The sequence below is a fragment of the Mytilus trossulus genome, chromosome 10, assembly GCF_036588685.1.
Source record: "Mytilus trossulus isolate FHL-02 chromosome 10, PNRI_Mtr1.1.1.hap1, whole genome shotgun sequence".
Lineage (NCBI taxonomy): Eukaryota > Metazoa > Mollusca > Bivalvia > Mytilida > Mytilidae > Mytilus > Mytilus trossulus.
Window position 1 is genome coordinate 61,378,908 of NC_086382.1, and position 122,437 is coordinate 61,501,344.

The 122,437-nt window shown below is 31.8% G+C and overlaps 7 protein-coding genes across 11 annotated transcripts; 4 read left to right on the forward strand and 3 right to left on the reverse strand.

Moving 5' to 3' along the window:
* The first annotated feature begins 13,021 nt into the window (after positions 1 to 13,021).
* LOC134688055 (uncharacterized) lies at positions 13,022 to 16,705 on the forward strand. The gene is made up of 3 exons (XM_063548521.1): positions 13,022 to 13,758; positions 15,538 to 15,663; positions 16,416 to 16,705. Exons 1-3 carry the CDS (start codon positions 13,022 to 13,024, stop codon positions 16,609 to 16,611), a joined length of 1,059 nt encoding a protein of 352 aa, XP_063404591.1. The 3' UTR covers positions 16,612 to 16,705.
* A 125-nt stretch (positions 16,706 to 16,830) lies between these two features.
* LOC134688056 (zinc finger protein 227-like) lies at positions 16,831 to 18,277 on the reverse strand. The gene is made up of 2 exons (XM_063548522.1): positions 18,267 to 18,277; positions 16,831 to 17,461 (listed from the first exon to the last, which is right to left on the reverse strand). Exons 1-2 carry the CDS (start codon positions 18,275 to 18,277, stop codon positions 16,831 to 16,833), a joined length of 642 nt encoding a protein of 213 aa, XP_063404592.1.
* Positions 18,278 to 22,743: 4,466 nt separating this feature from the next.
* On the forward strand, positions 22,744 to 49,776 carry LOC134688322 (cyclin-dependent kinase 8-like). 5 transcript variants are annotated; one of them, XM_063548908.1, is made up of 14 exons: positions 22,744 to 22,932; positions 24,515 to 24,590; positions 27,899 to 28,009; positions 28,824 to 28,964; positions 29,448 to 29,505; positions 30,006 to 30,137; positions 31,024 to 31,167; positions 32,363 to 32,432; positions 33,080 to 33,152; positions 33,585 to 33,682; positions 34,108 to 34,195; positions 35,009 to 35,116; positions 42,714 to 42,743; positions 46,813 to 49,776. In XM_063548908.1, exons 1-14 carry the CDS (start codon positions 22,799 to 22,801, stop codon positions 46,903 to 46,905), a joined length of 1,356 nt encoding a protein of 451 aa, XP_063404978.1. In that variant the 5' UTR covers positions 22,744 to 22,798; the 3' UTR covers positions 46,906 to 49,776. The 5 variants fall into 5 exon arrangements, with proteins under 5 accessions (XP_063404978.1, XP_063404981.1, XP_063404979.1 ...); XM_063548911.1 differs by having other exon boundaries at positions 35,009 to 35,083; XM_063548909.1 differs by having other exon boundaries at positions 22,744 to 22,926.
* Positions 49,777 to 52,010: 2,234 nt separating this feature from the next.
* Positions 52,011 to 69,908, forward strand: LOC134688324 (S-adenosylmethionine decarboxylase proenzyme-like). Its single transcript, XM_063548913.1, has 12 exons — positions 52,011 to 52,152; positions 53,760 to 53,846; positions 60,450 to 60,576; positions 61,160 to 61,234; positions 61,677 to 61,704; positions 62,323 to 62,365; positions 66,026 to 66,083; positions 66,675 to 66,755; positions 67,030 to 67,122; positions 67,898 to 67,972; positions 68,438 to 68,518; positions 69,139 to 69,908. Exons 1-12 carry the CDS (start codon positions 52,040 to 52,042, stop codon positions 69,274 to 69,276), a joined length of 999 nt encoding a protein of 332 aa, XP_063404983.1. The 5' UTR covers positions 52,011 to 52,039; the 3' UTR covers positions 69,277 to 69,908.
* Positions 69,909 to 79,259: 9,351 nt separating this feature from the next.
* LOC134688325 (bcl-2 homologous antagonist/killer-like) lies at positions 79,260 to 91,784 on the forward strand. Its single transcript, XM_063548915.1, has 5 exons — positions 79,260 to 79,446; positions 81,148 to 81,404; positions 82,271 to 82,414; positions 83,309 to 83,495; positions 85,600 to 91,784. Exons 2-5 carry the CDS (start codon positions 81,157 to 81,159, stop codon positions 85,705 to 85,707), a joined length of 687 nt encoding a protein of 228 aa, XP_063404985.1. The 5' UTR covers positions 79,260 to 79,446; positions 81,148 to 81,156; the 3' UTR covers positions 85,708 to 91,784.
* A 2,307-nt stretch (positions 91,785 to 94,091) lies between these two features.
* LOC134686451 (adhesion G protein-coupled receptor E1-like) lies at positions 94,092 to 97,001 on the reverse strand. Its single transcript, XM_063546115.1, has 2 exons — positions 96,753 to 97,001; positions 94,092 to 95,499 (listed from the first exon to the last, which is right to left on the reverse strand). Exons 1-2 carry the CDS (start codon positions 96,987 to 96,989, stop codon positions 94,141 to 94,143), a joined length of 1,596 nt encoding a protein of 531 aa, XP_063402185.1. The 5' UTR covers positions 96,990 to 97,001; the 3' UTR covers positions 94,092 to 94,140.
* Positions 97,002 to 104,486: 7,485 nt separating this feature from the next.
* Positions 104,487 to 114,454, reverse strand: LOC134688326 (cln5-like protein 1). The gene is made up of 3 exons (XM_063548916.1): positions 112,526 to 114,454; positions 106,333 to 106,515; positions 104,487 to 105,372 (listed from the first exon to the last, which is right to left on the reverse strand). The coding sequence occupies exons 1-3, from the start codon at positions 112,917 to 112,919 to the stop codon at positions 105,209 to 105,211; spliced, it is 741 nt and encodes a 246-aa protein (XP_063404986.1). The 5' UTR covers positions 112,920 to 114,454; the 3' UTR covers positions 104,487 to 105,208.
* Between the last annotated feature and the right edge of the window lie 7,983 nt (positions 114,455 to 122,437).

The window sequence follows — 122,437 nt, forward strand, 5'->3', positions numbered from 1 at the left end:
ACCCGACCAAATAAAACTAGAGGCTCTAAAGAGCCTGTATCGCCCACCTTGGTATATGTGAATATTCAACAAAGGACACAGATGGATTCGTGACAAAATTGTGTTTTGGTGATGGTGATGTGTTTGTAGATCTAACTTTACTGAACATTCTTGCTGCGTACATATATCCCCATCTATAATGATTGGCCCAGTAGTTTCAGTTGAAAGTGTTAGTAAAAATTTACAAATTTTATGAAAATTGTTAAAAATTGACTATCAATTCGTCTGAAATTTTCAGGGCAGATAGATCTTGACCTGATAAACAATTTTACTCCATGCCAGTTTTGCTCTTAATGCTTTTGTTTTTGAGTCATAAGCCAAAAACTGCATTTTACCCCTATGTTCTATTTTTAGCCATGGTGGCCATCTTGGTTGGTTGACCGGGTCACCTGACACAATTTTAAAAATAGATACCCCAATGATGATTGTGGCCAAATTTGGTTTAATTTGGCCCAGTAGTTTCAGAGGAGAAGATTTTTGTAAAAGATTACTAAGATTTATGAAAAATGGTTGAAAATTGACTATAAAGGGCAATAACTCCTAAAGGGGTCATTTGACCATTTCGGTCATGTTGACTTATTTGTAAATCTTATTTTGCTGAACATTATTGCTGTTTACAGTTTATCTCTATCTATAATATTATTCAAGATAATAACCAAAAACAGCAAAATTTCCTTAAAATGACCAATTAAGGGGTAGCAACCCAACAACAAGTTGTTCGATTCATCTGAAATTTTCAGGGCAGATAGATCTTGACCTGATAAACAATTTTACCCAGTCAGAATTGCTCTAAATGCTTTGTTTTTTGAGTTATAAGCCAAAAACTGAATTTTACCCCTATGTTCTATTTTTAGCCATGGCGGCCATCTTGGTTGGTTGGCCGGGTCACCGGACACAATTTTTAAACTAGATACCCCAATGATGATTGTGGCCAAGTTTGGTTTAATTTGGCCTGGTAGTTTCAGAGGAGAAGATTTTTGTAAAAGTTAACGCCGGACGCAGGACGACGACGACGGACGCCGGACGCAAAGTGATGAGAAAAGCTCACTTGGCCCTTTGGGCCAGGTGAGCTAAAAACAACAGCAGAAGGTCACCAACAGGTCTTCAATGTAGCGAGAAATTCCCGCACCCGGAGGTGTCCTTCAGCTGCATATTTTATCGAAATTTGGCTTTAATTTAATGTTGCAGACTATAACTCTGCCTTTAAGAATGCTTACCCAAGACATTCTTCACCGTCCTCCCACTTTATAGATATAGGAAGATGTGGTGTGAGTGCCAATGAGACAACTCTCCATCCAAATAACAATTTAAAAATTAAACCATTATAGGTTAAAGTACGACCTATTTTTAAAGTCTGATAATCTCTAGCCATAGAGAACTAATCTCTAGCCATACAGAACTGCTGACACGATGGTTTGGATAGTACCCAGTGCATATTTTATCAAATTGACATTTTGTTTTTTTATTCTGAACAAGATTTTCTACCTTTATGAATGCTTACAATAGAATGTTTTACCCTTACAATGTAAAACTTTTCAATAGCTGTTCATTATGACATGTCTTTAATCTCTAGCCATAAAGAACAACGGTGAACCGAGACAATGGGTCGTGAAGTGGGAATCCCAATGTGTGTTTTATCGAATTTGGATTTATTTCGGACGAAATTTTCAGCCTTTAAGAATGTTTATCCGAGAATTTTTTTACACTCACGATGTGGTTCGATCCAATAGCTATTAAGTAGGACAGCATCTATAATCATTAGCCAGAAAGATCAACTGAGACAATTGGTCGGAAAGTTGGTATCTTCAATGTGTATTTTATCGAATTTGGCTTTATTTCCAAGTTTCGGACGAACTTTTCGGCATTTAAGAATGTTTTAAGCTTACCCAAGAAATTCGTTACTATCCCGCTGTAGTACTATCCAATACTTGTTGATTTTAGCAGAGCTCATACTCCCTAGCCATACAGAACTGCCGAGGCAGTGGGTTGGAAAGTGCCCAATGCGTATTTTATCAAATTTGACTTTTTTCCCGCATTACGCCAAATTAATACGGACGAAAATTTCGGCACTGAAGAATGCTTACCTCAGAAAGTATTTAGCCTTGCGTTGTATTAATAGTTGTATTAACATAGCTGTTCATTGGGGCAGGTCTATAATATCCAGCCATAAAAAACCGAGACAATGGGTCGAAAAGTGGGTGTCCCAATGCTTTTTTATTATCGAATTTGGCTTTATTTCTGTATTGCGGACGAAATATTTATCCTCTAAGAATATTTATCCAAGAAATTCATTACTTTCACATTGTAGTATTGTCCAATAGCGAATTATTAGGACAGAGTCTATAATGATAAATCCCTAGCTATAAAAGAACAACCGTAGACAATGGGTCGGAAAGTGGGTGTCCCTAATGCGTATTTTATCAAATTTGACTTTTTTTCGTGAAACGGACGATGCCTTTATGAATGCTTACCCCAGAGATTATTGACCATCCCGCTGTAGTATTTTGCAATAGCTATTAATTTAAAAGCAGTTTATAAATCAGAACTTCCGAGGAAATGGATCGGAAAGTGCCCGATAAGTATTTGACAAATTTGACTTTTTACGGCACAATGTATTACGGACGAAATTGGCGACCTTTTAGAATGCTAATCCCAGAATTTATTTAAACTTACGTTACAGTACTAATCAACCGCTATTCATAAGGGCGGCGTCTATAATTCCTCGCCAAAATGAACAACCGAGACAATGTCACTTTTGTGTCGGAAAGAAGGTATCCCCCGGCGTAATTTATCGAATTTGGCTTTATTTCCGTGTTGCGAACGAAATTTTCATCCCTTAAGAATGCTTATCAAAGAAATTCTTTACCCTCACGTTGTAGTACTATCTAATAGCTATATATAAAGGCAGCGTCTATAATCCCTAGACATGAAAGAACAACCGAGACAATGAGTCGGAAAGTGGGTATCTCCAATGCGTATTTTATCAAATTTGGCTTTATTTCCATGTTTCGAACGACATTTCGGCCTTAAAGATTGATTACACCAGAATCCACAGCTGTAGAACTATATCAAACAGCTATTTGTTAGAGATTAGTATATAATCTCTAGTATACATAAATTCCGAGGCAATTGGTTGGAAAGTGCCCAATGCGTATTTTATTAAATTTGACTCTTTTTCATGTTACGGACGACTTCTCAGTTGGCTTTTAAGAATGCTTTTACCAGAAATTATTTAACCGAGAAAATGGGTCGGATAGTGGGTGTCCCCAGTGCGTATTTTATCGAATATGGCATTACATGTTTCCATGTTCATGTCGGACGAAAGTTTCGGCCTGTAAGAATGCTTACAACAGAGATTCTCCACCTCCCCGCTGTAATACAATGTACTATCCAATAGCTATTTATTAGGTCAGCGTCGAATCTGGCTTTATTTTCATGTTTCGGATAAATTTTTCGGCATTTAAAAATGCTTACCTAAGAAATTCATTAACCTCCCGCTGTAGTACTTTCCAGTAGCTATTTCTTTAGCAGAGCTTATAATCCCTATCCGTACAGAACTGTAGAGGCAGTAGGTTGGAAAGTGCCCAATGAGTATTTTATAAATTTGGCTTTATTTCCGTGTTACGGACGAAATTTTCTGCCTTTAAGAATGTTTGTCCCAGAAATTATCACTCTCACGTTTTAGTCCTATTCAATAGCTACTACTTATAGCTGAGTTTTTTTTTTATCCCTTTCCATACAAAACTGCCGCGGAAATGTGTGAAAAGTGCCAACAATTACGTATTTTATCTCAGTTTGGCTTTATTTTCGTGTTATGAACGAAATTTTTGCTTTTAAGGAATGCTTACCCCGTGGACTTATTGTGATTTTGAGATGGTAACAGCAATACAGCGATGGAGTCCTTTGCTTTTGTTTTATCGTACGCATTGCCAGTTGTGATTTTGTGTCAAGAATTGATACACCATATATGTCATGGCAGTGGCGGATATACCGCCCCCCCCCCCCCCAGGTTCAGGTCACAAAAAAAAAATCTAACATAATTGTATTGCTACTGAAACTTCTTATTTAGTGCGGAAATTGTCACAGCTTGATTAGACTTATTAAACTGGCCGTTAATTTTTAAAATACCAGCGTCCACATGCGTGATTTATGACAACTTATCGGTGGGTGTGTAAATATTGACACCTGTGTGTAATTTCTCTATGCAAAAGCTTTTATGTAAAATACATTTACATGTTGATTGGAATAGTACAAATTTGCATGGGTTTATGATACAATAAAATTGAGAATGGAAATGGGGAATGTGTCAAAGAGACAACAACCCGACAAAATAAAAAAACAACAATAGAAGGTCACCAACAGGTCTTCAATGTAGCGAGAAATTACCGCACCCGGAGGCGTCCTTCAGCTGGCCCCTAAACAAATATATACTAGTTCAGTGATAATGAACGCCATACTAATTTCCAAATTGAACACAAGAAACTAAAATTAAAATAATACAAGACTAACAAAGGCCAGAGGCTCCTGACTTAAAACAGGCGCAAAAATGCGGCGGGGTTAAACATGTTTGTGAGATCTCAACCCTCCCCCTATACCTCTAACCAATGTAGAAAAGTAAACGCATAACAATACGCACATTAAAATTCAGTTCAAAAAGAAGTCCGAGTCTGATGTCAGAAGATGCAACCAAAGAAAATAAACAAAATGACAATAATACATAAATAACAACAGACTACTAGAGGTTAATTGACATGCCAGCTCCAGACTTCAATTAAACTGACTGAAAGATTATGATTTCATCATATGAACATCAGGCACAATCCTTCCCGTAAGGGGTTTAGTATCATACCATCATAACATATATGAGAAGAACATAACCCGTGTCATGCCAACAACTGTTTTTAGAATAAATGTGTTTAGTTCCGACGCAAAGACCTTATCAGTAACTCAATATTAACGCCAAAATATGCAATCTTTAATGACTTGACAACAGTATCGTAATTATATCCCTTCTTAATAAGTCGATTCAAAGGTTTTGTAAGTTTCTGAGGTGAATACTGACACCTTTGTGCTTTATAAAGAATATTTCCATAAAAAATTGGATGTGAAATACCTGAACGTATAAGAAGTCTGCATGTTGAGCTATATTTACGAATGTTGTCTTTATACCGATGATAAAATTTAGTAAATGTTTTGACTAGTTTGTGATATCGAAAACCCTGGTGTAATAATTTTTCAGTAATACATAAATTTCTCTCGTTAAAATCTAAAACATTGTTACATACACGAGCGAATCGTACAAGTTGAGATATATAAACACCGTAATATGGTGACAAGGGAACGTCACCATCTAAAAACGGATAATTAAAGATAGGAAATGAAAAATCATCCCTTTTATCATCAATTTTAGTATTCAGCTTTCCGTTAGTGATATAGATATCAAGATCGAGGAAAGGGCGGTGGTCATTGTTAGTATTAGCTTTATTTAAAGTAAGTTCAGCAGGATAAATTTCATTAATATACATACTGAAGTCGTCATTATTGAGAGCCAAAATACCAAAATACCGATTAAGAATGAAACTTCTGATCTGTGTATTTGAAGAATAGGTATAAATATATGTTTAATGTCGATAATGTTGGTTTACATCTATTTTTGGGTTTCTCTTCATTTTAAAATACAGAACTCATAATAACAATAATTTCCTATAAATGTACATTTTTTTTCAAAACTGTCTTTAAGTGAACTTATTCAGCAAAAAATATAACTATTTATTTTTAAATTTGATAACTTACAAGAGATGTTTTTTAAACGGAATGTCATATTCCATTCCCCTCTTATTTTCAAGGGAAATCAACAGTTTGTGCTACTCCCCCTTCCCCTAATGCTTTCCTCGGTCCAGGAAAATGAATTGACATCTCTTAATAAATAATCATTAATAAAATGCTATTTGATTTTGTAAAAGAATCTAGGACTTATATACATTTCTCTAAAATTCCAAGCATGCAGTTATATTTGGTTTTATTTTTCTTGTTTCCATTACCGTGTACATGTATGAGGCTATGCAAAAGCCTCCATTTATAAGGATATGAAGGTGTTTTACAGATATTTGATTAATGTGCAAAAAAGTTAGTCTGGACGCGATTCCTACAAATATAGATAAAAGAATATAGAGGTGATGAAATATAAAGAAAATATTGATTGATTGTTGCAAGAATGTTAAACATCCAGTGGAAAATATTTAATGATGCATATTTAGGTCGAATACAATAAAGATCAATTGGCAATAAAGTATACATGTAAAAAAAAATTAAAACAGAAATTATTATGATATGATGATCTGACCCCCCCCCCCCCAACAAAAAAACCCACAACAACAAAACAACAAACCGAACAAACAAACAAACAAACCAAACAAACCAAAAACAAACCTAACAACCACTCACATTCGCATATATATACATTGTATTTCTAAAAAAAAAATGGTTCATGGTGCCCCCCCCCTCCCGACATCGACGTCATCGATCCGCCCCTGGTCATGTCAATAAAAAGTGGTGTAAATGATCTTAACTATGTCTACAATAAAATTTGTGAATATGTTTCCTGTAGAACAGCCTGTACAACAGTTACTTTTGTCCGGATCAAAAGTACAGTTTGGCTTTACGCAATATCAAAACTACATATCATGCAGCAGAATTTGTTAGACAACAACTGCTTCATTATTATTTGTTTGGCTATCCAAATGCGCTACAGAGCATATTATCCTGTCTGAAAAAAAAGACTTGATTACCTATTTTTATTTTTCAGTGTTTATACGAGATCCTATGTATGTATAGTGTGTTTCTGGAATGATTTTAAAAACACGATAATAAAGGACATCTCAAAAAAATAATCAGACAACTACCGACCAGAGTTCAGAGTTTCAAATGACAATATGATTAGCCTGAACAGACACGATACATTCGCCACCGGACACAATGTATACGTCCATGCTCCCAGATTCGACGAAATAATCGATCGGTTAGAAGCCTTGGCAATTCACTGTTCCGTACCGTCATTTAGTTATACCAATACCGAGTGTTTTCTATAAAAAAAAAATTGTCTCTATGTTTACGGTTCTTTTTCTATGCCTCACCTACGATAATAGAGGGACATTATGTTTGCTGGTCTGTGCGTCCGTCTTTCCGTCCGTCTCACGGTCCTTCCGTCCGTTCGTTCGTTCATATAAAGTTTTTGGTCAATATAAAAAAGAAGATGTGGTATGATTGCCAATGAGACTATCCACAAAAGACCAAAATGACACAGACATTAACAACTATAGGTCACCGTACGGCCTTCAACAATGACCGAAGCCCATACCGCATAGTCAGCTATAAAAGGCCCCGATAAGACAATGTAAAATGCTTATTTATGTAAAAAAAAATGAACAAAAAACAAATGTGTAACACATAAACAAACGACAACCACTGAATATACAGGCTCCTGACTTGGGACAGGCACATACATAAATAATGTGGCGGGGTTAAACATGTAGTTTTTGATGAAGTTGAAGTCCAATCAACTTCATACTTAGTACGCTTGTTCCCTATGATATGATCTTTCTGTAATTTAATTGCCAAATTAGACTTTTGATCCCAATTTCACGGTCCACTGAACATAGAAAATGATAGTGCAAGTTGCAGGTTAAAGTTTTTGGTCAAGGTAGTTTTTAATGAAGTTGAAGTCCAATCAACTTCAAAAGTAGTACATATGTTCCTTATAGGATATGATCTTTCTTATTAAAATGCCAAACTAGATTTTTTTTATTTCAATTTCACGGTCCACTGAACATAGAAAATGATGATGCGAGTCAACGTTGGGGCATCCGTGTACTTTGGACACATTCTTGTTACTAAATGCTATCTCAGTATATGAGATGCTTACAAGTTTTATTTTAAATTTTCTATCATATAAACATCTTCTTTCGGGTGTACCAGTGACAGGCCACTTTTCCCCCCAACTTTCTTTCCGGTGGTCCTCCTTTACAGGACCTACCCATTATATGTATTGTTGATTTGTTAACGTCCTGTACATACTTGAAATATTTGTCACTGGGTGTTAAGTGTATTAGACAGGTGTCCATGGAAGGCGTTTGCCACATGGGCAACTGTTTGATATTTGTCAAGCATTGCTATCTGATCATTTTTTTATTTTAGAGACCTGTTTTATCGGTATTTGCTTCAGTGATGAATGACTGGGGTCTGAATGAGTTTGTCTTCACTTTCTGTATTCTATTATTTTGTTGGTTATTTTTCTGTATTCTTATCTTCAGTATTGCCCATTGTTCTCTATTTTATATGTTTTTGCAACGAGTTATACGATAGTTTGAGTCCGTTTTTCTGATTTATAAAAATTAACAGTTCTCCAAATTAAGAAATAATTGATGCAATCTACGCTTTAGTCTAATTATAAAGGTCTCTGATTTCGTTATAAACTACTAAAACATTTATCCATATTGTTAATAGTCTCTAAAATAAAACAATTTACAGGGTATGTGCTCGGGAATAAGTAACTTCGTTATGTATGTATTTTAGTCTAGACGTCATGCATCTAATGAACTATCGAGTTGACCTCCTGAAACATATGGTGATATAAGCGATACAAAAATGAGTATATATAGATATACATAGAAACTAAAACGTGCATTTGTATTTTTCTAGGTCTGTTTAATTTCATATTGTACAATAAAATATACGTAAGTCATCGTTTTTACCTGTATAATTATGATATTTTGTGGATCAAATCAGTTTATCAGCAAATGATCGGTTTGCTTTTGTTTCACTTTCAATGTTGGCATTCTGTTCCTTTATATAACCTTACACACGCAATGCATGCTTTATCAGATTCCTACATGCACTACTCTACAGGTACACCCCGTATAACCCCGATACAAATGAATCCGGACGTTGACGCGTTCGAAGCGATAATTAGGACAACATTTGGAATGACAACAACTTCAAGGGCCTTTCTCGAATTTATGTGAGTATATATCAATATGTACATAAGCGTGTTAGTTTATATAATCAATTATAAAATGGTTGTAAAATCCAGATTTTGTGAAAAGCGTATAATAAAACTGCAATATGTAAAACGCACAGTCATGGTGTGATATTGTACGTTTTTTTGGGTAAACAATGGACAATATCTCATCTTATATAAACTTTTGCGAAGCGATACTTTGGTCAATGATAAACAATAACTAGTTAATTCATCTCGTCAGCTTCAAATATTCTATAGAAATGTAATTAAACACGAAATCGTACAAAATTAGGTCATCTCGTACTGTATCGTTCGTTCCACCAAATGTGTCAAGTTCGTTCCTCAATGACACATAACCACTGTACAGTTCGTTGACAAAAACCGTCACAAATAAATTTCTTTTTAAGGTACTCGTGATGACAGCAGCAACCTTTTTTCTGTGTTTCTATTGTAAACTGTCATCTGTCAACTTTGGTGAAATAGTAGACCATGAAATTATCAGTCATCCAAAGAAAGAATTGAAATGTATAATCAAGCGCACATCTGAAGGCAAAAGTTTAATGAAAACTCGCAATTTCCATGTTATCCCAGATGAAATCAGGTCAAACAATAAATATATCACAGCCAATGCAAATTCGATATCTCTAAATATTCACGATTTCGAGCCTCGTCAAAATGCAGTTGTTGGTCCAAGTTTGCCGAAACGCCTACGACCAGACGAGCTCGTTGACCATTGTTCACCAGATGTATTAGATAACCAATCTTTTATAGAATCAGATGACGGTAGGATATTTGAAAAAGACGCCCTTGAACGTGTATCGTCTATCTTGCCGAAGGTGGTATCAAATTTGACAGATGTCGGCGAATTGAATTATTTTGTACAGTTTAATGAACTTTTGGCTTCTGGTTCCTTTCCGTTTCAAAACATTGCGTACCGTTTATTCTGTGACGTTGTACAGTGGTATACATTATCTAACACTTCATCAATGCGCTATTCAGAACTTGTTAAACGATTTTGGAGAACAGGATACAAATTATTTAAAGGGAAATTTCTTCGTTTCATGTCAGGTCTAAAAAACACGGGAAATATAAACGAAGGAATTTCTGAGAGAGGAAAATACGAGCCAATGAATTCAGAGTTAAATTTTGCTGTCCCCTCATGGAGTGTTCTAGACAAAATGATTACACCCGTAAGCACGGAAACTTTCAGACCTGGGTTAATCGATACAATGATAAACATAATACACGAGAACGATCCGGACAAAATAGCAACTTTCAAGTTATGTGTTGATGGAAAAAAGATCAACTCATCTACCATAGGCAATTTAGGTGACGTAAACTTATGGGATCATGAAGATCCACCAACACTTTCAAGTAAAATGAAACAACTCGATGAAGACAAAAAAAACATTGAACAGTTGAGAAATCTTTTGCAGGATATTCAAAGTGAGAGAATTGAAAGTATTTTAGATTGTGCACAGCACATAAAACCTGTTTTTATTGAGCATTGTATTAACACTATACAGGCATTAGGGCATAAAATTCGAGATTTGAGAAAAGCGAAAGTTGGAAAACATATGGCATATGATAAATTTCTTAAAATGACAGAAGGTGACTGGAGAAAATCAAAATATGCTTTTGTAATCAGTTCCCTGAAAACATCACTATTCGAAATATCATCTTGCATAGAAGATGCCTTAAGTTGCATAGATAAATTAGGATGCATAACAGCAGAGATGAGAGGATTACGAAACCTTTACTGCGAGGGTAAGGTCTAAGACTTAAACCGACAGGACAACTTTTATTGTCTCCAAATCCCAAATGATAAATCAGACGTCTCAGATTCAAGTATCGTAAAACAGAGATCAGATGCATGGCATAAAATACGAAATACAGCACACGTCACAGGAAGTACTTGTAACAAAGCACTTGGTCTTGAAACATTAAAAAAGCAACAAATGCACTACAAACGGGTCTTTAACGAAGACCATGTCACTGAAAGTCCATCAAAAGAGGAGCAAATGCGTTTTGATCATGGCACTGCAAACGAAATAAACTGTGTAGCAACTCTAGCAGGAAAGGTGTTACCAGTTTTTTATGAGCAATCCTCTTATTTTGAAGAAGGCTGTTATACCTGTAGGAATGGGTTTTCAGAGACTATGCCTACTGTTATTGTTAGTCCAGACGGAAGTATAAGAAACAACAATGGACAAATCATTCTTGCTGTTGAAATTAAATGTCCATACCCAGGGAAAACTTTTACGACGCCAGTTCAGTATGGTATTCCAAAATACTATATACCACAAATATTATGCGAAATGGCTGCATTGAAAACGGATAAACTCATATTTCTTTCCTACTCACTAGAAAGTACTTCAGTGTTAGTAGCAAGTTTCGACGAAAGCATTTGGGTATTAATTTGTAAAATTATAAACGACGTTTATGGCAGTAATCACAAAATGCCAACCAAGTTACACCCTTTGATTCCTACTCTGCGACAAAAAATTGCTGATTATGCAAAAGCTCATGTACTATTCATTACAGAAGTTCCTTCCCTGAAGGCATTTCCATGTTCACATGATTTATGCTCTAATGATAATATACGGTTAGGACATTTCATGGATCTTACTGATACCACATCAACTTTTACCACATTAGATGATGCTCTTGATGTCGTTTCAAAATGTAAAACTGTTATTGAAACATCGTATCGATTACTGAGACATAAGGCTAGTGAAGTTTTAGTGTTTCTCCTTAGCGATTTAGATCGAATGTCTAAAAGTGAAATGGAGCATGCTGTACCTATTGCGTTTGCTTTAAAAGGATATAGCATGTCATCAAATATAATGAGAAAAATGCTTAAAGATGTTTTCATAAGATGTTTCGAAAAAGGACTGTATGTGCCAGTTATTTCGTTTGACGGTCAATGGTACAATTTGTGTGTGAGATCAAACACCGGAGAACCAATGACACTTCTTCAGCTTCAAAAAGACGTTTTTAAGAAATCAAAGGCGAAAACAAAAACATCCATCTTACAGATGATTTTTTCTCTTAATAGAATTTCAAGTAGTGATTCGTTTGAGAGTTTTGAAAGCAAAGTGCATGTACATTATACAAGGAATGCTGATGGCAAATTTGAAGGTTGTATCACTGTTGGTAAAACTTTTGCAAAAAAAAACCCACTTACTCCTTCTAGTCATACAGTTTCGATGATTACATCTTTTATTGAAGGTAAAAATGTTTCCAGTAACACACCCGTGGACGGCGATTTTCCGATGTTGAACACAAGCGATCAGGATTTAGAAGATCACATATTCAGTGCAATTCCAATTGACGATGTTGACAAAATTGACAACAGGCTAAAAGTTGAGTTTGAGCAGCTAAATGAAAGTATTTGTCTCGAATTGCAGCAAGAACAAAGAGTAACTATTTCTTCTACAGATGTGATAACAGATGATTCTTTCTCCACGGTGACCAGCACGGAAGACCCTTCATCATTGAATGAAATATCACAAACACTAGATAATGACAACCATTCAAATAATTCAGACGATGTGTTTTGTTTAAATGAAAATGATTACCAGACTATCTTAGATCATTTACGACTAGACAAATCATTGAAAATTAGTGAAAAACTTGATCAAAATTCCTTAAAAAAATGTTCTTAAATCCAAGTGCTATGTCTGCGGTTTTTAATAAGAAAACAGTCCTAGCATGTTTGAAGTCAATCACATGCAAACTGAAAGACAAAAAGATACATTTTCTAATATCTTGGCCAAAATATAAGATAACAGAATTTTTAAATCAAATTGCGGTTGGTATTGAAGTAAAGAAGCAAGCGACTTCTCGTCGAAAAAATGTTCTATCGCTTCAAAGGCTTTGTGAAAAAGTAATACGTACTTTTTCAAAAATATAGTTGACGCAGAATATGCCTTACCTCTAGAAAAACAAAAGTGGATACTTGATATGCCTTTTGCGGATAATTTAGAAATATGTGGATTAACAAAACAAATCAACTGGTTTTCTAAACCAGAATACTCGCAAGAAACATCAAGCTTCAAATTCCTCTTATTAGATTGTCATCATATTCTCACTAATGCTCGAATAAAATGTTGTAAGACTGGCATTCCCGAGGCTGGAATACATAGACAGGCATGGATGAAGTTGACAACAAGCGAACATGGCAATATTTTGAGTAAAGCTTTAGTGGAGGACCTTGTAGATTGTCAATCTAATAGTTTCGCACAGCAGACTTTTTCTCTGAAAGTTGAGGATGCGATGAGATTAAACGGCGATAACAACGAAGCAATATTTTGTCGCTTGATAAGAGAATGGTATACAGCAGAGGATGATCCGGGCATTGACGTTCATGAAAGATGTAAGCGGAGACTAGCTCTTAGACAATGGCTGTTGAAGGACGTTAGTTTGAATAAGTTTCCTCCGCCAGGTGCGTTCATTAAAGGTATACCAATAGTTATGTATGAAGGGTTGTTGACAAATATAGACAGGAGACTTCAGTTATTTCCGTTTGTTAAAACTGGAATGTATAACGTTAGGTCACTTGGGACTCTGGAGGCAGAAAATCTATTTGGGGCTTTTCAAGACCTTGATCCAAAAGGTAGTGGTGTAATTAGACCAGACGACATTCCGTCAGCATTGAGTACTTCGTGTGAAATGTTATGCTACAGATTCAACAAAAACAGGTATCTATCTATCGATATCTCTATCTTTCGACCTTTACCACCACCACCACCACTATTATCACCATCCCCTCCACCACCACCACCATTTCCACCCCACCGTAACCACTTTCACCACCACCACTGCTGTAACCACCACCCCTACCAGCAGCAACAGCACCACCACCGCCGTAACCATGCACCACCCCTACTAGCAGCAACAGCACCACCACCGCCGTAACCACCACCCCTACTAGCTGCAACATCACCACCACCACTGTAACCACCACCCTACCAGCAGCAACAGCACCACCACCACCACTGTAACCACCACCCTACTAGCTGCAACAGCACCACCACCATTTACATCAATATTGACTTCATTGGTTTTCTTCAGAAAATTGTAATTTATTTCAATTTTTGTTAGTACGCCTAAATTTCCCCAACAATACAATTGCGGGATTCATTGGATGTTTCAACCTTTTTTCAGTCTGTCATTTGTAAAGAAGATGTACATGCATAAGAGATATTAATGTTGAAATCAAAATGTTAACAATTCAGTATCTCAACAGTATGAGAAACATCTTCATATTATTTTGTGTTGAAAATTTAATAAAACGCTTTATATATTTATTTAAAGTTTAAGTACCACAACAAACTGGTTTGCATCCAGGGGCGGATCCAGGATTTCCAGTTAGGGGGGGCGCAATTGTTATGTTCGCCGAGCGGAGCGAGGCGAAAAATTTTTGGAGGTTTTTTTAGATAAAATTATTGAAATATTCTTCTAAAGGGGTGAAATGTAGATATCTCGAACTATTGTGTGTTAAAATTAGCTCACCTGACCAATATATTTTTCAAACGAAAAGTTCTACTTTTACCAGCGATTTTTAATTGTCCTTTCATACTATCTGTTTTTTGGGTTTTTTTTAGTTTTTTTTTTTAACTTTTTTGATTTTCGGAGGTCGTGCCAGAATTTACTGTGTTCGCCACAAACAACTAAAATCAGAATGAGATGCATTTATATTTATATTTTCTTGGGATCCCAAGCATACAGTAGTAATACGGTACAGAATTCGGCCATATTTAGGTTGCAAGTGGGAAGTAAATATAGACACAGAGATACAAATTAATAAACTAACCTTTCGCTTGAAACAGCATTTCTATCTTTCATTACGGATATTATAAAAGAATCTCACCTGCCGACTGGTTTTTTTAGACCGTGTCATGATGAAATTGTGAAAGTGAGTAAGGGATGTTTTGGAACTTCGATGATCAAACAAATTGACTTTAAAAACCGCAAATACAATGTAACATTTGTTTTCACTTTAACTGCTAAAAACCTATTATATTTGTCATCAAACGCATCTCCGCGTTTGACACCTTCCTTTGAAATCATTCAAAGAACTTTAAAATAATAAAGCGTAGGTCAGTTGATTAGTAATCACGCTGATTGTGTTAAACTGACTATTTTATATACTTTGAATGTTAAAAAAGATTAAATGGTCTCTTCTGATACTTAAATATGTTGAAGTCAACCCATGCTTTGAAAATTTTAGGGGGGGGGGGCGCACGCCCGCCACGCCCCCGCCTAAATCCGCCCCTGGCATCATAACTATTTCGATTAATATGCTAGAAAACATGGAAAATTAATGATAAAACTTTAAGTTGCAACATTAGGATGATTGTATACCATCTATTTTGTTTTGAAGTGATACATGTATGAATATACGTTTTCTTATCATAATATTCACTTTTTGAAAAGGAATACATCTCCAAATTTATCATAATATTCAATTTTTGAAGAGGATTTCATCTCCAAACAAGCAGAGCAAGAGTGTACCCTTTCCATGAACTAATGGAATTGCAAAGTATAACACCGTCAGCAGAAACCTTCAGGATCCCGTCTAGTGTCAAAACTTTACAACCAAGGTTAGTCACATAAATAGCTTCAAACTGTTGTAATTAATACATAAACATTTAATAAACTAAGGCATAAAAAACTGAGAACAGAAAAATGACGTTAGATAAAAGATCCATATGTCAATGTATACTGTGAAATTTCATAGTTTTATCTGTCACAACCGTTACCAAATTTCAACGTTATTGAAACTGTCGTCATATGGTGGTGTTTTAATCATGTAACTAAGAGAGAGCTGTCTCCTTATTCTATTATCAGGATTACATAAATAAGGCCGTTAGTTTTCTCGTTTGAAATGTTTTATATTGTCTTTTATAGCTGACTATGCGGTTTATGCTTTGCTTATTGTCGAAGGCCGTACGTTGACCTATAGTTGTTATTTTGTTTTGTCATTTTGGTCTTTTGTGGATAGTTGTCTCATTGGCAAGCATACCACATCTTCTTTTTTATAACTAAGGACAACATTAAATATCGGCATTTTACAATACAAAGTGAATTGCATGAAATATCCGTTCCGACAACTTAGGCATCTGAAGTAACATGTCAGGCCCACAAAACATAACTCAACTGTTGATATGCTGACTAACAAAAATCATTCAGAAAAGTATACCTTAACCCGAACAAGAAATAATCTATTTTGCAGTTATTGTCAGTTATTTAGCTAAATACGATTTAAAAAAATAAATTGTGGGTTTGTATGTTTTTTATGGCTAGTGTGTTACGTGTTTATGTTTGTGTTTGCAAACTTTTTCTTATTTTGAAGAAATCACCCATTTGATAAACCTGAGAGGTCAAAGTTAACGGGGACACGACGACGAGTGAAATCTTGCATCAGTGATCCATCGATGCCAGCCAGAGGAATACGACCTATTCGCCAATACCATCGGTTAGATGAATCAAAAATACTTCCTCATGTTCGCAAAGGACTTGAATTCAGTGACGAATCAGAGGATATTTAATTTTAGATCCCTCTTCTGTTATAATTTTTACGTTTTGTATTGAATGAAGTGGTTCGATCTTTTTTTATAGTAATTATAAAATCCAACACAACAGGAAAATGAGGTCAAGCTGTAACCATCATTATGTTATTTATGTTTGTGTTATTAGATAGACGAAACTAATTTATATACATGTAACTAGAATGTTAAATTAAGAAAAAGCACTTGTGAAATATTTTATTATTGTGTGTTGTTCTGTACAAGTTTACAAACAGATAAATGATACTTTTGACTTGATCGCCATTTGAATTGTTTACCACAAATGCAGGACAAAAGGCGACCTTCATGAACCACTTTCCTATGTTCCCTCAAAGCGTCCAAGGACTTGTATCCACTACCACAAGTGCTACACAGGTACGATGGAACTTCCTTTTCTTTTGAGTGGTGAGCCTTAATGTGTACGTTCAGCGAATTCTTGTACGTGAATTGTTTACTACACAGGGGACACTTCTCTGTTCTGATGTTATTGTGTTTATTGAGGTGTCCTCTGAAGTCCCAGAGCCGGTTAAACCCATCACCACAAGTACTACATTTGTATCTGAATACCAGTGTGTGTTTATCTTTAATGTGTATTGATAGACCAGATCTTGACTGGAACATAAGGCCACAAACATGACAAAGGTAGATATAAGGTTTACTGTCATCGGGAGCACTGTCCTGTTTTGGATTTTCATGAACTCTATTTTTGTGACGTTTAAGGTCAAACTTTCTTTTGGTTTCATTAACACATAGGTTACATCTGTGAAATTGCAGTTCTTCTTTTTCTGAGTCATCGGACCCCTCGACTGTTTCCTCCTCCATAAGATATATACTGAAATTTAAAAATTACATGTATTACATTCAACTCAAATAAAAACAAGTGAAACTGCGAGCTACTGCTCACTGATGATACCCCCGCCGCAAGTGGATAATATTAATAGTGTAAAAATATATGCAAGTGTTCGGTAAACAGGAAGTTGTCGAGTGATGAATCTAAAAAAGCATCACACGGTATAGCTGACTTATATAAATCCTGAAACCAAATTTCAGAAATCCTTGTATTGTAGTTCCTGAGAAAAATATGACGAAAATTTTCAACTTGGCTATAATGTGTAAAATCATACAAGTGTTCGGTAAACTGGAAGTTGTCGAGTGATCAATCTGAAAACGCATCACACGGTATAGCTGACTTAGATAAACCCTGAAACCAAATTTCTGAAATCCTTGTATTGTAGTTCGTGAGAGAAATGCGACGTAAAATATTCATGGGACGGACGGATGGACGGACGGACGGACGGACTGACGGAAGGACAGACAGAGATAAAACAGTATACCCCCCCTTTTTTAAAGCGGGGGTATAAAAATGTAGTTAAAAAATTGACATTTAACTAGCTCCCAGTAACTACAACTGCTCAAGTTATATCGGTATTTCATGTCTTTTTGTCATATGTGTTCGTGTTTTATACTAGCATAAAGCCAAGCGCATAGTAGCATAGCCACTCCAAAACATTTTTTAGGAGGGACCAGGGTCGAGCATCCCCCGTAAGGTTTAAGATTATCTATTTGATATTAAAAAAATGCTGAACTTTTTTGTATGTACAAGACTATAAAACCTACTGTATGTCTTTTGTTGCTACCTTGCTGCCATGCTTTATCTGCTTTTGTAGTATACATTTGATTCTTTTTTATTACTTTTGTATATCACATAACATAAGGAGAAACCTTTTTGATTTCAGGAGGGGGCAGAAGAATATTTTTTTTATTTTCTTTACGCGGCATAATCGTGCGAAAATTTCATTTTTCATTGTTGAACAATAATTGTTTTCCGGCATTTTACGCTACAGAATATAATTTTAGTCCTGTTTCTTGTAATGTTGCTATTTTTCAACGTTTCCCAGGCCTTTAAACTATTCCTCAGTACTCTAATCCTCCCCATCCCCCTTCCCGATAAATAAAATAAATTATTGTTGCCCAATACTCGAAAGAATTTCTAATGACAGATTGATAGGTAGCCGTCCGCTCAATCCATTACATCTGAAATTTGTCAGCTTTACATACAAAAATATGTTTTAAAACATGATAACTTTGTTTTTAAAACGCAATATTGTCGGAACGACTCGTACAGTATAAAACAGTGTAAAGACAACGAAGCGTACAGATTAAAAAAAATAAAGATGCACAAAGAGATGCACTTTTCGTTGTCTATATAGCATGTATATCTACAACGTTAAGTGTTTTGTTTAAGTAAAACGATAAGATTTTTAGAAATGTATGTTTGCAAAAGTAAAAGATACGAGAAACGATTAAAAATAGAAAACATGCTTTTACTATTGCCAAGGTCGTGCGTTTCGTTAATTTTAGCCTTTAGAAATAAAGTATTTAAAAAAAAAATACCAATACAATATAAGTGACATATCATAGTACATATTGAAGCAAAATATCATGAGAAATATTAAAGGACTTACCTTGAAATTGTAATTGTTAGTCTGGCGTACCTCGGTTGTTCCAGGTGTGCTCGACTCGAACGCGTCAACGTCCGGATTCATTTGTATCGGGGTTATACGGGGTGAGGTATGTTTATATCTTTTATCAAGCTACAACCTAGATTTCATTTATAATCCATTAGCTGATCATTTTTAGATTTTTCGGCGTGTCAAGGTAACTTAAAGATCGCACACTATTTTGTTAGACAAAAGTGAATCTAATACACATGATGTGCTTTGTGTTTTATGTGTTTTATGTATTGTGCTCAGGGGCGGATCCAGGATTTTGGAAAGGGGGGGGGGGGGCGACGATTTAAAATTTTGGGACTCTTTTTGGGCTTAAAAACATAAAATAAGTACTTGGGGCATGTATATTTTATAGTTGCTGTAAAGTGTAAGGATTTGACATTTTTTATGCTGTATTCTCCCTATTAATTGTCTATCATAAAATGATAGTCTAAATTCAAAGCTATGTACTGATATATTTGATGTAGGACTTGTCAGTAAAAAATTCGACTCAATTTACAATACGACCGACACGAGTTAAAAAAGACAAACAAGCAGTTTTTATCCAAATGTTTGATTGATATGTTTCACCCAACATAACATAGAGAACCGAAGTGAGGGGTTCCAAATCCACAAAAGATAACGAAAGTGTCTGAAACGACAACGAAGTTAGAATGACGGTCCACAAATGGAGACATAAAGGTCACACCCAGTAGGCAGGTTACAGTCTGGTCTTGAAAAAGTATGCAATATATATCAGTCCGGTGAAACAGACATTCCAGTAAGACATGCAAACCCCGGCCAAAAAAAAACTACGTCCGTTTTTATTGATCATGTTCATTTCATGCTTAATAATTTTGTCGGAAATTTTCGTTTTTAATAGGAAAAAAGTGGATAAGACTATTGTTTTCAATCCAGATACGGCCAGAATTTTTGTTTAAGGCAAGAATCAGAGTCAATTTTTTCTCTCTCAAATATCTCAGAATGCCTCTTCAAATCAAATGATTTCGTACCTGAGACTTGAAATTTTTCTAGAGCTTATACTAAAATTGAGAATGGAAATTGGGAATGTGTCAAAGAGACAACAACCCGACCATAGAAAAAACAACAGCAGAAGGTCACAAACAGGTCTTCAATGTAGCGAGAAATTCCCGCACCCGGAGGCGTCCTTCCGTGGCCCTTAAACAAATATATACTAGTTCAGTGATAATGAACGCCATGCTAATTTTCAAATTGTACACAAGAAACTAAAAATAAAATAATACAAGAGTAACAGAGGCCAGAGGCTCCTGACTTGGAACAGGCGCAAAAATGCGGCGGGGTGACTGGGGATCATTATTCAACTTTTTTATTTATAAAATAAGCTGGGGCATTTGGGGTTAAACATGTTTTCGTAGGTAAATTATTTTGTGGAACTTTTTTTTCATGAAAGTGTAATAGTCTATAGAGTATTTAATATTACTTTCTGTTTGGTAGAATAGTGAAATAGAAGTCAATACGTTCTTGCTCAATCCTGTGTCGCTTTGAAGATTTCCTGATTGTCATGACATCCTCAGCCTAAGCAATGTGTATTACTGTAATTTGAATTTCAAAATGACCGTGTGCCGTTTTTTCAACGCACTGGTCAACTCCACCATAGCAAATCACATGACTTTGACAATCAGTAAATACCAGCGAAAAATATATTGATAAGTAAAGAATTGTCGTATAAAAATTAAATACTCGGGAAATGGCAAAGTTCACTAAGTCTAGTCTGATTAATAATTTTCCAAAAAAAACAAAAAAAAAATCCGCGCAAAGGGGGGCGTACTACGGGGCGCCGAATGGGACTCTTGTGGTTTTGTACTCAAAATTCAATTTTGTACGGACAAAAGTGACTTTTGTTCAACAAAAATGAGTTCAGTTTAACAAAATTTGTATCATACTACAAATTATGAAATTTTGTCATACAAAATTATCTATCAGCGGACAAAAGTCACTTTTGTCATGACAAAATTCATTTTTGTTACACAGACTTGACTTTTGTTACCTAATTTGAAAATTGAGCGACAAAAGTCAATTTTGTATTTAAATTAGTTTAGTTTGGTTTCTGTGAACTAATTTGCATACAAAATCGACTTTTGTTACACAAAATTGACTTTTGTTACACAAAATTGACTTTTGTTACACAAAATTGACTTTTGTTACACAAAATTGACTTTTGTTACACAAAATTGACAAAATTGACTTTTGTCTCAACAAAATTGACAAAATTGAATTTTGTCTCAACAAAATTGACAAAATTGAATTTTGTCTCAACAAAATTGACAAAATTGAATTTTGTCTCAACAAAATTAACAAAATTGAATTTTGTCTCAACAAAATTAACAAAATTGAATTTTGTCTTAACAAAATTGATTTTTGTCTCACGAAAGTCAATTTTGTCTCACGAAAGTCAATTTTGTCTCATAAAAGTCAATTTTGTTGTTACAAAATTGAATTTTGTCATCACAAAAATGAAATGTGTCGTCACAAAATTGACTTTTGTCTCAACAAAATTGACAAAATTGACTTTTGTCTCAACAAAATTGACAAAATTGACTTTTGTCTCAACAAAATTAACAAAATTGACTTTTGTCTCAACAAAATTTACAAAATTGACTTTTGTCTCAACAAAATTAACAAAATTGACTTTTGTCTCAACGAAAATGACAAAATTGAATTTTGTCTCAACAAAAATGACAAAATTGAATTTTGTCTCACAAAAGTCAATTTTGTCTCACAAAAGTCAATTTTGTCTCACAAAAGTTAATTTTGTTTCACAAAATTGAATCTTACCGTACACAATTGACTTTTGTGATTTAATTTCCATATCAGGTAACAAAAGTCAATTGTGTATGCAAATATGTTTATATTTGCATACCTTTAAGACAAAATTGACTTTTGTCATGACAAATATGAATTTTGTCTACAAAAATGAATTTTGTCTACACAAATGAATTTTGTCATCACAAAATTGAAGTTTTCACAAAACAAGTCTGTAGCACATAGTTTTGTAAGACAAAAATGATTTTGTTATGACAGAATTGAATTTTGTACAAAACCACAAGAGTCCCATTCGGCGCCCCGTACGTACGCCCTCTACGCCCCCCTCTGAATCCGCCACTGGTGCTTCTCTTATATGTATGTCGGATAAAAGCTCTACAGAGCTTATGTTGTATTTTTATATGTATAACCGACTTTAAATAAATTTTTTATGCTTTATGCTTTATTATTGATTAACTTGAAATCTCAAATTGAATAAAGGTTTTTGCCATGAATACTATTATTGTTGTTGTTACCAACTATGTTATGTAAATCAATTGTATCTGATTGTATGCCCTTGATGTGCCCTGTAATTTGGGAAATACAAAAATATTCTATTTCATTCTGAATACGGATTCCGCGAATGAAATCAAATTATTCACTTGCAAGTGAATAAATTATTATTCATGATCAATGTTTCTTTTTATCAGTTTGACAAAGAACCATACTGGTCGCTAAAGGCGAATTATTATTTCATTATTGAAAAGCCGGAATAGTTGAGTCGTTCCGTGAATTTTCTATAATTAGATTGAATTGATCATCAAAACGCTTGTAATAACAGAATTTTATTTATAAAGCGTCTTTAGGAAAATAAATATTTGGAGCCGTCATAAAAAATGGATTTTGAATATAAACAGAAAACCAATGCAGAAAGAGCAAAAGTCGAGGACCTTTTTGATTACGAAGGATGCAAAGTTGGACGAGGAACATATGGACATGTGTATAAAGGCAAAAGGAAGAACAGGTTAAAGTGTGTTTGAAGCATATGTCTCGCACACTAAATCGTCTATTTTATATTTTTTTAAGATTAATTTCTTTATTATTTAGTATTTCTCGCCATCACGCATACGTCTTTAGATGTATGTGTGTCATTTTTGAAAAATAATAAGAATTCCTTATTGTTTTTCTATTTTTGTACATATTTGATTATTTATAGCAATCTATATATTAATGTCATTGATGATTTGTTATGCTACATTTTGTATGTCTATGATAGAGGGTGATAATGGGTATCAGGTCCGTTCACGCCCAATATACTTTCGCACCTCGCCCGTTCGCACCCAAGGTCCGTTCGCGCCCAATTTTAATTCAAATTCCAGTTGAACAATTGGAAAATCATGATTGTTGTTATTAATTGCTTTAGTGTAAATACTGAATTTATTTATAGCTTGGTATGAGTAAAAGATTGGAGATTTTAAATAAAAAACACAAAAGATAATTGTTTTTAACAGCTTAGTCCCTTTTATCTGAAACAATGAAACATTAAAATATAGCAATACACTATTATAACCAAAACATGATCAAGCATGATAAAATTTATTCAACACACAAAATAAAACCTTGACAGAATTCCACTTAATTTAGAAAGGAATAATTTTTTTTAACAATACACTATCCAAGACATAATTTATAAGATTTATTCAACTCAATAAAAAATGCTCTCACTTTATTTTGAGACATCGAAAACAATTATACATTAATAGAAGAATACTACTTGCCAAAACTTGATTACAAAGTTATTAAACCCAAAACCAATTAAATTGGGCGCAAACATGTAGGGTGCGAACGAACTTTGGGTGCCAACATGTAGGGGGCGAACATGAATGGGCGTGAACGGACCCGGATTCTTGATAATGGGAGGTATCTGGTCCATTCACCCTAATAACTGGGTTCATTCTTCCATAGAGTCTGTTCGCCCTACTATAAAAATATTAATATTCAGGGTATTGAAGTTGGAAAAACTTATGGTATATATTCTTGAAATTTATGAAACCATGGAAATATTTAAATGTTGATGTTTTTTTATGATCGTTATACATATTCATTCTCACCGATTGTTGTGATACTGTTGACATGATTGATGGATAATTACAACTAACATATTGCTTTGTTAAACTAGTCGGCTTGGAAATATTAAAACAAAACAAAACAATGATGTACAAACTGTTAATCAAAGGATTTGCAAGTTCATTTATTATAATACTCTCATGACTCTTGAGACTAAGTACAGTTGTATCCATTGCTTCCTTTATGTATATAGTCACCTGAAAAGCTTTCCAAAATTTTTACAATTCCTGAAAATTACTTCTTGATTTTTTTGGTGAACAGGCCCATATGTGTCATTCAAATACATCTAGTTTTTGTTAAGTGCTACTATACAATTAATGAGTGAGATTGTTGTATGGGATTATTTGACATTTTGAAGGATTTAAAAAAAAAAAATAATACCATTTGTGTGGTTAAGAGAAAACTTCTTCAATTTTCATGTTTAAAGGTATAAATTTTGAAATAGCTCTTTCGGATCCAAAGTATTTCTCTGATTTGAATTTCAGCACTGATGGAAGAGAATATGCCTTAAAACAAATTGAAGGTACAGGAATTTCTATGTCAGCATGTAGAGAAATAGCTGTAAGTATATTGTAGTTTCCACTTCATCATTATAATCTTATTGTTAATTTATTTATTTCCTAATCTACATAAAATAATTTAGAATGCTCAAACATCATAGTTCAGGACCTAAAAAATGAATTTTGATAGATCAGAAAGAACTTAATGAGGCAACTTGTTGTTCCCCTTTCTAGCTAGTTTTTCTATCTAACTTCAGAAATTTAACCTCCTTGGCTGACAAATCTTTTTTTTTGTCAGACATAGAACTGATAAAATTTTGTTGAACATGTAGTAAAGATATAATAGATTCCTACACTGCAATAAGTGTATTACGTTATTTCTCCACTCGAGACAGTTAAATTTTATTATTTAAAGCGCAAGGCTTGTCGATTTAACTGTCGAAAGTGGAGAAATATCGTAATACACAAGTTATAGTGTCGGAATCTGTTTCTCTAATGAATTTAATCCTTCTTTTTCAAAAATACTCAGAAACTTGTGTTCTTTATATGCGACGTCATCAGGCATTGCCGCCTTTTTTTCATGACATCACAATAGGAAAATTTAGAAGAAAACAAAACATTTAGACGTCATAATTAAATTTTGACTAATCATTTGCTGAGAACAAACTTTTCACTAGTGAAGATAAATAGAGAATAATACATGGCAAAATCCGTATCATATGTCGTATCATCCCAAGACATCAATATCAGCCCAAGGGCCTTTAGGCCCGAGGGATGATATTGGTCGAGGGTGTTACAGCATGTGATACGGATTTCGCCATGTATTATACGCTTTATCATATATTTCAACAGAAGAGTATTATATTATATGAACTGTTTTCTGATCCATAGCACTGGGTTACCTTCAGTTCTACTTTTGTCTTAAGTTTCAAATGCCTTGAAAAATTTGCGTGATGTTGTTTTAAAAAAAAAATTTTGTTTATTATTGTATTTATTTGTGTGTTTTGTACTTTGTTTAGTTGCATTTATTGTGCCAAAAATATGAAAACTTGACTTTCGTGATGTCACAAACAATAACGAAAACTTGACATTCGTGACGTCACACACCAAACAATGACGTCATTCAAAAAATTGACATATTTTGAGGATAATTTTTCTTGAGCAAAAAAAATATAAAACTGACTATGTAAAAAAAAAAAAAAAAAAAAAAAAAGTAGGGGTGTGATAAAGGGTAGGGGTGCGATAAAGGGTAGGGTGTGATAAAGGGTATGCGATAAAGGGTGCGCATCAAAGTTGCGCGATATGGATTAAACAGCAGGCTATTTATCACATATGCAAAACTACTGTATTTACTACTAAACATATGATAAACATTTTTCTCACACCGGTCAGGAAATGTGAATATAGCACAAAAACTAGAGAAACAAATTTAAACAATTCAAAAGAGAAAGAGAAACTTACAAACAGCCTGATATTTAATACAAAAATAAAAATAAAAGTTATTGACAATTATTGCTGACATTAAAAACCTTCAACCTGGCACTGGATAATAATATCCTGGCTTGTAACACACACATAAAGAATGTTACAACATTGAACATGTTTGTGAGCCGCAAACCCTCTAAACTCTGACATTTGTGTCACAATATTGATACAACGCAAACTGAAAATCTTTTGAAAACAGTTTATTACATACATATAACATTTTATAAATATACATGAGTGTGTCTTTCTTTTCTCTTCGTTGTAATCATTGATTTAATTTTACTCAGATAATTGTAATCATTTCTACCAATTTTAACTTTTGATTATTCTGTCTGGAATGGGCGTCTTTAATTGACAATAAAATACTGTAAACCACAAGGTTGGCAAAAAAGCGGTCAATACTAGTAGTAAATGTGGTAAATACCGGTAATTACCTGGAAATACTGGGAAATACCGGCAAATACTGGTCGATTGAAATTTTGAGTGGTCATTACTATAAAAACCATTTTTTTACCTGGTCAATTATAATTACTATTAATAAGTAAATAAAGAAAGTGTTCAAATCATTTTCAATGCTTTCAATTCTATTTCTATTGTAAATTCAAACAGGGATCTATATTGATTAATTTGTAGTCAAAGATTAATGTGTAGTAAAAGATAAAAACTTTTATCCCTGCTTCAAAATTTCTATTTCCAGCATGAAGACGGTTTTGTCACACAGTTAAATAGACAGGAAATAATTTATTGTTTAAGGGAGTCTTCAAATATCACTTTTATTACTTTCAACCCATGTACTGTCAACTTTTATTGGGGGCTGCTGTTTTAGTAATTAAAATTTCACACCTAGCAATGCCAGGTGATAGGTAAAAAGACACATGTAACTTCATTTACCTGTAGTTTAAGTAATTTTTAATTACCTGTAAAATCATACATTTTAAATAAAAAATATATGGATTTATAAATATTAAAATAATATGTAAATTTTTATATATATATTTTAAGTATACAATATCATAATTCATAATAACTAAATTTTAAATAAGTAGAAATTATTGTTATAAATGAATAAAACATATCAAATTAATTAATTTTATTAGCTGACACATGCATAAAAATTAAAGTTTAAGTATGTTTAACTTCATTTAATAGTAAAAACAACCATTACAATTTCAATTGACCAGTATTTGCCAGTATTGACCACTTGGGGAGTATTGTCCGGGGCGGTAAATACCACTAGTAAATACCGGGGGTGGTATTTACCGCCCAACCTTGTTAAACCAACTAAATTTAGTGAGCAATTTATTTTCGTGACTTTCGCGAGTAGGAAAATAATGCGAAATTAAATCGTAACGAAAAGGAATAACTTGAATCTTTCCCTATCAAACTACACCAATTAAATAAAGAAATCGCCGCGAAGTTGACTAGCTGGGTATAAACGCGAAATAAAGTATCCACGAAATAAGTTGGTTTACAGTATATTTGATTTGATTCGATTTTATACCTTTCCAACTAAACAAATAACAAGACTTCCACTAGCGAAAACTGAAGTAATTTTTAGAACTCATTGAAGAGTGACATTGTTACAAGGAATTATATTTGCAACTATAAACTTTTGTTCTAACATGTTGGCTACTTCAAAAAAAATTTTTTTTTATAAACTTGTAATATCCTTATTTCTATCAAGAAAATAAAATAGAGTTTAAGAAACTGCTGTTTTTAATTTGCACCAAAGATGTCAATGCAATGCATTAATTAAGAAATAATTGATGCAAGCTATACTTAATTGTTGTTTTAACATAAGTAGGCATTATATTTGTGATTATTTTTGCCAGAGCAATAGTGAGGTTGAGAGTATTACATATTATCATGATTATTTACTTCCAGCTATTGAGAGAGTTAAAGCATCCTAATGTTATCAGTCTACAGAAAGTGTTCCTGTCACACACAGACAGAAAAGTATGGCTTCTCTTTGACTATGCAGAACACGATTTATGGGTAGGTTTAAAAAGAGGAGAAATATTTTTTTCAAATTTTTCCAAAATCCAAAGGCAGTTATTCATAATCAAGGGTATAATAATACACCCCAAAAAAGTTTCCAATATTTTTCTCATCTATGTTGATATGCACTGTGAAATAAATTGTGTGTTATATTTTAAGAGCAGACTATTCAAGTTCGTGTAAGTCTTTGTTAGTAAGGTCAATAGTCTGTAAGGGTACTGATACAATACTACAGGTCTGATCTACAAATGTCATGATCAACATAGGATTTACCCAAAGGTGGAAATTATGTAGGAATCTATACTTCAACTAGGCCAATCATAATTGACCAAATTACCAATATAAAATTTTCAACCATCTTCTGAAAACCATCATCCTGCCATAGGCATATGAAAAATTATTGACATTTCTTAAGCAAAAAAATTGTTATAACAGTGCATTTAAAAAAAATGGTCTTAAAAAAGAACTCATCAAAATGAAAACTTTGTAATAATAAAATGGAAATAAAAAATTATCCTTTGCAACTTGTCATCTTCAATGTCATAAATATATTTGTTTATATCAATGAAATAGGCTAAACATTTGAGTGCATTGATTTCTTTTGAAAATTTTATGGCATATATAATGCATTACCAATTTTTCTTGTATGGTTTGTTTCACATCAATTTTGAAAAAGTTTAAAAAGTGCCTTATAAAACTATGCATCAGTAAAGGTTGTATTGCACTTTTAAAATGATTTAACCCTGACTGTCTTTTAGTAAATTTTGTATTTTAAACCATTGATTAATAGTTCATTAAATTTATTTTTCAGCATATAATAAAATTCCACAGATCAGCAAAAGCAAACAAAAAACAAATAGATGTACCAAAAAATATGGTGAAATCTTTGTTGTTCCAAATCCTTGATGGAATACACTATCTTCATGCTAACTGGGTATTACACAGAGATCTGGTGAGTATATATGAGACAAACAATCTTATTGTTGACTTGCTGTGGAACTGTAGCTCTTAGGTCTTTATGTTATTTACACACCATCTATGATAGTAAAAAAATAACATAGGACCTAAGAGCTACGGTTCCACAGCTATTTGTTGACAGGATATTTTGTATCATTTATATTACATGGAATTCATGAGCAGTTCGGATAAAACATTAGACATGTTAGATTTAATGTAAAACTGTCTGTCAACAAATTAACATTTGTTCCCAAACATTCGATATTAAATGATACATTTTGGTGTTGTATTCAAGTTTTATTTTAATTCTCAATAGAATTTGAGATGTGGCAAAACTGTTTGTATTATGATGGTCAAAGTATTTCTTTAACTTATTCTATAACTTCTGTTTGTGTGTATGGTGTGTCAATTCATGACAATACACCTATTATCTATAGTACCACACCCTATAAAGTTTTAAATTGATGTTTACTTTCAGAAACCTGCCAATATTTTAGTGATGGGTGAAGGTGAAGAAAGAGGCAGAGTCAAAATAGGTATATAACTCACTGTTAGTTCAACTTGATATCATATTTATTAGTATTTATGAAGAAAATGACTAACACAGGGTTCAAATTAGTTCAATACTTATTATCAAATTATATATTGTTTTTTGTGAAAGAACAAGGATTTTTTATCACTTTCTAATGGCCAGTAAATGTGCTTGCTGATACAAGAATCAACTGGAGACTTTTCTGTGTGCCTATATTTTACAAATTTACATCCAATTAGATGCAAAATTTCAGATGAAAAAAAATGTATCAGTGCCTTAATTATCTACCGGCATAAATAGGATAGATGAGGTGAGGTCAGATGCAAAATTACAAAGAATATCCAAAATCACTTTGATACTACTTTATTGTAACAGATTAAAAGTCTTAATAGATATCTTTCATTTCATACTGCTACTTGTTGCTTTAATTCTACTTTTGTAAAAGTTTTTAATGAACTCTACTTAACATTTCATGTATGATAATTACCTTGTATTTAATTTAAGCTGACATGGGATTTGCCAGATTATTTAATTCACCATTAAAACCTCTTGCTGATCTAGATCCAGTGGTTGTGACTTTCTGGTACAGAGCTCCAGAACTTTTACTTGGTGCTAGGCATTATACAAAAGCTATAGGTATTATATTAAAATTAATGAAAAACAAATCTTTGAATTTATTGATTTCCCTAGATGATGTTAAGAGGATTACCTTGAGAAGTGCATTTTGGGAAAATGTGTTAGCCATCATTAGCCTATATCTGCAAGGGCATAAAACAGTACTCTTGTAGATAAAACAATGTCTAGCATACACAATTATAAAAGCCTGGTGATGAGTTTATAAGGCCTGTTGGGTTATCATGCAATACAAAGAGACTGTTACACAAGTATTATTGCAGCATTATGATTAAAAGACCCCATCTCAATGAAATATTATTTTTTACAAATATTTTCATAATCTAAATCTCAAATACCGCTTTCTCCAAGTGTAGCTCAAGAGAACAAAAGACTCAAAATATCTTGCTCTTCCATAAAATTATAGTATAATAAAGTTTGTGCTCTATCAATTTGTCTGTCCCTCCTTCCATCTGTTCATTTTTGTGAGTGATTGTGTGAAACTTGAGTTTCTTTTGTTTGTATAGAATGGATCAAGCAATTATATAAAGTATAGAATAAGAGACAATAATAATTATAAAGAGGGAAATCCTAAATGCCATATAAATAATCTTTTCAATCACTGGACATGATAAGAACACTCGACCTACATCCAAGTATGGATCAAATGAATTATAATAACATGTGTTATATTAATAAGCATATTAATAAAACATCAAAAAATGTTCAGAACTTTACCCAGTAACAATTTAACAAATTATATCAAAATTTGATCTGACAGGAATATCTGATTTTGACATGTTTTATGAGATAAGGATAACGTATGGATCATGTAGTTTGGAGAAAGCCAATCAATACATACTCTTATGTTTGTAATAATTAATTTGTTGTAATTTTGTTTTCTTTTCAGATATATGGGCTATTGGTTGTATATTTGCAGAATTATTAACATATGAACCTATATTTCATTGTCGACAAGAAGATATAAAAACAAGTAATCCATATCATCATGATCAGTTAGATCGTATATTTAATGTAATGGGATTTCCACAAGGTAAGTTATCCTGAAACACAAAAAATAGCTATGAATATTTTAAGTATTGAGAAACCTTTGGTTGATTGTTGGTTTCTAAAGCTATTTTTATGCACCAATTTTGGCCTATTTCATGGCAGTCAGGTTTTGTTGGTTGAGGTAGCCATAGTGCTCTTAGAAAACTGAAAATCCTAGTCAATTGAGATTGGAGTCAAGTGCACCCTCAAGAATAGGGTTCAAACTCACATCCTCAGTGTTGACTGGCAAGTGATTACAGTAGTAGAACTACTTAGACCACTTGGCCATCAAGGCCAGGAGAAACCTTTGGTACCACTTGATTGTTACTGTTGTCATAAATGTAGTACAATCAGTGGTCTGAACCATCCAATGAATAGCCATGTCTAAACTTTTGAAATTGATAATATCATCACTTGTCACTTGATGTCCATCTGTTCATAAAGACTGTAAAGTTTTCATTATGGTTGTTCTAATTTGATGTTGAAATAAAATGTTGTCTTACTCTCACCTCTCTATGAAAATATTTGGATTATAATGTACACGATTAGTTAACCCACTAGTAGAAATAAGAAGATGTGGTATATGTGCCAATGAGGCAATTCTCTATCCAAGTCCCATTGTGTAAAAAGTAAACAATTATAGGTAAAGGCACAGCCTTCAGCAATGAGTATTGGCTCACACCAAACAGTAAGCTATAAAGGGCCCAAAATGACTAGTGTAAATCAATTTAAACAAGAAAGCCAATGTTCTAATCTCTATAAAAACAAGAAAAAGAGAAATACTCATGAACCACATCAACAAAAAACAACTACTCAACATCAAGTTCCTGACTTAGGTGCAAACAAATGCATCAGGTTTAAGCATTTAAACCAGTGCCAACCTTAACTCTTACCTGAAGTAGTAGTGTCACATTACAACATAGAAAGACACTCTATAAAATTTCAATTAAAATGGTTACCTCAATCAAAAAAAACATATATGAATTGACAAAAACAAATAAACATACACTGAATGAATGAATGAATTTGTTCTATGACACAATATAAATGTTTGACTTTTAAAGAAATTCGAATCAAATTATCGTCTTTTTCTCTGACACATGAAATTGCTTTCATTCTTTATATTATGTACATGTGGATCTACCTATATTAGGTCAACACTTCCATTTTTTTGTGTATAACTTTTTTGATATTTGCAGATAAAGATTGGGAAGATATAAGAAAAATGCCAGAGCATGGTACATTAACTAAAGATTTTAAAAGATCAAAGTAAGTATAAATCTGCTGGATTTCTGAGACATCTAAGTACAAACGTACCAACATTTATCCACAATTTCTAATGGATCGCAATAACTTGTGTTTGTCTGAATCAATCTTATTTTTACCTGCAAAAGGCAAAATCTGGTCTAGTAACTACGTGACTCCATCCATCCCTCTGTCCTTAGGTTCAATCAAAAAACTTTATGTAGGAAACTTTTGTCAAAGTTTTCTTGGCTTCTATATAAGGCAGTGATTACATTTGGTCTTGAGCTTGATAATGTTGAGTTGTAGTAAGTAAGCAAATAGCAACTTTTACATCCACTATGAAGCTGCTTCCTGTTTTCCAATAGTTTGAAATTTTACATCATTTATAGACCAGGAGAAGTTTTATCAAAGATTTCTTGCCTTCAATGAGGGAATGATCAATTATACCTCAATCAATTACATTTCAAGATTGATACTAGTAAGATTCCCTCAAATGAAGAAAGTAGATTATTCAAATCTTTCATTTTCTTCAATGATCTTCATTGTCTGGTGCCACATTTTTAGTTTTTATCTAGTTAGTATAGTCAAAGAGATAAGAGATTATTCATATCTTGAGGTATTTTTATATATTCATTAAGTATTAACACATGTATTTGTTTTTATATTTTCAGTTATGTAAATTGCAATTTAGTAAAATATATGGAAAAACACAAAGTAAAGCCTGACAGTAAACAATTTCACTTGGTGAGTAAATTTCAAAATATTTCTACTATATACAAGATCAATAAAAAAAACCATATGCTTTCCATTATTCTCCTTTTTGTTGAGTCTGTGACATTTATGTTGCAAAAGCAAGGCATAGTGACCCTATATTCCCGTTGCTGTGACTGAGGCTTCAACTTTTGGGTTCCATCTGTGGTTAAATTTTTATTAAACATCCATAACTTTGTCAAAGCTTTAGTGAAATTTTTGAAAATCTAACAGAATCTTGTTTATGATCGAAAGGCAGTATCCAGAGCAAAATTTTGATTTTTTTCTTTTTCATTTCTGTAGCATTTAAAAGCTTTCAACTAACAGTGACAATAGGAGTCACATGTATGTAGCTTGATTGGACTAGCTTCAGCTGGCAAATTTTACGCTCCCAGTTGTATATAAGAATTATGCTCTTCATTTTAGTTACAAAAGTTGTTGACTATGGATCCAACTAAAAGAATTACCTCAGAACTAGCAATGAAGGATCCCTACTTTTTAGAGGATCCCCTACCATCTCAGGAGTAAGTATAAAAGAGACGATAAGGGACATTTAAACTCAGGAGTCAAAAATGAACTGACAAAGCCATGGCAAAAAAATCCAAAAAAATCAAGACTAACAACAGTATATGAAAATACAGTATACAATACAGAAAACTAAAGACTGAGGAACATGAACAAGATAAATATTATATAATCCAATTAAATAAAGTTATATCAAAGAATAGCTTTAAGACTATATTAGACAAAATTTCATTAAAATGTCTGTAAAAGCGTTGTTAAGTCTTCAAAAAATGTTTAAGAACTTTGACTGGTTTTGAAATGTAGAAAGCTCAAATTATTATCATATAAGCATGGATAAGCAGATAAGTAACATTATCTGTTCGCATGAAGATCATCACAATATCTGGGTTTGATGTTTTAATTTTATCAATATATTCTTCTTCAGTGTATTTGAAGGTAAAAACATTCCATATCCTAAACGTGAATTCCTCACTGACGATGATGATGACAAGGCTGATACAGGAGCAAGCAAGGTTAATTTCTTGTATATTATCTTATACAAAAGACATTCAAAAGATAGTCAAAAATGCTTCCCTTGTCTGATTGAAAAATGAATAATATAAAGACAAGAAAATGCTCTGTGAATAACCACCTTGTTCCCATTTCATTAAATCTCACTATAAAGAAATAAAGATGTAGATCTAAGGTAAACATTGAGACAGCAACGCAATCACACAATCAATTACCATCTAGTAGATAGATATAGGAAGATGTGGTATTAGTGCCAATGAGACAATCTCCATCTAAATAACAATTTAAAAGATTTATTTCCAAATTTTGTGTAGAAAAACCCAACTAATATATGACTAAGGACAAAACCTATCATGTTGCAATTTTTGCAGTAATGGAAACATTTCAAAATATTTCTGACTTAACAGCTATTTACTGTTTAGTATAAAAAGATTGAATATAGGGTGGATAAAAGGAAAAAAAATAAGGCCATTCTAAAAACTGCATTTTTATAAATGAAGGAGATGTGTGCTTAGTGTGTAACATATGCCTTGTTCAAACGTACATTTAATTCAAATTGAATTAGAATCAAATGTGAATCGAATTCACTCATCACGTTCACACACTCTTCATTTTAAATTCGAATTATCTAATTCACATTAGAAATACGCTTTTGTCAATATTAATTAAAAGTTAATGTGCTTTGGACAGTAAAGCGAATTTGAAGCTCATTGTAATTTGAATTAGAATTGAAGTTAGGACGTAAAAGGTTTCGAATGCGAATTACCTGTGAACTCAGCATAAATGTAAACTTCAAGTTTAAGTTTAAATTGCAGGCTGGAGGCGCCGATCAGTCATCAGGACACAATCAGCCACCAGCGAAGAGAGTACGAGTTATGCCCCCTTCTACGGTCAGTAGTTCAATGGTTTCAAGTGATTATCAGGTAAATCACATTACAACTTCTCCTTGTTGTTGTATTGTGTACTGAATGTCCTTGATATTGTACTTGCAGAAACAGTTTTTGGAAAATAATAATTTAAATTTTTCATACAACTTAATTTTGCTTAGAAGAAAGATAATTGATGTTTCCAATCTTTGATACTTAAAGCAGTTTTTCAAAGGGGAGTGGGGATTCCAAAATTTTAATCATTATTTCAATTATTCTTTTAAAAAAAAATTATTTCAAGGAAAAAGTTAATTTTCACTTTTGTCCATTTTTTCAAATTATAGCATTAGGTAATTAAAAATATTTCCAAATTCTGTTTCACTTCTTTAATATATTGGATGACTGTGAAAGAATGCTATCTGTTTTTTTGCATACATTATTGAATGACTTTATACTGATGTGAAATATATCTGAATGATACTTTGTAACACGGTAGATAGTGTAGCTGTATTTAAATCATTCAAAAGCCTCAACATCCCTTAGGAAATACTATGCATTTATGAGTTTGACTGTCCCTTTGGTATCTTTCATCCCTCTTTTATGAATTACTATGCAAACCAATACCTTTCCCTGTGTTTTGCAATTCTCTTTCTTATTTTTAAAAATTATCTCTTTTAATGGTTAAGGATGATATTACTCAAGGACTGTCACATTGATTTAGAAAATTGCTACAGTTCCTTAGTCTATTATGAGCCTGTTATGATAACTGCTTGTTACAATTTGTTTCAAGCTTATTCATTTTAATAAGCAAAACAAGCTAGATAGTAAAAGTAGCAAGACACTTTATAATAAATGATTTTATAAAAATCTTATACATGTATAGACCAGATTTATGCTCTTATATTAGACTAGATAATGGAGTGTGTGTCTGACATTGTCTGAGCGCAAACATTACTTTAGGAATATTTATTTAAAACACAAATTTCACTAGCCTTTGGCGGTTAAGAGCTCTTTGGTAGGGTTGTTCTCTTTGACATATTCCCCATTTCCATTCTCAGTTTTATCAAGGTAAAGAGGCTAGTTATGTGAACAAAAGAGGATAGGTTATATGTACATGAAACAAAAGTTCTATGTAAAAATAAAGAGATGTGGTATAGTTGCTGTTGAGACATTTATTCACAAAAAACTAAAAAGAGAAGGATGTATATAATAATGGTCATGTGTTAACACACATTAAGATGCATATATATGAAATAACAGATGTTGTTCAGGTGTATGTACATGTATTAACATTAATCGCCTGTCTTTTGTGCATTTAGCTAATCTGGTAATGCATAGCATGTAAAAATGCTTAAATGCTCAGTAAAATAGCTACTGATAATAATGGTTGTACTGTATGCTACATAGTATGATGTATTAACAAGTCATGTACTGTCTTTTATCGAATGTGCTTTACTGCAAGTTATGTCTTACTAATTTATTCATGCTGCTATAATCATGACGATAACAATGCTCAAAATAACTAAAATAGTAAAATGTATAAAAAAAAATACTGATACTTAGCAACACTCGTATTGTTTTCAATTTTAGACCAGTTCAAACAATTATAGACACAGAATTTTGTTACATAACTCCATACTAGTTATTTTTTTTATATGACTGCAAAAATTTTTACAGTCATATTGTTGTATTATGTTAGCCAGTCCTCAGTTTGTAGGCTGGAATTTTTATTCAGCTTTACACTATTATTCCCTAAAAGTGAACAAGAATAGCTTTATATAATATTTTCACTCTTAAAATGCACCATAATTGTGGTTTCAACATGGTCAATTTTGTCCAGATACCTTTTGGCGGTTAAATTTGGCATCAAACTTGTGACCAGACCATTATAAACCTTTATTAAATTTGCTTAAATTTAACCTGTTGACCTGACACATTTTTACAAGCAACCTTACAACCAAGGGTACATTCAACAGTCCAGACTGAAGCCCAATACTTAATATATCTAGTCTAAATCAGAATGAAAATTACTACCAAAATACAGTGGAGGGAGGGACTTAGATATTGTCACTGTTAAATTTTAGGTATTTTTTTTAATTTTATAAATGATATATTTTAAAAAAAATAATGTTTGAAGGTCTTTATGGCTGAATTTATTTAGAACTTAACTTTCTTTGTTATTTGGTCACAGTTTTACTTACAGATGTTTTGTATTCTCCTAATTTTAAGGAAATGTGACAGGATTAACAATGTTTTGTGAGATCTGAACCCACCCCTTTTATTGCTAGCCAAGACAACAGTGTTTTTATTTTGATATCTTTGTTGTACATATTCCTTTTATATTTTTAATTAAAATATGCAGTTTTTGTTAATAGCATTGCACTTCTGTGTTGTCTCATGTATCCATTGGTATATTTTTGTACAGTAGAATGTTTATTTGCTATAGGTGACTTTAGAATGTAAATTTTGAGAAATTTTGTAATTTCACATCAATTAGTCATCAAATGATGTTTCACTGGCAAGAATTAGAAAGATCTTTTTCAAACTTAAGAAGAATGTCCACCTCTTTCAAAAAAGTTAAGGAAAAATAAGTCCACAAGTGTATTTTATTGTCAATTATTAAAAAAAAAAAATATTTTGTACCCTAGAAATATTAAAGAATTGAAACCTCTTTTGTACAAAAAATTTAGAGGAATCAACTATATGATATATGCAATTTTGTGCTTTGTCTCATACTAGGTAATAAGTCAAATTTAAATCACCAATAATATTCACTCAAAGTTTAATAAATTTTATGTTACACTAAATTGTTATACTTTAAAGTGCCCTAGAAAAACATACAGTAATTTGTCTATTAGATCGTCAAATCCTTTAAATAGAAATAGAATACATTAATCAGTATTATATCTCTAATATATCACATCGAGCACTAGTAAATGAAATAATTTTCACACAGCAATTAGTGCATGATATTTTTGTTTTACAGAAATAGATGTAGTGTGTGTTTTAGTAGTTCGTGTGTTTTTTTTTTTTTAGTTGTCTAACATGGCAACATATCTGTAGATAGATAGAACTATCGCTATTTTACAAAAAAAATCCTTTGATTCTATTGACTGATAGTTTCCTTTCTCATCATAGTATTAAAGTGATGTGAAAAATTATTGCTAGAAACTAAGGGCGCATGTGCCCTTTGTTAATGGAATTAACAATAGCGTCATAGGTAAAATAGCGATAAACAGATTATCATTGGTCATCTCAACTTGATTGCTATTCTCACTTTCGCTGTAACAGCTCAAGCAAGAAAATCAAACTCATTGAGATGATCAACAATAATCTATAATTATTTTATTAGTTGTGTGGCATTTATGTATCAGTAGTTTTTAGTTAACATGCTTGCTAATCAGGTTGATGTATTTTAATTTGCAGGTTTTTCAGGTATTTATCATTTGAAATCCACAAATAATTTTATCACTGTTGACCAATCAAAACATCAGTCATTTTATCACTGTTGACCAATCAAAACAGTCATTTCATCACTGTTGACCATTCAAAACATCAGTCATTTCATCACATCTTTCCATGCTTCAACCTGTGTTAGTTATTTCACTGTGTGTAGCTATCACCAAGGAAACAAAACATGTATCAGGGAGTCAGTTTTTAATGCAAGAAAAATTATGTTTGAAACCAAAATAAGGCCAATCCATATACCCTTGTAGTTCCTATACTGTTAATTTAGAAGTTGTGATGGGATATGTTTCACAAAAAAATAAAAACGTGCATTTCATGTTTCGGAAACAATATTTGGATGTGCCTTTTTAGCTCACCTGGCCCGAAGGGCCAAGTGAGCTTTTCTCATCACTTGGCGTCCGGCGTCCGTCGTCGGCGTCCGTCGTCGTCCGGCGTTAACTTTTACAAAAATCTTCTCCTCTGAAACTACTGGGCCAAATTTAACCAAACTTGGCCACAATCATCATTGGGGTATCTAGTTTAAAAATTGTGTCCGGTGACCCCGCCAACTAACCAAGATGGCCGCCATGGCTATAAATAGAACATAGGGGTAAAATGCAGTTTTTGGCTTATAACTCAAAAACCAAAGCATTTAGGGCAAATCTGACATGGGGTAATATTGTTAATCAGGTTAAGATCTATCTGCCCTGAAATTTTCAGATGAATCTGACATTCCGTTGTTAGGTTGCTGCCCCTGAATTGGTAATTTTAAGGAAATTTTGTTGTTTTTGGTTATTATCTTGAATATTATTTCAGATAGAGATAAACTCTAAAAAGCAATAATGTTCAGCAAAGTAAGATCTACAAATAAGTCAACATGACCAAAATGATCAGTTGACCACTTTAGGAGTTATTGCCCTTTACAGTCAATTTTTAACCATTTTTCGTAAATCTTAGTAATCTTTTAGAAAAATCTTCTCCTCTGAAACTGCTGGGCCAAATTATTTGAAACTTGGCCACAATCATCATTGGGGTATCTAGTTTAAAAATTGTGTCCGGTGACCCCGCCAACTAACCAAGATGACCGCCATGGCTATAAATAGAACATAGGGGTAAAATGCAGTTTTTGGCTTATAACTCAAAAACCAAAGCATTTAGAGCAAATCTGACATTGGGTAAAATTGTTAATCAGGTGAAGTTCATCTGCCCTGAAATTTTCCGATGAATTGGACAACCTGTTTTTGGGTTGCAGCCCCTGAATTGGTAATTTTAAGGAAATTTTGCTGTTTTTGGTTATTATATTGAATATTATTATAGATATAGGTAAACTGTAAACAGCAATAATGTTCAGCAAGGTCAGATTTACAAATAAGTCAACATGACCAAAATGGTCAGTTGACCTCTTTAGGAGTTATTGCCCTTTAAAGTCAATTTTTAACCATTTTGCGTAAATTTTATATATCTTTTACTAAAATCTTCTTCTCTGAAACTGCTGTGCCAAATTGATCCAAACTTGGCCACAATCATCTTTGGGGTTTCTTGTTTAAAAAATGTGTCCGGTGACCTGGCCATCAAACCAAGATGGCCGCCCCGGCTAAAAATAGAACATAGGGGTAAAATGCAGTTTTTGGCTTATAACTCAAAAACCAAATAATTTAGAGAAAATCTGACATGAAGTAAAATTGTTAATTAGGTCAAGATCTATCTGCCCTGAAATTTTCAGATGAATTGGACAACCTGTTTTTGGGTTGCGGCCCCTGAATTGGTAATTTTAAGGAAATTTTGCTGTTTTATATTGAATATTATTATAGATATAGGTAAACTGTAAACAGCAATAATGTTCAGCAAAGTAAGATCTACAAATAAGTCAACATGAACGAAATGGTCAATTGACCCCTGTAGGAGTTATTGACCTTTGTAGTCAATTTTCAATCTGCTTCCTTTGTTTAATATTCACATAGACCAAGGTGAGCGACACAGGCTCTTTAGAGCCTCTAGTTTTGAAATTATAACAATTAATCTCACATTTGTTTCATTAAACAAAATCCAATCAATAAATTCTTGAAAAAAACATCTCAATTAACCCTTTCCTCCATAATGACGCCTTTTGATGCCACCCCCCTACTCCGTAATGACGCCTTTTGACGCCTGTGTAGTACCTCAGTTGAAACACTTTGGCTACAAAGTGTCTGCAGATTACTTAATAAAGTTTGTATCCAATATGAAAAGGAATATCATAGGAATATTCAACTTAAATTTATATGATGAAATAGTTGTTTTTCGCAATGCCTCAATACTTTAAAGCATAAGTTCAGTATTTCATCAAAAAAATCCTATGCGAATCAAGTATGCAAAAAAAAAAATTCAATGGAGGAAAGGGTTAACAGTATTCCTTTTTGAAATCCAGACATTAATAAAGGATGATGATACATATCTTAATTACTGTTTAGATCTCTTGTCCAAAAGCTTAAGTAAGATTCTAAAATAGTATGCATATATTATGCAATTTGTCCCTTTTTTAGCTGACCTGGCAAAAGGGTCATAAGGGTCATGTTAGCTTTTGTCATCAACTTGTGTCCATTGTCTTTAAGAAAGAAAAGTTTATTGATCCTGAATTATTTGGTGGTTTTTTTTTCTCCCTTTTTATAGCAGTAATTGGCTGTAACACATGAGTTTCATAGGATTTAGGTGAAAAAACTTAATTGTAAAAAGGATCAACAAGACAAGATTTATTCACCCTGCCAATTGGAGAAAATCTTTCAACCTTTTTAGGAGTATTTTGGCAAACCAAACAATCTCAGTGAATGGTTAGGAGTTTGAATATTTCTTGACATACTCTTTAGATATCATAACATTTTCTTGTGCAGAAAACACATTCTATTGTATCAAAAAGTTATTTCCTGAAAGTAAATGTACAAGGTATATGTGTTAACATTGAATGTATACTGACCTCAACATTTTGTCCCCAGCATGTTATATAGTACAGTCTGTTTCAAAGTTGTGATGTGATGTTAAGTTTGAATGTTATATGTATTAGGTGGTTTACCCCCAGATTGCTCCTTTTCACTTCCTCGTTGGACATCATGGGAAACAAAGTATAGATTCCCTAAATGAATTATGGCATGGAACAATCATTTTACAGTAGAATTATTTTTGTTATGTATCAACAACATTTCTTGTTGCTGTGCTTTTAGTTACCTGATTTTGCTTGACAACATCAGATTTTGTTTATTCATTGGCTGAATAATGGTATATTTAATAAACAGGACTTTTTGAAGAAGTTTTATTTGGTCTTGGCTATTATAATCTTTTGGAAAACAAAATAAAAAATTCTAGCAAGAGAATGGCTCCCTCAATTTTAAATGGAAATCTCAAGAAGAGACTTTTTGTTTGTGATTTGGATAGGACTCTATGTGCATCCATCACTGGTAGAAGGTCTATTTTAAAGGGTTGTTTTTACCAGTAATGGAGTCATTTTCTTAAAGAATATACGCTTCTAGCTTTCTAAACTTGCATTTTGTTTACAAGCTCGACTTTGCACATGCTTTAGTTCTTTAATATTTTAAAGGTCTTTTGAATTTACATTACTATTGGAGTGTTTCTACACCTGCTAGCCACAAACAGTTACACCATTTTCTTAGATTAGTTGCAAGGATTTTTTTTTTTGAAATATCAGTTTCAGGTAACTGTTAAGAACATAGTAACAACTGGAATGTTTTACTTGCAATATTAAAAGGGTCAATGTTTTTTTGGCTTTTGAGTCCCTTCATAAGGTAACAGTTACCTTTGGCTGTATTACACAGTTTCAGGGAAAGATGTGTAATGCAGTTTAATGATATATTAAAACTGAAAAACTGATAAATGATACACGTCTTGGAAACATTAGTTAGCCCGATAGTGGATATTCAAAAAGGCATAGTATACATAAATCTGTTTTGAGTGGAAGATATAAATGCAGATCTTTCAGAATAGTTTAAAGATATTTTTCTTGTAGTGGTTTACCAGGCCTCATTCTGGACTGACAAAATGACTTTTGTTTGACTTTTGAAACCTTACTTTGAATTTTGATGAATGTAAAACTTGAATCTACCTGAGATAACCTGCAAATTACATTTACCTGATGGAACGAGTGTAAGCTCACTAATACAGCATGTGTTTTTGTCTTGCTTTGCTTTCTATATCTCTTTTAACATTTGTATATTTCAAGGCACAGAATTGGTACCCCTACAAAAATCAAGTAAGTCTGACATTTCCGTAACTTTTATACACAATTTTATTCTCATTGGTTTCTTTTTTTCACTACTAACTTTTTGGTATCCAATCAACTGTTTTCAGCGAGAAGAAATATTCAGCTTGTTCTTTTTCAGGTATTTAAATATTAATTTTCAATCAATAATCTTGACCGATATGATACGTCCAAGGATTTCTATACAAATCCTTGGTATGATGTTATATTGATATATCCTATGATATCACATTCAGGTTAAAAACTTGACCCTATCATGATAACTGCATGCCTAAATTTATAGACAATAGAATAAAAATGAATCAACATTTATTCAGAAATATTATGATAATGAAAAGGTTTTTTTTGCTGCACAAATTGGGGGATCAACGAAAATTCATTTAAGGGGGGTCGCGGGTCTAAATCATTTATATAGGATTTCTCTACATTTTTCTATTAATGAACTTTATCTTAAAGTTAATAGAAAAATAAAATAAAAAAGTGGGGTCACCGTTCATTTGCGCTCACAATCTGCCTTCGAAAGAATCATACATTTGTGTAAAAGTGTTTTTTTTCTGTTGAAGTAATAGTAGAAATAAAGTTAATATCGAAATAAAAAAAGAAATTTATTACAGAAATCGCTCAAATTTTACAATAATTTAGTTTAAGTACAGCTTATATGGAAATTAAATTAAAAAATATAGGTCACCGATGAGTTGAAAAAGATATTTCAATTTTAAAGCCAAAAGATGGCATTTTTCCACCAAAGGGAGATAATTTGGAACTTTTTCAATGATGTATACATTTTAAAACGCATTTGGGGCCAACACAAATTAATTGTTTTGAATGATTTTTGTACCATATGATAAAGTAACAACTACACAAGGTAACACATAACATTTTTAATGAAAACCCAATGTTAAATTTTTTCTGAAATTTTTATACCCTCGAGCCTCCTTAATGAAAAACTTATGTATTCTGATCATGCATCTGTTAGCTAGCTCTCTTGCTAGTCCATTACACAGCATACCCATCCTTTTTGGCCAAATTTTACTTAAATTCATACTTTAAATTTATTATTCTTATTTATGTCTGTTTCAATATTTAGACTATTCAAACTAATAAGGAAGAAAGTTTTAAAGTTACGACTTAATATAAAAGAAGCTATGATGTAAAATAAAAAGCTGACTTTTAATAGTGAAGCATTTAAGTGAAAATATTTGAATTGGAGAAAGGATTTTTGGATTCCCAAAAACAGAGTGCATGTAAGATCTTACTAGAAATTTTCAGAGGCATATTTAGGGGGTGGGGGGCAGAGGGCCCAGCCCAGGCCCCCCTTTTTTTGGGAAAAAAATTGGTTGCTTATATAGGGAATCACAGAAGTGTGTCTGGAGTGGGCACCCTCTAAAGCAGTCAGTGGGCCCCCTCTTACAAACATTTCTGGATCTGTCACTGATTTTACATTGGTGCTTGTCTTGATAAACAAAACTTCTCTTAAATTTTTCCATGATTCTTGCATGCGCTCAATATTTACTGCAGCCATTTTATATTATAAAAAAAAATGTATCCAGTGCCATATAAAACTTTAACATTATTTCATGTCTTGCATAATGAAAAATAGAGGATATTTAAAAGAATGAAATTGACCTTAACACTCTGCTGGCTCATTTTTTTCACCCATTTGAGATATTTATTTATATGGGAAAAAAATATCATTCAAAACATATTTCATACCTATTAAAAAATAGTAAAACTGTTTTTTAAAGTATTTCTGGCTAGATTGTAGGATGTATAATGTATGTGTATAAATTTGTCACAAAGAATATCAAATGGCAAATGAATGGGATTGAAAAAGTGGATACTTTCTTCTCCTAAAGATTTATAAATCTAGATCTCTGACACTTCAGAGAATGTTGCACACATTGAAATTAGAACCTCCCGCTGCTATTTTTCATCCCATTTTCAGACTTTGGTCAAGCAAGGAACATGACATATTGGATGTCAAGGATGTTTAAAAGATTATATATACAAATTGGATGTGTTGGAACTGTTGAATTTATGAAAAAGTCTATAGTAAATGATTAATTAAGCATGTTGATATTTTAATGCTCTCTGGGAATCTGCATGTGCTTTTGGTACTGGTTTATTAGGGTAGACTGCATTTTAGATGTTTCAGTTTGTTGAAAAGCAATTAATCAATCCCAAAAAATATCGCAACTTTTGAAGATCCAGTTCTTTATTGCTAAGGTGTAAAAAGGCTCCTGGTTGAACTATCTTATTAATTGTATATTCATTCTGACAAAAATCACTGCTGTAACAATTAACGAAATTCCTTTCAAACAAACTTAATACCTGATCTAAAATATCTGTAACTATCTTCAAGATTTTAATTAATCAATTTATTATCTTATAATTTCATAATCTTAATGAATTGCAAAAAAGGATGTATAAATAACTTCACCTTTCCCGCAATAGAAATTGAAAAGCAAGAAGTAAAACATAGGTGTTCTTTTCTTGCATGGTAGTCGACACATTAATTCCATTATATCAGAATTCAAACTATTAATAGGTTTACATATTAGATTAACCATTTTGTGTTCTTTGAAGAAATTCTGAAGAATAAAGGCAAGACTATTGTATACTTTGGGCAAATGTTGTTAATTGATTATAAGATATTTCAGGAAACATTTTTTTACCAAAAAAAGACTTGAAAATATGTACTCTATTACATTTAAATTCATACATTTTGATTGGGTAAAAGTAGTCTATTTTCCAGGGTCCCACTTTGATACTTTTCAGTGAATTCTGAATTTTGCAGATATTTTTTTATTCAGATGGCTGTTGAAGGTACACTTGAGGAAGACTTGGAATGCTATTTTTTGCGTATTTAAATATATATACTTTTTTCTCATTTATTGGAGATTTAAAAGTTAATTAGTTATTTCAACTGAATTAGGAATAATACATTGTTCAATATTAAGTCACCTAATTAGGTATGATACATTGTTGAATGAGGGGCTGAAGGACCTTTTTTAAGCGTCAGGATTGAGCATTATTTTTTTCAGGAATTCATGATTGGGCTTTTTTTTTCTTGGGATTTGTGATTTGCACCTATCAGGAATCAGGAATATTTGGTAAATGATTTGGGATAACGAAAGAATGATTTTTTCCCCAGAAATTTGGGATAACACACCCTCTTACCGCCCCTCTTCATTAGTAAGTTTTTTGAAAAGGTGATATTTAGATGTACTTGGTATGTTGTATCCATTTCTTTATAAAATATGGCATTCCATTAAGTTACTGTGTTACTATCTCGGATTTTTCTGCAAAGCAGGAAATTCCTAATAATTTTCCTATCTCATTTATAAATTTCAATACCAATAAGTGTCGTTTCCAAGAAATATTTAAAAGAAAAGGGGAAAATAAAAACAAGATCTCCATGAATGTGCATAGTTAAGGTTTTAAAAGTTGTTTTTAAAAATCTAATATACAAATAGTCTAACATTGCTAAATTCTATAAATAGGAATAAAACATTTGCCAAAGGATGTATAGCTACCAGGTATTTATCAGACAGTCATACTCCTCAACATTCCCACCATGAATAAGCCCTTGTTTAACTAATAGGGACAAGAGACATGTATATTATAAATTATTATTTAAAGAAGGGATTGATGGGATTATTCACAGGAAGTACATGTATCTATATTGAACGGTTAGTTCTGTTCTAACATTGGTGTTTTACTTTTCAGCTTCTCTTTTTATGAAACGAAACTTTATCATCTTAGGATATAATGCTTTATTTTCAATTTTTGATTATGTATTATTTTGAACAATACTGTTTTGAATGTCTGTACATGTATATAAATACAGTTTCCATTAATTTATTTTTTTCAAGTTATTTATAACATTGATTCTTGTGTGAAGAATCACTGTTTTGAGCAAATTATTTATTGTTTTACATTAAATTATTATTAATGTTTGAAATAAAGCTTTTTCAGGAGCTAGGAGTTATATGAAAGTAGAGCTAGGAGTTATATAAAAGTAAATTATAATTCAATCTGATGCTTTCATCTTTTGTAGCATATTCATAATGTTCAAGCACAGCAGCAACTGCAGTTTTCCTCCAGTAATATACAGACATCAACTTCATCCACATATACTTCAAGATTCTGAGAGTGACTTTTAATCCACATAAACTTCAAGATTCTGAGGGATTATATTTGTCACCATTTACTAAAGATTGACTTAAAACGAGAACTTACAGAACGCATATGAAAACCTCTGTTTGCCAGTGTTTTTACTTCTTGTTGTGGGAACTTTGTAATTAAGTTACTGGTACATTTGACAATGCTTCAGGTTTCATATTTGTTATCAATTGCCAGCTTCAAATATGTTGATTTTTCAACTGTTTTACTGTGGATTCATTATTATTCGTTGAAATACCAATATTTGTGTATTTCATGGCTAGCAGATTTAAATGTTCAACTATATGCAAATCTGCTGTATAATTAAATGCAGACTTTTAGAAATAACAAAATAAAATATCCACAAAAATGGAAGTTTTCCTCAATCTAAGATATTTGGTACCCACGAAATTAAATGAATCCACAGTATTTAACAATTATGAGTGTAAGTTATCTATATTTAAGTATTTTGATTATCTGTAGTTGTAAAGTTAACATATTTTGTTTTATCGTAAATTCATATATTTTCCCTTTGATCTTACTGCCTAATATTTTCGAGTACATGTATTAACGTACTGGCTGTATCACTGAAAATATTAGGCAATACATTGTGTGACGTCATAAAATTGTGTGACGTCATAATTACCGATAAACAGAATAATAGGTAGTTGAGTTTTGATACTGACTAGATCATTTGGAATATATCTTAACTCGCCCTAAAGGGCTCGTCTAGATATTCCACATGATATAGTCAGTATCAAAAACTCAACTACCTATTATTCTATATCTATCTACCTTTGCATTATACAATATACTATTGTTTATTTCACTTATTTCTCATGAGAAACATTATCGTGGAAATAAGTTCTAGCAGATATTTAACTGATAACATTATGTATATACACGCAGAAATGTGAATTTGTATTGTATAGAATATTGTAAATATAAGTACAGGAAGTAAATGCACAATCACAATGCACTGTGTAAACAATATGTTTAAGATTTTTTAGGTCAGTCAGCAGTTTAACTTTTCTTTTTGATTATTATCTTTTGTCATGTCTTTTTTATTTCAAAATAGTTTTTTTTTACATTCTATTTTCTAAGTTTACAGTACTGCTCTAAACCTAAAACATAGGTTATTATGATAAAAAAGTAACGGATCTTTTACAAAGATGTCTCATTTCATGTTTATGTGGTAGAATTAATTACCTGGAAAGATTGTTAGGATGATATGAATCTGATTGACCTACTTCTTTGAATGAATTGAATCTGATTGACCCATTTCTTATATGAGGAATCTAATTCATCTATTTCTTTTATTAGATGAATCTGACCTATTTCTTTTAATGAGATGAATCTGATTGTCCTGTTTCTATGAGATTATTTGGATAGAACTATTGCCTTAAAGATAATTCTTTATGACATAAATCTTTTACAACACAATTCAGATTGTTTAAGTAGATTATTGTTGAGTTAATTCTTTACAAGTGAAACTTATTGACCTATTTCTTTTATGACATGATTATATTGACCTATTTATTTGATGACATAATTTTGATTGACCTATCTATTTGATGACATAATTTTGATTGACCTATTTCATTCATTGGATGATTCAAATTGACCTATTTCTTTCATTAGATGATTCAAATTGACCTATTTCTTCACCACCTGATAGAATGATGCTAAACATGTTTAAAGTTCAGCTAAATATTTGATGACATTGTATATCCTTAGCTTATTTTTGCTTTAGATTAGCAAGCTTGACTGTTATGGTAGAAATTTGTAACTATTTTTCTCTATAGGAAATTACATTTTCAAATTGTTTAACATTGCCAAGACTATTATAAAGCGACCTAAGTGATGATATCTTAAAAAAAAAAATCATTTTGTGAGTAGATTGTGCAATGTTATTTGGTTAATATAAAGAGTCTAAAGATATTTGGGTATCACACGTATCATTCCTGGCCATAAAAGGTGCTAATGTTTCTCTTGTGGCATTATTTTATGATGTATTTGAATTAGTTATTATATTTCAATATGTGTTCATAATGCTACTCTGTAAACTTGGTTTGTACAATTATTGTGAACTTTTAAGTTTAACCTTATTATTGTATGTATATAATTTATGTAAATAATCACTTAAGTTGTTGAAGATTTTTTCTGGATCTGCCAATCATTATTCTTTACATGTATTTTTGATCTGCATTATTTTGGTCCTTCTTTGGTTTGATTTATATGTTAACATTAATGAATGTTTTAGATAACTATATGTTTTTTTATCAAATGAAAAATTTTAGTCCTTTAGTATGAGAACTGTTTATTAGAATTCACATTTATGTCCTTTTTTGAAAAAAACATATAGATTTTTGTGAATTTAGAATATGAAACACATCCTTTATGTGTTGTTTCATTTCTGTTTAAATAGACAGTTAAATTTTAAACATTATTGTCAATCATATGATATTATATGACAAATATCCCTCAAGTCATTCATTAACTTTTCACTTATTAACATGGTCAACAACAAACCTTAAGAGCCCTATAAATTTGTTAAAAATCATTTAAACCTTACAAATCTAATAAAACAAAATATAATTAGTTCAATTAAACTATAGATTATTATTTATTTTGAATGGTTATTGGGTAGGAATCCTGGTAAAATTCTCAAGCGCAGGATTTTCCTGGAAAAAGCTATCATATGAAATTAGAAAATTCCAGTAGGTTATTTGAAACAAAAAGTACAAAAAAGATAACAGGCCTACATTCAAATCTGTTTTGCTTGTATGAGTAAATGCATGTTTGTATTGTAGTGAGATTGTTTAAAAGAAGATGTGTAAAATAAAGAATATGGAGAATACTGGTATCTTTTTATTTTTCAATCCTTGATTGCTGCTTTCATATATAACATAATGAAGATATAAATACATGGTCTATGTTTTAAAAAGACAACTACTGTTACCTACTAAAGCTCAAGAAAGGACAAGAAAGTGACAATCGCATGACATTTAGAATAAATAATATATAACCTAAAACGAATTCAGAATGCCTGTAAGTGGAGGTAACTCAGTCAATCTACATAGATATAGGAAGATGTGGTGTGAGTGCCAATGAGACAACTCTCCATCCAAATAACAATTTAAAAAGTAAACCATTATAGGTTAAAGTACGGCCTTCAACACGGAGCCTTGGCTCACACTGAACAACAAGCTATAAAGGGCCCCAAAATTACTAGTGTAAAACCATTCAAACGGGAAAACCAAAGGTCTAATCTATATAAACCATAAGAGAAACGAGAAACACGTATATATTACATAAACAAACGACAACTACTGTACATCAGATTCCTGACTTAGGACAGGTGCAAACATTTGCAGGGGGATTAAACGTTTTAATGGATCCAAACATTCTCCCTTTTTCTGAAATAATAGCATTACATCACAACATAAAATCTTGAAAAAGTTCTTGATCTGCCACTGAGATTCTTATTTTGAAACTTCATAAAGGTTGCTTCTCAACTTTCTCAAATTTCAAAAGTAGGATGAAGTGGTTTCACAAAAAACTATACTGAGATGATATATTATGCAAGCAAACAAAAGTGTTTAGTTGTTCTAAAAAAAGGTCTGTTTACTATATCTGTAAATGGATCATGCCTTTATCGTGCTCTTTCCAATAAATTATTGAATTGAATTGAATTGAAATATTAAATATTCACGATAATAAATTTACTGATAGAATGATATGCTAAACATAGACATTGGGGAGACTATGATATTAGTAGGTCACTAATTGTGGCATAGTGACCTACTAATATCCATTCGGTCATTTCCATTTATTGTAAATGCGTTTGTGCTAATAAAATATTGTCTAGTCTATTGTTAAACCAAAAAAATAGATTATTTAAAATTACAAGAGACAATAAAAATCACATGCCAGATAATTACCAAAAAACCTTGGCCTACATAAAAAAAACAACAGCAGCATATATTACTACATGTATAAATTGAGCAACATGTATGTCCTCAAAACACAGCCTACTAAAATGAGTGATTCAGGCACCTTTGAGCCTTCAACGTATTTATGGAGAGTTGTTGGAGAAATATGGTTGATTTTAATTGACTAGAATTGTCAGTGTTTCTGATGAAGGTTGGAGGTTATAAATAGCTTTCTTTAACTTATCATTAACTCTCTGTGCAAACTTGATAACCTACTATATTGTAGGATTTTTTTCTCATGAAGTATTAAACTGCAAATGAGCATTTAGAATAACTGGCAAACAGTATCCACACTCTTTATTTACTTTAGTGGTACATATATCAGCCATTTATTCACAGGCACTTGTTTCTGTCAATGTGGGGTTTACTATCCATACCAGTACAATAAAAACACATTTTTTTTGTGTACTGGTATGGATAGTAAACCCCACATTGACAGAAACAAGTGCCTGTGCATTTATTTGTGAAACCTGTCTCTGGCTTTTTTGTATTCCTATCAATATTAATTTATCATTTTAGGATAAAGAAAAATGATCAGGGGGTTAACGTCAGTTAGACAGTGGCCTTTTAATTCTTCCAAATTTTGTCCTGCATTTTTTTTAAGTTGTTATCTCTGTTCTGTCTTTTTATTAGCTTTTCTCATCACTTTGCGTCTGTCGTCGTCATTAACTTTAAAAAAAATCTTTTCCTCTAAAACTACTGGGCCAAATTTAACAAAACTTTGCCACTATCATCATCAAGGTATCTAGTTTTAGAAATGCGTCCAATGAGCTGGCCAACTGACCAAGATGGCCACCAAGGCTAAAAAAAAACCATAGGGGTAAAATATAGATTTTGGCTTATATTTAAGGAAATTTTGCAATTTTTGGTAATTATCTTATATATTTTTATAGTTAGAGGTAAACTGAGAAGATCTACAAATAAGTCAACATTATCAAAATTGTCAATTAACCCGTTAACTTATATTTCCCACATGTCATTAAATTTCCCTTAAAAAAAATTACTAGTACGTTGTGGTGTGTAAAAATCTTTGGTGATTAGTTAAATTATTCGGATTGTTTCGGATGTTTTCTATATTTCTTGGTTATCTTATAATTAGTCCATTTCTTGACCTTCACCGAATTCGAAATGGCCGGTGTGCAGTCGGATCCACATTTCTTTGAGGGAACCGAAAAATTGCTTGAAGTATGGTTTGAATCAACTAACGGAGATGACAGTTTTGATCTTAGACATATAGGAAGGTAATTATTCATTTACGGTAGTACAAGGAGTGAAAAGTTATATGAATATCAATAAAAGTACACGTAAATGAAAACATGCTCGACACTATCACCACTATCATTGTATCAGCTGATCGGGAAATGATTGCGAAATCTTAAATAGTAATAGTAGTTCTACCATGGTAGAGACGTTTGCCATTGCTTTATTTTCGTTTTCAGTTTTGTAATCTTTTGTAAAGATTCACCCATCATTTGGTCGAGTTGACCTGGGTATCTATAAATAATCAGAACACACAATCATAATTCTCCACAACTGGCACAAGTGACCAAATGAGAAAGAAATTTACAACTACAGGTCAGTTTATGTCACTTGAGGGCATACAATACAGTTTCAATCCCATGATGATTTATGTTGCGCCTGCGACTATTGTTGCAGAAAGCTGGACATACATGTAGGGATAGTGATCTGGCGACGGTGGCAACAGCAGCGTTTGCTCATATAGGGATAGTGATCCGGCGGCGGCGGTGTTAGCTCACTTCTTAAAAGATTTATATTTTAGAAGGTAGAAGACCTGGATGCTTCATACTTTGTATAGATATGCCTCATGTCATGAAGTTTCCAACAGTCACATGTCCAATGTCCTTGACCTCATTTTCATGGTTCATTGACTACTTGACAAAAAAGTTAAGATTTTTTGTAATGTTAAATTCTCGCTTATTATAAGTAATAAGATAACTATACCTGGTATGTGCTTACCTTGCAAGGTTCTCTTGCCCGTCAGATAGTTTTCATCTGACCCTGACCTAATTTCATGGATCAGTGATGGATGAACAAGGTTACATGTAAGTGTCAATTCCACACCTCAGATACTATAATCAATAGGTCTAGTATAATTGGTGTAAGGAAGAACTGTAAGGTGTATATGTTTAACTAGCAGGTGTCATCTGACCTTGACCTCATTTTCATAGTTCAGTGGTTATACATGTAGTTAAGTTTTTGTGTTTTGGTCTGTTTTTTCTGATACTGTAAGCAAAAGGTCTACATTATTTGGCATATGGAATGATTGTAAGGTGTACATGTCTAGCTGGTAGTTGCATTTGACCTTGACCTCATTTTCATAGTTCAGTGGTCAAAGTTGGCTCTTTTGTTGTGTTTTGATCTGTTTTTCTTAAAGTATAACCAATAGGTCAACTATATTTGTTGTATGGAAGAATTGTTAGCTGTTCATGTCTTCCTGGCATTGTTTATCTGATCATGACCTCATTTTCATGGTTCATTGGTTAATGTTAAGTTTATGTGACAGTTCTAATAAAGCTTTATATTTAGGACTATTAACATAATATCAATAATTATTAAAGAAGCGAGAGATTTCAGCAAGTGCACTCTTGTTTAAAGAAAATTTGAATACAGTTTTTAATAATTAAATTTTTTACCTACATTTAAGCAAAATATTTTCTGTTTCAAATTTTTTTGAATTTATTTTTATCATTATCAAACTGGTAAATCAATTTTTAATGATTTCTATCCTCATGTATTTTTTTCTATAAATATTCTTTAAGAGATATTATAATGAAATCTAAATCTTCATTTGACATCCTCAAATTAAATAAATTTCTGTGTTTTATAGGTTAGACTGGGAACATCTTCTGAGGATAGTGAGATGTGAGATCATCAGCAAAAGTTCCAGTGATGACATGGATGCATATGTTTTAAGGTATACATAAATAAATATCGGATGTTTTTTTTACTTTTATAAGGACGAAAGCAAAATATTTTGATTCCCATTTACAATGTTTACACATCTACAAAAAATGTATCCATAATTATCGCACCACAGGTAAATTATCACGCTGTGATTGGTTTAATGTCGTCATGGGTGAGACCGTAGGGGTTAGTAAATTTCAAAGGGGGTTCATGAAGCATTAATGGTGACGTCATCTATTAATGATGTTGTGTTTCATTGTTTATTTTGGAACAAAACATAGCAGAAAAAGTCCAGCATGCAATAAATTTGTTATACTGTTAATTACGTAATCTAATAAGTAAAAATGTGATCACTTCAATAAGAGTTTATAACATTTTCTTGATATTTTTCCCACATGCATGATTTTTTTTATTGGCAAAAAGACAAGGATTCATTTTAGAAAAAAACCCAACCTAAATATACACAGAAATTATATTTTGCTTGATGAGCCTGTCAGTGTTAACTGCTTGTGCCCAATCTAAAATAATTTTTAGATCAGAACTTCATGAACATATGACCTAGACTTGCTACAATTCCCTTTCTAATATTTCTCTCTTACTAATTTATATGTTTACTGATAAGTGCCAGCCAACTGATTGCCCTTGGAGAAAGGCTTCTTCCTGCAGATGTCAGTATAATTGTAATCTCCTAGTTATAGCAGTAAAATTATTAAAGGGGCAAAATTGAAAAAATAATTATAATTAGGGAGGGACATGTAGCAAGTCTACATATGACCTTGAAGTAGATCATTCTAAGTCTAAAGAATACTAGTCAGATTTCTTGAATTTGTTGGCCTTTGTCTTGCTTGTCTGAATGTATGAGTAGTTAATGAATATTTGATTACTGAAAAATTCTCAAGGGTACTTTAAGTAGCTACATATTTAATGCACTAACTAACTGCCCAGGAACACTGGTGAAATTGATAAATATACAAGAGAAAAGGGTAATTGATTTATGGAAAATAACAGGAAAATTTTCACCAAAATATGGAAAATTAATGAATTTTAAGCATTTGAAAATCAATAATAGTATTTTATTGAATTTGTTAGCAAAACAACTAACAGAATTTGAATATTACAAATATGCAAATAAAAAGTAAACACAAAAATCACTGCCATATGTGATGGCTGAATTTTTCAAAACACTGAAATAGGTGACAATGAAATAACTTAAATAAGTCATGTAAGTAAATGTTAAGTACTCCTGACTGACAAAAAGGAATATATATACATGTATTCCCTTCAGTGATTTTGAAAAGAAATTAGTTTTTACTTTACATTCAGGCTGATATTATTCAATTTATGAAAAATTTCTATACTTTAAAATATTGAATTATTGGTAATCAGATTAACCTCTAACATAGGACACAGTCTAAATCCTTTAGTAGTGTTTATTACTTGGTTCATGCTTCAGTTCACTAAGTTGTATCCTCAAATGACAAAAACTTTGAAATGTTTTTAAAGGTATAATACAAATGAAAGGTAAACTTAAAATATAGATAAAAGGTGAAAGGTCCTTTCAAAAATGAAAGAAAATCTATATTTATATTTAAATTAAATATGTGTCAACATGGCCAAAGTGACCAGCCACTTTAATAGTAAATACAGGTTGATAAACAATATTAGGTCAATGTCAACAAAATATAAACTTTTTTGTATGAGGCTGAGAAACTGGGGAAGGACCAGGTTCTACCGAGCCCTTCCTTAGTTTTGTGCCAAGTAAAAAAAAAATTTCTTACATTGACCTAATACTGATTTTATACTGCAACTTAAATTAGTACATTAATGATAACGTTTTAAATTGTAAATTCAATTTCAAACTTGTTATCATCCCTTAATGAATCTCTGAATGTCAGAATAGTTATCCATGATGAAATTGACATTGCACAAAATATAGTTGTGTTACTATATTTAGGAAATAAACACAACTAGTTAAGAGTATAAATATATTTATTAGGCAATTTTTTAAATGAGATTGTGAAATTTTTAAATTTGAACTTTCAATCATTGAACTTCTTGTGCCAATGATTCCTACACAGAAACAAGTTTTACTATGCTTGAATACTCCGTGATTTTTTACCCATTCACAAACCACCTGAAATAGTTTTTCAAGTTTAATTTAAGTGCTCAGCTCTAAAATAAATAAATAATTAAGGCCGTTAATTTTGGAAGGGTTATTTAGACATTTTAACAAATATTCTACCATAATAAAGTTAATTTTTGTCTTCAATTAAGATTACAACAGATTTATATCACTTAGTTACGAGTAACAACATATGTTCTACTTTGATATAAAAACAATCACAATAAAAGTTTGCCAGAACTAAGTTAGATATAATTATTTCTATATTTATATTAATGTCTTTTTAATGACATTTTAAAGTTTTTGTAATTTGTACAGATTTTTCTTAAAGAAATTCGTAGTAATTATGATAATGGATTGGTGAAATAAAAGTCTGAACAAATTTGAGTGGAATTTGCACTTAAGATTTAAAACCTGATGTTCCTTTTCATAAACATTATTGGTGTTTACAATACATTCAATATGCAGAGTTGTTGTGAATGCAAGTTCTATGGTCCCTGATGCAGAAGTTTTTTCAGACCTCCTTCATTTTTGTCCTACTTTTAGCAATTCATACATCCCAGGGCCTTCTTATTCTCTTTTGTTAACTTTTAAATTTTATAGTATGTTTATTACAACATGCATCGAACTATCAACAATACCCTGTTGTTGGTCATCTTGTTAATCTTTTTACCCCGGTCCCTTGTTACAATGATAAGGGGTATTACTAGTCCATCTCTGGTTGTCCAATTGGTGTTGGTCCATCTGCTCTAAGAAACTTTTGTCTCATTTTCTCAGTAACTATTAAACTTATAATGTCATCCTAAAATTCTGTATCAAGCTAGGCTTAATGTGAGTATGGTTTTAATTTACTGTCTGACATATTTTCAAATTTATCGCTTTTGATTTACAGTGTATTGGCTTTATGGTATAATGGGTTGAAAAACCTTTAACAAGTAGAAAACATTTTTTATTTGGTGCTAAAATATACTTATTTTCCATCAGAAAACAAGAGGAATAGTGCAGGGGCAAAAGGGAGCACAGATAGGACACGAAAGCACTGTGACCCTCTAATTTGGGTCTACTAGTGCTATGACACTCAACTTTCTGTATTCAATATACTTATATATATTCCAAGTTCTAACACCAAATCAAGAGTTTCTTAAAATTTGGTATAAAGTGCTTTGTGAGCATATTCTATACTGTGTGATGTTATATATATATGTGTTTTCACAGCCATCACTCATCAACATCATGTTAAAAAATAGTTTTAATAGTGAATTATATTAATTATAACATACATTTTGTTGTCTAAGCTGTAAATGTAATTATATCTTGATACGATATTGACAAGCATAAATCCATTAACTATCTTTTTATTGTTAGCAGCTGTTTACGTGAACAATATTTCTTAAATAAATCATATTTTATAATCCAGCATTTTGAGTAAACCAGATATCCAATTCAAGGCTTATTTTTGTCTTTAGATGCTTAAAATAAATATTGTAAATCTAGATGTTTATCATTGCTATCATTATTGATATATATGTATTTACCATGAAAGGGTTATTTTTCAGTGAAGATGTTGATATTATAAGTTGTTATTAAAAATAATTGAAATTATTTATAGATGTTGACTAGTAATTAAAAAAAAATGCTCTTTTCAAATAAAAACTCTTTAGTTGGACCTGACCAGTGAGAGCTCTGGTTAAAGTAAAAACTGGACATTGGAAGAGGAAGATAAAGTGGTGGAAATATGACAAACAAAAACCTACTCTCAAGTTTACATTTATTTGAGTTCAAAATGTATTATAATGATGCATGAATATAACATTCATCTTCTTTACCTGTTCTGGTATTTCAAGATATGATTTGGATGGAATAAGTAAGAAATTAAAATTAATTGCTAGATTTTCATCCCTGCCTGCCCCTCTGAAATCGTCCCGCCCTGATTTTTTTTATTTAACAAAAATATGATTTCTGGATTTTGTTCATGTCCGTAGCCAAGAACCATCAATAATTTCGTTTCATTCAAAACTTCCTATTTCAAAATTTTTTTTTTTTTTTATTTCTTTGAGTAATCTAACGAAAATGATTAAGTCAACATATTCTGCTGCTCTATGATGACAACATCACCTACCGAGAATAGAGATTGATAACGAGAAGGGCATGAAATATTCAAGTTACGAGTAAAACGCCTTGTCCTTGAACGCAAATTGCATTAGTCACAATTAAGTGAATCGAAAACTGTATTTATTTTTTTATACATGTAATGAATTTGTGTCCGGAAATTTGGACTGTGAATGAAATCCAAAGCGGAAGAATCGTAGAACAAATTGGTACAAAAAAACATGACTGGATTAAAGAAATTGACACAAGCACAAACTTGTTTAATTTATGACCGTATATTGAGGAAAAAAAAGTCGACAAACAAGCATTTTAATTATGACAAGCCCTTATATTGAACCATGGCTGTTGTTTTTGTTGACAAACAGCAAACACCCTCTGTAACTGTCCCAATACCCTCAATTAAGTCATTAAACACCAGCTGCTTTTTGGTAAAGTTCATGTTTCACATCATAATTACTTGATGTACATGTACCAATACATTTTTTTATTTAATGGGGACTACAAACCATTGAAGAGAGCGTTTCTTTTCTTTTTGAAGTATTATATAAATAGGTTTCTAAAGCGGCAATTGCATGTATAACAGTGGTTGCCAATCAGGGATTTTTATTTAAAGGTTTAAAAACTAGTGTAGGATTCCTTATACAGCATGTATATGTTACAGGCATTTTCTAAATTTAGGCATTTTGTAAAATGACTGAATTTTTAGGCATTTTATAAAATGTCTAAAGCTGACAGGCATTTTATAAAATGCCTAAAAAAAACTAGTCATTTTGTAAAATGCCTGAAATTTTTAATTGAAATTTTAGAAATTGCCTGGTCTATTTAAGGCAAATTGTGTAAATATGAAATACATGAAATAGATGATAAAAATGTATTGTAAAGCTAAAAGGGTTGAGTTACATAAATTTAAGATTATTCTTTAAAAATGTAACAAGCGTTAAAAAGAAATATGTAGCCTTCTAGGAGCCTGAATTGCTCGTCTTGCAAAATATTGAAAATAAAAGTATGATACAACCATGAAATATTTTAACTATTGGTCAAGTAAAAAAAGGACATAATCGCATATAAAGATTGAGTTAACTACTTCTGTTACCATTAAGTTGCCTCATAGGCCTATTGAGTATGCATGAAATATTTGCCACATGAAAAGCATGCACCATTACTATTACTTGTCATCTGTGTTCAAATGAAGAAGTTATCAAAAAAGAAAGAAGGCATGCATCAGACTCAATTACAAAACAAGCTGTCAGGTTAGAAATCTATCGGAAAGAGTTTTGACAGAGGTAGGCATTGGAGCAAATGTATTAGTTGCAATTTCCCGTGTGGATCGAGGTAAAGTAGACCTGTGTAACCTTATGGCTGTTGTTACTGGAAAGGAAGAGCATGGTTATCAACTGGAAATTAAAGATGGAATACAATGTGGACTTTACACCAGGAATCAGTATGAACGGTCTGACAGTAACTTTATTGCTATTCAATCTGTAAATTATGATAATGAAATATCCTTCAGTAAAGCTGCCAGTAAAGTTTCTTTGTGTGAAGGTCAGGATTACACAAAATGTGGCTGTAGCGCTAGTAACACTAAACGTTGTCTTTGCAAAAAGTCAGAAAAAATGTGTTACAGTTGCTGCCATCCAATCATTACATGTAGCAAAAATAATTGTCATCTTCAGTATTAATGTAAATCATTTAATTACAATTATAAAACTATAACTGTTTAAATTGCATGCTATATTGAATGATAGAATAAAATCATCTGTTTGATATTTCCAGTCGTTAAATGTTGAGTACATTCCATTCAGTTTTAGTCTGTAAGGCATTTTGTAAAATGCCATACAAATTTTTCAGGCATTTTACAAAATGCCTGAACAAAATAGTCAATTTGTAAAATGCCTAAATCATGCAGGCATTTTAGAAAATGCCTAAAAATTTCAGTCATTTTACAAAATGCCTAAATTTAGAAATTGCCTGTAACATATATACATTATACAAGCCTGTTTTCCACTAGCATATACTCCCCGGTATGAAGAACAGTTATAAAGTATCTACACTTTTTGAGTGTATTCCTTACTAGATGCCATCTTCAATATAAACCATGGGCATGACTTAGATTACTGAGGATGGATGAAGATTCTATTTAAGCATACCGTGTAATTATTATGAATGTTAACAGACAGGTAAAATTCATTTTTAAACTGAATATTGTCTTTATGTGTGTATTGTGCACAGCCCCTTTATGGTCCAAGAAACTTGAGAAAAAAGTGTCTGGTTCATATAATACTCATCAGTGAAGTTTCTACTGTATTGACAGGTTGACAAAATTAGTGATTTTATTTTTTTGTGTTGACATTTTAATTATTTTATTGTATTATATCTTTGCAGTGAAAGCAGTATGTTTATAACACAGAAGCGATTCATACTAAAAACATGTGGAAGAACGACTCTGCTCCTTGCCATGGAACCATTGATCAGATTGGTAACTGAAAAATGTGGTGACCATAAAGTTGTGGTAGGTTATCGATTTATTTATGTTTTTTGTTGATTGACCGAAAAAAGGCAAAGTTTCTTTACTATCATTTTCTGCCATATGTAATGTATATATGTATATGTTGTCTGCCACCTCTTTGACACTGTTAGATAAAATCATTTTGTTATGAATCTACTTACATGCACAGTGATTCATAGCAGAGAAATATAATATTTTTGCCTTCAAAATAGATAGATAGATATATGAAAAAAGCTAAGCCTTTTAGCTTTCTGTTGGAAAACATCATGCATAGTAGTGCTAATTTCATTTTGACATCATTACTAAACATTTCTTAATTAAAAGGTCAAAAGAAGCAAGTAAAAGATCTGTTTAAAATCAAAATCAACTAAGCATGAAAGTAAAATAATAAACACATGTAATAATAAAAATCTTTATTCGAAAGCAATACAGCTTATAGAATATATATATTACAAGTATTCAATTACATCAATGAAATATATTTATAATGATTAAATTAATTACGTGCCTTCTTGGCCAGAAATAAAAACTTCCCTAAATTGTTAAGTTCCTATATGTATACTATACTTATTGTGTATATTTATAGGATGTGTTTTACTCAAGGAAGAAATTTGCCAAGCCAGAGCAACAACATAAGATACACAGAACTTTTGAAGATGAGGTAATTAGATAAGGGTAGACTAGTTTTTTAACTGTTTTCTTCAGTGAACATGGTGAAGCTTAGCAAGTTTATAGCATCAACTTTAACCTGTTATTCAAATGTAAACAAGCAAAAAATAGAAAATATTTGAAATGGTAATAGTGAAATGTTCCTTTGACACATTCCCCATTACCATCCTCAATTTAACCTACATGACCATACTTAAATATATATACAAATGAAATATTACTGAAAATTCATGAGATGATTAAACTTCTTTAATCAGAGTATTTCTTATATATATTGCCATTCAACTTACTATCATAACATACATAAGTATTTCTACCTGGTTGATTTATTTTCTAACCCATTTTTTATGGCAATTTCAGGGGCCAAGTGATGACTGTATTTTAATTTCGTACTCTACTGTTTGAGTAATTTATTCATTGTGTTTTTCTTTTAGGTGCACCACCTTGATCAGCTGTTTAAAAGTAAGTTGTTTTTGGTCAATGATTTTGAACTGTAAATTCAAAAATTGTCAATTTTTTATTAATTAGAATAATTTTACTGGATAAGTATCACAATAATAAGACGTTGCATTCTGAATTTGATATATAAATTTTTATAAAGTTTTTCATCAAATAGCAATAATTAATCACACATTTTTGTGCAATTATAAATTTACACAATAATTTCTGAATTTATAGTATTCTAATGCTAAATTTATGATATTTAATAAATCAATCATTTCTCATTATTAATTTTACTATTTTAGAAAACAAAGAGTTGATTTTAAGGGATATCCAAAACTCACAAGTTGTTAAACCTGCATGTGTAAATCCCTTATGGATAACATTAACTTTGTGTTGTAATGAAGGAAATAGGTCATTGATAAATTTCAAAGTTCAAAACAATGTATATTTCCTCCATTGCAACACTGAACTTTGAAATTTATCAATGACCTAACGAATAACCAATATTTTTTAATGATGTTGAATAAGCCAATCAGATTAACTACTTACCACCATCAGAGCTCTTATCATATCTCTAAATTTTGATTGATATGGAACAAAATTTTACTAGAACATGCATAAAAATGTTATTTGTAGATGGCGCTGCATACACACTTGGGAAGATTAATAAAGACTGTTGGTGAGTTGACTATATTTCCATTGTTTATCACACACACAAATATTTTATTGGGCTTTTTCCCTTTTACAAAAACCTGTATCTGCTATATTTATACACAAAACGCACAAACACTTATATTCAGCAGAAAGAGAAAGGAGAAATTTTATGGCCATTTAAAATAATATCCCTTTATAAGGGTGCAGACAGATACACATGCACATTGTTTGTAGATCTCTCCACATTCAGGGATAGGGATTTAGGGTAGAGGGTGTATGTCATCATCTTTATATCTAAAAATGGGCTTGATGTAACTTAGTGTGAATATCAACAGGTCAATTATCAAACACACATATTTTATTCACAGTGGCACAGAAATATTTATCTTTTAATGTACATATAGCTAAAAAATATAATTCTTGTATTCGAACACTGATGTTTTAATTTGAAAATATTCTAGATACATACAATGACATATAATAGCCAAGGTTCTAAAATCAATAGTTTTGTAAGTCAAAAAGCATTTCAAAGTATTCACATAATTCCATTTCAAAATATTTTATTTTATTTTCAGTCTTTTATAACAAAACATACCTTTTAATAAAGGAAACACTGATTTAAATGAATTTTAACTCTTACCATTGATTAAAAATAAAGCAAAAATATAGCATGAAAAGTTTGATTTAATTGTTTATACCAATCATACTGAAACATTTTATTTTGTCCTCTTGAACAGGTTATCGGACCAAATGAAAATTGGTGCTTAAGACCATGGCCAAGGATGAACGGACGGTCATGACAAATTTTGATTGGCTTTGAAAGTATGACTACATTCACAAACTCAGTTTTCAAACTGAATTTTGATTGGTCAATTTAAATTATAACTGGGGTTCAGATTGGTCATACATCAGCCAGTTATATTTGTTATGACCCAGGTTGTACCTTTATACAAAGTTACCTGCTAATCACTCTTTTGTGCCTTGCAATTAAGTTATGCTTAGTGTATTTAAATTTAAAGAAAGTGTACTTAAATTTTATAGAAAATTTTAAATAATTTTCTTTCAAATGAATAATTTATAAGACAGAGTTTGATCAAATGACAGTGAGAAGTCTGTTTATCATTTGGTCAAGGTATCAAAGACTGTCCTTTGTGATAAGCAGTACTACTTGGTGTTTATTTTAATTGGTTTATTATACTTTACTAAACGTTCAGAAAGTATATTCCTCTTTGCAGAAGGTATAACTTCACTATAAAAACAATATTGTAGTATAAGATAGTTAAATCATTCCTATCCCTGACCTGTTAGACAGTTAATCATTGCTACCCCTAACCCTGTTTTTGTCTTTCCTTAATGAAGTGGAGGATAAGAGTCTTGGACATTCTTTATACATCATCAGCATCAACAATTTATTAATTTGTCAGTTAACAGCTGGTAGGGACTAGTAGTAGGTCATTGATATTTGGACTGCATTTGTATTTACAGTGGCACATCTCATTTCCATGGAGATTATTTGGCCCTGCCCCTTAATCATGGTCTATTGACTTTGCTTAGTTCGTGTAGTTTACATGTTAAAGTTGTGGTTAGATTAGTTTAATGTTTGCAAGTCTAATTACCATGGATTTTATGTGTCCCTTCCACATCTTAATGTTTCACTAAGTTTGAAACTTTTGTATAGTATTCATGTTAAAGTTTGTGTTTAGATCAAGGAACTACGTATACTTATAAGTTATGATAAGTCACTTTGGTATGCAGTATTGGCATTTCTCATTTCAACAAAGATTATGTTATCCTGTAGTCTGTACCTTGTTATCGACTGACTGTTATGTATAGTTTATATGTTAAAGTATTGTCGTATTATTTTAACATTTGCATTCTACTATCAAAATCACATAAAGGTGAATCATATCTCTGTGTCGTCAGTTTATCTGGTTCATAGGTTGAAAGTTCTATATTTTGACACCAGTTAAAACAATGATAAGTCAGTTTGCTATTGGAAACATGCCAAGGTTACTTTTGTTATCTGTACAACTGGTCCTGAACATTTTTTCATCATACATGTATATATGATTTATAGTCCAACATTATTTGAAAGCAGTGAAGTTTTGTTTAACGGAGTTAATCTGGTTTCTATTAAATTTTGGACTATAATTTAAAACTTTGATATATGTTTGCTGAATTTCCAGTTGCAAATATTTCATGCATATTAAGGAGAAATTATATATTACATACAGCCAAACAAATGCCTCCCTCAGTAGTTAGTATATATTTTTGTCATTTCTTGACAGGATAGGTTCAAATGGCCATGTTTCCATATCCCAAGTCAACTCTTGTAAATGCAATGTCAAATGTTTAAAGGTAGTTTGCCAAGGTAGTTACATTTTGATGTGGACAAAATCAAGAATTCGATCTGAAAATACATAAACAGCTACTGAGAACTGAATTACATTACAAACAAAATCAAGATGAAGGGTCTATAAAAGCCCTTAACTGTAATTGTTGATTGGCCACAGGGGCGGATCCAGCCATTTTAAAAAGGGGGGGATTCCAACTACATGTCAAATGCATCATTGATCGTAAAAAAAGGGGGGGTTTAAAACCCCAGAACCCCCCCTCTGGATCCGCGCCTGGTCCACTTATATGAACAATCAAATTTGTCTTCCACAAAAAAAAGGGAAAAAGTTTGCAATTTCTTGAGGTTTGAAACTTTGTGTATGATCCAAATTGTCCTGTTCAAATATTGTCCTGTCATTCTTCTAGAATGTTCTACTGCTACCAAAAACCAGACTAAAGCATATTTATATGAATGGTCTTATATCACTCCTCTGCTTGTATTGATATTATTAAAAAAGGAAGAGAAAATTGTATGTATCTGAATGTTTTTACACACTATAATGAAAATACATATTTGTAAAGAAAAATGTGAAGATAACTGAATTTAAGTTTATAATTTATATATATCATGTATATTAATGTCATGTTATGTATGTGTGAATATAGAAATATGAAAGCTTAGTATCATGTCCTATTGAAACATTTCTTATTTTAAATAGCTGATTCTGCAGTACATTTTCAGAAATCCTTAATGTTTAACGAAATTTAGAAAACAAAATTACACAGTAGATTTCATTATAGAAAGAGTTCCTTTAAACTGATATATTTGTCTCTCAGAGTCCTTTAGACTTTAATTTTGGGAAATAACTATGTTTTACACACCTGATAATGAAATAGAAAATGATATTGAGACTAAGAGTCCAACTGCTTATTATTCCTGACTTAAGTTTTGAAGTTATAGTCTAATTTTTAGGGAAACAGCAACTCATATATGGAGGAAACTTGTAATTGATTTTTAAGATATAAATTTGGGAAGCACAAAAACAAAATTTAGAAATCACATTTTGACTTTTATTGTTGAAAATAAACATATACAATCACAGTAATTTTGCTTTTGTTTGAATAAGCATTTGACTTTATGTTTCTTTTGGTCTATGCTAAAATAAAATTAAATTATATCCAGAAATGTTTTGTTTCCCAAACTTTATATAAATCTATCAGCAAAACTTTTAAAGGCGTCAAATTTATTATTCTGGTCATGTGATTTTCAGTTACAAAAATGACTAATTCTTTGGTAGGTAGGTTTTTATTTGTGAATGAAATGTTGAATAGATTATCTTGAATGTTTCAGGCACTTGTATATGTTGGAGGATGTACCTGGTGTTAAAGATCCAGATCAGACCATTGAAATATCCTTTATATATATAGAAAACAAATACAATTAACATTTCAATAAAGTTTGTAAAATATTATATGTTCTATATCTTGGGTTTAACCTAAAATTTGAGATCTCCAGATATACAATATGTTGAAAATAATTGCTGAGCAAGCCTTATAATTTCCTTTTTTTTTTAACATTTCTAAGTGCCGAGGTTTTACAGATTTAATTTATTGGCTAATGATTAAGGTTTTGTTTTGATAAGGAAATGTTATATGATTTCCAATGAGACAGCTATCAACAAGAGTTCAAATGATATGTATGTGTACTTGTCTCACAAAGCACATTTGTATTTCAACACTTGAAATAAAGAAATTTTCTCTCAAAACCTGTGTTGTATGTAAACATCATCTTGTATAGTCTGAGATTACTCTGACGTCCAACCGTTGTTTTGTCAGACAAGCTGTGGCCGTGGGACCGTCCCACGGCTCCAGCTTGTCTGGCGTAACAGCCATTTGAAGTCAGATTACATCAGAGTAATCTCGATTATATCTTGTAGTGCAAGTATTTGACTTGTTCTTTTACATTTCTTCTTATTCTTATTTCTCCTTAACCTATGAACCTTTTAATGTGGGACATGTGTCCGGAGAAGATGAAGATATTTACCAAGGAAATTTCAGAAGATGGGGCAGAAGCTACACAGGTAGTTATCATATAATAAATCTTGTTATTTATTCAGTTTAACTTTCAATTTTTTTGAATTGGGGTAAAAGTATTTTTTTGCTAGATAAATATTTCCTTGACAGAAAACTGTATCCACAAGTACTGGTTTAAGTTTTGACCATTCAGTTATGTTTCCTGAACTTAGGAATTAAAGTGAAGCAAACAAAATTTAATTTGTTAAAAAAATCAAACATATATTAAATGCAAACATAATTGATATGAACCACAGTGTGAAATTGACTTATATTTTTTAGAAATCTGGGATAATTGATATCATACCAGGGCTCCAGATCGATGACTTCTTGTTTGATCCATGTGGTTATTCTATGAATGGAATTCTGCCTGGGGTAAGTACTGATCAAATTAAACATAAGTGTGCGAAGACATCTAATAGGAATTTGTAAAACAAACAGAAGCAATTCTAAAGTAACATTGAAATTCAAACAGAAGCAATCCTGAATGTCCTTTAAATTTCTGAAGTACATGTATTGTATTTCAAATCGAGAAACTCAACCTTATATAAATATCTGACATAAAGTTGTATTTCAAGGCAGTAGAAATGATAATGATTTTCCAACAGTATGGTTTTGCCCTTTGCTCATGGTAGTTTGATGGGTTATATATAGGTTCTTACATTCTTGGTATATAGTTAACTTGTCTCATTGGTAATCATACCAAATCTTCAAAGACTGTTCCATTAAAACATACATGGTACTCAGGGAAGGCACTTTGAAAACAGAGTGACTACCCATTGAAGTGATTTAGAATTCTGCATACTTTTTTAATCTGTGCAACACAATATTTGGCACCCACACATGATGGCAACTCTAATTAGTTGCCTTCCTGGGTCCCATGGATGCTATAATGTAAAAGCCCTTATCTTATATTCTGTAAATTTCTGAGGTGAAGTTGAATTTCAAATAGAAGTGTTACAGAACTTTATGTTTTCTCCTATACTTTGAAACAGAATTACTTCATATAAAATATTCAGCAGCCTGACAGTGATAAGTTACAAAGTGTAATCACTTTTTAATCCATCAAAAATCTACTTTCTGTTTTCTGATATTATGAATTACAAGGTGTGGTATACTTAAATGATCAACATGTTTATTTTCTTTCTAGGGATTTTACATTACTATCCACATTACACCAGAACCACATTGCTCCTATGTTAGTTTTGAAAGCAATGTTCCTCAAGTAAGTACTGTTCAAACTATAGAATTTTGTTATGAGAAGAGTGGACTGACAGCCTCATAATACATTTTTGGGTAAAAGAGTTATACTTTTCTATATATCAACACACAATTGTGTATTTTGAAAAAGTAAATCTGCACAATGTTAACTGTAAATTCCTAGACAACAAAATAGTAACATGAAAATAAACCATGTTTTACTATGTTAAAATGTACACCAAAGCAAAACAATTTTGTATAAAAAATATAGCAAGGAGAACATATTCTCCCTTTGGATTCTACTTTAAAAAAAAAATTAACCATTGTTTGATATTTGATATTTATTGCTTTCTCAACGTTCTAAAAACGCATGTGCAGGAAAAAATCATTAATGGTAGGTTGGTTTATAATAATTTGTTTCTGATCAGTTGTCCTTTATGCACATTGAAATATGTTTAAACTAATAATTTGCATTTTATTTTGTTTGTAGGAATCGTATTATGATTTGGTTCATAAGGTATTGGGTTGCTTCAATCCAGAGAAATTTCTGATGACTGTCTTCTCCAACAAGGTGAGTATTACCATGCAGTTATATAAAATTACTTATATTAGCCTGTTAGTCACTTCTGTGTTTACCCATACAGTTAGTGCTTTAGAATTACCATTTCTGATTGCTTGAAATTCTTTACTCAATTAATTTCTTCAGAAAACAAAAATCCATGAATTTAAGAACCCACTAACATGCAACTTTTGCTCAAACCATGAACCCTAATACCCAGGAATAAAAGTACTTTCACAGTATTCAGTTGAAATATGTAAATGTTTTGTATTATTGAAGAAATAACAAACTTTTGTTGTCACCAGAAAAAGTAGTCATTATTACCTTAGAGAGTCATCAATGACCTATAGCTAAGAAGTATCCAATGGAAATCTTGCAATTTCATTATTCTCTGCAACAAAGGCCAACCAAATTTTACACTCTTTTTTTCACGTCACACATTAATATCACACACTGTTCATTGTGTTATGAGAAAGATCTTTCTTGTCATGAAAGAAGTGGATAATAGGACACAACCAAAAGTGAATCTTTTTTTTATCTCTTTGATTCATTGTAAGGTAGAACTCTCACATGACTTTTAAAAATTCGGTAAACAAATAGATAAATGTCAATATATCGTTTCTTTGTTTTAGATTTCTATTGCTAAAGAGTCTCACAAGCATTTTGAAGATTTGTACCGATTGAAAGGCTATAAGAGGAAAGATCATCAGTTCTGTGCCTTCCAGAACTACAATCTTACCTACACGATGTACACACGCCCAATCATCTAGGAGATGTGGTCCGGAAGTCTCCCGATTGAGGTCCAGAGTGTAGATAGTGTGTGGACTCAATGTAGCCTTTGCAGCTGTCCGGGGAAACTTCCGCTTTATTTTTGTAGTATTAGATTGGCTTTCAATATTAGTATATATTTATTTGTAACAATGTGTGTGTATTATGTACATCTTTGGGGTACTTCTAAAACAAGAAAGAAGTACCATTTAAGATTTAATTTCAACTGTCAGAAACCTAGATAAATTGACTCTACCTTTGAAAGACTTTTCCACTGTTTTGTATATTAAGATCTGTTTTAGGATCAATATTGTTATTCTTAAGAATATTACAAATTTTTACTAACGTTTTTGATATATTAATAGTGAAATAATATGAGCTTTTTCTCATATGAGTTTTTGTAACTAATGTTTGTTTTTTATGTGTAAAATTTCCTGATGGTTCTATTGATCTCAATTAGTTTTAACATTTTCAACAACAATATTTTTTATGGTTGTACGACAAAAAGTTCATATTAATCCAATTATAAATTATATTCTAATGATGGTACCGCAGATAGGTACCAGTGGCAGTGTGATTGGAATGAATTTATAAAATACTGTTTCAATAAAACAATAAATAATAAAAAAAAAAATTATGAATATCTGTGTCAATAAAACTATCAACTTTATACTTTTAAAATATGTATGTAAATAAAACAATAAATATTAAATTTGGTAAATGGTACTGATTGTGAAAACAAACAAATGAAATTTTATTGATCTAATAAAAGTATTCATTAAGTTTATGTCAACAATTATTGTTAAGTTCAAACTTTATTAAGGAGTGATCACATGATTGTAATACATGTACTTTATTATTCTGAATTACTTGTGTGTGCTCTTTTGACACATGATTGGTTACAAACATTATTTTAGTTGGGGTAGAAGAGGTTTTTTGATAAACATTCATATAAATATTGAAGTGATACAATTATCATCATGAATACAAATTGTTTGCTATAATGAATATATAAAGATCATTAATTGGTTTATAACAGGGTCAAGCTCTTGTTTTATCTGTTGTTTATTCTAAAAAAAAATGCTTCATTTCAGCTAACATTAAAAAGAAACAAATGTCAGAAGCCAAACATAGAATTAAATTGTTTTGACATAATTTTTTCATTGATATTATTTTTTTTTTTTTTGATTGATAAAAGTAAATGATCAAATTTATGATTTATTTATAATTATAAGATCTGAATATAACATTTGTTATGGGAATTTTACGCTAAACAGCAAAGTGTTACAAATTTATAAAATTTTTCTTCAAAAAAATTGTATATGCAACTTTACATTAAAAAAACATATGAAAATTTATAAGAGGGGTGGTTTTCAAATTAACAAATACTGTGGAAAATCATCTAATAGTTCTCATGTATGTACAATATTTGAAAATCTGAAATCCAAAAAATCTAAGCTTCTTCATAAACATCATTATATCATATATTGTAAAAAAAAATATTTCGAAGAATAATTTTGTGTAACTTCCTCAAACTTCCTCAAAATGCATTTACAGAATACAAATACAAAATTTGAAAAAGACTTTTCAGAGGGCATTGATAGAATTCTGTGTTCAGATTTTAAACTGTTTTGCAATATTTCTGCTTGGCCAGTAATGTTTACATTTATACGTCTGAATTTCCTTTGTACTTGGCTACTTTGATATTTTTATGAACAAAGTCATTACAGTCATTTGAATAATAAGAATCAGAATATTGTTATATAAATAACTTACTTGTTTGTGGGATAATTATGACTGGCTTGCATTTGAATATAGGTCTTTTTAGCTTCTAATTAATTACCAAGCTATTGCAGGATTTTTTTTTTATTTTGGGTAGTATACCTGATATGTAAATTGGTCTGACAGTCAAATATATATACAGTGGATTCATTATTATTAGTTGGATACCAATTTTCATGGATTTCGTGGGTATAGGTGAAGCACGAAATTAAATGTTCAACAAATGGCAAATTTTCTAAAGACTTGTATAAGGATTTAGGTTCATCCACGAAAATTGGTACCCACGAAAATAAATCAATCCACAGTATATATACATTTATTGTTTTCCAATTCCTTTCTTGCATTATAAATACTACATTATTGCATAGTTTTGAAATTTTTCACATGTATGTAATTTAGTCAATCAATAACTATACTCTACTTAAATCAGTCTCTTGATAAATAAAACATCTATATAAAAATATTTCCTCTCGTAACAAATATTTCCTCTCGTAACAAATATTTCCTCCCGTAACAAATACTTTTATTTACCAGTAATTAGAGTATATATTACTCAGACATTTTTCTATTGTTGAATTTATTAACAATATTGTTAAAGTATACTTGTTTGTTGCTGAAGATATATACAGTTGTTATATATAATCAAATATAATTGTCTTGTTAAAAATTGTCAACAAACAGAACATATATCTAAGATAATCTTGTTCTTGTTAAAATGTCAGAATTTGTATACTGTTTATATCTTTTAAAATTTTTGAGTTGTTTTCATTTAGGACAGCAACAGAATTGTATTTGACAATTTAAAATTTATTATAATTTATCATTTGTGACATATGGTTGGGGATGTAGATGTTCAATATGAAGAAGATATGATAGATGCAGGGGCGGATCCAGCCATTTTAAAAAGGGGGGGGGGGTTCCTAACCCAAGACAAAGGGGGGTTCCAATTACATGTCCCGTTCAAATGCATTGATCGTTCAAAAAAAAGGGGGGGGGGGGTTCCAACCCCTGGAACCCCCCTCTGGATCCCCGCCTGCAATGGCATATCCAGAAATTTTCATAAGAAGGGGCCCACTGACTGCCTTAGAGGGGGCAGCATTGATCATGCTTTTAAGTTTATCTTTATTAGTTGTGTTCATATTTTATATACTGAAAATATGAAAAGAAAACAAATATTGTTTCTACGTCTAATTGAAAGTAAAAAATGAATAAAGATTGACTTGCTTAATAGGTTATCATAATTATTTAATGTCAGAAGGCAGGGTTGAAAAATATTATATATATTTATATAGTGGCCTTAATAAATTTGAAGATTTGATTTTGAAAATATAGTATTAAGCTTAATTTTACCATTTGGATAGATACAATGTTCAACCTTCATATAGAATCTTTATTGAAATTTACTGTTGACCTTAGCAATTTTTGAATTTCTTCAGTGAATTTATATTAATAAAAATACCCAAATTTATAATTTCAGCATAATACTCAGTCATTTGCTCACAGTATAATAAGGGCTGTTCCAGAAAATACTATGTCCCCCCCAGGGAAGGCAATTTTTTTAAATATTATGTGGGTGGTTGTATTTGAAATACCAAAATGCAAAGGGAGTGCTGTTCTAATTAAATTTTATTTCTGTGGGTGGTGGGGGTTAAAAAAAAGTGCCGTCCCTGGGAGGGACATAGTATTTTCTGGAACAGCCCTAACTGAAATCCATAAGAATAGTTTTGGAATAATTTTTTTGTGAATTTTTAAATTTTAATGTTGTTTTGTTAACAGAAATAATCATGATTATTTCAAATGATAAACAATATATGCATTCTTGTATTATATGTAGTTTGTTAATTTTGTCCTATTAAATGATTCTTATCAATTTGGTTGGTTGTATTATTATTGTCTAGCATGTTACAAAATTCCTTGGTCTGAGCCTCAATGTGACTTTTCTAGTGGTGACAACATCATTATCCATTGCAAAGATCTTGACGTTTTATTCTTCCATTCTTATAACTTGAGAAAAACATGTCCATTCATAGGCTATGATAAGGCCTTGTCAGCAATAATTTAAGTCAAGTTGGTATGTTGATTAATTATTTGGCCTTGACCTCATTGACATTTTCACACTAGTTTTATGTTCATATTTTTTTACTTTTTCAGATTCCTATGCAATACTGTTGACTAAACCAATCAATTTATGTAAATTCTTGTTCAGATATTAAGCTACTTTGTTTCAAAATAATAAGCTCTTTAAAAGACTGTTATAAACTGATAGCATATAAAATATAAATAAAGAAACTTAAAAAGCATAAAAAATTAAGTCAGTGTGCTTGTTTTTGAGATATATGCCATTGAAAATTTGTTAGGAAATGATTCTGTATTCATACATTTATAATTTAGTAGCTCTTTCAAACATGGCTATTTAAAATATATGTAATAAAATAATTTAAAAAAAATGGGGTCAGCAAGTATTTTTTTCAATGGCAGAACATGGAAAAAACCAGAGGATTCTAATTTATTTGCAAAAATTCTAAAACAAGAGGAGAGAACATTCTAAGTTAAATTTTGTCTTGCAGATGACAACATTTGCAGAATCTGAAACATATGGATAACAATCAGACAGCAGTGTAAGCTACTAGTATTTGTATAAGGCTTTGTACATGTATTTCAGGGACTAGATAATGATTCTTACTATATACATTGAAGGCTTATGTTACCAAGTATCATTTGTTAAATGTTTGATGTCCTTGACCTCATTTCATTGTTCAGTGACTGCTAGAGAATGCTTGTTTTTTTTTCATGTGAAATTCTCGCTTATTATGAGTAAAAGTATATCCATATTTGGCATATGGGATCCTTGTACAGTCTTCTTGTCCATCAAACTGGGTTCACATATCCTAGACTACACTTCATGAATCAGAATTGTCAAGTCCATATCCCAGATACTATGAGCAGTAGGTCAACTATATTTTGGGTATGAATTGTTTATTAGTTGAACCTGTTTGGATGGCAGGTTTTATCTGACCTTGACCTCATTTCCATGGTTCATTACTCAACTTAATTTTTCGTGTTTTAGTCTACTAGTATTTCTCAAATACTAGATAGTATTCTTGCTAAGTTATTGATAATAATTGTTGGTTTTTTTTCAAATATTTCAGCAGAACTATTTAAGCTATGGAACTGTGAAAAAAATCTTTAACATGACAGTTATTCATCCTCTGTGTTTAGCAATTTTAGTTGATTGTCCCCATCCATTGGCTGATAGACACTTACCAACTACCCATCCAATGACTGATAAAGACACCTACAATCTACCAATCCATTGACTGACAAATACACCTACAATCTACCCATCCATTGACTGATAAAGACACCTACAATCTACCCATCCATTGACTGACAAAGACACCTACAATCTACCCATCCATTGACTGACAAAAACTCCTACAATCTTCCCATCCATTGACTGACAAAGACTCCTACAATCTACCCATCTATTGACTGATAAAGACACCTACAATCTACCTTCCATTGGCCGATAGACACTTACCATCTACCCATCCATTGACTGATAAAGACGCCTACAATCTACCCATCCATTGACTGATAGACACCTAGAATCTACCCATCCATTGACTGATAAAGACGCCTACAATCTACCCATCCATTGACTGATAGACACCTAGAATCTACCCATCCATTGACTGACAAAGACACCTACAATCTACCAATCCATTGACTGACAAAGACACCTACCATCTACCAATCCGTTGATTGATAGACAACAACAATCTACCCATCCATTGACTGATAACGACACCTACAATCTACCCATCCATTGACTGATAGACACTTACCATCTACCCATCCATTTGACTGATAAAGACATCTACAAGGCATAAGGGAGACAACTCCTATTTATGGCATATCTGATTAAATCCTTAACAGATGATCATGCCCTATCTTTTTTTAATTGACTTGGCCAAAGGCCTCATAAGATTTTGCCAATATTTGTTGTCCACCTGTTAGTCTTTCACACTTTGATTTTCTTGTTGAAACTTTGCTTTTGCAGAATAAAATCAAGCCAGTGGCATATATGTTTTACATGGTCATTTCTGGATTTGTTACTTTGGTGCCCATTCGTCAATACATATGACCACCATGGCATTTCTAATGTTTTATGTCTGATTGGCTGAACTTCGTTAATCTTATCAAGAACAACAGAACAAATTGAAACTATTTTTTACAGATATATGCATTTAAAGTCCTTAAAAAGTGTTGTTATTTGCTATCAGACAATCAGAATGGATGACATTGGTAGTCAGTCTACAGAGAAACCACTGGAGGAAATACGTTTTGCATTTCGGTTACGTTTAGATGAGTTGTGTTTTAACCATTAGAACCCTTTCTTCTACTTACTGACTCGTTTCTAATTTGCTTTTAATTTTAAGAGCAGGTAATTGACATGAAAAACATCAACTCAGAAATTTTGCGTAGATGGTACACTTTAAAAGGGTTTTGATTACTTTGATTCTGAGTAGACGGTCAAATTTGGTTTCAAAGGGCCATACAGATTGTTAAAATTAGCCACAGCATCGAAGCACTGCTGACTGGGCTTATATATAACTGACAAAATACTGGTATGTTCTGTAAATGTACTTAACAAGTGATGTTATATATGGTGCGGATTTGAAATTAGATAAGGTCAAAAATGTAGGTCAACGAAGGCGCGGATCCAGAGCTTGAAGCGACACACTTTTTGTTCATCCGGCATAAGTTACTCTGAATAAACTTTTGATTAGTTTAATTATTTTATTACAGATCGTATGATACTATCTACCCCTTTTGCAATTGCTGTACCACCCCTTGCATTTATTCCTCTAGTCGCGCTATTAAAGAAGGTAATGAAAAGATGAAAATGTATAACAATATTACTGAGAAAACTAAAGGCCTGATTTATATACAAATCCATACAGGAAAAACAATGAAATACAGCATGAAAATACAACCTATAAATTGCTTTGGCCAGTTCTTACAAAAGAACATTTGCAATTAGCGTGTTTTAACCACAACATATCGAAGATAACTATCCAGGCTGCAGGTGGTACATATTTGATGGTATATTGACAGGAAAGGAGACTTATTTTGTAAACAGTGCGTCGTCTTTTTTTTTTTTTTAATTTTCATTCATACAATCTTAACATGAATACCTTGTACCTTTGCAAACATTTAAGAAACTCTCCTTATATTTCAAAGGTATTAGTCTTTGCATTTATAGAAGATTGCACATGTGCTGAAGATGTGCGTCTGGACAAGGTTTTCAGTTTTCCTTTCTTTTCAAAAAAATAGTTTTCTAGTTGATGGTCTAGTCACATTTGACCAACAAAAAAAATCCAGACAACAGGGTTTGTGATTCACTTTCTGTTACAATTTACAAAATATAAGCTGTCTATTGTGTAGTCAGTATTTTGTGAACGGTTCTACGTATATCATAAATTTGATAGAAGAAAAGATTTCATTTTCCCACAAATTTTCCACAAAATTGCTACTTTTTTTTTGGAAAAATCCAACATATATATACCTGACTATGTGGTATGGTCTTTGCTCATTGTGACCTATAGTTGTTAATGTTTGTGTCATTTTGAACTTTTGTGGATAGATGTCTCATTGGCAATCATACTGGCCACATCTTTTTTATACTAATAGAATCCTCCTTTCAAGTCGCAAGGTTAGACTTTTGTATAAAAGTAATTATGGGTGATATGACTGCCATGAGACCACTATCCATCAGAGACCAAATGGCATGGTTGTACGCAACTACATGTCACAGTGCTGCCTCCAACATGAGAAAAGAGGGACGAAAGATACCAGAGAGATAGGCAAACTCATAGATCGAAAATAAATTGACAACACATGGCTAAAAAAGAAAAAAAGACAAATAATATTACACTAGACAAAACATAGAAAACTTCCGTGAGACTAAGCAGCACACACACACCAAAAACTGGGGGTTATCTTAGGTGCTCCGGAAGGGTAAGCAGATCCTCTGCCAGCTGTGGCACCCGCCGCGTTGCTCATGTAAGTTATAACAAACCCTGTAAGTTCACATTTGTGAAAAGCGGATTGTAGACAACAAACTATGCCGTATAGTTGGCTACATAAGGTCCAAAAATGTGAGGCCTGTGTGTATGCAACAAGAAACGAATAGGACACGTAGGACACCATATACGAACAGCCTATATAAACCATTCATCTTTACAGTAAATCTGTTAGAAATGTAATTCTTATCAAGAACTTTTCTTTAAGGAACAATAATTATCAATTATCAGTTAATCATGGATATGGAATAGGTTTCAGCGGCCACAGTGTTAGACTGCGAGTACTCTAAGTTCGGTACTCATGTCCTTTGTCTTATATTATAAGTTGATTTTGACTCGCTGTCCGTCAAATGGCAAGAGAGAGAGAGAGAGAGAAAAAACACATAATGTGTTGCTTTTCTTTTCTCTTCTTTTTTTTCTTATTGTATTGTCATAAATCCGGGCATTGGTTTTGTCGTTTGAATCACAGGGATCCTCGGTTAGCAGATTGAAATTTTGTTAATCAAAGTTTTTTCTTCATCTAGACAACATTGTTGTCAACTGAGGCGAAGCCGAGTTGATAATAATTGTTCGAAGGGTACCAATCTTCTCTAGCATCCTCTCAGCTATATGTAATTTCATTTATTATAACGAATGTTCATTTATTATTCAAGTTAAAGTACTTAAACAGTATGGCACCGTGTACATTAACAACGTTACAGTTATTAGAAGAAGAAAAAACAGAAGTAAAACAAGATATATTCATTTTAATTTTGACAGTCTATGAAAAAGTTATGAGACTAACATATCACTGAGAACTTGCACAATGTCTTTTATTCATTGATGTTAATTATCTATTTTTGATTACTCGAAAGGATGGCATTGAAAAATGTCACCAGCTGAGTCATGGGATAAAGTAAATAATGATCGTATCTGTAATCTGTAATATATTTTCTGCCAATGTAGGCACACTCTTCCGAGTATTGGTTTTTCACATCATGAATAAAAATATCTTCCACCAATATCACTATACACTATATACATTGTACATCATATTCTTGACGATAAAATTGGACTTAATGTCAATATCATCAAATCATTAAATATTTTAAAATCTAAAATATTTATCTAAAGATATCACTGTTTAAGAGTAGACAACCAATCGACACTTAGGATTCATAAAATTTTATTATCTACTTTCTTTTCTTTTTCTTTATATCATCTAATTGCAACAGTCTATATCTTTCACAATGGAGATTATAACATAATCGCCTACATTTTGGATCTATAATGTTTTGTATCACTTTAAAAACTTTTTCATTTCTTAACATTGTCATGTAAGTAAAGGGATCAAGATCAGTTGTAAAATGTCAAAATGTTCACCTTTCATATTAAAAGCAGCTAACTCTTCACTACAGGAATTAATTAAATCTTCCAAAATTGGTTTTCTGATATCTTCTAAACTTTTACACGGTAATAAGAAATGTGGTAAAGTTTCTTCTGTTTCATTGCACAGTTTGCATATAGACAGTTCTGTATTACTTTTAAACTTGGCTCTAACTGTTTGCAGAATGTAACTCCCAGTAGCTATTTTCAATTTTGTAGGAATTCTAATAATTTCCCTTGAATTCATAGTATTTGTATTTGTATCATCCAATCAAAATAGGTCTCTTCCGGCGGTTAGTTCGGCCATATTGGATAGGGGTAGATTTTCAGGAAAGAGGTGGAAATAGTATGAAAGTGTGGAAAATCCTATGCATGTTTCTATGCAACTGCTCTGTATAAATGATGTGTTCCCGTTTCCACACTATTTTTGCCTCAATTATGAAAATCTGCCCCTATCCAGTATGGCCGAACTAACCGTGGAGAGCCCTATTTGGCCGGGGGATGATTTGACACCATGCAGTGCATGTTGAAAATCTTATACTCGTCACTCGTCAGTTTTTATTTTAGACTATATGTTTTCTTTTCTTATCATATAAAAAATTGTTAAGTCCTATTTGTGCGTACCCGACATTAGAATGATAATAATTTTACCCCAAAAAATAAAACATTTGAAATTTATTTACGTACTTTCTTGTGCACTTTTTTTCTGTTGTATAGTTGGTATCCATTTGGATTATAATAATATTAACTTCTTCAGAGGAGAGTTCCATTACCAAACACTTTTGGATTTAAACCATGACGCACAAAGGATAACTGTCTTAAAAATAAATATAGTAGACGGCCAAACGTAGAAAATACTGTCAATATAAAACGAAGCCCTGAGCCACAAAGATAACTGTTTCATGAAAGAATTCCGTTGGAAAACAGTGCCATAGAGTAAGCTAAATTTAGAATCTGACATGCTTACGCCATACTTTTGTCAACAAAGCGTTACTGAACATGTCAGGATTTGGTCAATTTTCTTAATCTGTCAACTGAAAATTGATAGTCAATTAGGTTGCTACATATATAACCTTCATCTTAATTATTTGAAATGAAATTGGACCTATTTAAATTGGGTTTCACTTCAGTATTCAAGCCAAGGACATGTATTGCTGAGTCCTGTCCCCTGATATCGAATCTGGGTCCGTCCGCCCTGATTCTGGTTCGCCCTAGTTTCTGTTCGCCCTAATACCTGTTCGCCCGAGTCCGTTTGCCATGATTTTATTTTTTAGTTAGTATATATAGTGTTGCGTTGTGTGTATATAATTGAATGTGTTGAAGTCAGTCTACAATTCAATCCATATTAAAATTAAATCTCTCACTCACTCATTTTTTAATGCTTTGTCGCTGAGAGAGAGATTTAATTTTAATTAGATTGCATATTGGGCATCTGTGTACTGTGGACACATTCTTGTATTATCATGATTATGGAAATTGGCTAAATATGGTTAATCATCATGATCATTGGATTGCAGTTATTAAGTTACTCTTGAACTTATCAATTTTAATCTTTTCTGTTCATGTATGTGGAAGGCTAAAAACAAAAGACCACTTTCGAGTTTGTCCTTCACAGGAAAAAACTCAATTATGCCCTCCTTTTTGACATTATTAACTAGATAGACGGGAATGACGTTATGATCCCTGCACTATTAATGTTCAAGTGTCTTAGTGATCGCATTGTGCAGGATAAACTAAAAAAAATGTTTTTCTGTAGATACTAAAATCACAATTGGCGATATCACCGGCCTCGCAGACATAGGGGACTCCACTGTAATCTTATTAGATATCAGTTCACCCTGGGTTCATTTGGGCATAGACTGATAGAGTTTGTTTGCTGTATATTCATTTGCCCTTCTTTTATTTATTTAGTTACATGTAAGGGTGCAATCAACAGTTTTTTTTCTCTGACGTCATATTTTGAGGGACCATCTATAATTGACCCTTAGTGGTGTTAATGTTAATGAAGATACTTGTATAAAACTAGATATCATTAGAATCAGAATTTTCTCTAGTTTAGAATGAAATAAAAATAAATTGTACTTTTAATAGTACCAAAAAGTTTTATCCAGAGAGAATGGGGAAAACATTGCCTAATCTATGCATAAAAAACCTGAAATCAGGCCATGTGCACACCCATGCAGACATGATACATGCACATTTTTCATATTCAAAACTGTATGAATTTCATAGGTTTTTACCTGGTCTTTCTAAAAATTTATGCTTCAGGCTACGTTCGCCTGCTCCGAAAAGAGCTACATTGGGTGCAAATAAGTTTTGCACTTTTCACTGCCAAAAAAACAGGATGTTTACAGTTTGTCTCCCCTTAAAACATGTGTATTTAATCTAATTTTTAAAAATTATTTTAATCATTCAACCTGTTTTAATTGAAGCTAATTAACTTATTTTTACAATCAAATATAAAAAACATGATACTTTTTTACCAATTATGTTGATAAAAAGGGACTTCCCTCCAAGTCTATTTTTAGTTGGGGAATAACCCCTAGTTTTTTATACGAAACTGTTTATAGCACCCTAAATACAATGTAGGAAGTGCCTTATTCAATTATGTTATATATTTATTTGTATTTTTATTAGGGTTGAAGTATGGCCTACTGGGATGGAGGCTCGGGAAGTGGTGGAAAGAAGCCATCTGACATGAGGCAGCTTTCACCTCGTAAAGGGCAGGTAACTCCAGAATCAGAGGAACAAGTTATAGAAGAAACAGAGGATGTTGTCAGAAATTTTTTATTTGAACGATATACAGAGGACCTTTCCAATCAGTCAGATGACAGTTCAACTGAGACAACACCTCAGATTCAAGAGTTTATGAATTTTACATCAGACCCACTGAGGTACATGTAATATGATACAATTACATTTACATAGCAAGAAAATAAAACCTTTAGTTCCTTTGAAAACAGAAGTTAGGTTAACATATAGAAAGAACATTCAAATACAGAGAAAAAGTTATAAAAAGAAAAAAAAACATGAGAAAAAAATGACATCAGACAATTGTAACATTGTAATATTAATGTAAAATGAACATCTGACAGTTTTTAAATTGTGATCCTGTGTACCTGATAAAAATAAATGAGTTAAAACTATTTGTAAGGGAATTCATTCATTGAAGTAGGACTTTCTGATTCAGCATTGGCTTTAGGGGAAAAGCCTTTAAAATTTATTAAAATCATGAATTTGGTTTTGAATCTATTTTGGCCTTTGTTGTGATATTTTTGCAGATTAAAATAAATTGAGTCACTAAGGCCATTAACAAGAATAGGTTTGTTTGGTCTAACCCTACCTACCCAGAAAAAAGCTACCTTCTCAAAATCTGTTATTGTCCTGATGAGAAAAAGTTTTTTTTTAAATCAGATATGCATGAAGAGTAAAATAACATCTGGCCCATCAATTTCTCTATGCTGAAAAAAGAAAGAAAATGCCTGCCAACCTACCTACCAACTGTCTTTACCTTTGGGTAGGGTTTGGGCAAACAAAAATATTTTTAAGTGTGGCCTAATTAAAAAAGACAACAATAATTTTAAAGTCAGGTCCCTATCCTATTGATGATGATGTAGTAAAGACATTGGTAATTATTAAATTATATGATACTGACCACTGGTACTTCCCAGGATACATATGCACATTACACTAACATGTACATGTTTATTCTTTCTTATTCAAAGCACATGTCATACTATATTGCACTTTTATTTTTCAGTCAAGCATCACAAGTAGGCAGACAGCTTGCCATCATTGGTGATGATATAAATAGGAGATATGCTGACGAATTCAGTGATATGATACAACAGTTGAGAATTACTCAAGACACAGCATATGATGTATTTGCCAGAGTTGCCAAAAAGTAAGCAAGTTCATTTTTGGTTCATTAAAAGTATTGTTATTGCATTTACAGCAAACAACTGTTAAAATACAATTTATAGTTATTGGTTTATCTTATTGGTTATAAAATGGTGTGTATGTGTATTACCATACTTGTAAAGAAAACTGTTTTATTCATCACATATTTTGAAGGAAGTAGTACATACAATGATAGATAAAGAAAGATAACTCTGACACTAAAAATATTGCCTAATATGTTCTGATTTATTTAAAACTATGCATTTTGAGTTCATAATTCAAAATCAAAGCAATCTTTATCCCTCAGGAGTCACCACACTTGATTCTATTTTTACAAAACATATGTTACATTATCAGAAAAAAATGTCTGTGCTTTTCTCTGCTACAATAGCTACTAAACAGAAACACTTCATTTCACTGATAAACTGTAATGCGTGTGATGCACTTTCTAAACCTGCCACACATGAAACTTTTTTTTTTGCTGCTACTTTGAATATTTTCATCACACAATTATATAAAAATCTGATGAATAGAATGACTTCATATTTGTAACTATTTCTCTATTCTGTTTTTTTTATATATAGATTAGACTGTTGGTTTTCCTGTTTGAATTGTTTAACAATAGTAATTTTGGGGCTGTTCATATTTTGCTGTTCTGTGTGAGCCAAGGGTCTGTGTTGAAGTCAATACTTTGACCTATTATAGTTTATTTTTCTGACATTGGGACTTTGTTAGAGAGCTGTCTTATTGACACTCATACCACATCTTCTTATTTGTATATATATTAATTGCATGTTTTTAAAAAAAAATAATTTTAAAACTTGTATTACCCATTTACATTGTATCTGAAACAAATTGTTTACATTAATAACATTCCATGTTTGTTGTTTATTTACAGAATTTTTGCTGAAGGTATTAACTGGGGACGTGTAGCAGCATTATTATGTTTTGCCTATCGTATTGTGATAGAAGTTTCCAAAGAAAAAGCTTCTCAGTTTGGACAGTTTGTAAAACTAATAGTTCATTATGTAGTGAGATTTATCAGGGAAAAAATAGTGGACTGGATTGTACAAAGAGGTGGATGGGTAAGTTGTCATAGTTACTAGTCTTGATACTGTAGAATAACTTGTTTTATACTGCAATCAGCTATTTTACTATACAGATAAAGCTATACGTATAAACGTTAGCTTTATACGTCAATGACCCCAACTAACCTATAAGCCCCGCCTCCTTATTTCATCAACAACGCCACGTCACGACCATGACAACGTAAAGTAACAATGGTCAAACTTTTATGAATTTAAACTTTTATGACTTCAAATTGGTTATTTATAATCATGATTATCAAATGTTATTAATTAAGTTTATTTTCCCTTTCTAATTCCTTAATATGTCAATGTCTTATCGCCTGGACTACGCTCAAAGGGAAATACCCCAAAATGGTACCCCAAGAGGGAAATTCCAAACATCTTTTTTAACAATTTTTGATATATATTGTTTTCATTTTAAATTGTTTTTTTCGATTTCAGTATAAAGACAATATACGTATAGTGTCTTGAAATATGAAATTTATTTGTATTCAGCACGAAACGGGAAAATGCTCGGTAGAACCTCGCATTTTCCCGTTTCTAAGCCTCATACAAATAAATTTCATATTTCAAGACACTATACGTATATTGTCTAAATATATGTTTTTTATATGACAGAGAAATTTATGTATGCTTATTATCATTTGATAATTCCAAAAATGACACTGACCTAAGTCATATTTGGGATGATATTTTTTCTTGTGATTGAGTTTTCAGATATAGATGCACCTACAACAGTTAAAAATACAATCATTGTCGTTCATGAGGCACTCACTTATTTTCTGGCATTTCATGGGTCAAGTGAAAAAAACCAACATGAACTATCTTTTGGTTCATACATGTATACTGATTACTTAAAAAAATATGTACAATGTATATGAAAATTTTATTCCTTAACTTTCTTTTAATCCCTTTATAGCTTGTTGTTCGTTGTGAGCCAAGGCTCCGTGTTGAAGGCCGTACTTTAATCTATAATGGTTTACTTTTTAAATTGTTATTTGGATGGAGAGTTGTCTCATTGGCACTCACACCACATCTTCCTATATCTATCATAATCATGAGAACAAATAATCCAAAGAATATACTGATTCAATTCATCTCCACTTCATCAAGGGGCCTCGGTGGCCCAGTGGTCTAAGTAGTTACTACTGTAATCACTAGCTAGTCAACACTAGTGAGTTCAAACCCCACTTGTGGGGGTGCACTTAACTCCAATCTTTTAAAATGGACTAGGATTGCCAGTTTTCTTATTGAAGGTCTGTGGTTTTCTACAGTTTCTACAGGCACTCTTCATACTCTTGGCTCCGTCCTCCAATTAACACTGGCAGCCAAAAAATAGCACAAAAGCAGTGTTGAAAGTGGCATTTAAACACCAAAAATCAAAATCGAATCATCTCCACTTTTGATTTAGAGTGTAGACAACTGTAGTCAAATAGCAGAGACTGAATTCAAATAATACTGTTGAAAAGATAAGCAGTTTGTACAATGCCAAAAACCTTATTCAAGTGTCTTACCAGAAAACACTTTACCTGTTAGCTTATTACAAAACTGTTCTATATTAGAATAATAAATATCATGTGCTGGTAATAACAAAGGCTGTTTGAATGTTATTTTTAAAAGCTGTCTGTAATTACAACACTTATATCTTTTGAAAATGATTGCATTGTATAGATGATAATAACATTATTATTTTATGTTTTTCTGGTCTGTGCATCCCTTCATTTGTTCGTGTGTTTGTACATGTAAGTCTATCCGTTCGTCCGGCTTTAGGTTAAAGTTTTTGGTCAAGGTAGTTTTTGATGAAGTTAAAGTCCAATCAACTTGAAACTTAGTACAGATGTTCCCTATGATATGATCTTTTAATTTTAATGCCAAAATTTAGTTTTGACCTCAATTGCATTGTTCACTGAACATTGAAAATGATAGTGCGAGTGGGGCACCCATGTGCTATGGACACATTCTTGTTTAATCATCTGATGCCTGTTACCCAAACTGCATAATAATAATTTTCCTCCAGTTTATAGTTTAAATATTTTTGTTACATCTGATGAAATTGAAATAATGCATACAAGATTTAAATCTTACTGTTTTATATTTTCAGAGTGATGCCCTAAATTACACCCTACCATCTAGCGTAGGTTTTATAGCAGTTGGTGTGTGCTGTCTTGCTGCTGTAGCTGCCGTGTTGTATTTCAAAAGAGGAAGTTAACTTAGAGTGACACCTAGTGATAGAGATTATTATAGTAGAGAAATTCTATAGTGATATCTTGTGGTAACCACATGCAGATCTCTCGTTAATAAAATATGCTGATTAAAATATGCATAATTAATTGTTACAAATGTAGATATATTTTGTTTTAGTAATTGTAAATATATTAAATTTATAATTTTATAATAAAAATTGTTAGAAAAATGATCATAGAAACATTTAAGTAGAAAGTAAAAAAAAGGGACTTTTCTAGAAATAAACTTAATTAAAAATGGAAGGAAGTACAGATTACACACCTCAGATTTTGGAAGCAGATCTTCAGAAACAACATCATGTCTGATTTCTTTTCATTAGACAAGTGCCTTCCAACAACAAGTGCAATCATTCCTGGTAAATTATTTTTGAATAGTGTTAAATTTTGATGAATGGCAGACATTTTTTATTTGTTTGACCAACTTCCAGACATTTAAACCTCATATTGAAAATTCATTTGAAACAATATTAATCTATTTGCTCAGATCACATATAAATGTACTAAGTGTTATTAAAAACCCCATGTACTAACACAGGTTTTGAAAATGAATTTCTCAATGCCTTTCATACTGTGATCAAAGAACCTTTTAGTGTTTTGTTGCCTTTGTGCCTTGTTGGTGCATTTAGTTTTTAATTTATTTTGTTATATGCAATTTTACTATTCAAAATGTTGTAGTATTATACTTGCAAGAGAATATTTGGATTTGTTTTTTTCAGATGTGAAATGTTGATTTGTAATATTTGATGAGCAACACTATCTAAAGGACATAATTGCCTTTTTAAGGCCAACGTCGAGTTTGCATGTGTTACACAGTCAGAATCTTTGAAAGGAAAATATCACTTAGATGGAATTTTAAGACAATCTGGTCATAATTTGTGACAAGGGTTTGAACTTGTTTTGACTTTAAAGAAAGAACACGAATATATGGAATATTTGATTTTAATATTTAAGTCTAAAAAAAAATAGATTTGGAAGACACATTACGTTACTAGTAGTAATACTACACATTTGTTTTTCCTGTGTGTTAATAAATCAAGCACATGATGTTTTTGCTCCTTTTAATCCACATTCCTGACATAATTGTAGTTGTAAAATACTTCTTTGTACACTTATTTATACTAATATATTTATATGTTTTATGCAAATTATTCCTGTTAATTGCAAAATATGACATAAAAGAATTCATGGTATCTAGTTGTTATGAAGAGGCAGATTTAGTGGGAGGGGCCAGGGGGCCTGGACTCCCCTTTTCAAAAAAAAAATGGTTTATTATATAGGGAATCACTCAAGCATGACTGGAGCAGGCCCCCTCTTAGGCAGTCAGTGGGCCCCAACCTAATAAATTTTCTTGATCTGCCACTGTTTTGTACAAACAACAATTTTGTGTGTAGTCTCATGTTTGATGATTTAACTCAGGTTGAGTTGTAAATGTAATGAAATATTTATTATCTATTATTTCATTTATTTAACATTTAATCCAATGAAATTTGATGGACAAAAGAAGAAAATTTTCCATTCTCACTCTATTGCATATAATTAAGATACCAAGTTTTTTTCTACTCTCCATACTAAGGTTCAATCATTATTTGATTTCTTTTCCTCAAAATATTTAATTTGTTGCTTTCTTAAATTTCAATCTGCAAATATTGAAGGTAGGACACCAATAAAGAGGTAAATTTTTTAACCGTTTGTCAGTAATTTTTTTTGATTTTGAAATGTGTTTGATGTGATATGCATATTATATATGCAGATTATATATGTATTACTGTGGATTCATTTATTTTAGTGGGTACCAATTTTCGTGGATTATGGAAAACTTGCAAGTTCGTGGATATTTGATTTCGTGGTTTTGCCGAAGTCTACATACAAGCCTATATAAAATTTGTTATTTGTTGAACATTTAATTTTGTGGTTCGCCAGTACCCACGAAAGCCGCGAAAAATGGTATCCCACGAATAATAATGAATCCACAGTAGTACTTCAGCGATTATAGTTCAATAGTGTGAGTCATCTACAATCATCAGAATAGGAATATACAATCTAGTGCCAAATGATAAAGGGTAATAATGATGATCATCTAATCATCTTTTCAATGTTCTTACTATAGTAATACGGAGAAAAAACCAGAGCTGCATCAGATGTAACTGATTTGTTAGGGGGAGTTCCCTGAAGTGTAGTATGGGATTTGAGATAATCATAATAATCATAATAATGATGAAATAACCTTTGACAGAAAGGTTGTTGAGGTAATGATAATTGACTCTCTTTTAAACCAATCAGTAGAACAGCTCGAACCTTTTAATTGCATTTGATCATTTCTATTGAAAACAAATAGGAGCCACTGCTAACTGTTGAAATCAGAATATCTCTGATGATAGAATTTTTCAGGGTGACAAAGGTTTTGTTATGGTGCAAGAAATAAACATCTAGGCCTTATATTTAGTGATGTAATGAAAATTTTCATCAACCATAGATCATATCTGTTTTAAAGTATGAATGGCCAGTACTCTATGAAATTGTTTATTAAAATAAACATGTATTCTTAAAGGAGTTTAGATGACAAAGGTTTTGTTGTGTTATGTTCAAGTGATAAACATTAAGGCCTTATATTAAGTGATGTAGTCAGAGTTTTGATCACCCATAGTGCATATCATTTATATAGTATAAATGGCCAGTACTCTTATGAAAAATTATGTTTTGATTTTTTTGTAAGGATGAACATGTATACTGAAAGGAGTTTAGATAAAAAATAAATATATGCAGCAGCCATTATGTATTACTGTGGATTCATTTATTTTCGTGGGTACCAATTTTTCGTGGATTGAGGAAAACTTGCATGTTCGTGGATATTTAATTTCGTGGTTTTGGAGCAATCTGCATACAAGCCAATAGAAAATTTGGTATTCGTTGAACATTTAATTTCGTGGTTCATCTGTTTCCACGAAATCCACGAAAATTGGTATCCAACGAATAATAATGAATCCACAGTATTTGTCCCTCCATGCATCCGGTGTAGGCATGTCATGCTCAAGAATTCTTTGACTAATTTAATTCTTACAAATTAATTAGTAAGAGTGATGGATTGAGAGTCTGCATATTTTAGACAATCTTTTTGCAGAGTTATTGGACTTAATTCATGTTTTACATGTACTCCCATCTATATAAGTATGTCCTACCATATTTTAGCACACTTTTTTGTTTGTTAAACAAATGTATATGATTGCTCTTACTAATGGGTGAATATGTCCATCTTATATTCTGCAGATTTTCTGGTATTTTTAAACAATCATAGGAGATACAACATATCTATTTTAAACCCTTGCTCAGATAGACCTTTTTTTTTGCTCAAGAGAAGATAATCTTTAGAAGAGTTCATAGCATTGATTAGTTTCAGTCATAAGTCAGAGACCAACATAAGCATTTGATTACAAATTTTCCACTTTACTATAATAAGTAATTGTGTCACTCTTTATGTAGTGAAGTCATATTGATACAGTCATCATAGTAAATATTTCAACTTGTGTGTCATTGTTTTGAATATTAAAAATTACAATGAAAGGGAAATATACAATTCAAAAACTGAGATACCGTAAAAACATACAACACGCTTTACTGTCATTTTTCCCTCTGGTGGTATTATTATCATTTCTGTTTGCTTTTATGCAGACATTGAGAAAGCCATCAAATCAATTATCATGAATTTGTTCTCATTCCACTTAATTGGTCCCAAAAAAATAATTGAATCCACACTACATAATAGTTTGTGAGCAATATTTCACCATTTTGCAATAATAAAATGCATGTAGTCATTAGAAAATTAAACAAAGTCACTTAATTTTTTAAATACTAAGGCTTTTCTATCCCAGGACAAGAGTACTGTAGCTGTATTTAGCAAAACTTTTAGTGGATTTGCTCTTCAACTTTGTACTCTATTTGGCCTTTTTAACATTTTTGATTTTAGGGTCACTGATTGGTCTTTTTGTAGACAAAACACATGTCTGACACAAATACAAAGTTTCAGTCCTGGCCTTGCGATCATAAAACTTTTGAGTCTATTTTTTGTACTCGTACTCCAAAATGAACCAATCAAAATGCTGGATTTCATGTTTCGAGCATGATTTTTGTGCTCCGAGCACTGAGCAAAGTTTTATGACTTCAACCCCTGGTATCTATGATGAGTTTATTAAAAGTAATAGTTTAGAACCTTTATTATTTTATCAAATCTTACAAAGTTAATTTGTAATTTGTGTTAACACCATCAGTTTCAAAAGATCGAACAGGTTTATATGACATTATTGGGTTACAACTTTAGACATATTCATGTTCAACCTAAACATATAGATATTAATTTTAGATGAAATGATAATCTTGGATTAGAACTGTCACAGAATGAGAATGATAATCCTAGATGATTTTTGTAACTAAACTGATAATCTTAAACAGTATTGCCAATATTGAAAGTACTTACTTTATGTTTGTGTATATTCTTATGTATGTTTGTATTTTACTGAATACACTGAAAGGGATTTTTAAAAGTGCTGTGATATACAAATATATGATATTATTGTGTAGTCCGCCAGCCAATTTTTGTAAAATAAGACTAAAAGTTCCAGGGAAATACATGTTTATTTTCTCACACAGCAGTATTGAGCAAGATACTTAAATCCAGCTTTACCTAAAACTAACGAAAACCAGTTAATTAATACCATAAACAAGAAATAGGTATTTTAAGATGTTATTAAATAACATGCAGATTATTTTATAAAACACAAAACCATGTAGTTAATTTTATGATAATTTTAGTGTTTACCTATCTTGGTCATTTGAATGTTCAAATCTATGTTATAGATTCAGTGAAAAACTTGATTGACAAACCTAAATTCAAGCAGATAAAATAAAATCTGAACAACTATTTACAGTTAACTGAGTTATAAAATGCAAAATATCATGATTAACATGGTAGAAAGGACATTTGTTTTTATTGTGTATGAAAGTTCATGTTTAAGATATGTGATTTTAGTTATTATTTACATTTCATACCACATCTAAAAGTTGGTTTTATATCATATGGATGTGTCTTCATTGTTGCATCACTGCAGACATAATGATTTTTTTTAACATTATCCCTAATCTTGATAATAGATTCATATTTTCCTTGAAACATCGTTTTTTTGTTTAATGATTTGTAATTTCAAAATCATTAGATAAAACCCAATGTATGTTGTTTACAAATTAAGAGTAATATGAAATTACTGTTTTCATTATTCTATTGTTTCATTTTGCATGGTGAAAGAAGTTTTGAAGAAGGTTTTAATCTCATTTGTATCCATAGATTATGCTCTTCATGAAATATGAACGATAAAAACATGTGATTAAAGAAGAAGTAACTTAATTTCAGCAATCAGAACAAATTTTAATCAAATCATTTTCCATTTATGTATCATTACTATATGCAAATGCAATCATTGAGATTATTGTATAGAATTAGGAATGGGCTATTCCTATATTAAATCCAGATGGTAAAAGGCACTGAAAATGAGAAAAAAAACAAGGTATGGGGATTTCAAAACAATCTTTTGCACAAAAATGAGTTTAATTATTTGATAAATTAGCATGAGTGGGATATTGCAGAATTATGTACCTTATCTATATGATACAAACATTAAATTAGATGGTATATGATGTGGTAAAAATTTTGAAAACTATCTCATAACTTTCATTATTTGAGAATGTATGTGTTTAACAATGAATTTGAATGAAAATGACCAAATAAATAGCTTTAAAATAGCAGAAAAGTTAAAATTATTGAAAATAGTCAGTTTAGCAATATTTTTGAGAATACTTTGTTTCTGATGTTCAGGATTTTGACTATGTTATATAATTTCAATGAACTTCAACATGATTCATTTTATTTGTTTTTATAATGAACTACTGAAGTGCCTTTGAAAATATAGTAAACAATATGAGTGTTTGTTGATTTTCAGTTTTTGTGAACAATTGTATAAAACATTTGTTATTGAGATATTAAACCACTTACTACATACGTATTATTATTTTATAAGGCATTATAACTTCAAAACCTCTAAAAGGTGGAAATGCATTGCTCCATAGCTTGATAACCATGCAACTATCAAATTTTCTTAACTTTAATTAGTTGATCATATCCCTGTATCCCTGTCTGAAAAAAACATTATACCAGGATTTTAATTGTGTCCATCAGAATTTGATTTGAAGTCATTATTGTATTGCTCTGTAAGGCTGAAACATTGATTGCTGTTTGATGATTTACCTGATAAGCTATGCTATTTTGTCTTTTTCTTTAAAAACAGAAAGAAGAAAGATGATGAACCAGGGCTATTGTCAAAGAACATCTCATCATCTTTCTAAAAAAAATTCCATCGGAAGATACCAAGACCTTGTTAATAAATATTCCATATCAACTAAACAAATAATACATAATAGTCTTGAAGTTTAGATTTTAGGTAATGACATTGTTACACATATTAGTCAGTGTCTGTCTTTGTACATCAATTTACCGTGGCTTGGTACTTGCACAGCCTCTCATTGTGTTATAGTGCTATTGGTAAATTTTGTGTTCTTGTCTTTCGTTTTTGCCTGTGTGCATTGTCTATATGTCTTTTGTCTGTATTTGTTAACATATTTGTTTGTTTTATAGTAATTAAAATGATAATAATACAATTCTGATAATGTAACCCAAGTTTTTGATGCTGTAACATAAGTTTTTGACGTTTTATACCACCGCAAAAAATTAAAATGTTTTTGGTTGTATATTAGTATCACGTCGCCGTCAGCATCCTCCCAAGACATATTTTTTCCTGATAATAAATTTTGAATAAGTAAAAAGAAATCAATAAAACTTTTAACACAATGTTTATATCCTCAAAAGGAATATTAGGATTGATTTTTGGGGTTATGGTTTAGAAATTAGGGGACCAAAGGGGCTAAAACAGGATTTATTTAGTATTAGGACAAAAAGTTGTGTATTAGTATTTCAATCATTCTGAATACCATAAGAAGAAGGTTGGGATTTATTCTAAGGGGTTAATGTGCAAACAGTCTAGGAATTAAGAGCTGTATCAAGCTTGAACGTGATGTCCATACTTTCCCAAACTGTTCAGGGTTTGATTTCTGCGGTCGTATAAAACTGCGCCCTGCAGAACACCTGTTTTCCTGCTGGTGGACGTTTCGTCCCCGAGGGTATCACCAGCCCAGTAGTCAACATTTCGGTGTTGACATGAATATCAATCATGTGGTCATTCTTATAAATTTTCTGTTTACAAAACTTTGAATTTCTCGAAAAAACTAAGGATTTTCTTATTCCAGGCATAGATTACCTTAGTCATATCTGACACAACTTTTTGGAATTTTGGATCATCAATGCTCTTCAACTTTGTACTTGTTTGGCTTTATAAATATTCCAATTTGAGCGTCACTGATGAGTCACTTATGTAGACGAAACTTGCGTCTGGCATTCTAAATTATAATCCTGGTATGTTTTATAACTATTCCTATTATGTCTGTTTGTTGGTCACGCATTGTTGTCAATATAATGGAAGTCATACAAGTGAGGGTTAGCTAGCTATACGACCAGGTTTAATTCACTATGTTTTACATAACGAAATAACTCTCCTAAGGGAGGCAAGAATATGACGCTTGTTTTCCATTCGTTTGAATTGCAATTTAACCAAATTTGAATTTCACTTTCTGTTCGGTATTTTTGTTATTTTACTGTTTTCAGTTAAATGTAAGAATTGTACATTTCAGGGTATGAAGGCAAATGAGAAAAAAATCCAATTGATATCTTAGACTTTTATTTAAACTGTTCAAGTTGAGGAACAAACCTGAAATACTTTATTTAAACTGACGACAAGGAAGACGACATTTGATGATGACGACATTCAAAATGAAATAAGTATTCACATCTATAGTTAAACCTATATTTCAATATTTACATTTGACAGATAAGAATAAATGAACATTAATTGACATACGGAATGTATAAGTTAGCACATACAAGTGAGTATCTCTGATACTATATATGAAGTATTGACCAATGCTCGACAACAATTATAATAACAGAAACTGATCACTATTAAAGTAGTGAAAAGCTTTAATCATTTCAAACAACTAAACCATACGATATAACTATCGGCAATAGTGCGTCTGAATTTTGACGTATCATTTGCTTTACATGTTTTCAATCTATCTCCTTAATATATTTACATGATAGAAGAAACATTGATGTAAGCTACTACATTGATATATTTTTTTTGTCACATAAGAGATATTAATAAACATAATTAATTACAATAGAAAGAAATTCGTGGTATCAAAATTAGCCTCCTAGACGATTGGAATTTGTGTATATTGTTACCTGGTTAATCATAACTTTTTCTTATTGACTTGGAAACACGCCTTGTTGACAAATTAGCAATTGCAAACAACAAGCCTTGAATACTGCAAGTAATTATAAACAAGTATTCCATAAACTCAGTCCGAACAACGGCTCCCAGTACTCCAGTTACCCAAAATGCACCTGTCACGATGCTTATTCGCACAAACACTAAAATGAACTTAAAAGAACTTGACTTCCGGATGTGACGTGTCTCATATGACTGCTTAGTAATTACCAAAGCAATACACATTAGACTGACTACATTGATGAGAACCGACAAACCTATCGGAGCAGATACAAAGATTAAGTTAGCGGGATACCCTGTAGGGAAGCAAATACTCCCGCTGTAATCAAGATTAACACCAGGAATAACCAAATCAAGTATCACTGCAGGTCCTACAAATATAACTGGCAACAGAAGACCAAGCACTGTAAGATACGCTTTCTTGTTTTTTATACCAAGTGCATGTGCATTATTAGCTGACATTTGTCTTATATTATGACACATATAAATCAGGGCAACAGACTTGAATGAAAACACAGACAGCCAAAGGTAGTGGAGAACAACACCTACGGTATAGCAGACTATATAATGATCATTGGCGCCAACACCCACCATGAATAAAATATCTGAAAGTAACAAAGCAATGGATAAATTTTCTACGTTTGAACCAGGAATTGTTTTATGCATTCCGAACTTTCTGTGTACAGTCAGATATACAGTTAAAGCAATAATAGAAGCAGCCATACCCGTATATGTTATAATATTCTTCCTAAAATCCTGTGATGTTAATGTTTGATCCAATTCATTCCAACACGTTACCTTTGTGACTATCATAGCTGCTGTTTTTTCCTCTAATTCAGATTCAATCGAATAACTGTCACATAGTTGTTCACTGAAGCTCGTTTTGATGCTGACATTTACCTCTTTATACGACAGACCAGTGCTATTTAATGATGTACCATTAGTAATATTCTCATTTAACAACCTCTCCAATTTAAATGTGGAAAACTCGAAATCATGGCTGGTTGACGATTTAATCCTCATGAACCATAAACAGTTGTGTAGTTTAGTTTCAAATTTTAGCATTTCAATTGAATTGAGCTTCTTGATGATTTTTAGTCGCATATTGATTGGAGTAACATAATGTGTTTTATTCTTTTTATATGTTCGATATACGCTCATACCCAATGTTTCAACATCTCGCCGGAACGACCATGCCAGAACCAGCTGAATTTGTTTTATCATTTTGACCTCCAGTGCAAACGAATGCAGCCAGTGAACTATTTTATCTATACGATAACCAGTATACAATTCAGTCTCTATGCAGAGTTTGTTTACCTAAGAGAAAAGAACGACATTTAAGTACATACAATGTTTAATAATGGTGTGTCGCCACTGCTCATGATCAGATTAAAGAAGAATTTTGCACTAAAAGACAATGAAAACCCATTACGCTTATGAACGTGATGTCCAATGCATTTTGTTGGCTGACTTGTTTGATGACAAACAATGATATACTGACCTACAATCTGAGACAGCATTTGTAGTTGTTTTCATATTATTCACGAAAACACGAGAACCTATATGACCAAAAAGGACTACGAAAATAGTGAAATTCAACTTTGCCTTAGAGAGGTAATAACTTGATCGACATGTTGTAGATAATCATTTGGGCCGCAATAGCGCCCGTTCGATAGCATGCATAGTCTTATACAAACTTATTCCCCTGTATTGTTATTAATAAAATTGCACATCAAAATATGATTTTACAATTGCTTGGAATTATCAGAACACAAAAATGAGTGGGAAATAACAAAAGCTATTTGGTGCTCATAAATCAAAGATAAACATCAAACAGTTATACAAAAAAAACAGTAGAAAATTAGTTCTGAATAACTGAAAACCTTATTCACGTTTGTGTTGATATCAGATGCTTCGGAATTGCTACAATCGGTGCTTATACAATTATACGGAGATAGCTGCCAAGTGCAAATACATGGTAAGTAGCAGTGTTATATTCAAACAACAGGAAACGTTATACATTCAAATGCAACTGTTATATCAGATGAACAGAAGGTTCTCAAGTATTGCTTTTAAATATTTCATCACTTTGAAGCCATTTTACTGAAATATTGTTTGAATTCAATTCCAAAACTTTCTCTAAATCTTAAAGACGTCAAAGACACACTCATGTGTTGCAATATAAGATATAAATGTCGTCAGTAGTCAGCACTTCGGTGTTGACATGAATATCAATTATATGGTCATTTTTATAAATTTTCTGTTAACAAAACTTTGAATTTTTCGAAAAACTAAGGATTTTCTTACCCCAGGAGTAGATTACCTTAGCCGTATTTGGCACAACTTTTTGAAATTTTGGATCCTCAATGCTCTTCAACTTTGTATTTATTTGGCTTTTTAACTATTTCGATCTGAGCGTCACTGATGAGTCTTATGTAGACGAAACGCGCGTCTGGCGCATAAAATTATAATCCTGGTACTTTTGATAACTATGTTCTATACATAAATATGATCAATTCGAGTTCTTAGTACAATATAAGCCTAAAGTAACTCTAATATGTTTACATTACCTTGTTATTACAGTACAGATTCCTTTCTGTAAACGAGAACACCACCGATAGCGGAAACCAGTTATACCACTGACCAAATGAATCACTTGATCCCAAACATGAACATCCATAATCAGGAGGAACACAAAACACATTCATATATAATTCCCGCTTTCCAATCATTGCACGAACAACTGGATTCATGTAGTAATTAAAGCAGTTTTCTGTATTTTCTACCTTTGGTTCATTAAATAACATGCATTGCCGAACTGCAACTGTTTTCGGAGGAATAAATTCCATATGAACATCTTTAAACTTGTTAGATTGATAAAGATTTAAAACTTCAACTAGTGTATGCAACATTGTCGTGTTAACTTCCATTGCAAGATACTTTGAATGAACATTTGAAAAATTTACTGAAAAATGTTGAAAAACAGTCACCCCGTTGCATTCAGCACAAAATTGATTTTGGTAAACAACATTATCCTCGCTTGCAACCCATGGTCCAACTGTCAATACATCATTTGAACGACACTTCAAATCAATGTCTGTGCTCGTGAACACTTCTGGACAATTCTTGATAATGAATATACCATCGATTCTATCTTTTCTAGATGTATGTGGTGAACATTTGAAATTTAAATTGACATTTACTGTAGACTGATTGATATGATCAGCGTCAATACAACAATCATTATAATATGTACAAAAATCATCACATCGACAAAAAGGAATAGACAAATTAGAAACATGTTTGCACGTACCATACTGTGAACATGGGTCCAAGCTAAGCAGATCCATTTTCCCCTTTGTGACAAATAACGAAGTCATCGTAGACATATGTCGTAAGGGATCGTTTTCGATATAGTCCATAGTAGAAATGAACCTCTTTCCAAAGGTATATTGTTTACCAGATTGAACAGACAAGTCAGTATTGCTCTCAAATTGTGTAGTTTCTGTCGTTGACACGTTACATCGTAAGGGAAGATCTAGCCCTAGGTTTGTGAGTGGTAGAATACTGCTGCAGTTGTCGGAAATGTTTGCTGAGTTATTGAATGTTAAACGGTTTGACGAATTATGCCCATATTTATTATCAGTTGTCGGTTCATTGACATTTGTTGTCAGTTCGGTTAAATTGTGTAGATATTTCGAAGTGCTATCATTTATTCCCATACAAAAAGTAAACGAAAACAGCAAAATTAATAAAGTATTTGTACATACAGATTCCATTGTTTTTACATCCATTAAGTCAGTGGTTTTTATTGTGTATTACTTGTATATATAGTATATGTATGGACAAATGGAAATGCCATGATCGTGTCATTTCCATTATGTTATAAGTTGTTTGATCTGTCATTATATGGAAGCTTTTAAGGAATTTTCTTTTTTTTTTTTAAGTCTCACGAATTCAATTAAAAGTAATATTTTAATATAATAAGGAGGTGCGTTGCCATTATATTTTTTTAAATTTTTAATGGAAATGTGCATTAATTTTTTGGCAGCAACATGAGCAATGAATCCTTCGAATCACGATTTTAAAGATTATGTTCATAAAAGTTTTTTTTCTTCTTATACTAATAATGGGACAATTGACTGATATACTGTTTAGCTTGTCTAACCTAATTTGATATCAATATGAAAATACTATTTATAAAGGAAAGAAAGACTTTTCATAGAAAAAAATGTGTTTTTGTCTTTTATTGACTCTGTAGAGTCATATAACCGTGGAAATCCAATTCAAGAGCACTTTCATTTTTGAAATCCACATCTCAAAAAGAACCATTTTAACAGGATTTGGACACCTTCAGGTTTGCTAAAGGTTTGCCATTTCTTTTGTAGGATGCACAGTTTCTTTTTCTGCTCTTATATATTGATATTAAATAGTAGGGAGACTATTAAATACCACATGTAAGGGAGTCTATCAGATGATTGCCCGTAAAGAACGAATACCTTGAACAAAATTAAATATCATAATATACTAAAGCTCCCCAATTATGTAACATATTTATTCGGATATCTAAAATGTTTTGAATGATAAATACGCTTAAAGTCATAAGAAACCTCAAGTTAAAAAAAAATATGCATATGTTTTTTATAACTATATGGATAGTTTTCATTATACAACTTATGTACATATACTTTTTTCTGAGGAAAATTCTTTAATTTGTCCACATTTAGAAGAAGTTTACTTATTTTTAATTACTTTCTTCCAGGAAGCAATTTGCCGACATATTTTTCGTATCCATAATGACTCGAGCGTAACCCTCCTCGTAAAAATTCGGTGACCACAATACGCATGGATCTGTCATTGAAATAAACAAATATCTGATTACACATGTTAAACACGTGCTCAATACCCATGCTTTTTGTGATTTGTTTACTATAAGATGACAATCGGTAAAACTCGGCTTCAAAACACTGCATTTAATGAGCAGCCATATTTGTTTAATCATAACAAACAGAGAGAAAAAAATTGACGATTATATGATATATTTGCGACAATAATGATAAAATCGTGCACAGAGGAATAAGTTTATGATGTATACATGCATTGATTCAAGAATTGGACAAACATTATTTTACACCACTCACTCGTTTCATATGACTTTAATAAATACTGATATTTTAATGAGAACTTGCTGCAAAAAGTGGTCAAATAATGCGAACGTCTATTAGAATGAATGTAGGGTAACCGTTCGCTCCGGACCGCCACTATATTAGTATCAGTTAAAATATTTAAAGGTATATTTACAGTTGAATTTCAATCCAATGATTCAATATATTTGCATATTTAAACGTTTACATTAAAGGGAAGTAATAATTGTACTCAACAAAAATATATTCAAGTATCAAAAGTACAAATGCTAAAATAAAAAAAGCATGCCGATATGCACGAGAAAAGAACTCATACAGATAGAAATACTTCGAGAGTTCTTATTATAAAAAAATATGATATTGCGGGCACATATAATAAATTTCTGATTAAGTTTTTACAATAGAACCATTTTGTTTTAAATGGAAATTCCGCGAATTTTTACTTATCATCTAATTATGTTCATCTTAACATAAAAAACACATTTGATAATAATACTAAAACGTACTCCTTTTGAACAATATTTTAGTTAATTACAGGTAAATATCGATATGCTAGTCCTTATGAGGACCCCCTAATCCCTATTGTTGTTTTTGTCTTATTTTTCAAACGTTGTTGTTTGTTTTTTGTTTTGTTTTTTGTTATTGCACTTCTGTGTTATGCTATTTCGTTGTTTTCCTCTTGTAGTTGAAATGTTTCCCTCGGGTTTAGTTTGTAACTCGGATTGGTTTTCTCTCAATCGATTGATGACTTTTGATCAGCGACATACTACTGTTGCCTTTATTTAACACTCCCCTTATACTAATGATCCACATCTTACAGGCTTTAATTCATTTACAGCCCGTCTCATTTGTTTAACAGAGATGTTGTTCACTGGCCTATCTCATACAATCTCTGAATATAGTTCACATTGGCACTAATATTGATTTTGTCATTAGCAAATTAAAACATAACTAAATTTCATTATCTTTTGAGGCGAGATGTATAGGGGACACAGCCACGTTAACTTTTATTTCTATAGAAGTCGCTCTTCACTATACTACTACCTGTCGATACATTTATTTTTGGCATTGCACAAGTCATGTCTTCTCTGACTATTAATGACGTTAAAATACTAAATCCCTGTGATGTGTTTTAGTCGATTTTAGTCTCTGATGCATGATTTTTTACTATTAATTGGTTTTGGCTTTTAACTAGCTGTCAGTAACTGCGAGTACTCTCAAATCGTATTTTCTTGTTAATTCGACCTGTTGATACTGTTTATAATGCTTTTTTGTCATTTTTTATTTATATGGATCTTGGCTGTATACCAGCTTTGATTATTTGTAATATCTTCAATTTTTTACTTATTCTTACAACATTTGTATAAACTTCAAGATTATAAAAAACCGGTTTTTTTCTAAAGTGAACATTGATTGGTTAAATATTTCTCAGTGTTTGAATTTGTTTGATAGCCTTTTGGTCATGACTGTTTGTCTCTAATATTTAATTAACTGTGCATTTGTATTCAGATATCGCAGATCAAATTTATTCGTTCTTTGTGTAATCATACGTTTTTTGATTGAGTTAAGTCTGCTAATTGATATTTTATCGTATGTTTTTATATGTTGTGATGTTATGCTATTGTTTCAGAAAAAGGGAGAAGGTTTGGGCCCATTAAAACGTTTAATCCCGCTGCAAATGTTTGCACCTGTCCTAAGTCAGGAATCTGATGTACAGTAGTTGTCGTTTGTTTATGTAATATATACGTGTTTCTCGTTTCTCGTTTTGTTTATATAGATTAGACCATTGGTTTTCCCGTTTGAATGGTTTTACACTAGTAATTTTGGGGCCCTTTATAGCTTGTTGTTCGGTGTGAGCCAAGGCTCCGTGTTGAAGGCCGTACTTTAACCTATAATGGTTTAATTTTCAAATTGTTATTTGGATGGAGAGTTGTCTCATTGGCACTCACACCACATCTTCCTATATCTAATCATATTATTGTTGTAATAACAAGTACAAAATAGATAAAACGGTACCCGTACATGGTAACCTCTTATCTATTGTTAGCTGCCTTATTGATTTGGCTTTTTTAAACTATTTTGTATGAAACGCCACTCGTGTGTAGACAAAACCTGGGTCTGGTGTTCCAAGTTTTGTTTTACTATAGTATTCAATATCAAAACCGAGATATTTTATTTGTAAAATCCTATTTTCCCAATAATTCCTACTTATTAAATTACTAGTACATAATTCAAAGATATGACAATCAAATGTTCTTTTCTGTTATACATCAGTTTAGATATTATTCACGGGTACGTTGACATATCAGTAGCACAGTTCAATTTTCTTGACTAATAAAGAATTGATATGAAATGAGAAGTATAGGTAGATGCTCCAATGTTTATATTGCACGCTGTGAATATGTGTAGAAGGAACAGAGGCACTCTTTACTATGCTGTGCTATTATCAGAATAAGTTCCATCATTGGTAAGCACCAACAATGAAAAATCTTTACAATAGTTTTCGAAAAACTAAGGATTTTCTTACCCCAGGAGTAGATTACCTTAGCCGTATTTGGCACAACTTTTTGGAATTTTGGATCCTCAATGCTCTTCAACTTTGTATTTATTTGGCTTTTTAACTATTTTGATCTGAGCGTCACTGATGAGTCTTATGTAGACGAAACGCGCGTCTGGCGTATAAAATTATAGTCCTGGTACTTTTGATAACTATTTACATCATATTTCCTTTCACAAGATCAGTAAGATACCGTCTTCTTGTTTGAGGAGGACGACTAAACAGTTATCATAACCAAGCATTGCTTGTAGCAGTCACTTTTTCCGTCTAATAGAAAAGTAATAAGACTGCTGTACTAATTTCATTTGAAACGTTATTAAAAATTTGACAATATTATGCATACAAAAGATGAAAAGAAAAACAAACATTCATCTTTCCGTTTAACTTTTCCTCGGCCTTCGGTATCTCTGTTGATTTTACTTTTTTTGTAATATTTGATTTGTCTTTCCATGTTGATTTATGAGATTTGAACTTCTGTAACCATAACGTATTTCTGTTGAAAACATCCTTTAAAACCATTAAGATGAAAATAACATTAACGGAAATAATTTCACTTTGTTCACTGCTTGTAAATTTAAGGACACAATTTCAATGATGTAAACATAACCATCAAAATTGTTTTATCACCAAGTTTCCATGAAAGTAAAGATATTATAACGGACACACGTAAATGAATTTCTTACCTTATATATAAAGAAAAATATTAAGAATATATCAACTTATTTTAGCACTGGATTGGTGATCAACAGGTTCCCAACGATTTTATTAGCTCAGGACCCAGTACTTTGGTGTTGGCTGATTTATCAAACGTTTCCGGGCATAAAGAGACACTTTTGAAAACATATTCAGGCATTTAAACGCCATTGCCGTTCAATAGTTTGCATGTGAGCGTTTCCAGGTGATTGTGAAATCCAGTAGAACACTTAAAACGAACATAATGTGTAAGGGTTATTTCATTAACTATCAATGGGTTGATATAACTGTTGGGGTAACTGTAAGTTCCCGATTGCATTACTTTAGTTAAGTAACAAGTACTTCGGTATTGGCCGTTTCATATTTAGTTTATATCATTCTTTAACTTATTGTTAGTTTGTAAATTTAGAAATGATTAAGAAATATTCTTCGCATGCACGAACACATGTGATGTCATTGAGAGCATCTATTATTCAGCAAATCGTAATCAGACGTGTTACCATCGTTTAGAGTGTTAAAGTATGAGACAGTTGATAAAATTGCAAATTTTGCTACATTGATATCCATTAGAACAGCGAATTTATGATTGCATTCACAAAGTAAAACCTTTGTTCAACAAAAACTAAGCGATACCAAATGTTGAATAAGTTGTAGAGATCAATGTTTATTTGGCAATTGTCAATGGCAGTCAGCAGGGTTTAAACACATCATTTGTTCGAACTGTAAGTCAAATGCGTTTTGTTAAAATATACTTTAACACTTGTATGGTCTTTTAGACAATGTTGTTTGTGCTGTATTTAGATCCCTCCACAACGAATGTTTTGTTCATGCACATGGAAATAAATTGCTATTTTTAATCCAACGCAATCATAGGTTTGAATTACCGTTGTTTTCAATTTAAACATGTTTGTATATATATCTTATTGTTTTCATATGCATTAGACACAATAGTTTAAAATCTAAAATATTTCATTTTTATTTAGTCGATGCCCTGTAGGTGGAGTTTTTAAAGCCGAGAATTTCACCAGCCCAGTGGTCATCACTTCTGTGTTGACACGAATTATCACTGATATTGTCATAATTATAAATTAACCGTTTACAAAACTTTTAATTTCTTCTGAAATACTAAGACTTTTGTACATCAGAAATAAATTATCTTAGCTGTATTTGGCAAAACCTATAGGATTTTTTTATCCTCAATACTCTTCAACTTCGTACTTCATTTGGACTTTTTAACACTTTTTATTTCGAGCGTAACTGACGAGTATAACGTAGACGAAACGCGAAAATACAAAATTTTAATCATGGTATCTATGATGAGTTCATTTGTACATGTATGAAACTATTTATATTTAGTAGGCTTAAACGAAGTATTATCTGTTTTGTGCAATTGATGACTGAATTACCAGATTTGAAGGAAAATATATTATCACACCGTGTTAACGAATTTGGCGAGACATATAAGCATAATACACTATTACTGAAAGTGTCGAAAGGACGGGTAGAAACATAAAATCGAACATCACTATTGGTTGCAATGTAACCAAATTTGATGGAACATATATATCGGTACTAGCTGACAGTGCTTTTAGAGATAAGATCTTACGACGCCATTGCTGATAGCTTAACATATATGGTGCCAAATGGTGACCCATATAATTACTCGACCCTTTTCTCTCTCAATAAAATATCAGTTCAATTGACAAGCTACATACGCGTTTGTAGAGCGCTGAGAAATATCATCATGTTGCTGATAGTAATAGCAATACAATCTTACAAAGATATATCCAAGTTTTACGAAAAAAATCGTAAGAATTATAACGTTGACAAATAACAATCTTGGTTATATACAAATTTTACATTTTAATATTATGAAAAGTTTTGAAGCATAAAAATAAATAAAACCACAATCAAATATAATAAACATGACAAAGTAATATAAAAAAAAATTCAGTATGCACAAAAAATCAATACATAAATAAATACATACACATGAACTGAACAACGAATCATACAAAGATATTTATATTCAAACGAACATGATTGACAAATGCATGTCCAAATTTTAAAAAGTTTTTGAAACAGAGTAGCAGCTGGAAAAAACATGAAATCTATTAGTATATAAACAAATGTATTTTTTTTTTAGTCAAAATTAAGTCAATTACAATAATGGTAAATTATTTCTAATGTAACTGAACATATAGTTGATGGATGAAATACGCTAAAAGGGCTGTAAATTAATTATTTAATCTAACATTTAACTCCAAAATACCGAATCATTTTAGTCATAATGTAATTAAGTAAGTAAAACTGAAGTTACATAAGTTTCTTCTCCCAGTTTGGTTGGAAGAGGTTCCAATATATCACAAAGTAAGATAGCTGTTTACTGTTTAGAGATATATACGCACCACCAAAATAGGAATGCGACAGAGTGGATGTCCGGCTAATTATTAAAGGTAATACGATGACCTATAGTTTCTAACCTTTTCGTCTATCTGGTGGAAAGTTATGTCATATGCTATCATTCCAGATCTTAATTTTTTTAATGAAGTAAAACACACTCAGTCTGGATTTTAACTGTTCATGGCTTTCATTAACTATTATATTTTAAAACAAACAGCACATTCTTATTCTAAATACGTTCATAATTATCATATTCTCTTCTATTACCAATACATGGGCTTATAAAGAACAAGTACCCGTCTTTTATTAAACCAGGAAGAGCTGCCCAAAAAGTGGCATTAGGTATAAGTTGTAGGCCAGACACTCCTAATACAGCTTTCTTGTATAGTAAACCTGAAAAAAGAAATTTCAGATTAAGGATTGAAATTAGCGTGTCATGAAAAATAACATTATTTATCATTTCACCAAAGTAGGTCGATAGCAAATTCTAGAATCCTCTAAGGTTTAATTTCATCGAGAAAATCGTATAAAAAACATTTTGCAGACCTCTTAACATTTTATAAAGTCAAAAACTAGCTACAACATGTTTTACACTGAATTAAGAAATTAGATTTAGATTTGAAATTAATCAGTTATATAATCACGTAGTTTGACAACATTTAAAGATGGCCTGAAAAGTACCACGAATAACCAATTCTTAAAGTTGTGTCAAAAGGTCTTTGGATTTTTTTTAATTTCTACATAATTTGCAAATATTAAATTGCATTTTGAAAAACCAATCTCATTGTATAGACTTCTGGTTTTTTTTTAATCAGACAATTTCCCTCGTTTTTTTGTTGTAGCTCGGAATTGCTTTTTTCTCAATCCATTATTGAATTTTGAAAACCGGTATACTACTGTTGCCTTAATTTCTTTCTATATATTTCAAATTTCGATTCGACATACGTAAGAACAGATTACATAATGATATTCCCATAATTTGTCAAGTGTTCACTCCTGATAGGGTTATGGGACTGATGCTTCAATGCTTGCTCGTCAGATCATGCTTTCAAACACTTGATATGACTTCATTCTCTTAATCAGAATTTCTATCTAAAAAACGATAACCCTAGTTTGTTTATTCAGATGTTGCTGGTGATTTATTTTTCACATGTCTTCTTTTGTAAACAACCGTTTTGTTTTTACCAAAAAACTGCTCATTTATCACATGAAATAACATTAAAGGTGCCATTTTTTTTTGTTGAAGCTAGAGCAATTGTTTGAAAAAATACCTTGATGAGCTTTTTACAATTACAAATATCTAACATTTTTGAAAAAATAATAACTGTTGGAATCATTTATACTGAAACTCACCTACGACTAGATACACGAGTACAATGGATAAAAGAGAAACACACATTATAGTACCAATGCTGAATCTACTTCTACAGAATCGTGTTGATGACAGTGAAAAGTAGTATTTGTCTTGAAGGTCAGATCTTCTATAGTAAAATTGCGGTTTATCATTATCCATACACTCCAAAGTTATGGTACTATCTGCAATGGATATATAAAAAATAAGTGCATATTGTTTGTGAAACGCATGTTTCAAATTTTTAAGTATTTTCAAAAGATCCCTGTAATAAATGCATCCTCTTTCTATTTGTTTTGTTATGCAAACAAGTATTCAACTTACCATTTTTAATGGCGTATCTGTAATGGAAAGCACATTTTGGTCATACTTTTTAAATTGTGTGCCGTTCATTTCTGTCTATGATAACTAGAGGCTCCAAGGAGACTGCGTCCTTCATCTCCTATTTTTAATTTCAATTAGCAGGCAGGGCCAACGGGCACTTTTTTTAAACTAGATACCCTAATTATGATTGATTTGGTTATATTTGTCTCAGTTGTTTCAGAGGGTAAGACTTTAGTGAAATATTAAAAAAATAAAATGATTTTAAAGGGCAACAACTCCAAAACTGCAAAATTTCCTTAATTTCATTGGCAGCAACAAACCAACGGGTTGTCTGATTCATCTAAAATTTTTTACGACTGATGGATCTTAACCTGATAAACATTTACACAGTTATTAAATTTGCTCTATGTGCGATAATTTCTGAATAAGCCAAAAGCTACATTTGACCACTATGTTATATTTTTAGCCATGTCTGCCATGTTGGTTGGCAAGCGGGGTCATTGGACACATTTCAATTAAACAATATACCCTACTGATGATTGTGACAATTTGATTAAATTTGTCTCAGTATTTCAGGGAAGAAGATTTTTTGTAAGATAACTAAAATTTACGAAAATTTGGTAAAAACTGACTATAAAGGACAATAACTCCATAAGGGGTCAATTGACCATTTTGGTCATTTGAATTATTTGTAGATCTTACTTTGATTAAACTTATTGCTGTTTACAGTTTATCTCTAGCTATAAAAATATTCAAGATAACAACTGCAAAATATACTTAAAATTACCAATTCAGGGGCAGCAACCCAAAAAACAGGGTTCCTTATCAAATGTCAAAATCAATAAGTGATCTTCGACTTGTGTATTTCAAAATAGTTTGTTGACTGAACAGTATTTTTCAATTTCCTTTTATCTATTTCCATCTGAAAATTCTAAAGATTTACACAAACATCTTTAATTTAAAAAAACATTTTGGCGCTCTGAACTATTTTTCTCTATGATTTAATTTCACTTGCAGATATAATAATGATGTCATGTCTCTTTTTAACTCATAGCCTAGTGAATGCCTAAATCTCATATATTCAAGGAAACTTGATATTTAGGATAATATCTTAACTAGAAGATCTACTTCATTATCGATCTTTTCTTCGATATTTACATATATAAACCACTTCAAATAGAAATTAATGACAAACTGTATCATGTTAACCTTCACTTTATAAACTTGCCATTTTTAAGTAGTACAATAGCCTTTGTCCCGTCGTGTGGTGTATTTATATCTTAATTAGTACTTTGCAAACTTGAATGTTAATAGGGAGGTTCTCCTAAACAAAAACTAATTCAAGAGAGTTATTAAGTCTCTGAAGACATTTAAAATCTTTAAATATCCGAATAATCGTCTTAACTGTACTTTAACGGATCGTGTCCTATTCCTGATTAGGACACATTGACTTGGTTTAAAGTCATTTGATAATGCATGCAATTTATAGAGAGAAACATTGACCCTGTCAACGCACACATAAATGATGCTTTCGAGTTCGTACGAGCATCTCAGTCATAGGCTTTTGCCTCTGATTTGTTACTTTTAAATTATCGTATGAGGTTTATTTTTTTAAATTAACTATTGATGAGTTTCATTTCAAATAGTTTTGTATATAAATTGAACTTTTCGTTTTCATTAGAGACAAAAAATACCAAAGGAACATTAAAACTCTTAAATCGAAAATACCACAAAACACAACAAAGAACACAAAGGAATGAGAAAGGTGAATTTAATTAACTAGAGGCTCTAAAGAGCCTGTGTAGCCCACCTTCGTCTATGTAAATATTAGACAATGTAAGCAGATGGATTCATGACAAAATTGTGTTTTGGTGATGGTGATGTGTTTGTACATCTTACTTTACTGAACATTCTTAGCTGCTTACAATTATCTCTATCTATAATGAACTTGGCCCAGTAGTTTCAGTGGAAAATGTTAGTGAAAATTGTTAAAAATTGACTATAAAGGACAATAACTCCTAAAGAAATCAACTGACCACTTCGGTTATGTTGACTTTTTTGTAATTCTTACTTTGCTGAACATCATTGCTATTTACTGTTTATCTCCATCTATAATAATATTCAAGATAATAACCAAAAAACAGCAAAATTTCCTAAAAATTACCAATTCAGGGGCAGCAACCCAACAACGGGTTGTCCGATTCATCTGAAAACTTCAGGGCAGATAGATCTTGACCTGATAAACAATCGTACTCTGTCAGATTTGCTTTAATTGTTTTTGGTTTTTGAGTTATCAGCCAGAAACTGCATTTTTCCCCTATGTTTTATTTTTAGCCATGGTGGCCATCTTGGTTGGATGGCCGGGTCACCGGACACATTTTATAAACTAGATACCCCAAAGATGATTGTGGCCAAGTTTGGATTAATTTGGCCCAGTAGTTTCAGAGGAGAAGATTTTTGTAAAGGTTACTAAAATTTTCTAAAAATGGTTAAAATTGACTGAAAGGGAAATAACTCCTAAAGGGGTCACCATTTCGGTCATGACGACTTATTTGTAAATCTTACTTTGATGAACATTATTGCTGTTTACAGTTTATCTCTACCTATAATAGTTTTCAAGATAATAACCAAAACCAGTAAAATGTCCTTAAAATTACCAATTCAGGGGCAGCAACCTAACAACTGGTTGTCCGATTCATCTGAAAGTTTCAGGGCAGATAGATCTTGACCTGATAAACAATTTTACCTCAATCAGATTTGCTCTAAATGCTTTGGTTTTTGAGTTATAAGCGAAAAACTGCATTTTACCCCTATGTTCTATGTTTAGCCATGACGGCAATCTCGGTTGGCCGGGTAACCGGCCCCTTTTTTTAAACTAGATACCCCAATGATGATGGTGGCCAAGTTTGGTTTAATTTGGCCCAGTTGTTTCAGTGGAGACGATTTTTGTAAAAGTTAACGACGACGGACGACGGACGCAAAGTGATGGGAAAAGCTCACTTGGCCCTTCGGGCCAGGTGAGCTAAAAACTTGGTTGATCTTCAAAATAGTAGACAGATCCTGCTCTTCAAGTGGCTCCTGTTGTGTTGCCCATGTAATTGAAAGTTCGTAGATAAGTCAAATTCCGTAGGTCAAAATCAGAGAAAAGAGGACGGGATTGTGGTTACGACAATAAGAAAATGTCGGTCGTCATTTGGGAAACATGATGGTAAGTCAACTCGTGAAGGCGTCTTTATAATGTATGTGAGAATGATTTCAACTTGTCCACTTGGAACTTTTGCTTTAATAGCTTCCTTGTGAACAGCATTGCACAGTTTCATTGATTATCAGCTGCGTTTTCTCGAAAATCTTCTCTGAAAATATTTTGCCACATTAATTCATCTTTTTTTGTAATAATGAAATTGATATCCGATCTTTAGTATTTTCATTTAGTGTTCTTGGACTAGTCATGATGCTGTGTGTTTTTCATCCAGGCTAATGAGTTTAACAGAACATTAGTGTCTTTTGAATATTTTATTAATTGTGACTGTTTATTTAACGCATCATGTAAATATAACGGATTTTGATGAGACTGTTATTAAAGAGAGAGGGTTAGCGCTATAGAACCAGGTTTAATCCACCACTTTCTACATTTGAAAATGCCTGTACGAAGTCAGGAATATGACAGTTCTTATCTATTCGTTTTGATGCGTTTTGTTATTTGATTTTGCCATGTGATTATGGACTTTCCGTGTTGATTTTCCTCCGAGTTCAGTATTTTTGTGATTTTACTTTTTCATACTTTTTTGGATATCCGTATGAATTGAAATTTGAAATGCTATTGGTAGTATAGACAGAAACGGTTTCGTAGATCAATGTATTGGAACTGTTAGTTTCTGTCACCGTACAGATTCTTTCCTATTGTTATTGGTAAATATGATATAGGTTAATACTTTGTTAACTATTAGATCAATCAAAGAGAAATGTGTTTTGAAATGAAACCGGTCATATATACTTTACTGTTCTCTGTTTTTACTTTTGTGTTTTGAGCGTCTTATTGTCCATGCAAACTACATCATATTGCTATGTCGTTCAGATGGCGTGAATCAGATGTGGATACTAAGAACATTCAAAGATCTTAAAGAGTACATACAATCTAGGACCATTTCATCTTGCAAAGTATTAAAACATTTGACTTTTCTATCCTTTACACAAGTAATCAACATTTAACAGTTTTGCGACAGTTGTTTTTAAGTCGTTTGATGTGTTATGATGTGTTTTGATCCGTTTTTGATCCGTTTAGAACTTTCCTCTGAATTCGGTATTTTTGTTATTTGCTTTTGGCAAACTGCAAGAAAAATTGAAACAGTTGTTCCTGCTTGTTTCATAAAAAAGAATGAACAACGTGTCTTGTCTAAGGAAGCGACCTTGTTAAAAATAACACTGATTCAAACAAAACATTTCTCTGAATCTGACATTATCAGAAGCTTGATCTCTTGATTGACAACATATTTGTTACGTTTGTAGCACGTGCATTTCAACAAAAAACAGCAGTTCAATGGTAACCAGCTGTGTCCTCTTCTTGTCTTCTTTTTTATTCATTCGTATGATACTTATTTCATTCTCCTTGGGAAGAAAGAGAAGATGTTAGCAGTATTCTTTAATTTTACTTTTCGCTATATAGATGATGATCTCTTACTTAATAACTCAAAATTTGGCGACTATTTTGAAAGCATCTAACCTATCGAACTTCATCAGATACAGTTGAGTCTGCATCATATCTAGACTTACATATAGAAACTACGAGGATTTGCTGAAAACAACATTTTACGACAAAATAAATGATTTCAGCTTCCAAATTGTTAACTGTCCATTTCTATGAAACAATATTCCAACAGTACCTGCATGCGGAGTATACGGAGCATACCAAGATATTAAAGGGCTTGTATGTTTTTTCAAGATTTCATTGATAGAGAGTTGCTTCTCACATGAAAGCTATTAAACCAGAGGTTTTCCAAGTGATGAATTTGAAATCCTTGCTACGTAAATTTTACGAACGCCATCACAAGCAAGTAGCCCGTTATGTGATATCTGTTTCCAAAACTACAATCCCGTCCTCTCTTCCCCTAATGTGACCTACCAAATTAGACTTTATTAAGATATCATCGAGCTTTCAATTACATCAACAGCACAACAGGTGCCACCTATTGAACCGTATCTGCTTACCTTCCACGAAAGCAACGCCGGTTTGTGGTGTGGTTCGTGTTGCTCAGTCTTTATAGCGTTATAGAGTTGTGTCATTTGCACTCGTACTACATCTTCTGATATCTATATGTTGTGTTTTGTATACATTAAGTGCTATTTGTCTGTTTGTCATTTTCTTTTTTCCATGGCGCTGTCATGTTTTTTCATCTTATGAGTTTGAATGTCTCGTTGATATCTCGTACATCTCTTTCACGGATGAGTCTTTTGCCTCACGAAAAGCACGTCTGGTGTGAAAACTTTTAATCCAAATATCATGAATATCTATGACGAGTTTATTCACGGCTCCTAACGAGTGGTGAAAGAGATTCAGTCTGTTAATTATAGTTTGTATTTATAAATTGTATTTTGATATTCTTAAATGTAGATTTACCTATATCATGTATATGTATTCTTTCTAATAAATACCGAGTGTTTGAATGAGAAAAGGCAAAACCAAAACATCACACTCACATGGGATGTTGCGGTATACATTTACAAAATCATATTACGACGATAATATACGACGTACGTGATACAAATTAGAGTAAAACTATTGAATTGTTGACAGACATCATTTTAATTGAAGTTATTGAAAGAAATCCAATCAAATTTGATAGCAACCGTGTAATTAATTATAAAATACAATACCTTTTTTCACTAATGTCTGTAATATATTATAATCAATTCTGTAGTAGTCGCCATTACTTAATATTTCTAGTCTTACATTAGAAAAATCTCCGATATTTTCGAATTCAGAATTCAGTAAGTCCTCTTTGCACAAAGCACTTGTATTGCACCTTGGATTCACATTATTGAGCATGTAACACGGGTTGTAGTAATATCGGGTTGAATTGTTTTTGTCATAAGTTATGAAAGTTTGATTACTATTGTCTGTCAATACGGATTTGAGATCGATATTATCACTGCCATCGCCACCAATATACCAGAAACATTTAGGTTTGACTATTTGGGAAAAGCATACACGAATAAAAGGAGATAGAACAACAACATTTAAGACAGTATTTAAGTAACAGCGATCCATCGCTCGAATAATTGTTAGTTTTGTTTACATTCATTCGGAACTATTCATCGATAATCTATTTTTAGAACTATGATGAAAAGCCGAAAGCAGTATGAAACAGAACGGACCGTTAAACATTCTTTTAATTCGAATATGAATTTAAAAAAAAAGCTATTACGCAAAACCTATAATATAATGTTGTACTGTTACACCCCTGTCCCAGGTTAGAGGAAGGATTGGGAACCCGCTCACATGTATAACCCCGCCACATTCTGTATGTTGGTGCCTGTCCAAGTCCTCAAGTCCAAGTCAGGAGCCTGTAATTCAGTAGTTGTCGTTTGTTTATGTGTTACATATTTGTTTTTCGTTTATTTATTATTTTTATACATAACTTAGGCCATTAGCCATAAAAGCGCGAGGTCTGGCTAGCCACAAATACAGATTCAACCTCCCACTTTTTTCTTAAAATGTCCTGCTACAGTGCCAAATCAGGAAAATGGCAGTTGTTATCTTATAGTCTGTTTCTGTGCATGCAACATTGCCGTTTTTTGTTCTTTCTCAATCGTTTCATGACTTTCGAACAGCGATATACTCTTTAGCCTGATAATGATAAATTAAGTTTATGTTTAGTCAAAAAGCATTTATGTAATAAAATTCAATCTATGACTTGATTGTTTTCTTTTAAAATGTAGCAGTTTTTTTTTTACAAAATTCGCTGAAAAGAAATAACATTTCATAAGTTTGATTATAAGTTGATGATCGGAAAAACCACAAATTTATTATTTTGGTTCCATTTTGCTATGTTCTTGCTATATCTTTGAATATGGTATAAAAGTTTCCATAGATGTAAACAACATAGGAGTCGGTCTACTTAAAATTATAGATGGAATATTACTTTTAATCCAATCTTCTAATTTCTTGCATTCCGGTTCTATGTCTTCTGCAATTTCCTTGAAATTGTATCCCAGAGTGATATGAAATATAAGATCGGAGTCAGACTTGTCAAAATGTTCCTTGCACCAATACCTCAAGTTTTGCAGGTGGGAATCCTGCTCATGAGAAGCAACATTTACAGTCATAATTAAACTGGAACGATGGGGTCTTCTTAAGGTTTTCAAACCATTAAGGTGGATTGAATCGAACTTAGAAAATTCGTTTATCTTTTCGTCCATTTTGAATAAGGCTGGTTTCATGAGTTCAGTCATATTGTCCAGTTCCTTATCTGGTTGTTTCCCATCGTTCAATTTATATTGGTATGGATAAAACTTTTCCTTTTCGTGCCAGATATTATACACGGTCATATGATAAGTAGAGTAGTGTAATGGTTCGTAATACTTAGCAATGGGCGATGCCTTCAACACGTGGTACAGTTCCTCCAGCTTTGGTGTCATTTCACACATAGATATTATTGAATATCCATAAAAAGGCAAATAATGTCCATGTTGATCTATTTTAGCAGTCATGACGAGAAACAATTCTTTCACTCGCCGTTGTAGTTCAGTTGTTTATAAGATATTATAATGTAACGTATTTGAAGGAAATTTCACCAGGTAAAAAATAACCTTGACCCTTATGGCACGACCTGATATATATAATACTATTCAAATAAATGAATGATATCTAAAAATAGATAATAACGTCATATATCAAAATTCTATTTTTAGTTGTATATGAAAAGTGATGCATAATTTGCAATACTCGTAAACAGTTAGGTATCGACATCAATTTTTTTACCGACATATGCATAACATTTTTATACAACCGCAAACATTTTTTGGGGGTAAGTGTGCCAACAGTTTAGGAATAAAGGGATAAAAAGTGGTAAAAACAAACATTTTTTTGTAATTAATGGACAATAACATGAATAACTTGTGTGCAATTGTGGATCTCTCTGACATTGTACCACAAGGTTCCATATCACAAAAAGAAGGCTGGTATTGGGCTTTGGGGTATTTGCCACATTCATGCAGGAATTGGGGGCCAAAAAGGGCCGAAAACAAGCAAGTTTTGATTTTTCTACCCTGTATACCACATTGCCTCACATTCTCATTAAAAACAATTCACACACCTAATTAAATGGGCTTTTAAAAAGTCAAAATGTGAATATATATGTTCAAACTTTTTTATGTAATTTTTTAGTAGCAATAAACCAAAAAAACATGTCAATTGGACATGCTTTGATACTATATATGCCCTTGAATTTTTACTAGATAACATTTTTGTTCGCTTTGGGGATTCCGTATATTGTCAGGTTATTGGAATTCCAATGGGGACTAACTGTGCACCATTTATTGCGGACCTGTTTTTGTATTGCTTTGAGTTACAATTTATGACAAAAATAAGCAAAGAACCATCGAAACAACATCTGATAAACAAATTTTATAATACTTTTAGATACTTGGATGATATTTTGGCTCTCAATAATGACGACTTCAGTTTGTATACTTAAGAAATTTATCCTGTTGAACTTACTTTAAATAAAGTTAATACTAACAGTGACCACTGCCCTTTCCTCGATCAAATCTTTTATGGAAATATTCTTTATAAAGCACAAAGGTGTCGGTATTCACCTCAGAAACTAACAAAACCTTTAAATAGATGTATTAAGAAGGGACATAGTTATGTTGTCAGGTCATTAAAAATTGCATATTTTGGCGTTAATATTGATTCACTTATAGGGTCTTTGCATCGGAACTAAACACAGTTATTCAAAAAACAGTTGTTGGCATGACACGGGTTATGTTCTTCTCATATATGTTAGGATGGTATGCTACTAAACGGGAAGGATTGTGCCTTATGTACATATGATGAAATTATAATCTTTCAGTCAGTTTAATTGAAGTCTGAAGCTGTCAGTTAACTGCTAGTAGTCTGTTGTTATTTATGTATTATTGTCTTTTGTTTATTTTCTTTGGCTACTTCTTCTGACATCAGACTCGGACTTCTCTTGAACTGAATTTTAATGTTCGTATTGTTATGCGTTTACGTTTTCTACATTGGCTAGAGGTATAGGGGGAGGGTTGAGATCTCACAAACATGTTTAACCCCGCCGCATTTTTGCGCCTGTCCCAAGTCAGGAGCCTCTGGCTTTTGTTAGCCTTGTATTATTTTAATTTTAGTTTCTGATGTACAATTTGGAAATTAGTATATATAGCGTTCATTGTCACTGAACTAGTATATATTTGTTTAGGGACCAACTGAAGGACGCCACCGGGTGCGGGAATTTCTCGCTACATTGAAGACCTGTTGGTGACCTTCTGCTGTTGTTTTTTTTTATGGTCGGGTTGTTGTCTCTTTGGCACATTCCCCATTTCCATTCTCAATTTTTTTTTTCAAATTTCCAGACAATGACTTTTTAGTACGTGTTTAAGTGTATGGATCTTTCTGAAAGTACTACAATGTATAACTTGCAAGAAGAACTCTTTAGTTGTACAGTATTGCGAAATAGATTTTTAAGATCTTGACCGTTTTTTTGTGTCAGAAACCTATACTTTGTCAAAAGTTTGATCACAATCAAAATTCAGATAGTATAAAGCTTGAATATTGTGTCCAATTGTGATGTATTTCTGTAACGTAGTGTTGTCATCTAATCTTAGCGATATTATTAAAATTGTTATATAAACGGGAGGTTTGGCTGGCCATAAAACCAGGTTTAACCTACCATTTTTTTTCTTCTTAAAATGTACTCTACGAAGTCACGAATATGGGAGTTATAATCAAATAGTTCGTTTCTTTGTATGTTGGCGTTTGATTTTGTCCCTGTTGTTTCTTTGTTTGTCCCTTTCATTTGATGTGTTTCCCTCGGCTGTATTTGTAATCTGTATTTGTTTTCTTTCAATCGATTTATGACTTTTAAACACCGGTATACTACTGTTGCATTTCTTTATTAGTGTAGTCATACGTATTCGTCACTTGAGATTTTTCGCTATATACAGTATATAAAACTACATATTTATCCAAAAATATTTTGAGGTCATTTTTGGTTTGATTTTAAGCAACTTGGTACCAATATAAGTAGAATTGTGAAACCGGTTTATTTCTTTATTTCAATATATTTTTTTGGTGGATCATTTTTTATTTTTTTTACAAAATAAACATGAATATTATTTTCTGCTTAGAAATTCGCTATATATTCAATCATACTGAATTATAAAAATCTTATTGAATGTATAAAAAAGAAGATGTGGTATGATTGCCAATGAGACGACTATCCACAAAAGACCAAAATGACACAAACATTAACAACTATAGGTCGTTCACATCAAGAGAAAAATAAAACACCCGAAGACAAAACTATGACCGAATAAACAAACATACTTTCGACAATTCTAAGTCTTTTAAAGCAATGTTGATAAAAATCCATCCATAAATTCCTTCTAAATATTTAAAAAAAAAAGTTTTTATATGAAATGAATGGCAAAAAAATGCAGGTGACGAATATGTTTGACCATGTTCTGTATGCCAAACGCGTTTTGTTTTTAGTGATCCTTGATATGGATAATATTTACGAGCTTGAAGAAAAAAACTAATAAGACTATATCATACAGTCTTGTCAAAAGGAAAATTTTCAGTATCAAGGCCAAGTACAATGGACAACTATGAGTTCTGTATCATATCAAATGCGAAAGAGATGCAGAAAGAGATGCAGAAAGAGCAGCAGTAATATAATGACGATGACCTATTGCATTGGTACGAATTGTTAGAACGATAAAATGAAAACTGTAACAGTATGACTGTCTTAAAACATAAAAAGTGGTATAAATATAAAAATGCATGCTTTTTAATTCTAATAGAGTTTTGAACGCAAAAAACATGTAAATAAACTCCTTACAGACGTGCTTGTGCATAAAACATAATATATACCCCCCATTCCAGGGTCAGATACAGCCATTTTAATAGGAGGTCCTAACCAAGGACAAAAAAAGGGTGGGTTCAAACTACATATCGCCATTCAAATGCATTGATCGTCCAAAAAAGGGGTTCCAACCCCCGGACCCCAACCCCTAGATCTGCCTCTGCATGCTGTATACAAGGCTGGTAGCATGAGCTCAGTCATATCTTTAAATCTATTCATATAGTGTGATTACCACCAATTTATATTGATATTGTTAAAACTTTTACTTTTCATGCCAGATATTACACACCGTCATATGGTTAGTTTGTAGTGGAATGGTTGGTAATACTTAGCAATAGGTGATGTCTTCAAAACATATGCATGGTACATTTCCACGAGCTATGGGTGTTTGTTTACAAATCGATATGACTGAACCTCCCAAAAAAGGTAAAGAATGTCCATGATGGTCTTTTTTGTCGAGCCTTCGACTTTAGTCGAAAAAGCGAGACTAAGCGATCCTACATTCCGTCGGCGTCGGCGTCGGCGTCGTCGGCGGTGTCCACAAATATTCACTCTGTGGTTAAAGTTTTTGAAATTTTAATAACTTTCTTAAACTATACTGGATTTCTACTAAACTTGGACAGAAACTTCTTTATGATCATAAGATAGTATCCAGAAGTAGATTTTGTAAAAATAAAATTCCAATTTTTCCGAATTTTACTTATAAATGGACATAGTTTTTCTACGAGGAAACAACACATTCACTCTGTGGTTAAAGTTTTTAGAATTTTATTAACTTTCTTAAACTATCCTGGGTTTGTACCAAACTTGCACAGAAGCTTGTTTATGATCATAAGATAGTATCAAGAAGTAAATTTTGTAAAAAATAAATCGATTTTTTTCCATATTTTACTTTTAAATGGACTTAATTTTTCTGTGGGGAAACATTACATTCACTCTGTGGTTAAAAGTTTTTAAAATTTTAATAACTTTCTTAAACTATCCTGGGTTTTTACCAAACTTGGATAGAAGCTTGTTTATGATCATATTAAGATAGTATCCAGAAGTAAATTTTGTAAAAAAATAAATCGATTTTTTTCCATATTTTACTTTTAAATGGAGATAGTTTTTTTGTTGGGAAACATTTCATTCACTCTGTGGTTAAAGTTTTTAAAATTTTGATAACTTTCTTAAACTATCCTGGGTTTGTACCAAACTTGGACAGAAGCTTAATAACATGATCATTAAATAGTATCCAGAAGTAAATTTTGTAAAAAAACCAAATACATTTTCTCCGTATTTTACTTTTAAATGGACTTAGATTTTCTTCCAGTTAATCTTACATACATGTACAGTCTGCAGTTTTTTTAAACATTTATAAGATTCATAAACTATCCTGGATTTTAACCAAACTTGGAAAGAAGCTTCTAACAACCAGAAGATTCAGTATCAAAAGGAATATTTTTATTGAGTTTTTTCCTCGTTTTTGTTGAGCCTGCGATTTACAGCAAACTGAGTAGGCGAGACACTGGGTTCCGCGGAACCCTTACAAATTTTTTAGCAGATTTGATGAGAAAAGAATCTGATTAAATCTATTATTAAAACACACAGTGTTTAGTTAATATTTACGCTGTAACTTTTGAAAGATCTTTTGTAGATTAAAAGTATAACGACTTTGACCCTAACACTCCGACCAGATAAATAATCTGAATACAAATAATTAAATGAGTAATAGTTTTTTTAAAGAATATTCCGTCATAATTAACATGTAATTAGCTCTTCAATTTTGTATTATTTTATTTTTAATTTTGACCTCGAGCATCACCGAAAAGACATTGATTGTCAAAATGATAATATGGTATTATAGTAAAATTACTAGTAGTACCGTTTATGGTCGATACCACTGGGATGATACCTCTGCTTGTAGCCTATTAGTCCCCGCATCGTGTGTATCATAAGTGGCCACAACTTCGGTACTGATCGATATGGAATTTGTAATTTGCTCTTTACATACAAAATATATAATTTCGAAAAATCATTTTTAATTCAGGTATTTATATCTGTAATAAATATCTCTTGTTCCATTTTCGGTTTTGGATTTACTATTGGTCCTCTTTGGTTATTATTACAAGACCTACCTTTTGTATTTATTATCAACTTGTTCTAGTCCTGAACATGCATGAAGTATTTGCAACTCCGGGACATTTAGCAACCAACAATCAATCAATCTTTGGTTTTATAAGCTCTTCAAAATTAGGGTTTGTATAAGGTTTTTGCTTTTCACATATTTTGTCCCGATCATCATTAGATGGACATTGAGCAAGTTGTCGAAATGCGCTATGTTAAATCATTCCATGACAAGGAATTGTGACGGTAATGGACAACTTCGTCCTTAATGTGCATGCACTATTTACCATGCACTGAATGTTAAGAAAATTTTACTGACGTGTTGCTCGGTTTGTTTTCTGTGTTGCATTTGCATTTGTAGGCTTTTGTTTGTCTTTTGGTCGTACGTTTTACGTTTTTTAACCAGGCGTTGTCAGTATGATTTCGACCTTTGTGGTTGAATGTCTTTCGGTATTTTTGTTATTTTAGTTTTTTGTATATTTCGTCTCTCTATAAAGAATTTGGAGCAGTAATGCCTAGTAAATAATTAATGTTACTTCTGTTTTAAAGTATCACTTAAAATTTTCACTTGAATTGAATCGCGTCAAAATTTTCACGTGAATTTCACGAGAACTTTACAAAAAAGTATTTTCCATAATTTACATTATTTTTAACTTTAAGTTTCTTGTGTACAATTTGGAGTTTAGTATGGCGTTCATTATCACTGAACTTGTATATATTTGTTAAAGGACCAGCTGAAGGACGCCTCCGGGTGCGGGAATTTCTCGTTGCATTGAAGACCTGTTGTTGACCTTCTGCTGTTGTCCGCTCTATGATCGGGTTGTTGTCTCTTTGGCACATTCTACGGGGCGCCGAATGGGACTTTTGTGGTTTTGTACTCAAAATTCAATTTTGTACGGACAAAAGTGACTTTTGTTCAACAAAAATGAGTTCAGTTTAACAAAATTTGTATCATACTACAAATTTGAAATTTTGTCATACAAAATTATCTATCAGCGGACAAAAGTCACTTTTGTCATGTCAAAATTCATTTTTGTTACACAGACATGACTTTTGTTACCTAATTTGAATATTGAGCGACAAAAGTCAATTTTGTATTTAAATTAGTTTAGTTTGGTTTCTGTGAACTAATTTGCATACAAAATCGACTTTTGTTACACAAAATTGACTTTTGTTACACAAAATTGACTTTTGTTACACAAAATTGACTTTTGTTACACAAAAATTACTTTTGTTACACAAAATTGACTTTTGTTACACAAAATTGACTTTTGTTACACAAAATTGACTTTTGTCTCAACAAAATTGACAAAATTGACTTTTGTCTCAACAAAATTGACAAAATTGAATTTTGTCTCAACAAAATTAACAAAATTGAATTTTGTCTCAACAAAATTGACAAAATTGAATTTTGTCTCAACAAAATTGACAAAATTGAATTTTGTCTCAACAAAATTAACAAAATTGAATTTTGTCTCAACAAAATTAACAAAATTGAATTTTGTCTCAACAAAATTGATTTTTGTCTCACGAAAGTCAATTTTGTCTCATAAAAGTCAATTTTGTTGTTACAAAATTGAATTTTGTCATCACAAAAATGAATTTTGTCGCCACAAAATTGACTTTTGTCTCAACAAAATTGACAAAATTGACTTTTGTCTCAACAAAATTAACAAAATTGACTTTTGTCTCAACAAAATTAACAAAATTGACTTTTGTCTCAACAAAATTAACAAAATTGACTCTTGTCTCAACAAAATTAACAAAATTGACTTTTGTCTCAACAAAAATGACAAAATTGAATTTTGTCTCAACAAAAATGACAAAATTGAATTTTGTCTCACAAAAGTCAATTTTGTCTCACAATTGAATCTTTCCGTACACAATTGACTTTTGTGATTTAATTTCCATATCAGGTAACAAAAGTCAATTTTGTATGCAAATATATTTATATTTGCATACCTTTAAGACAAAATTGACTTTTGTCATGACAAATATGAATTTTGTCTACAAAAATGAATTTTGTCATGACAAAAATGAATTTTGTCTACACAAATGAATTTTGTCATCACAAAATTGAAGTTCTCACAAAACAAGTCTGTAGCACATAGTTTTGTAAGACAAAAATGATTTTGTTATGACAGAATTGAATTTTGTACAAAACCACAAGAGTCCCATTCGGCGCCCCGTACATTCCCCATTTCCATTCTCAATTTTATTACATTTGACAATTTAGATGTTAAAATCTTTCAATTCCTTTTTTTTTAAACACGTGAATTCAGTAGATTTTTCACGTGAAATTCACGTGAGTTTCACATGACTGATTCACGTGCAAACTCAACTTAATGATTTCACGCGAGTTTCACGTAAATGCTCGTCTTAAAATCGCGTGAGGGTCACTTATTTGAATTCGTATTTTGTCGTCAGATGAAATAAAAAATCAAAAATTGCCACATTGGCGACGCACAGCGCGGTCCCTGTATAACTTCTGTCTGGGGGTACGTGCATGCGATAAGGTTACAATCTCTTGTCATATTGTTTGTTTACAAAATGGTGATTTAAGTTGTCTTTTTGAGTA

Excerpts from the sequence above, each read along its gene's own strand:
- LOC134688324 (XM_063548913.1), top strand. The coding sequence starts at position 52,040 with ATGGCCGGTGTGCAGTCGGATCCACATTTCTTTGAGGGAACCGAAAAA. Across the intron at positions 61,705-62,322 it reads CCTTGATCAGCTGTTTAAAA|ATGGCGCTGCATACACACTT; the intron begins GTAAGTTGTTTT and ends TGTTATTTGTAG. Across the intron at positions 67,973-68,437 it reads TTGAAAGCAATGTTCCTCAA|GAATCGTATTATGATTTGGT; the intron begins GTAAGTACTGTT and ends TTTTGTTTGTAG.
- LOC134688326 (XM_063548916.1), bottom strand. The coding sequence starts at position 112,919 with ATGGATCGCTGTTACTTAAATACTGTCTTAAATGTTGTTGTTCTATCT. Across the intron at positions 106,516-112,525 it reads ACAGACATTAGTGAAAAAAG|ATAGTACCATAACTTTGGAG; the intron begins GTATTGTATTTT and ends TATCCATTGCAG. Across the intron at positions 105,373-106,332 it reads ACTCGTGTATCTAGTCGTAG|GTTTACTATACAAGAAAGCT; the intron begins GTGAGTTTCAGT and ends TTCTTTTTTCAG.
- LOC134688322 (XM_063548908.1), top strand. The coding sequence starts at position 22,799 with ATGGATTTTGAATATAAACAGAAAACCAATGCAGAAAGAGCAAAAGTC. Across the intron at positions 33,153-33,584 it reads ACAGTAAACAATTTCACTTG|TTACAAAAGTTGTTGACTAT; the intron begins GTGAGTAAATTT and ends TCTTCATTTTAG. Across the intron at positions 33,683-34,107 it reads GATCCCCTACCATCTCAGGA|TGTATTTGAAGGTAAAAACA; the intron begins GTAAGTATAAAA and ends ATTCTTCTTCAG.
- LOC134686451 (XM_063546115.1), bottom strand. The coding sequence starts at position 96,989 with ATGTTATTTAATGAACCAAAGGTAGAAAATACAGAAAACTGCTTTAAT. Across the intron at positions 95,500-96,752 it reads ATCTGTACTGTAATAACAAG|GTAAACAAACTCTGCATAGA; the intron begins GTAATGTAAACA and ends CTTTTCTCTTAG.
- LOC134688055 (XM_063548521.1), top strand. The coding sequence starts at position 13,022 with ATGCCTTTTGCGGATAATTTAGAAATATGTGGATTAACAAAACAAATC. Across the intron at positions 13,759-15,537 it reads TACAGATTCAACAAAAACAG|AGGATTTCATCTCCAAACAA; the intron begins GTATCTATCTAT and ends CAATTTTTGAAG. Across the intron at positions 15,664-16,415 it reads GTCAAAACTTTACAACCAAG|AAATCACCCATTTGATAAAC; the intron begins GTTAGTCACATA and ends CTTATTTTGAAG.
- LOC134688325 (XM_063548915.1), top strand. The coding sequence starts at position 81,157 with ATGGCCTACTGGGATGGAGGCTCGGGAAGTGGTGGAAAGAAGCCATCT. Across the intron at positions 81,405-82,270 it reads TTTACATCAGACCCACTGAG|TCAAGCATCACAAGTAGGCA; the intron begins GTACATGTAATA and ends TTTATTTTTCAG. Across the intron at positions 83,496-85,599 it reads TTGTACAAAGAGGTGGATGG|AGTGATGCCCTAAATTACAC; the intron begins GTAAGTTGTCAT and ends TTATATTTTCAG.